The 113,171-nt window shown below is 27.1% G+C and overlaps 2 protein-coding genes and 2 pseudogenes across 2 annotated transcripts; 1 reads left to right on the forward strand and 3 right to left on the reverse strand.

Annotated features, from left to right (window-relative positions):
- Positions 1–8,768: 8,768 nt before the first annotated feature.
- Positions 8,769–78,536, forward strand: LOC112679989 (neuropeptide Y receptor type 6-like). The gene is made up of 4 exons (XM_025549950.1): positions 8,769–8,919; positions 54,249–54,987; positions 66,108–66,448; positions 77,604–78,536. Exons 2-4 carry the CDS (start codon positions 54,383–54,385, stop codon positions 78,137–78,139), a joined length of 1,482 nt encoding a protein of 493 aa, XP_025405735.1. The 5' UTR covers positions 8,769–8,919; positions 54,249–54,382; the 3' UTR covers positions 78,140–78,536.
- LOC112679990 lies at positions 13,935–15,606 on the reverse strand. Its single transcript, XM_025549951.1, has 2 exons — positions 15,000–15,606; positions 13,935–14,704 (listed from the first exon to the last, which is right to left on the reverse strand). The coding sequence occupies exon 2, from the start codon at positions 14,676–14,678 to the stop codon at positions 14,292–14,294; it is 387 nt and encodes a 128-aa protein (XP_025405736.1). The 5' UTR covers positions 14,679–14,704; positions 15,000–15,606; the 3' UTR covers positions 13,935–14,291.
- Positions 78,537–86,751: 8,215 nt separating the features above from the next.
- Positions 86,752–87,188, reverse strand: LOC112679967 (annotated as a pseudogene).
- Positions 87,189–104,129: 16,941 nt separating this feature from the next.
- On the reverse strand, positions 104,130–110,392 carry LOC112679978 (annotated as a pseudogene).
- Positions 110,393–113,171: the final 2,779 nt, after the last annotated feature.

Here is a 113,171-nt window from a genome sequence, read left to right on the forward strand (position 1 = left end):
TATTAGATGGATTAAATGAAGCATATAATTGTACGAAGCATTTTAAAAAATTATTAAAATAATATTTTTGAAAGTGTAAGTAACCTAGCAATTAAATGGAGTATTCCAACAGATGACAAAACGATTCGTAAAAAAACAGCAAGATTGATTTTGATGAAGTGACGATGACCGAAGAATTAATATCACATAAAATAATTTTAAAATAAAAGTATTTTTACCCATTATTGATACATTATCATTTCAACTTAAATATCGTTTTAAAGGTTTACATAATGTTTGTAGTTTGTTCAATTTTTTGAAATATCAATTAATTTGGGGAATAGATGAAATTACTGTTAAAGGATCATATGAATTTATACAAATGTATGAATCAGATATTAGTTCTAATTTATTATTAGATTATTATTATTATTTACTTATTTATTATTTATCTATTAATTAAATAAATTATTAAAAATAAGAATTTAAACAGTATACGAACATTAGCATTATTTATTCACGAAAATTATTTAGCTACAAGTTATTCTCATATATTAGGATCAAATATTATGTATTAAACATTATCAGTAACTGTTGCACAAGAGGAAATATTATTTTCTAAGCTTAAGATAGTTAAAAACTATTTGAGGAACTCAACTGAGCAAGAGCGATTGTTCAATATTTCTGTATTAAACAAAGAAAAGTACCACGCAGGAGAGAAAAATGAAGAAAAAATTACAACAAATTTTTTAAATATAAAAGCTAGAAGAATGATATTTAATTAAACGTCAAATGTGTTATAATTATAATTTTTTTTAATATTATATGTTTTTCAGTATAAGTATAAAGGTGAAAGTACAACAGTATTACCTACTTAAATTAATAATAAAGAAAATATTGAATTTATTATTAACTATTACGTTTCTCTTGTGTTTAGCTTAAAATGTATATGATAATATAATATAATTTTTGTTATTTGTTTAATATTTTATACTGATATGGACTCTAGATAAGAATCCCTGAAACAAATATGTTAGTCTTTGTTTACTAGTTTATCTTTGCTAAGTGTAAATATTCTATAATTAGATGCATAGTTATAACTTCAAGATCTTCATATTTATTTATTTTTTATTGATCTATGACTTCAATTTTATACAACTAAATACAAAGGTTTAGGCAGGTTATACTATAATGAACATCAAAAATTACCTGTAATATTATAGCAGACTTTTATGTATAATTTATATAGTATTAAGGAACCTAACCATGATTGAATATTATCCCAGAACTCTAAAAAACTTAATTGCGGCACTGAATACGCCACACACATACACAAATATATTTAGTAAAGTCATGTGTTTAATATATTTTGTTGATTTATATATTAAAAGGAAATTAATTTTGTATTAGGTTTTCAATAGCATCTATATTATTTAGGCCTTTAACTATAACCCAAGTGAGAAAGTAAATAGTAATTCATTCGAAAATATAATATAATCCAATTACATTTATAAATTCATAAATTATAGGCATATATTGGATTATTGTTATTTTTTATGTTTTAATACTTTTTAGTAGACTGTTATAAAATATATTTCAAATTCTTTAAACGTGAATGTATTAAGAACTATGGGTTTCTATACATCTATAACTCATTTTTTTTTCACACATTAATTTAAATATTTTATTGTTAAAATTATAATAGGTAAGAACTATCTTATCAATTTTTACGATAATATTAATAATTTTAGTGAAACAATGGTAACAATTTAATAAACATTAATTTGGAAAAATATCCGCATTATTTATTTATTTCCATTACGGCCGCATAGGTTCAACATTAATGTAGCAGAAACAATAGAGAAAAGGAGAACTGTAGGTTGAGAACATAAATTTTCCGTGGGCCCTTTCGGTATGAAAGAAACGTGTGTGAGCTGAGTGCCGTCAACACCATGTTGGACCTCTGCAGGAAAAAGATACACGACTAGGGAAAACTTCTCGCCCGCCGATCGGTCTCATGGGTCGCGTTTTAACGAAAAATTACGGTTCTCGATGCCCCGCTGGTCTCGGTATAATTCTTTTATTGCCGGTGGTAAAGCTTGGGATCCTTCAATTTTTCTACTAGCGTTTTATTTTTGTTTTATAAATATGGTTTCACTTAAACGTAGGCATATATCATGATATTTATACTTTATTAACATTTATTACCTAGTAAACATATGAAACACCAGCATTGTTCCTTCCGGTTCAGTCGTTTTCAAACTCAGTGATCTAATATAACTTTGAAATGATATAACAGAAGGTTATGTTAAAATGTATATATTTAATTTTTTAATTTTACTCCGTTAATTCGGTTGATAAATCATAGATTCATTGAAAAAAACAACGATTGTAACTTGTCGTCTAAATCTTGTGTTGGTTGAGAATACACCATAGGTATAATTTTTTAAGTATATCGGTCATGATTGTAAACTATGTTTATCAATCAACATCAAAGATAACATATTATTAAAGTTTACGAATTTTTTTATATTTGTATTTTTTATTATTAATAAATAATCAATTTACGAATTTAAAATAAAAATATTTGCAGGATGACCGGTCACAACCGTATACCATTATTAATATATCAAAGGCTACATTAAAGGGTAACCGGATGCGTGAAAGGGAGAGTGATATAAAGAGAGAGAGAGAGAGAGAGAGGTATATAGTGGAAAAGATTTGGAGGGTGAGGTCATTTTAAACTCGAGCACGTACCAATAAGTGGATGCAGCTACCTTTGATTTCGCGTAAACTTTTAAAACGTGTCTCCAATATCAAAACCGTCACCGTAAATCCTAAACTTCAACGATGCCATTGATCCATCGAACACACAACGAATTTATTTTGTATTAAATTATATGTTACGTGTCTTCTATGACGTTTTTCTCAAATAATTAATTTTCTGAGTACGACAAAACACTTAGGTTTGATTGCATCATAACTCGTTTGCACTGATGGCATAATAAAACGTCATGTCCCATATACACGTGTACACATATACTACGAATGGACAACGTGTCGGATTTGAAATATGCATGTAGAGTGATCGATGGCGTCACCCCATAGACTTGAAAGTGTCTGTACTCTATATTAATGTATCATTTTACAAATGTCATAATAATATTTTATTTAGTTTACAGATATAGTATTATTGCTGGTGTATTGCTGGTGGATTCAAATGTGTCGATAGAAATTTAAAAATAATAAAGTTGATACTTTTAGATTCTGAGTGAAACAAAGAAAATATTGGTTTTACCATGATGCTTTTTATGTGTCCGTGTACACAATTTCAACCCGTAGAATTATTCCAATAATCAAAATGATTTGAAATATTTGATAAAAAATGTTTTGTAATTGGTACTTTGAGGGGAGTTATTTTATGAATTTACTAACAGTTTTCTGACGAAAAGTTATAAAAAAAAGCAAAATTTCCCTTTATAATTTTCAATAAATTTGGGAAAAATTTCAATTCATGAAGAAAATCTAATAAGAAAATATTTCGAAAAAAATTGTAAAAACTATATAATAACTATCAGTTCATTAATAAACTTTTACTGAAAGTTTGAGATTCACTTGGTAAAAATAATATTTTATTCTGTAATCTAATAGTCCTAATATCCTCAGTCATGACATTTAAGTATACGTTATTTTTATAACGTATACTTAAATGTTCTCATGGTTTAATTAAAGTATAATTAAAAAAATGGAACATTAAAAATAAAATCGTAAAGATTTTGAATTTTAAAATTTACCTTTATCGTAATAATTATCAAACTACATCTCAAGGGATTATACCTCAACTCTTACCGAAGTTGTATTTGTAAGGCCTATTTTATTCTTAAAAATATGTGTTGAACGAATTATGTCCAAAAATATAAATTTGTCCAAAACTTAATGTTCAATCAGCAGTTTTTATTGTGTATCTTTGTATGTTTTATGTTATACAAATTATACTATAGAGATAACCAAATTTTTGCAAATAACGGCACTTTTCGTGATTCAATTTTTTTCACTGTACCTTAGTTACATATTAGGCATACTTGTAATTTTTTAAATAAAGTATATTTTAAATTTTTTTCAACTATAAACAAAAACTAACAAAAAATACAATGAAGATTATTTTGGTGAAATATCGGTAATGTTTACAAACATTTTTTTTTTTACAAAATCAAAAAACCTATTAACATAATTTTTATCTCTGTTTTGCATTTGAAAGTATACCATGTATCCCTTCATAAATCATAATACATCAAGGTACTGCAGCACTCAATGGGGTAATTTTTGCCAACAAATTTAATGCACTACGATAGAAGTAAATTTTATGGATTTTACTTACTTTTTGAGTTAATTAATTTTATAAAATTTTATTTTAAATATAGCAAAAATTCCATTCTAGATTATTCTATATAGGTAATGTGTATTTAAATCATCAAACAATATCATAACGTTCATAAATATTTCACTTTATGCCTCTTTCATGTTGTCTACTGTAACAGAATACTACGTGCGACCACCGATTATTTAATAATGTGATACGTTACACGTTTAAAAATCGTGTTTTCATTAGATTATTCGTTATATTTATTTTACCATTACTGCTGTTTTGTATGGTAAGTATTTTCTCACAATACACATCATTATTATAACAATTATTATGCAGACCTTTTTCAGATGACTCAATTTTTGGTTTCCTACACACGTGCACCTTAAAATCATCTATACCGAGCGCCGTAAAACATCTACTCTATCTCTATTATCTGTTCTAATGAGCTTTCTGTGTATAATTGCGTCACGTTTTTTATTCTGTTTGGAGCTCTGATAATCGAAGATATAATTACAAGATAACAACTAATTGTTCTTCGATTTTTAATTATATCACTCTGACTATTGGAATTTGTTCCGCGAGAAAATAACTCGATTACACAAAGCGATAGAATTGGCCTCGGATTCGCGCTAAGTAAACATGCATTTTGAAGAATTTATTTGGAACCATTCAGCTACGAAGGAAACTTATATTGAAAGAAAACCTGTCTCAAATTTATCACTATGATTAGATAGTTTAATAAAATTGTTATCTTGATTTTTTCATTTCAATAAATTTAATATTTTTAATAATATTTTTCCCCTAATTAAAGTCTTATAAACACAATAAGTGATAAAAATAAAAATAGTAATAATAAATAATAAATTATTTACTACCAATATACTTATGTAAAACTATTAAAGTGTTAATATTATGATAACCTAATATAAAAAAATATATATATGTTACCGGTAATATGGATAAAAAATTATATATATAAGCGTTTTAATGATAAAATGTTGACAAAACAATTAAAATCTCTAGATTTTCGAAAATCCACTAAATTGTTGTAGCTTAAAATTCATAAAACTTAATATTTTTTAGCTTAAAGTATACTTAAAATATACCTAAAATCAGATATAAGTTTTCTTATAAGATTTTCCTTGTAGCTAATAAAAAAAAAAAATGTAAATGGTAAGTCAGAAATGATTAATAAGCGTTATAAAATACAATTTTAATAAAATCGCGTATTTCAACGAATTTCTATTTAATAATATTAGTTATTTGGATAAAGACATTTCATATATTCGAAATATTTTATTGAAATTTGTGCTGTTAATAGGCACTTGAAATTTTCGATTTTTTCGAATCGCAAATGCCTTTTTTTTTTTACAAATGTCAAGAACAACAAAAGTTCTAATTTATTAAGATATTTTGTTTTATTATATCAACCATATAAAAAATAAAAACTAAACCACCCGATCTCTTTCACTCAGAATCAATTTTTCGAGAGCTATAGTGCATTAGTTTCTAGTTTAAAAGACCAATATAACAATGACATTCATTCATCCCAAAAACGAGGTGTCTCAATCAACCTTAAAGTTTCGATCTATTTTTTTTATTTTACATATTTTTAATTGAATTTGAAAATTAGTAACTTAATATAGTAAATTTCTAGTTCCTTGTTAAGGACTACTTTACTGTTTTGGTATGCGACCCTGGGTAAATATTTTCCCTTGATAAAATTATATCTATCATGCATCCTGTTCGATATCTATATGCTTTGTACGAACGTGTCGTTGATTGGTATAAAATGTTAGCACTTTTAATTTGTGAAAAACTTCATAGTTATGTTTATCAAACAGTGATTTGACTTTATTTTTTCATGTAATACAATAATAGAGAAAAGTAAATATAAAAATTATTTTAATTTACAACTTAAAATGTCTGAAAAAAAATAATACAAGTGTTTGAAAATAATACTTAATATTATTTTGATACATATAATGACTATCGAATCAATGATATTCAAAATACATATGTAAAAAAAATATAACTACTAGATTAAAACATCTGTTATAACTGATAAATTCAGACTTCAGTTATTGATAAAATGTTTAGTCATCAAGGCTTTACGAATTATAGAATCATTTAATGATTTAAAATCAAGATTTATTAATTGAAATACTAAGATTTTTAACAAGGTGTCTGAATTTGCTTTACTTAACACAATTAATATAACATAATATATAATATAACAAAACATAATTTTGAGATAAATTTAAAGTCGAATTTTTCAGTCTATAATGTTATTGAATCACGCGATCGCTCATTACATTTTATTTAACAACCTTTTCGACTTCTATCATTAGGTGATTTGTCTAAAGCTATTGGACTATATAAAGCCATTCATGTTAGTATAAATCCTCCAAATATTTAACGGCTTAGTAAAATCTCAAACTAAAACTGACCCATCCTAGTTAATTAAATAAAAGGAAAAGAATTGTTAGTAATTATGAAAAATAGGTCACAAACTTCGTAATTTCGTGCTAATAAAACGCAAATTTATATTATAATTATTATTTTTTTGATTTTACATTAAATCAACGTTCATAATTATTCGATTTGAAATGTATTGTCGAAAAATATAAAACTATGAAACTCCAACTCCAATACAAAAATACTGATTTGCTATCTAAAAATCCGTACATAACGTTCGAATTTTATTTGAATTCCTTTTATAATTATAACATAAATCATTAAACTATATGGTTTTATCAAAATGTCTGTGATAGTTATTTTAAATTGCATAATATCCTACTATTTATACCATGTTACAAATTTGATTATTGTAGTCCAACCGAAACTTATTTAATAAAAAATGTATTACTGATACAGAACTAGGTTTTAATAATTATTTTATTTTTGGTGTTTATAGAGGTCAGGATAGAAGTATTATTTTTTTCAAAATGCCGTGGATTTATGATCCATGTAATAATAAACTTCAGTCCAGACTAATAATTATTCGTGATAATTGTATTCAATAATTGTTTGTTTTAAAAAAATTTATTTTAAAAATATATTGTCTGTACAGAATATGACATATATCTCCTACTAATGATCTAATCTAAAAAAAAATATTACGGTTACATAATAAAAAAATTTAAAGAGTGCATCAAGACTACTTGTACAATTTATCAAGTACCTTTTAGATATAATTCTATCATTTTTCAATTAAAATGGTGCAATATCACTTTCACGTTAAAAAAAAAATATATATATATATATAAGCGTGATAACTCGTAGAATATGCAGTATAATTTTTAATCAAAGTAGTATTTGGTTAAAAATAATAGACACACTTCATTGCATACGTCTTTCTGAACATTTTCCTTACGCCAATAACAAACATTTATTTTCAATACTTTACTTAGACGAAAATTTGAACTTAATTTTTTCCCAATTGCCGAACTTGGTTAAGTACAAGCTGAACTTTGTTCATGTATAAAATGTTAAAAATAAAATATTACAACAATTATGAAAAACGTATGAGATATGTGAATATTTCTTGTCTCTGGGGATTTATCTCCCGAAAGATTTCTAATATATATATATATATATATATATATATATATATATACAACACTGGGTTCGGTCGTAACTCTCATGTGTACTTGTAGAAGTCAATTAAATTTGTTAATATTTCAAACGCAAATATTTTGTGTACTTAGCAAAATCGTTCTACATTTCTGTAATCGGTGCGATCGATATAGTTTAAAGAAAATAAGATCTTGAAAACAATTTGTTCCCGCGGTGATCCACCGAATAACGGCAGACCATAATGTATCATTGAAATTGTATTTTATTGTACTTTTGCTTTCAAATCATAATCGAAAGCGGTTTTATATTGAATTCGCAAACGTGCGTGTGTATCAGGTAATGTAATAAAAAATTCGCACAACTCGTGCACATCGAACTCATCGGGTAAATGTGCCTTTATAATGTGGTCGACTGAAAAATCGGTCGGTAATCTGATTTTTGGCTCTTGAGTTTTCCCGCGGTGGTCTGTAAACAATTTGAATCTCGTCGACCGGTGTACAGCGCTGAGCGAACCATACACATAATACGCGACACATTACACCGTATTTATTGTGCTACACGGTGCTACATCACCGTGTGACGCAAAATAATAATAATAATTGTCGAGTGCGAAAATCCCTCCGCGATTTTCGCGATGCGCCGCCGTTTCTGCGACCAGGATTGCAAACCCCCGCCGGAGCGCGTGCACACTTCACCGGTAACAACGACGAAGGGTTGGCGTTTGAGACGCTTGCGCCCTGAGAACACGCGGAGCGCGGAACGCATTATTATTATTATCTTCCCTTGCCGTCCTCTGCTGCGCGCACGCACCCCCTCGGCCGAGTGGTCGTGCCCGCCGAGCGACACACGACCGTTCAGTTGCCCACACACCGCGGCCGTACGCGAAATGCCCGTGAACTGCGTTGTTGTTGTTGCCGCGACGAACCGGACGCCTGGTGCTCCCGCGTTCTGAACCGTTTTCCCCGACGTTCGGCCCGACGCTGCTGCGACACGCCGTGAGTATTATCATCCCGATTCGGTTCACCCGACTACTAGAGACCCGTTCCCTACGCTTGCACGATCCGTTCGGTCGATCGATTTTCATCACTGCTCGGAACGATATACGAGTAGTTTGATGGTTCACAACGAAAAATGCACGATCTGCGAAAACGTTCGTTTTGTCGTCGCCCGAACGGAACAACAATGTTCCAACATTCGACCCCTGTGAGAACGCGGAAAAAATTTCGGAATAGGAGGGGGGGGGGGGGTTGAAAAAAATGTAAAATGTAAAATGTTGATAAAAAGTATGTCTTATTACTCATCGTACTACGAGTATATATATATACATTATTTGCATAGTTCATGGGAAATTTTTAAATAACTATTAAATTTGTGGGTCAGGTAATTTTATTATAACATTTTTTTTATATTTCGGTTGGGACTTGAACTCTCCCCTTTGCATTTGTGCCTGCATTTTGGAGTACAATAAATATACTGTTAATCACGCATTTTCAAAATCAATGGGTTTCAAATGTTTGATTTGGACTGCATCAACAGTGTATAATAAAAACCGTGTAACGATAAAATAGATTTAGTCAAGGGTGGCTACAAGTTTTTAAATATATTTATTTGAAATCACTGAGCGAGGAAAACCGTTTTGGGCACGGGCAACGTTTTCTGCGGATTATCCTTATTTACAGACTTGGGTAAAATTCTTTTTAAAAGTATTTAGAATAAATACTCAAATACTTACAAAAAATAGTATTCCGAATACATTATTTAGAATATTTCAAAAGTACTTCGAATACTTTTAAAATACTTCTAGTTATCATACTATAAAAATAATAGATGTCCACTCAATAGAAATATTTGAAATTGTAGATTAAATATATATTATTTTATTGTATTTTTATATTACATAACTGTTATAGTTTATGGTTTACAATAATAATAAACACCTGATATTAGCTTATACAATATACGACGGAGAAGTAATATAATCATTTTAAAAAGAGATGATTTGATGGTATTCGAAATATAATATTCAGAATACTCGTTATAAGTATTCAAAATACTTTATTGAATACTTTCAAAAAAAGCATTTAAAAAGTATTCTGACTTTATTGAATACTTTTAAAAAAAGTATTTAAAAAGTATTCTGAATACAGTATTCCGAATATTCAGAATACTACCCAAGTCTACTTATTTATACTATAACATTATATTGACGCTTTTCCCAGTGATTTCGAATTACTCATCTTTAATTTTTAAACGATTCGTTTATTTTTTTTGGACAACATCGTGTGTGTATATCGTGCGTAATGTTGGACTGCCGTGAAATGAAGAACACATAATTTTAATGCATATATTACACGCAAATGAATTTCGTGTAAATAGATATTAATATATTAATATAATAATATGAAATGATAATTTAAAATAAAAATGTTTTACAATTCTTAAAAATAATGGTTTAATTATTTTACCAATGCATTTATATTCTAAACAAGAGCGTCATTTGGGAAGGGGTGTGCGATTATAAACCCTTACTTGTAAAATTGTTCTAATTGGCTGAAATAATACAAGATTATTAATACGATTTAAATTAAATTAAAATTCTTATGTTTATATTATTAATACTGATAGCACTATTTAATAACAAACATGATTTTGATTTGGACACCATAGAAATATGCCTGAAAAATTTACCTATCGCTTTTGTTGAAACTTTAAAAATTATTTTATTGGTAAAAACTTTACCAATTACAACGGCATCAAATGAAAGCTTTATTTCGTTGTTCAAAAGAGTAAAGTTATATTAAGGCACTATCATGGGCGATAAAAAGCTAAACGATCTAATGGTACTTAATTTAAAAAATAAATAAGTTAACAATATTAATGTAGAAGAAGCTGTAGATGTATTTGCTAAGTTTAAAAATCGACAATAGGTATTCAATTATTTAAATTTAAAATAATTTTTTTTTTCGAGCGCTTTGGAAAATAAATTAAAATGTATTAATATAGATATAAATTACATATTTTTTATTTGCTTTGCAATTCTTCTAGATATTTATGCATTAATTATTGGTTTTACTGTTAAGATTATTAATTATTTATTATATTTTAGTTTTTAAATTGCTTTTTACTATTTATGTTAATGCAGTAGCATAGGTAAAAAAAATATTTTGAAAGGTTTTAAATTTTCAATTCTCTTCTACATAAATACCAAATTTTTAATTTTGATAAGTCAATTAAACAGGTTAAAATATGAAATGTATTTTTATAATATGTTTAACGTTTATTAAAACTGTGAAAACAGTTAAATTATGATTTAATATAAAATTATACCTAAGCTTTAAAATTATTATATATTTTACAAAATAAAAGAGATATTTGGGGGGAGGAGTTATAATCCGTTAGCGACATCTGGCTATGCCAATGCGTTGATTGCAATGACTCGGTTCAGGATATATGAAAATAAATGAAAGTTGGATAATGTACATATATATGGACTACATATACGTACATCTATTTTTATATAGTTTGGTGAAATTTTAAAATAGATTCCTTGAAACTTTGCATATCTGAAAAAAACTTTAAAAATTATGTCCGATTCTGAAGATATTAAAGTGATTCATTCTGGACATTCAAAATAGTATATCTCATATTTGACGGAATTTAAAAGAATTTCATGAATGGAAATAATTTGAATTAAAAATTATTAGATATAACTATACCAATTTATCTGTAGATTAGTACATTAAATTATTTATATTGTAAAATAAGGAGACAAATCGTTGAGTATATATTTTGCTTCGCATATAATAACAATATCTTATATGATCATTAAAAGTTGTAATATATCGTAATGATTTATAACTGATGTTTTCCATTCAATTCAATATGGATTCTATTTGTTATTTTTCGGTTACACAAATAAAATACAAAAATTAAAAATTTAGTTTAGTAAAAAATATGGTAGTGTAATATTATATAATAATAATAATAATAATAACTGGATTGAGTTTCACTGAAATATCTATTAATAAATAATACAATTTTATCTCAATTAACTGTGGTAAAATTATAATTTAAATTTATTGTTTATATTTCATAAAATTTTATAGTCAATATTTTAAATAGTATTAAAGTTTTCAATAATCTCAAGGATTTCTAAAATAATTAATGATTTGATTCTTATAAATTACTTTTGGTTTATAAAACAATTTAACAATCCATACATCGGCTGGGAATCAAGGAAAGTCTTATTAATACCACTTACGATGATAAAATATTTGAGCAAATTTCAATTGTGTACACTTATTATTTAACTATTTAGGACGAACATACGATAAGTATATTGTTTATGTGTTACACATAGACTTTGGCTATATTTATTATTAAAGGAAAATCGTGTTCGGAGTAAAGTTAGTTACAACACATTAGTTAAATAAATTATGTAACAAGTTATTTAACAAGTCAAATATGTTTACAATTTAAAGTTTTTAGACAACTTTTAGTTAAGATGTATTTATTTTTAGCATTATTTCATGAAATTAAATAATTTTTATTTAAGTCGATTTGGGAGATTATTTTAATTTGTGACTGTTATTTTTGTTTCAATTTGAGATAAAGACAGTGGCAAGGGCACCAGTGTAGTAATTAACTAAGTCATATCTAATATTATTTTTACATGAAAATTCAAAATATACATGTCATATTGCTCTTTAAAATTTAAATATTTACTATGTAATGATAAATGCAATTAATTATCATTGAATTAATTAATAAACAAAATTAAAAGAAATTATAGCATTACATAATTACTTATATAATTGGAATCATTTCGTATTAAGAAAATTAAATACGAGTATATCAATATTTTCTATTATTTTAAGGGGAATAGTCTCAGAATTGTTCGAGGACCTCAAAATCTCTTGTACCCCAGGGCTCTAAAACAAGTAAAAAATAAGTTGGATTTTTGAATAATCAATAAGTATTTTAATGGAAAAACATTTAACAGAGGATATTAAATTAAATTTTCTGAATAAATATCTTTCGGTTCAATAGTGTTTAAATTTTACGTTTGTGAACTGATACTCATTTTGTGTATTGTGTACATAAATCAAAAACGTGTTCATCCTGTTCCACTTTGACGTCACTTTTATCTTAACCAAACATTGTATGTGATGTCATACACCAACTTTTGTGTTGAAATTTTGATTTAACGAGATGAAGACAAAGAAAATAAAGCTTAGAATATGTTTGCCCCTGTATAGTTTTGCACTTTTGTAATCTTCGAGTGCATACACGTACATATATATACCACTATATATATATATACAGTAGCGCATTTAGAATATATGCGTCCTGAGATGAAATTATTCTTTACTCTTTACAATCTCAGACCTCAATTAAAGAAAAATATGCCCCTTGTTTGGAATAACATATTAAAATGTATATCCTAGGGTATAATAGTATACAATTTCAAAGTATATAATTGTAACCTTTTTTTTCAAATATTTTTAAGTTAATACTAACAGTTTTTAAATATGTTAAATCATTTATTATTATTATTATATATATATATATATATATATATATATATATATATATGTTACCGTAAATACCCGATCACTAAGTAAACCTAGGTTTTACTAGTTAATGCTAGGTTTTACTGTTTGTACTCAGTAAATGCTGAAATTCTAAATTTTATTCGGGTTTTTACTAAACACGTTGTGTACATTCTAGGATATACAAATTGACTTAGTAAAAGCTGATCAATATACGACAAATAACATTTAAGCTGCGTAAAATTTATAATTATATATTATTAAAACAAACTACCGACAAATATTTAAATTCTTTATACAAAATAAAAATCATTTAAAAACAGAATCATTATTTATTCTTTATAAAAATTAAGTAAAATTCAGTAAAATTGATTGGTAGTTAGAAATAATTATTTAAAATTTTTATTTATTTGCACATGTACTATTATGACATCTGCTATTACATAATACATTTGACTGGCGGCATTTGCATTTTTTAGTTGTACATTTTTTCGGGCAATCACATCTCAAAAATCCTTGCCCACCTGATAGTGAAAGTTGAGCAACAGCTTGGCGTATGCTTGTTGTCGTATTTGGAACATCGGATATTGAAATACATTTTTCTTCGCATAAAGTAAATTGATTTCTAGTGAATAATTGATTCAATATCCCAGCTTTAAATCCTAATCGATAAAATTCTTCGTCAATAATCTCAACAACTACAGCCAATAATGTGCGAGAATTAATTTTACATCGGTCGAAATCTGGAATTTTCACTCGCACTGTTTGATCAATTAATGCAGCAGGAAAATGTTTATTAGATATTGTTTATTCATTTATTTTGCTTGTTTTTCCAGAGATTGTAGTGACTCTTCTCGTTGTCGTTTAATTTTAGTAGAACGTTCAAGTAATATTTTTTCATTAACTTTTTCATTTTTATCTTTCTTCGATATAATTGTTTTTTCATCGTTGTCTATTTTTGTTTCTATATCTACCCCTTTTTTTTTGTAGATCTCAATATCGATTTTTTTTCCTTGGTTTTGATCAATGTCTATGTCCTCATTGATTTTTTCAGTAGTATTCGTCTCCTCATTCTTATTAGAAATTGTAATTTTAGAGTTTTCAAGGACAGATATAAGGTCATCTTCATTAATGAGTTTTGTTATCACATTTTTCGGTATGCTCGAAGTAGCAAGTCCCATTTTCTTTGTACACCCAAACATTGCCTCATAGGGTGATCGTTTTATACCTAATTCAAAAAATAGTTATAATTTATAGCTATTTTATTATATTATACTTTATTTTAAAATTTATATTACAATTTTAGGATTATTTTAATACAAATAATAATTATTCAATGTTATATTATACATTGGTGTACCACGAAAATTTGTGTTTGTTCGGTTGTATACTTTTAAGTTTATTTTTGTTTTTATAATAACTACTAAATACTACTTGACCTAAAAATGTATGATATGATTAAATTGATAAAAATACCTTTTAAATATACAACAGAAAAAAAGTTAATAATAATTATAACTAACCTGAATGAAATGCTGAATTTTATTTACAAATTTTCGCCCGTTATCAGAGTGTAGTATACTAGGAGCTACAAAGAGAGTGAATATATTTAGAAGTTGATATGCAATTTCTTCTGCACGTTTACACCGTAAAGGCCGTATAATCACACATTTTGTCAGGTGATCTTGATACACCATAATGTATTTAAAACCATTATCTGGATTTGATTGCATGTCAATTAAATCAATTTGACATCGAGAACTCATTTCATTGTGCAATATCGGTTTAACAACGAGTCCTTTTTTTGGCATACGAGTACTATGCTTTTTCTGGCATGTTTCACACATTTTCAAGTACACATTTATAGCTTCCACATTAATATTTTTGAATTTTTTTTTAGCATATGATTTATCCGATTCCTACCACCATGTCCTGTTTCAATATGAGCTGCGTGTAAAATATCAAAAAGTTCGTCATTACATACGTATTATCGAATATCTTCAGATCCACTTTCCACTGGAAAAATAAGTTTGTCTTCATTCCCAATAAAAATAACATCAAAACGTTTTAATATCCGATAATGAATTGATTTTTTGACAGCGATTGTTTTTGCGTTCTTAACTTCTTGTAAATACGTATTGTACATTTCAAGTGTTAAATAAAAAGTATTACTAGAATCTTTTTTTTTAATTATTGAATTTAAAACGTCATAAAACCTTTCTATATTAGCCATATTTAAGTCAAATTAACAATGAAAATATAGTTAAAAATTACATTAATTAAACACAATTTAATATAAATATTATGCGCACAAGGCACAACACATATTACACTGTTCTACGAATAGATCCGTCTATCACGTAAAATCCAAACAGACTAAACATGTACCTAATAAAACCATATCTAAGCGATAACGTATCCGTTAGTAAATTATTAGATAATTATTAATATCTACACATTGCAGTCGTAAATTTATCTTCGCAAAATAATTGTTATTAATCGTTGCGAGCAAAAATGTTTGAGGTGTAATTTCCAGAAAAAATGTACAACTTAAGATGCATTTTTATCAATTATAATAATATATAATTGTAATTTTTACGCAGCTTAAATGTTGTGTCGTGTATTGATCAGCATTTACTAAGTCAATTTGTATATCCTAGGATGTACACAACGTGTTTAGTAAAAGCCCGAATAAAATTTAAAATTTCAGAATTTACTGAGTACAAACAATAAAACCTAGCATTAACTAGTAAAACCTAGGTTTACCTAGTGATTGGGCATTTATGGTAACATATATAAGTATGCATATTAGTGTAAATATTTATTATAAATGTAATTCCACTTCTATTTTTTATATAATACCATCGAATTTGAATTTAAAAATAAATAAAAATATTTTTTCTCAAATAATAGTTAAATAATAATCATTATATTTAAAATCTGTACTGATAGTGAAAGCAGATGCAATTAATAACGAATGTCTATCTACTCTAATTTCTTTTTATTCTAAAAATTATATGGTTTATATTAAGAAGTTAAACATATTTAATCATAATACTGAAAATAATTTGATGTAGATAATTGTATATGCCGTACACTACTTTCAAATGTGTTAATTTATTAAACGAAATTGATGGAAATACATATATATATATATATATATATATAAAATATTATTATGTACGCATAAATTACGTTTAATGAATGTTAGTACATATATATTTATACAATTTTATTAAAAATAATAAACTACAATATTTTCGATTTATTCAAAAAACGTAACAAAATCCTTTCCAATTATTTATAAAACTATCAAATTTAATGTTTGCATAAAATGAAATAGGTATTTTATTCAACTCCACAGCGTTATATGTAATTAAATGTAAAAAATGGTTCATACTATAATATTTACAAAAAAATCGCTTCAGAATAGGTCACACATACTACATATATTTCTATCTTATAGAAAAAGAAACACCTAGAATATTTAGAACATGCAACTATTAAAATTCTACCAAACACATCATAATATAATGCAGACACACAAGAAACTCGACAAAAATTCGACCACCTTCATTACGCACTGGGCCCCTACAAACACCAAAATAATTGTAGTGTTTGAGAAATATATTAATTCGTATAGGTACATCAGTTTAATTATGTTGAGTAATGTGATATAAGTTAATGGTCCTATTATCGAAGTTTTAACTTCAATAAGAAAATAAAAATAAAAATATACAAAAAAAGACTTCTAACAAATCTATAACGTTTTTCTGAAAATAAAGTATCCATTAATATTGTAGTATAACTAGCTGAATTACTAGATCGTATATTACAATGGTATTTATTTTAATTTTTTAAACTATTATCATTGATTTACATATATCTCAATCGATAATATTATTAAAATAAACATATTAATCAAAATACTTTTTTGGTAACCAAAAAATGTAAATATTTATACATCTAGCATAGAGTCCATAACTATTTTAACCCTTAAAAAAATGCGATTTTCGAAAAAGATTTTCTCAGTACGCCAATAAATAGTAATATGTACATTCCCTTAATATTTATAATGGATCAATATTATTAATATTATTAATTATTGTTTTTTTAATTTTACGAACATATACGTAAAGGTAGGCAAGTAAATGAAAATAATTACCTCGAGTTAAGTTAAGTGAAGAGAATACAAGATCGATAAGTTAAAAGTTAATAAAGGAAAAAATATTCACTTAACTCAATTTAAAAAAATGTTATCTACTTTTTTTAATTATAATGTAGTTCACATAAAAAATGACTGCGTTCTTTAGAAAGATCTAATTTCCTAAATTATAAAAACAATTTTATTGAATTTTTTATCTTAATATACAGCAGTAGGGCCGAAGTGTTTGAAAAATACTATGACATTGTACATCAAGGGGTCATTTACTGCCGTATTTATTTATTTTTATAGTTAAAATTTTTTATACAGAATATTCTATATCCATGGCGAGAACCAATACCCAAAGATATTGGTATTAGCCCAACCTACAAAATCAAATATAATATCTGATGTACAGTGTATGCGACAATTTTACTTTACATGATTATTCAATTTTTATATTTATATTTACGTATAAACGAAAAATTTCAAAATTGTTTAATTTGATGGATTATTTTTAAATCAACTGTGAGAAGTTATTTTAACTGTGAGTTAAACTAGTTAATTTAAAAATGTTATTAGAAAATAAACTAACTAGTTAAAGCCTATCTATGCATATACAAGTATATTATATAAGCTATCTAATATATATATATATATAACTTTAAATAATTTGAAATTGCTTACTTTTTATATTGTAAAAACAGCTTATACCTTAAAATTTACCTAAAACTTCTCAATTTAAATATACTCAATAATACTTATCACTATAATTATAATTTTTTAAATTAATATGTTTTTAAGTTTCATTTTGAAGTTGCAACCTAATATGGCTTTGATAATTGTAAAATAAGTGTCTGCTTTTTCATCATACTGTGTCTTACTTAAGTATATATTTTGTAAAAAATATTTAAAAAATATAAAGGAAGTAATCAATGAGTTCACATCAACACAGCCCACTCCTGTACTTAAAATGTAATTTTAAGATATTCTATAGATATTTATTTTTAAATATTGACCAAAGTAATGTTATAATTTTGTTCACAGTATTATTTTCCAATAGTTAGTTTAAACGGTAAACCGCTTAAAGTTTATTAATTATTCAAACCATACATTGATTCACACATGCTATATGTAAACCAACTATTCTAATAATTTAAGAACCATTATAAAGGAGTGATTCGGATGACACATCTGGAGAGCTAAGGAAGATATAACTAAAAAGATCATAACGCGAATAATTTGGAAGAAACTTCTAAGTAGACTGCAAAAGAGATAGAGTGATGATGTTGAGAAGATACAAGAATGGTGGATGTTAAGTGCATCTGTTAAATTAGCATTCAATGTGGAAAAAAAGAAGGACTTGCTTGTGGAAATAGCTAATTTGAAGAAGAAAATGATTTAAATTATATTAACCTGTATTACCTTAATTGATTAAAATATATTATGGTGAGCATGATAGCATAATCTGGTTAGTTTATTTAATAACGTTTTATAATCACACAAATATTAATGCAAACTTTTTCTACAAAGGTTTTGTACAAAGAAACATAATCTCTTTTAGTTTTCAAAATTATATATTTACTATCTGTCAATGTATGTTTATTGTAGATTTTAGATGTATTAAACATGCAATAAACAAATTTGCAAGTAAAAAAAGACCATAAACATGCGGGACGCGAGAATGTAGGCCAATGATAGTATTTCGAGTTGTTAATGATTAGACATGCGTGAGGTTCTAACGGCATTGCATTTCGTCATCTGCTATTAAATACAAATAATCTAAAATATCGGATATATTAACAGTAAAATTCTCGTTATTACAATACAATAAAGCTATTCATTAAAATGACTGGCAACGTAGAATCCGGACGTTGAAAAATCACTGTTTTAGCGTTTAGTACAAAACAATTTTAATCAGGCCATATGGTCTTTGAGGGCACATTAGTAGCAATTTTGTGATTCAAAGATATAAGCAGCTGCGCAAAACGAGTGCGAAACATCGTATTACGTGTTGCATACGTTCTTCCGTAATAGTTATCCTAGAACGCACATATATACAGGATGATATTTTAAACATGCATATACGTTTTTATGCTAGAAATATGCATTTTATCGAATTCAGAGTTATAGAACATGTATGTGTTCTATAAGACTTTATTTTCAACATATGAATTGTTTTTTACATCTTAAGGAGTATTCTAAGGCAATGTTAACTTTTATTTTTCAAACTGGACCATCTTTTTTTTTTTATATATAAATAATTATTGAGTTAATTTTTTTGGAATATTTTATGTAACATGGTCGAAAAGCGAACCAGTACATTAGGATTTATTTAAATTAATTTTGATAGTCTTAGTATAACTTCTTTGGTTGGTATGACAAAATTATTATTAACTTTTGATAATACAATATAATTTGTCATTTAATCGCTATTCTCAACTGCCTCGAGATAACGTAGATTTAATTAAAATGCTTATACTAACTATATATAATAAACTAATTATTTTACACTTTTTATACTATACAAACATTTCAATATGAACCATTCAAAAATAATGAAAAAAATATGAACGAAAAAATTAAGTTACTATAAAAAAAAAAAAAATATGATATTTATAAAAGATGCTTTTAAATATATGAAAAAAAAATCAAAGTATTGGAAAATATAATAATATAATAAACATACATTTTCCACAAATTAGAATTTGCAAAAATGCTTAGTTGAATAAGTAAAGGGTGAATATATCAAAAAATTACCTAATACACACACACACTCGCGTGCGTTCCTATAAAGACCAGAGAAGGCAGTGTAGGTACTCACAAATGCATGTTATACTTAGGTTGCTTGTGTTTGAATTTCACAGCTTATCTGTATAATTTTATGATATTTATAGTATGCTTGTATTCTAATTTATTTTTATAAATATATTTAGAGAACAGATATTCTTGTTCTTGGCAGAGGAGTATATACAGTTCTTTGGACAAAGCATATTTTTATAAAATGGAATGCGTCTCCGAGGACCAACCACCCAATCCAGATATATTCATACGCACTTACAAGAACGAGCATTCGTTCATTCACCTACCCACATAGGCCATTATACACACATAAAGGGTTGCTCATTAAACTGTACGTATTTAGGACCCTTGTGTTTATTAAATTTCGTTACGACTGGACCCGGAAAACGCGCTGGTTCGATTTCGTGTGTGACCTATTCCCGTTAGGTTTGTCCTAATTTCAGAGACTTCCCTCAACACAACATTTATAAACGACTTTCCATACAGGTATAAGTATTTAGTTTGCCACACCTATTTACTGACCTATCTATCATATATTAATAATAGGAAACTTGTATTTCAATATTCTAATTTTGTTTCACTTCCTTTTAGAATTTAAATCGTTTTTATCTTGAACAACATCGGAAATAATTATTTAACTCTTTTTCATTTTTCCCTCGAGATTTATATTATTTCATAGGGTAGTTAATTTATTTAATCAGTATTTATAGTAACACTTGAATTCGTTAAAATTGAGTCAAGCTCACAGATACGTGTATCAATGCTGCAAAACGTTATGTATTATACCATACAAGAAATCAAATCGAATATCTGGGGGAAGGGTAGGACAATAAATTCAAACAAGTTAATGCATATAGAATTAATATAAGGAACCCAAGTATTTATACTATTCATTTTTGAAAATTAGAACCTTCGTAATAAATGAATTATATTAATTGTATATTATATCAGATCAAGCTCTATAATTTTTTGGCTGTTAAAACTTTATTAGTTCATACTCCTAAAGAATTTGAATAGTCTAGGATAAAGGTGAGAACAATTTTGTCAGAAAGAATACTACCAACTCTAATATTTAATTGGATTAATTTATGAATTGGTTTTTATGAAAACAATTTATTTATTGACTCAGAAGATAATCATTAATAACAACTCGGTACAAAATAATTTTAACGTAGTCAATCTCAATTCACTCTACTCTTTTTATTTACAGCTACACTTTTATATTGTAACTTTTATTTCAATGCTCTTAAAATTTGAACGAATCGAGTTGCAGAAAATAAAATATTTATGAGTTGACGATAGTTCAGTAATATGTATACTCAGTAAATTAATTCACGATACTTAGTAAGAAATCATAATCATAGAATGGAAATGAATGCTAAAAAAAACATGAGTTTTTTGATAAATCTCTAATTAAATTTTGAGGAGCGTAGCATTAAATGTCAAATATTTTAAAAGGTAATTCGTAAATGAAAGATCTTGATTTTAAAATTTTGCTTGGAATTATTTACAAAACGAGGAGTGCAACTTACAGATTTATTAAAGTTGTTCAAATGAGAAAGAGAAATTATTCTGAGAATATAATAATACGTTCCCAACACCGTTTCTGTTAGTGTAGGATAAATTTTTGTATTTGAAAGACATTGTATTCGAACGGATCATTATTATGATGGTTACTTTTAACACAAGCTGAATTGAAAACATATGCTATAGTCATTACTTATAAAACTGTATTCATAAAAAATGACAAAAGGACATGTTCTCTTTATACAGTTTCATAATGTCCTAAAATGGAACATATGTAAAACCATGTACGTAATTTTCGTGTGTCGATTAATCTATCTTAGACATTCATTCAAATTTAAACTATATTTAATATTAGCTTGAACAAAGTATATGTTATGAAATCAGAAATGGCAATTATAAGGGGGGGGGGGAAAGGAGTGATAGGTGGATCATCTCTCCTGGGGATTTATTTTATTTCATTTTAGTATATCGCTGTCCCAACAACACCTATTTGCAAATTTTTAATCTTATGATTTGATAGCAAAATATTTTTTATTTAACCACGGATTATTACTTCTGTCATATTATTATATATTATCATACTGTATGTCTCAGTCACGCATGACCGATATAATTATAATTATAATAATTATTAATACTAATAATGTATAAACATTATTATACATTTATATCTATAATTCGTATGTATATTTTATATTGTATATATATATATAAACGCTACGGGGTGTGGGAGGACTGACTTTATTTCCCTCCCCCCCCCTTGAATATGATGTTTAACCGTCACTGGAAATCAGATATATAATATATAAAAATTTTACTAAATCGACGCAACATATTATAATGGTCAATTGTATCACTTACCTATTTAATATAATTATTATTTTTTCCCAAAAACTATTATATACGACTTCTATAATATTAATTTTAAATAAATTATTAAAAAAAAAATAATAATAAAATAAAATATATTATTAACTAATATAAATTAATATCTTAATATTTATCAAAATGTATTTATTATTTTTATTTATTTGAACTTGTAGTTGTTAAACTGTGACAACGGATATTACATTTTATCTTAGATTAATATAAAATATAGGTATATAAATATATACTCGTACTATATCATTTTGCTGATTAAATATGTATTATTTTAAAGTATGAATTAACGTATTAGAATTAGTTTTTGTGATTTCTTCAATGAATCTTTAAATTTCATCATATAACATATGATATTGGTATAATATGGTCTTTTATCGGTTAATTTTTTTATAATACATTTTTAGTTTATTATAAAATTCAATTTTCAGATCGAATTCCATTTTAAAATATCAATGGAAATTCATGCATAAGATTGTATAACGTACTGTTTCACTCTCCAAAGGGCATACCATGAAATCACAAGATTATACGTAATAAAGATAATATGTATTTACAAGATCAATTGTATATTGAAATCAGGGCATAAATCAAATAATAATTTTATTAGTATAGTTATATTAAATAGATAAGTGAAACATTTCATCATTATAATTTTATTGGAAAATCATAAAAAATATATATTTCAGATAAAAAATAATGATTATATTTTTATTTTATAAATTGGCTGGTCAGTTGATGAAAAAATTACACAAATTGAAAATATAGTATCTATTTTATGAAAAGTTATGCAGTTGTTGAAATAATTATATACTTCAAAAAGTGTGAATAAATGATTTCCACTTCATGAACTCAATAACTTTTCATGAAATTCAAAATTGGATGCGACAGTTTCATTTTCATTCACACTTTGTACATTATATTTTATATATATGATTCAATATATTTAATAACTGTTAGTATTAACTTAAAAATATTTGAAAAAAATGTTAAAATTATAACTTAATATATATATACTAAATTTCATACACATAAATAGAAATTGTTAGACAAAATACAGTATAATAACTAATTCAATTCAATTTTAAAATCTCAAAAAAGAAAAAAAAATTTTTTAAATAATTTTATTTTGTTAATATTTGTAAAACTTGATAAGTAACATTCAATATTGTGCATTATTCAGATAATTTTATCTAGATAATTTATCTAGTTATAAACATTTATATTTTTACCTTATATAGATAAGAAAAATGTTTAGTATATTTTTATCCATCTTTTTAAATAAATTGTTTATCTGAGAAAAATGATCTAGATAATTTAAACATCCGTTAGAATCGAAACACATTATTTTCAATGATGATGGCCACACCATCCGTTATCCGTTTACTCTAGATTTAAAAATATACTAATAAATTTATTAAAATTATTATTATTTTAAATAGATCTTGTGGCCTGACATACGGTTTCTGATAAAAACGGTTGATTTCGATGTTTTACCGTACCGGCACATAAATCGTGCTAGTGAATATTGAAAATAGCAATGAGGCAACAGTAATCATTTACCGGTAAACACGTCTCGATTAAATAAAAAAAAAAAAAGTAAGAATTTATGTTATATTATATTATATATATATGGATCTAGGTCAATCGACCGATAACCATTCGACCGACAGGATAATTGACCGGTATTAGACCATATTCTGCATTACAATAACATCCACTACAATATATTTTATTTTTATTTAAAAAATGAGAATATTAATTAAATTGAGAGGTTGTGAACATACCTCAAAAATACTCTAAACAAGATTTAGACTTACGGTTATTAAAAACCACTTTCAAGCGTTCTTCGCGTTGTTCATGGTTTTTGGTTGGACGTGATCTTGAAGCTTTACGTTTAACTTAAACCCCATAATTAGAAAGATAAGGTCTTATATTTTTTGCAGTGTCTGAGAGTGTGGCTTGAATAATTTGGGACGGTTTATTTGTAGTAGAATTTGCTATATCTTAATAAATAATATTAATAAAAAATAAATAAAACAAAATATTTCTGTAATTTGTTCATACATTCAATTTATGTTTATTGTAATATACAGCGACTACTTGGTTTACACAATTGATTAATTCAATATCCCTTTATTGATCGAGTACATATAATATAATATTGAAGTTTTTATAAAAAATAAATCAATATATAAATTTAAGTAGTATATGTAATTGTAATGCAGAGTATGTTGAAAGTCGGTCGATTTTCTTGTCGGTCGAATGGTTGTCGGTCAATCGGACATGTTCCCTATATATATATATATATATATATATATATATATGTATTTATGTCTATTTTAGAAAAATTTGCTAATTAATGTTTTTATCTATTGAAAAATAATAATTTAACAAATATTAGTTCTGAATAATAAAACTTTTTAAAAATACCTGTTTTTTAACTAGATAAATGAGTTATCTTCTATCTATTATGCAGATAAATGTTTAAATAGTTATCTATTATTTTATCTAGACAAAATATCCGTTATCGTATTTAGATAATTTTTTGTTATATATATATATAACACTTTTTATAAGTCAAAAATTGAATTTATAAAATAGATGTAATAGAGAAAAACTAAAACAAGTAAATACTTGTTATTAAAATAATTATATAATTTTTTTTTTATACGATAGATATGTAAATAATAAATTTGTATTGAGAACTTTTTTGTTGATGATTCAGTATGTAAAATAAAACTTACTTGCTTATTTCCAAATTTAATTTCGATTATAGTATTGGCCATTCGAATGCGGTTCAAAAATGCCGCTGATATTTAATACTTAAAAGGAATGTAAGCTGAATTCTTTGTTTTTTGGATATCGCAGTCGATTTACTAAAAATTGAACTTTCTTGATAATCACTGAGTATTTTAGCTGCGTTATAATAATATATTTTAATATACTCTTACTAACAAGTAGATTCAATACCTTCAATTATATTATTATGATTGATGGTAAGTATAACATTGCGTCATTAATTTCAATGAAGTTGTAATATCTATTATTTACTGACCTTTAGAATTTACGAAATAATACCTATAATGATTATTTTCCTTTTAAATTTTTTTTTCTATCAAATAAAAATAAGTAAAAATGAATAAAATGAAGTCCATATGATGAAACAAATTAAGCTGGTTTGAACATATGAACAATATAAAAAAGAGAAGAAAAATATTTGTCTGAAAATACAATGTGAATTTAATCTAATCTAATAAATCGGACTTAATTTTTATTTGTGGAAATATAACTGTTTTTGTATTATTAATCATTTGTATCTTTAAAAATTTACTTTTCCCAGATCTCATAATGTTGTTATAATATTTTAGCTTTTTGAAATACGACGTAAATATAATACACAATATGAAGATAGAAATAAAAAAACAAGAATACAAATCAAACAATATAAACACTAACACGAAAAAGAAAAGTAATTAACATTTAAAATAATTCATTTTTTCGGGGTGTTATGTTTGAATTATAAATTGTAAATAAATCATCATAATATCAAAGAAGCTTTGGAAGTTTGAATAATTATAATTTTTGAGTAAAACTAAAATAAAGTCTTGCTAACTTTAAGAAGTTTAAATTATTATTTGAATCATATTTTAAAAAAAGGTATCGTTAGAATGAGAAATATTTATAATTATAACAATATTGTTATTTAGTTAAATTCGGCCGAATAAAATATAATAGTTTTAATTTCTAGACAATTATAAACAAAAATGTAAAAACTCCTATGTAGGGTGAGATAAGGTCATTAATTTTAAAAATTGAAAGTTTTATGAATATTAACAACAAAAATGTGTCGGATTTTCGTGATTTTTATCGATTTTATCAAATTTATTATTCAAAGAATTGTAAAATATTTTTATATTTATATCTGTAAACTAAATAAAATATATTAAGGACATTTGTAAAATGATATATTCAATAGAATACAAATATTCTTGGGCTTATGGGTGTAGGAATACAATACACACCGTATAATATCATAGTAAATTGTAATATTATACTAATATATACAATATATGTACTTGTATACATTTTATTCAAAATATTATTATAAAATACGATTTTTCCAATTTAACTTCATGGATATTAATTCAAATATAAAAATAATAATTTTATTTTAAATACTAATAATTCGTCTCAGAGTGAAAATAATAAGATAAAATAAAAAAAAAAAAAAATCATATAGTATATATATTCGTACCCAGCAGAATTCGAAACATCTAATGCAATGATTTTATTGATTAAATTAATATTCATACACCATATAACCCATTTCTAGTGATTAAATATTAAACTATGTTGTTCCTGATATCGAGCTCTATTGTTTTGGTATATTCCCTCTAGAGTTGTTTTCAATCATCAAATTCTAAATTGGTTATTATGTAATATTATAATGCAATGCTACTATTAAGGGTTTAACTTAATGTTACTTGATTTTGTATTGACATCGAAAAGCCTATCCTTCGTTTTGTTGTTATTAATAGTATATAATATTATATATTATGTCCAGTTTCTGGGTTTCGTGAGGTAATAAAAATAGTTTAATTTTTCATAAAATAGAATATATTTATTAGTATCGTAATTGATTTCATGGATCTAATTTGCAAATTTATCAAGAGAATTAATTATATGAAGTATATCTATACATTTTAGTATTTGGTCTTAAAATAGTGTATACTTAAATATTTCAAAAAGTTGAAAGATTCAAGATTGAAATATTTCAAAGTGAAAATTCCATACTCATAATCCTAGTTTTATTAAAAGAAACATGCTTGAAATTTCACATTGCAGCCAATTATTTTCAGAAATTCTTTTATCACAGCATAGAAACGTCCTAAATATCTACATTCAAATACCATCCATTTTTTGTTCTGTCCAAAATGTTTTTGTAAAAATGTGTTGGTACAGATTTTCTTGTAAAAAGTGTTAAAAGTATAGTTACAGAGAAATAAAAAGAAAAATGAATTTTTAAACTAATACATTCCTTGGTTAAAATCAAAAAGAAAAAAGAAATGGAAATACGTTATGTTACTTTAAGAGAAAATTTATGAGTGACAGTTTTTAATAAATAGATATAATGCGAAAAAAAATTCATTCTTTTAATTGCATCTTGGTTGATTTAAATTTTTTAACATTTATTTTCTTCAAGTTCAAAACCATAATATTTACATATTGTATTTACAATTCAAATAAGTCTTATGTTTTTTAATGTTCAATCCGTTTTAATTTTGTTGGATAGATCTTTTTGGTATTGTTTAATTGAATAGTCACTTAACCTAAATAATACTTAGATAAAATAGCTAGAGAACAAAATATTATTATATTATATTATATTATTTTAATAGCTAAGTATTTTTTATATAGTATGAATGATTTTCATTTTGTTATCAGAGGCGTGTAAGTAAACGACAATTTATTAGATTCGTTTAAAAAACATTTCTTCGCTATAATTTCATATGAGTATAATGTTTACATTATCTTGGTCATTTCATGTGCATGTATAATTAATTCATTACATCGACTAACATAATATAATATCCATTGATGTTGGACACTGTAATCGGCATTATTATTATGTAAATTTATAATTTGAATGTATTGCGTTGTATTTTATTCGTCCACGTTCAGTACTGGTACAGTAACGATTATATTATGTTTTAAAATATGATTATTCGTAAATGGTGTTTGCAAAAAGCCGAAAAGTCGTCGTAAAGGTTAAATATTAAAACCCAAAAACACTTTAAATTATCAACGCATTAAAGTAGTATTTTTTATATACTATACTTATACGTTTTCGTACAGACCTATATGCAAAACGTGTCATCTGTAAACATTAATCCTTGTATTAACGATGTAAACAAAGGAGTAATTTTAATGTTGTGCGATGTTAAACATACAATATATGTACCACGTAGGTAGTGTAATTAGATTTAATGGTGTACTGCGTTTATATTCATATTATTAATACAAGCGCTTAAAGTTAGAGGCATCATAGAAATATAAATAATATGTTAATATTGGATGTGAAACGAATGTTTAACTTTTCCTTCGTAATAGTAAATGCTAAGTTTGATTGCATTATTCGTAAAATTAACGTATTGTTAAGTTTTCAATTGATAATACTCTTAATTTGTGTGTATATATACATGCCATCGTTCAGCGAACCGTTATTATTATGTAGTAATCAAGTGCAGTTGCATTGCGTGTGCTAACTGCCAGCTATGTAGTTGTGCCATTATTGTCCGTACAAAAATTTTTGTAACCTGTGATTTCATATACTATCAGTTATGTTTTTCTGTCATAAGTGTACCTCGTTGATTTAATGTGACAGAAGTGCCACCAGTATTATAATTAAGTGTTAAGTACATTACTGTTGTGGAATCTGTCCATTAATGCATTTTTCCCATTACTAAATTGAATTCCAGTCTAATAGGATTTTAAAATTGAACATAAAAAAAAAGAATAAATCTATTGTTCAGTAAACGTGTTTGTAAGCATACATTGCTGATAAATATTTATTAGGTTTTTAGGTTAGGATAAATGCTAAACTATTAACTTTACACATAAAGTCTTTTTTCCCCGCTAAATATGTAGGTTTATAGAAATTGTTTTTATGTTTATGACATTTAAGTGAACTTTTAGAACCATGACATTAATCATCGTTATACAAAACTCAAAGACCATCAGTATAATATAATCAAATGGAAGACCTATTTTACTTTGGAAGTTTATTGATGTATTATAATCATGTTTCATTTATTTTTAAATGTAAAATGTATACATACCTGTATATACGAGTATAGTAGTTTATACAGTATATTATTATAGTATACAAAACTACTGATATAACCATCATGTTTCGACCTTGAACTGATCATTATCCAGTTATAAAAACACGGAAGATACATATCATCGATGACCATCAATCTCATTGATTTGAAAGAATTTTGGATTATTTTAATTCTATTTTTTTTGATTCATTTATAAATTATTAATGTTTTCTTTTGATACGTTTTAATTGATTTTCTAACTACTGCAATCAATATTGTCGCGTTATTGATTTTAAAGTTGCATTATTTCAATGTTTATATTATTTTTTGCTTTATCGTATTATGGTATTTTATTGTGTTATTGTACGTATGCCTGAGATAATTTTATTTTTTGAATTTGGTTAAAAATGGTAATTTTTTAGTAGTTTTTTTGTAATAAATAAAATTGAAATGTAATGTGTTATAATGGTAAAATATTTTGTATTTTATGACTGGTATTTAATTATTATGACTACAACTTAACGCAGCTTATTTAAATAAAAAGGTATCACAATGTGCTATAGGAGTACATGAAATAGATTTTTTTTTTAAATGACATATTTTTAAAAATTATTAATTATAATATATTCTTATGTTGATGATATATAATTTTAGTATTATAATTACCTCAAAACTAATTAATATAAGTTCTTGTGTCATTATTAATATTACTATTAACGAATAATTTTCTTGATGACCTCTCAAAAATATCTTTTATCAAATCACATAAAAAATTCCAATTATAACTTTAAAAAAAAAAAATGTATTTTAACGTATATAAATGTGTATACTCAATTAAAATAATAATTAAAGTTAATTGAAAGTATCCAAACGAGGAAAGAAGAAAAATAAGTTATTTCAAAAACAGAGATTATTTTCGTTATTTCTACTCTATAGTATTTACCTTTTTTTTTATCCTTCATTCAGTATAGTATTATACAATAACAAGATTTACATGTTTATATATAATTGAGAAGAATAAACGTTTAGCAAAGCTTCAGTTAACCAAAAAATCTAAGTCCAAAATATTACAAAGCCTACTAATTTTATTACTTATATTTTAATATTAAAAATGTAGAAACAAAGCTATACAAATATTTTTCAGAATTGTTACACAAATATATTCTATTTTTTTGTTATAGGAACTCATTAGGTTTTTGTTCAATTAATGATCTCGTATTCACAATAAAATAAGCCAATTAATTATTTATTAATGAAATAATAAAATTAAATAAATAATGATTAATTATTTTAAATAATAAATATTACAATTATTCATTTTTAGATTAATAATAATGTTCTAAATATAATTAAATGAAACACAGAATACAAGACTCCAGGTGACGAATTTTTTTATATATTTATTTCTAAATATAAACTATTTATTTATATATTCATTTACTAGTGTTAATAATTTACTAATTTTTATTTGATTTTATTATTTTATTAATAAACAATTAATTGGCTTATTTTATTGCAAACACGAGATCATTAATTGAACAAATTTTATTATTTAACGTACATGATTAATTAACTCAATTTTTACATTGTCAACTAATAATAACGATAAAATATTATTAAAATAAGTGTTGACTACCTTGATTTAAATATTCAAATTTAATATAAGAGATGGGTGATTCTCAAAAGTCAATCAATTTTTTGAATGGATTTGAATCAAATTGAAAAAAATCGACTACAAAAAATCGGTTTATCAAAAAATCTATTTTATTTTCTTATTGCATAATTTCATATTATAATAAAGCAGTTATGCCGATAATAAATGGAATAATCAACTAATAATGCTTAATGATAATAATAATGTATAATGTATAAAATACCTCAAGTGTGTTAATTTTTTTTTATAAATGTTAAAATAACGCTTTAGAATAATAACTTAATACTTCGAATGTGTCAATTTTTTTTTATAAATGTTAAGCATATATTAAAATTTAATAATAATTAATATCAGTGCGAACTCACGTAAATCACTCGATTGATGCATTTGTGTGATTGGAAGTTGTTGTGGTAAATAAATGTTTACTTATTAGTACAGTTTAAACATTTGGTGAAGTGCGTTGAGTTTGCCATATTTTTGGTTATATTTCACTTCATATTTTATATTACTTAGAACTTAGATATATTTTGCAATTCACCTAGTTTTGTGTGAGTTGGGTTTGGTTTGGAGTTCCGGCCACTCAATATATATTTTAAAATAGAGAAAACATTATAAAACTAATAATTTATTTATCTTACACAAAACCATATTGTTAAATCTACTACAACTTCTTTTTCGATAGAATTGGATTTTAATTACATCTCTAATTCTTTATAAGTCATGAAAAGTTTGTCTTTGTTTGATAGACTAAATTTGGTACATTCATTTGAAAATGAATAACAATCACTTAAAAAAAAAAAGATTGCATGTTAAATAGGATAAGTACCAAATTGTAAGAAAATAGTTCAGCATAATAAGTATTTTTTTTATACTATTTATAAGTATCAAACAAAATTAATTTAATTACATGTTTTGTTATAAAAATTGCACCATTATATATAAATATACATACATTTTTCATCAACATATATTCAATGTTTTAATTGAATATCTTTTTTCCATAAATATTTATACTTAAGTTTGGATTAAATCCTTTTCGTAGTAAAGTATTGTAATATACTTAAACTTTTTTTTTAAAATTACTCTTTAAAAAATGTACTATTTAATAAAATTATCATTATGTATTCCAAGTAAAATAAATTTTTAATTGGCCGAATTAAAAAAAAAAAAATCGATTTAAATTGCCCAATTCAATTTAATACAATTTATTATCAAATTATTTGTGTTTAAAACAATATTAGTTTTATTTCGGTTTTTGTTTATCACTGTAACATAATTATTTTGACTCGATAATATTTTTAAGTAACGTTTGACCTATAAATACTTATAAAGATTAGTATCTAAAGTGGCAAACGAACAATTAGTATTTGATTTATTACATGCAGATCCTAAACTTAAGGTCCGACGCATATCCACAATCACTGGGGAACTTATTCAACAGTAATATGAAAAATATTACACCGAAACAATATGTACCCTTATTGTCGATAGGCTAAAGAGTTATTGCTAATAATAGGTGATTCTTCAAAGTGAATCGATTTAAATTGACATGAAAAATTGATTGAAATAAAAATCAGTGCCAAAAAATCGATTTTTAAAAGATCTACCTATCTAAAAAAAAAAAAAATTTAATACCTATTTTAAAATTACGTCAAATAAAACGAAAATAGTTTGCATTGTATTTTAATGAAATGACTACCCATTTTATGATCAAAAGTTATGGAACGAAAGTTTAAAAAAACTCAGTTCAGTTTTAATATACATTCACATTGTTCTATACAAAATTAGGTCATTTCAAATTTTAATTTATATCTATTTTTCGAATTCTGATTTGTTAACACAGTACTTGGTAATATAATAGGTAGAATAATATAATGCATATTTTGTACTTCTGTAAAAATATTGTGTGGAACAGCTGTAACAAAATTGAAGACTTACAGATTATTAAATCGATTTTAAAGGTCGAATAAATTGTGATAATAATAATTTTGAACCTATATATTTTTTGTTATTATTATAATTTTTTGTTATTATTATAATTTTCTAAAGAAGTCGTTGCCATGTATTTATTATTATGTTTTGAGAAAGTAGCATAAATAATACTTTTTTTTTATTAGCCTATTACATAAATAAATTACAAACACATACCTATTATAGATTTTCAAAATCAAGATAAAAAATATTTATTATTTTAATGTATTTAATAAAATATCTGCATATAATTTAAAATTAATGAGTTTTTAATTTTAAGGTATAGAACTATTTTTTCATTGACAATTGAAATTTGTTAATCAAAAATACATTTTGAAAATAATTTTTCTTTATTCTCACCATTGTAATACATAACGTATACATAAGCGATAATATATAATTTTATGTATAATGGCGAGTAAAGTATAGACTATATATGATATAATAAGTGAAACACTTATAATTTATTTCATTGGCAATTTTCTTACGTTATTCGGTGGTGTATAGCAGTGGTCACCAAATGGTGGCCCACTGACAAATTTTACCTGGCACGTCAGACAAGGAAAAAAAGTAAAAATCTATAATAAAATACTAATTGTTTTTTACCGATGGAAGTAGATATTATGTTTGTTGCTAAGCATATCTTATAGTTTGAATGGGTGACCATTTACGGAACGAGCCAATTACACGTTAACGACAGTTTGACAATTACCGCCGGCCCGAATTGACTTAATTCCTGTTGTATTACGTTATTACTTAATTTGTTTTAATTTATGTACTTGTTTTTTTTTTTTTTTAATATGTTAAAAATGTTTGCATTGATTTTTAATGACTCCAAAACATTTTCAAAATTCCAATTGTGGCCCTCCAAAAATATTAATTTGGTGACCCCTGGTGTATAATATATTATTATAACTAGATTGACTTAATTTAGTTTTTTTTTCTATTAAGATTTTTCATTATTTTTCATTTATTATTAAGCATACCTTCAATTTTTGATCGAGTTAGTTGATACGTAAAAAGATTATCTTTAATATTATAATGTGATGCGGTATGATTATCTCACGTCACCGTTACCAACAATATACCTAAGGTATTTGTATTTTGTTATCAATTGTATGAAATTATCATCTGAGGTTTGTATATTTATTTACGGCTTTATGATTGAATATTGATGCACGTAAATTAAGTATACGTGTATCAGAGGCGGATCTAGGGAGGGGGGGGTTTCAAGGGGTCAGATGACCCATAGTTAATATTTGTTGACAAAATTGGCCTCTTGGAAATTTTTTTCTCTTTTTAGATCTTGATTTGGACTCTTGGACAGTTGGCCCATCGGAGTTCCTTGAAAAATGAATACCATGTATATTCAAAATTTAAAATTTTTCAATTCATAATTTATATTTTAAATTATATCGTTTTAGTAGAAAGTTAAGTAAATCATATTTTATTCCGTACGTTTGTTGCGCTGATAAAATTAGATTATATGTATTAATCATAAATATGTCATTATCGGTGGTATCACTAATTTTAAAATGTAATATAAATATACTTATAAACTTTTATGAGTATATTGTGTTTTTTTTTACAAGGTACTCATTTCTAATTCAGTTTCATCCCTAATAAATGGCCTCTTGAAATGGCTTGATCTACAGTTCCCCGACTTTGGATCCGCCCCTGACATGTATGATCTCGCACCTGCTGCGTAGAGACGATTCGGTATTTAGATTTTAGCTATGCTAATAAATCGACTAGCTACTAATTGCAGGGTTGGAATTGTTGTGAAGTCCATTAATCAGTAATTGCTTCGAGTGCCATTAATAATTAATCATTAATTTATAATTAATCATTGATCATTAATAATTATAATCACAGATGATACTGGTCGGTCGTAGGCCGTTGTTGAAAAACAAATGATAGACTTGAGATTGAATTTTAAAATCGATGACTTAATTTTTATAATAATCGTATCTATTATAAAGATATAGGTTTATGTTTTGACATTATTGTTAATATACATTATATGAATTATATAATATGATATTATATTGCATGAAAGTTGGGAAGAAACTTAAATGTTGATTGATATTTAGAAAACAATAAACCATTGGAAGTGTAGTCGTTTAATATGCATAATACGAGTATATTATATTTTAACCACGTCGTAAATGCCGGAGTAAAATTAAACGTACTTTCACTTCCGTATTTGATGTTAAATGATAATATGCGCGTTTACATTTTCCCTAAATCTTCTCTAATAATTCGTTGAATAATCGTTTTTGGAATGTCATTTAACTCTTCCACTAACCTACAACCAGCGTTTCGATGTTCGTTCAAAACAGCTGAGACGTGAGCAATGTTTTCGTCAATTTTCGTTGTGCTTGGTCTTCCACATCTCTGCTCGTCATCAAACTACTCCCTGCCAGATAAAAACTACCTATGCCACCAAAATACAGTAGCACGAGACATAACTAACTCACCATATATATGATCAAACCATAAGTTTTGATCATCATTTGGAACATTTCTGTAGCACTTTTTTCTAACTTAACACAACATTTTATCGCAATTCATTGTTTAAGATTGTTTTCTATATTGGAATTATAACCACGATCACAAACATACATTCACGGAGGATACGATTATACTACCAAAAATTATTCTATACCCGTAAACTTTTGTACGAATGATTATGAGTGTTATTGTAATAACTTCCCAGAATTTCATAATTATATAGACTATAGAATTAATTTTATAATGGTTGTCTCAAAACTTATGGGACGCACTGTGTATAGGATTTATTATATCAATAGTAAAAAAACATAAACTTTAAAATTTTTTTGGTACTTTTGAAATTATTTTTAGTTTTGATAACACAAATAGTATTTTAGAATTGTTTACAGTTTTTTTTTTAATAGTTGAAAGTCATATTTTGTTGTACCTATTTATTGCATCAAAATCCTAAACCCAATAATTACTGAACAAATGTAAAAATCGGCGAATACACTGTGAAAATTCAAGTTCATATATATATATATATTTAGATTAACAATACTAAGTATATTAGTATATTAATAATGTATTCAAAACAGTGGCATAGATACATTTTTTATTCTGGGAGAGGGTGTTTAAGAGTAAGTTTGAAGTGTTCTTAATATATCTTAAAACGAGGTCATATGTAATAATTAATTAATAAATGTAAACATTTAAAATGGTATTATTATATGTCCCGTAATTAATGAAAATTATTTTGTTATTCAATTTTTAATATATACCTAATCATAGAAAAATCAACAATTTTACTATAATATGTAAATATTAATAAATAATAATCAGATATCATTAAAAGAAAATCTTTGGAGGGGTGGAAACCCCTTACACCCTCCCCGTAACTACGCCACTGATTCGAAATGTATAAATAATATTTAAATGGTATTAATAGTAAAACGTAAGATAAAACTTTTTTGTATCACGTAAAGATTTAAACAATTTATTTATACACAACATTTTATGTTCATTGTCTGCTTCATTTTTTTTTTTTTTTTGACACTTTATATTGTAGCTTCAAGTAATACGGCGTGTATTACATATTTATTAAGTGTTAAAAGTTTTAAATACGTGTTCTTACTATTTTATCTTCTGTTTCTTTTTCAAGTTTGTAGACGCCATTAAGTTGTCTTTTACATAGCCTGTCTACTTCTATATACTATAGATGTAGTTTAATTATAAATTATTCAAACTTTTAATTGCTTAAAAATGAAGAATGGAATATCAGATATTTGTTTGTTATAATTTAAATAAAGATATTAGTACAAAGATATATTTTTACCAACTATAAAAAAGGTAAGCCTTTTAATTATGTTAGTACTGTTTAAACAGGTTTTGAATTTATTGTGAATTGACATAAATAAAATTATTAGAATATAAAAAATTTTAAATTCTTTATCATATTAATTGGTACAAACTAATATTTTGCAACATATTATATTTTAATTTTCTTATTTATTTAATACAGTAAATGTTACAGAAATGTATAGAAATAATCTTTTTTTACTGTAAACATTTAAATAATTGATGTTTCGAAGTTCAACAGTACCAAAATACTTCAATTATTATACAATCCGATTAAAATTGAAATTCATCTAGTTTATTAATTAATTAATATTTTTAATAAGTTGATTTATTTGTGTATAATATTATACATATTATGCGTTTTAATTCATGTTTATACTTATGTAATATATGTTGAAAGAACCAACTTGAAGATTTTAAAATTTATGAGTTAAACGAAAAATTTGAAGCCTTTACAATATTATTTAATTTCAAAATTAATTTATTATAAAAATTAAATTATTAATGAGTTATTACTAATTAACGAATACGGCACTCCGTAAGATAAGATTACTATCATATGATTTATATATTTTAATCATAAAATACGCATATTAATTGGTATTGTTTAGTGATCATTTATCAGAAGTATATCTATCGTGTTCAGTTTTTATCATCAATACTAATTACTATTATAATCACTAAACGAATATAATCTTGACACTTTGTATGTTATCAAAATCATTCATGAAACATGTTGAAGTATCGAGTAACGCAATATAAGCGTAGTCAAAATTAATTACATCTGACAAATATATGGAGGTCCTTTTGATCAATTTTTAATAAAATTATACATGTCGTTTCTCCAAAGGGCCTAAAACGTGTTTTCAACACTAATCTGTCATCTTTGTGAATATTCTAAATATAACAAATTATAATAGGTACAAAATATGATAAACATTTTTTAAATTGTTTGTAGGTAGAACCCTCGAATCTTGTACTCTACTGTAATTTAGAAGTTATTTCAATATTGAAGAAAGGACATATTTTATTATGAGTTTATTAAGATGACGTGAATACTTAAGAATATTAAAATAAAAATAACTTAGTGTGTTTTAAGAATGTTTTAGTGTTCTTGATAAACATTAATGAGTTGTTAAGTTGATAATTTACATTCCCACTTTCAGAAACAATAAGGTCCATAAAAAAGGCTGTTGGTAATTTATTTTAATCTAAAATATAGAATATAATTTTTTTTTTAATTTTTAATTTAACTTACTTGCTTGAAGCATCAACTTTTTTTTTTAAATAAATGTTGACTTATGTATTTATTTATTTAATTTAAAATTGAAAATAAGTATTTCGATTTGATTAATAAGCTATTAGATTATATTCTATATAAAAGTATAACACTTCTGTTATAATAAATTAGTGTTTATCGGAATTATGACTTTGTAGGTAATGATTTCGTAATTTAAGAAATTTTTACTCAATGATTGAACGATTGTTAATATTATCAATCATAATATCAGGAAATAGAAAGTACAGGAAAATGTATAAGTTCAGTATTAAGTATGAATCATACTAGTCAGACACATACCGACAGACACCGTACTGTAATGTTCCGATACAGACATGGTCAATTCATACTATTCAGACACATACCGACAGACACCGTACCGTACCGTTCAAATATACTATACTTATTATTATTCCCATACCTACATTTGCGCTACAACATCGTAAAGTGACTTCACTAGTTTCCTTCTTTTCCTCTTTTTTTTATATTTTAAGTTTGAAATATGTTTAAAAAATGTTGTGATAATGCATATAGACATTCTTGGTTTCTCTAACGAATTCAATTAATAACTCTAAATTCATCACGTGTGAAAAATATAAAAAAGTGCAAAAATGAGAAGTTTGTAAAATATGTACGAACTTCAAAAGTGTGTGACTGCGAATAATTTTTCAGTGAATAACAGCCGACGGATATTATTATATTATGTATGTTGTTCATTTACACTTATCATACAGACTGGATTCAGACCGGATCAGATACGTGTCGTCCCGACAAAACATTTTCGGAATGCCGGACGGACTCTGTCGGTTCGCTACGTGTATGAATGGAACGAAAACGTTTAAATGTGAATTACTGTATTTAAACAAATATTAAAATATTTTTCGGAACGGTACGGTACGTGTCTGACTAGTGTGAATCATACTTTAGAAATCATTGTCATTAAATCATCATAATCGATCTTTATTATAAAAAGGAGATAACTAAAAATAATGAGCCTAAATATAGTAAAAAATAATATTATATTCTTTATCCTTATCACAATGCTTTACAGATCGATGGTGAATTGAATGTAGTAATCTTTTTCATCAACTACTACGAAAATATATTTTGGGAATTCCTTAATAATTGGTCTGTATATCGAAACGATGAAAATACATGTTTGAATAATAAATTGACCAAATATAGGTTAAGAAGACCGATGAAACTATGTTGGCTAATATCGGTTAAAAATTTCATCAATATTAATGTAGTTAAAGGCAGAACTAGGAATTTTAACGCCCGTGGAAAATGTTGAAATTATGCCTTATCATAAACTAAGAATCAAATAACCTTCCTTACAATTATTTTCTAATAATTAGCATAAAGTCATTATTGATTTTTAAACACATTGTCAGTAACAAAATTAAAAATATTAAACTAGTAATCTATAATAGATTATATAGGTATTTCAAAAATTACACTCTCTAAAGTTTTACGTCCGGGGATGAATCCCTGTCTTCCTCGTCACTGAGTGTGGTAATATTAAAATATTGTTATAAATGTTTTCAAAATAAACGAATAAATTTATCGGTCAATATACTCTCAGTCTACCACATATATAGCAAAATATCAATAACCAGTGTGCATATCTAATGTTTTCATGCTGTAAAAATATAATAAATTAAACTTAAACATCGATAATCATTATCCGATTTTAAAACTCTTTAGTAGGATTATAAATTTCAATTTTCAGTCGTAGGCTCTTAGTTTTCGGTTATTCCAACATCATTATTTGTATTTGGGTGAATTTTGACTACTACGAACAGGAGTTAACGTCCTTTGAAAATTGCTTTCTTATGAGAAATTCCGAAGAGCATTTACAGTTGTTTTAAAAGCCTATTTGTTTTGGATCTCATATGCGATCAGGGTATAAATTACATACAGAGGTCTGTAGAGAAGCTTCTTGAAGAGTATTAAATTTATGAATTTGTAAGTAAAAACTCGTTTGCATAAACAATTCGCATGTTCAGCTATTGAATCGGAGAAAGAGAGAATAAATACAAAATAAAATTAATTCGAAATATACGAACGGAATTATCTTAAAATTATCTCCGTTAAGAAATAAGTACAAAACAAAACGATTTTTATATGAATATTTGTTATTTTTTAACAATCGTGTGAATTCAATATGACCTGAAACTATAAAAAATAATTTGTAATTATTACATTAAGTTTAATACATACTTTTATTTATAATGTAAATGTGTAAGTGAATATTTTAGTTTAAGGAATTCTTTTCACTTGATTTAAAATGTTTATATTATTTACTGAAAAAATGCATTATTGCTCTAAAATGATATTTTAAAATATATCTCTCTTGCTTCTCATGGTAATTAACTTATCAAAAATTTAAAGATATTCTTGAAATGTATTTTAATGTGTGTAGGTAAGTCTTCTAAGAGGTTATGACATTATGGATTCAATTTGTAAAAAAAAAAAAAAATTAAAAGAAATCTTTCATAAACTTATTTTCAGAATATCAGGAATTCTCACAAATATTTCTATGAAAAATGTGTACATAAATGATATTGTGGGCGTTGTACTCATAATCATTAAATGTATTTTCCAAAATGTTCTAAGAATAATTGAGTTTTAGTATGAAAATTTTGAATGAAAATATTATAAACAAATCACGCGATATTTGAAACTATACAAAATCTACATAATTAACTAATATATTTTTCATCATTGAGTTGTATCATTGAAAATACTACCGATGTATTTGTCAATGAATTTGATATATTTGAGAATGTATTTAATTCAACGATTACTCCTACTCTTCCAAATAGTAATTTTCTATTAAAAAATGTTATTTTTATCCTACTATACTTTAACGTGAATTATTATATTAAACGTACTGTTCTATTTAATTTAATTTATAATAAATAATATTCAGTGTACGATACTGAAATATAGATTACACTAAACTATAGACATAGGAGTCGAAAATATAAATTAAAGAGTTTGAAACTCATTTGTCATTATCGTTGTTTTTATGATCGAGATGTTGAAGAAGTTTCATTTTGAAAACAATTATTGAAAAGATAGACTTAGGGAATAATTAAAACTCCGTTAAGAATTACCAACACTAATTTCAGTCACCCTCTCTAGACAAAATATATGGCCTTCACTACGCTTCCACAATTCCCTGTCACACAAAGAGTATATTTCATTGTGAATATTATGTTTATAAAATTCACTCAATATTTAACGAGGAGAGAAGATTAGGCTTCGAAAATAATAAAACTAAGATAAGTTAAATTTTAAAAGCAGTAACCAATACAAATTACTGAGACCCGATGAATTTGTATGATTTATTTAATTCAAATCCTACTAAGGCTTTAAGTTTCCAATCAAATAATTTCAAATAGTACCCATTTATTTAGGTACTTATACTAATTAGAAAAACTATGAACTACATAATATAACCTCCACAATAAACTGGAAAAAAAGGTCACCACGTTGTAGGGAAAACTAAGATATAATAAAACGTTATTACTTGTTAAATCGAAATTATTTGTTACTAAGATACGTACTGTATGAAGTTACGCACATGTCGATTTTTGTAACATCCATTCATTTTATATTTGTAATTCATACTACCATAGTAAACAAACTGTTTGAAAAACTCCGAATAAATTGTTTAACATGGAATATTTTACAATGTGATGTATTTAATACAATTTAAATTTAAAAAAAAAAGTATTATTTGAACTAAAGAAGGAATATAAACTTTTATAACATTTCAGATTAAAAAAATTGGATATAATTTTTATTAAATTAAAATTAAATTTAACTAACGTTAATTTTTCTAAATTGGACATTTTAAGTTGTAAATTATTTAATTTAATTTTTAATCAGTTGGTTTAGATTCAAAGTTGAGAACATATATAAAAGTATAATTTCAATATTCCCTAGTTAAATTTCTTTTTAATATAAAATGATTCAAAAGATATAACATATATATAATTTGTTATATATTTATTTGAAATGTATGATGTATAAATAGGTAGCATATCCGACAGTATATTTATAAATGTTTGAAACATGATGAACATAAAATAAAAAAACGAACATCTGCTACTTATATTTAATTTATTATAATTTATTTTGAAAATTCCTTGATATTCTAATTTTCTTAAGAATTATTCTTTTCTCAGTGACATTTAACTATATCACATCTATAATATGGTTCATTCTATATGTCTTATGTAAAATGTTTGTATCGAAACTAAAGCTGATTGGGAAGTGAGATTCAATTTTAATTCTAGTGAGAATTAAAATTTTCTTTTATAGGTTATTTAGAGTATTAACATTTTTTTTTGTTTTAAGGTACAATCAATACATATATAATAACTATACGTATCATTGTGGTAAATTAATAATTGAACCTTAGTTATCTGATATTATATATGTTAATCTACTCCATCAATATATGTAATTTAAATGTTATTTATAAAATTAACACCATTTCATATTATCACTATAAGATTGTTTATATACGTTTACTTTTGTTTAAGGGCCGTAAAATAAAATAAAATAATATTCAAGGATAAAATCTGAGATATTTGATAATATTATACAAATATTAAACAAATACATGGTTTAATTTATCACTAAATCAAGAAATCAATTATTTTATGGTAACTATATTATACTACATTGAAAAAATAAATAAATGATATACGAATAAAAACGTATATAACGATATAAAAAAATATACGATAAATGTTGATTGATTCAAAATATGTTTTAATAAACTAGAGTCAAGATTTTTATCACGAGTGTATTTTTTGTTATTCGTTACTGAGAGAGTATAAATAATAGTACAGGTTCCTATTTACATGAATAAAAAAGTGGCATTGATACTGACACATGCAAAATATTTTTTTTTCGTTTAATTTATTCTAGACACCTAATCAAGATATAAATATCGACAGCAACACAAATAGTTACATTCAAATAGTATCAAAAAAAAAAAAAACAGAATATGTAAATTCAAAGAATTCCAGATGTACATTGTACATTATAAATTTTACGTTCGGTTTTGTGTTATGAAAAAAAATAATCACAAATAATAATAATTATAACAACAATACTGGTCCAGTCTTTTGGTCAAAATTTGATCTGAAAAACAATTTTATATAATTTTTTAATTTATTTAAGTATAAAATTAAATTAAGCATTAATAATAATAATAATTAGTGTCGATATTAACAATGATACAGCCCTTTCACATACTTGTGTATAATATCATAACAGATTCGAAATCTGGTACATAATCATAAAACACGGAAAATGTGCAAAAATTGCGAAATTTCCTCTCTAGATTCATTAATTTACAGCTATAATTATTAACATATTTTGTAATTCTTTTAATGTACATTTAAATCCATCTCTAAAAGTAATATTATTTTATTTTGCAATCTTACATTCCGATAATAATTGTTTACCCTTTATCTCTCATGTTATTTAACAAAAACCAACCTTACATTAATATTACAACAACATTCGTACGACTTTACATGTATATTTTTTTTCAATAAATCTATTAGAAAATACCTTATAATTGCTCGAATATTTTTTCTCTGCAACTTATATACATATAGTGGAATAATCGATACCAAAAATAATATCGCTTATTAATTATATATAGAGTAATAGAGTAATAATAATATGTTAATATAATACAATTTCTCCGTCGTAACTTTATTCTTATTGATTATAATATAATGTACATTAATCGAACAGATAACATCGAAAGTAAATTTTGAGATTAGATTTGGATTTAGATTTTATTAATATATTATAAAATATTTTCATTTAATATTTCATTGAATTCAAACCGTTATCTTGTATTTGAATTATTATAATAAAATGTCAACACTTTTTTCAATTAATCACAAACTATAGTAATACTAAAAAATATACTAAAAAATGTTTTGATTTATTGTCTCAGATAAAATAAAAATTTATATTGAAATACATTTTTAATAACTTAAAAAGTGTTACAATCATTAAGGGTCGAAGACACAATCTTCAATATTTAAGCTCAGCTGCGAAATATTCTATGCAAATACATTTCTTAATGAAGTTAATAGATATAATAATTATAAAGCACAGTTCTTAAAATACAAAATATGGTACTCTTATTATTACATTTTAACAAGTGTTCATCACAACCATCTTTAAAAAATTAAAAACAAATAAAATCAAAATCTCGTTATTTGTAAAAACATCCATTTATGTAAACATTTTTTTTAAAGTACAAACTACTAAATAAAATTTCTTAGGATAAAGTATTATATGAGTATACTATTTTAAAATTGTAAAACAAAATAATAATTTGTTTTGTAATAATTGTTGTTTTCTTCAGAAAAATTCTTATGTTTTTCATTAATATAAGAAAATCCACATTGAAAAAATCAAATTTAGAAAATTATCTAAAATACTATTTTAATTGGATATTATAATGAACTATTATATCTAAGAATCTTTTGGTGTCCATTCACATAACAAAAAATCGGTCATAGAGAAAATAAATATCCTCGTCATACCCATTTACACAAAACGTATAACTATTGATTTTCTTATAATTATTTATTTAATAATTATTTATTTATTTATTTATTTAATATAAACGGACGTCAGTCCTAAAACATAATAATTTTAACATTGTGTGTGAAAAACACGTTGATACGTAAACAATATCTTATAGTTAAATATATACTTAAAATTAGAGAATGAGTAAAATAAAAATGCTAAAGTAGATATAGAATACAATCAAATATATAAATTATTATTCAAATATAATCAAAGACAAATGTATTACCTGCAGTCATAAAAAGGTTAGCAGAAGAGTTCAAGATATAATTTTTTGTTGAAAGAAGTGGATAAAAAGGTTTTGGATCTCTGGAATTAAGGTAGTTAATTTTAAAACGAATTAAAGAGAGAATTTCAGGACAATCTATTGAACCTAATATTAGTTTTAGTAAAAATTTAGAGAGTAAAAGTGTACGACTGTCAGAGAGTAGAGAAACATTAAGAAAATTTAAAACATTATTATATGTACCGTGGATAGGTCTGTTTATGTTAAATTTAAATGAGATAAAACGTAAAAAATTATTTTGGACAGATTCCAACGTAAGAACTTGTTTCGACGTATTATTTATCCAGATGAGGGGGCAGTACTTTAGATTAGAACGGACAAGAGAGATGTAGAGGATTTTTAAGGGAATAGGATCTGAAAATCCAGCATAAGTACGTTTAATAAACCCCAAGTTACAAAAGGCTTTATTTTTAATCATTTTATATGTAGAGAAAAATTTAATTTACGATCAAAAATCATACCCAAATCTTTAAATTGATTAACAAGCTCGACATTTGTGCCAGAAATTGAGTATTGAGAGTTAACGGGATTTTTAATTAGGTAAAATTTCATAAATTTACATTTTTGTATATTTAAAAATAAATTATTCTCATTACACTACAAAATAAGGTTATTAATGTCTAATTGCAAATTAAAAGCGTCTTGTTCTAATTTAATAATATTTGCTAATTTTGCATCATCGGCAAATAGAAGGATATTAGAATAAGTGATGACATTAGGAAGATCGTTTATAAATATATTAAAAAGAAGAGTTGACAAGTAGTCACCTTGAGGAACACCAGAAGGTATATTAAACTGTGTAGAGGTAAAATTTAGATATTTAACGATTTGGTGGCGTCCGGATAGGAATAATTGAAGTTAATTTAGTAGAGAACCTGAAAAACCAAATACTTGTAATTTTCTAATAAGAATTGTATGATTGACCTGGTCAAATTCCTTAGAAAAATCGGTATAAATAATATCAGTTTACGCATTTAATTCAAAAGAATTAAGAATTATGTTTTTTACCACAGCTAAATTATTACAGGAAGATCGCTCGGGAGTAAATCCATATTGATGATTTGATAGTAAGGAAGAACAATAGCTTGATAATTTTGAGGAGATTAAGTGTGAAAATAATTTTGGGATAATAGATAACTTAGAGATAGGGCGATAATTAGAAATTAATGAAGGGTCACCTTTTTTTAAAATTAGAGAAATAAAAGAAGTTTTTCAAATTAACGGGAAGAAACTTTTTTTGAGAGATAACTTAAAGATATTTGTTAATACTGGAGTTGAAATAAATCTACAACTATAGAGGAATATAGAGTGTATACCATCCGGGCCTACATTAGAGTTAAGTTTGATATTAAAGATTAAATTAAAGACATCTAATTCAGTTACAGTACAGTTTGGACATGACCAATTTTTTTTTATGGAAATTAAATATTTAAGATCATCTTGATTAATTTTAACTCACTGCATGTGAAAAATACCTTTACATGATAAACAAGTAATCGACCCGGTTTCACTTCATTTTAAAGTAATTGCACAGACAACACACGATACCATTATTAATATTAGAAACAGAGATAAGTGACGATACAACTAGATTACAGAATAAACGTGTGCATACGACAACAGTTCGACACTAACTGTATGTATAGTTTAAAGTCTATTAGGTCAAATAAAAAAACATTTAATTAATTTCATAGAATTATCGAAAAAATATACAAAATAAATTCCGTATGTTATGCAATATTTTGAATGGTATTTATTATTTCATGCAATTAGAAATTTACCAGTGTATCTATTTGAAATATGCCAATAAAACAAATAAAGGTCATATAGCCTAGTATTATAACTAATTAAAAAAAATATCTGAAGATTAACCAAAAATAAACTCCAAATAATAATAATGGCACTGTTATAACAGTGTAAATATAATAACTTGTAAAATTATTTAATAATACGTATGTCATATGCTCGTATTTTATTTTATAAAATAATAAAATAATAATAAAAATGTTTTCAACTGATAGGTTTGAAAATATTTAGGATGAAATGATTAATTTACATTTATTCTATAAACAATACCATACGTGATGGATATGGATATAATTATAATAATAGATAATATAATGAATGATGCTAAATATTGGAATAATATTAAAATTTTAAATAAATTAATAATTATTTATTATAACAGGGTAAACCACTATGGCACTTAAAGTTATATAATTTTGCGGAGGTATGACAAGCACATCTATCAGTTTTACATTGTGTTTTACAGTTACATCTCGTAAATCTGTGTGATTCAGAAAAGCTGCTATATTCAGTTGCTTCTTGAAGAGTAATTGGCTCTTTTTCTTTCGATTTAGTGACAACTATTTCGAAATCAATAAGTTTTTCCGTGCATTAATTATTTTCTGTCATAATATACATATGTTTTAAAAATCTATTATCCGTATCTATGACGATAGTAAATTATAAATTATAATCAAATAAAATTTGAGATACGAGCTCGATCTACATCAGAAATAGAGATTCGTACCGAGGTTCCTACTTCAAGTTCTGGATATTTTGCATTGGATTATTTTATCATTATTTTGGCTTGTTTCTCTAAACATTTAGCAGATAATTCTCGTTTGTGATGAATCCTCTGCTGTCGTTGATTAACTATGAATAAAATTGTTAATACTAAAAAATGTATAGAGATTAATTGTAATATTTTATATCAAGTTGTAATTCTTGCTTGGTCCATTTTTTTATCATTTATACTACGAGATTGATCGACATGAAACTGTATCTGGTTGATTAATCTGAGCTTCATCAACTTTTAAAATAATTTCGATATCTTTTTCAGATTGTAAATCATCTATTTCATCCATAGGTAAACCGATTGATGCGTCTAATCGTCTAATCTAATCATCAATTTGTTCAGAATATTCGTTATGATTGATAAAAATTATTGTCATGTTGGTTTTTTTTCAATTTATGAACAAATCGTGTTATCAAATTTTAATCGCATTTATTTTAAATTAATTTTTTAATATATTAATTGAACAATTTTCTTAAACACATCATAAGCACCACTATTTTTATTAATTTATTACAGACTGTTACGATAGGATACGATTTACAGAGTTCGATACACAATAATCAATTATTATGGAAAATATAAATAAATATCGATAAGTCAAAAACATTAAACCGAGTTAAGATTATCTATAGTCGGTTCGATCAGTCTTGTCAATTTACAACATTGCCTAAAATAATACTGACATTTAGATACAACTACGAAATATTCAACAATGCCTAACATCAAGAATTGTCAACAATGACAAGGGAATGATGACAATTCCTAAATTATCTACTTTTCCGGTAACATATATACCGTGATGAACTGCCGTCTTATAACTACAATACTACTATTTAAAATTTAATGCAGTGCCTTTCAGAATCTAATGTAATTTAAATATTGTAAAATATACAATAATTAACTTTACATAAATTTTTGTTGAGTTTTTATTTAATATCGAGAGTTATGTAGTATCTGACTTATTATATGAATTTAAGCAGGGGAAAATATTATCACGCACTGAAACTCATCAAACGTTGTCTGTATATCATAAGCTGGTAAAAATTGCAACAATAAACTCCCACTTTATAATAAATCACATGGTATTATGAAATGTAATTAGTATAATACTAAAAAGTTAATATTTCAACCACTGTTTATTTCATATTGTTACACTACAATTATCAAACCAGGAAGGTTAATATTTTATACTTGTAGAAATTGTTGTGAAAATTTCAAATTTACTTGGTGTATATTCTCTAAATTTAAAATACAACTCACAACATTTAGTAATACTTGTGCGTTACTCGATGTTTTCATATGTTGATGAATATATTGTTTTTATTGTTTACTTCGTTCAAGGATTTAAATACTGTAGTAGTAAAAACTTGATATGAATGTTGAATATAAATAATAATTTTGCAAAAAAAAAAATATTTAGCATATTATGTTATATTAGTGCTATAGACATGGGCTCGCTTGAGAAGTATGAGTGTTCTTCCTCGCCCGAAATTATAACAAATTTAGAAAAAAAGTATTGCTTGATATTTTTATACGAGTACAATTTAAGATTAATAATATTATAAATGTTTGCCAAGGTTATTTATATAGTCTATTATTAAAATATTTAGTGCTATAAAATTAATTATTACTAAAATTATTATCTAGTGAAATACGAGGTAGTAAATATATTGAAACACTAGAAAAAAATATCTAGGCACGCCCCTTGCTATATGTGTTTTAGTTAATTTTTAATATATGTATTACCGTTAAATCGTCTTCTCTTTCCAATACTGAAATACTTTTTATGAAGTCTCGAGGACATGACCGTATTATGTATAATATAAACATATATATGGTATATACCAGGAATGGCAAATAAGTGGCACGCGTGCCAAGGTTAGCACGAATGAGATTTTCGATGGCACTCGAAAAATTTTATTTATTTTTAAATTATTTGTAAATAATTTTATTTATTGTTTAATTTTTATTATTTTATAGATTTTTAAGTAACATACAATAAATTGAATTATCAATTGTACTTATTAATAATACATATTTCACAATTACGTATTGTTATTTTATATTTATTATTATAAAATAATTTATATGTTGTAAAATAGTGAGGTACTAGATTACTAGAAGTGTGTGTTCACTTCAACTAGAAGTTGTATTCTAACAAATAAAAACAATAATTTAATATTTTTTTTACATTACTTTCTACATTATAATCATTATTTTTTGATTAATATTTTTCATTTGTATTTTTCTGTGTTAATAAAAATAATTTTGGCACAGCTGAATTTTTTTTTTTTAATTATGTCATAAATTAGCACGTTGAAAAAATCCTATTTTCTATCCCTGTTATATACAGTGGAATTTCGATAGTTTGAACCTCTAAAAGTCGAATTTTTGTTAATTCAAAGGAATGTCTTGACCCCTACATTTCAATATATGATATGTATGATACATTTTCTCGATAAGTCGAAGTCATTTGAGTTGAATTTTGTTTTGTAACTTGAATTCTTCAACATACAGTACCGAAAATTAATGAAACAATAAAAAAAAATGTATATGTAAACAGCGTATGTGCGTATGTTCATAAATAATGAAAATAAATTAGTTAAGTGGAAAGGAATCGGATAATAATGATGATGTGAAATTATCTTTAACTACTCTTGCCCAGGAATTAGATTATTTACAGGTAGTACGTAAATATATTCATGAACAACCAGAAACTCCAGATGAGATTTTTTCCGCTATCAACATAATTGAAAACTTTACAGATACGTCCTTATCATACATTAAAAAATAATCAAAAATATGTAATTTCTTCCAAAAATAATCCTACTTTTATTTTATTTATTTTACTATAGAATTCTTTTCTGAAAATTTCATTACATACATAGTATGTATAAGTATAGTATAAGTAAATAAATAAAATGATAAAATAATATCTTTCTGAAGTATATAAAAATAATAATAATATATTTTCGATAACTCGAATTTTTTTCTACCCCTTACCAATTCAAGTTTATAATGCTTTTTGTAAATCGAATTACCGATTGCTCGAATTTTTTTCTTTGCGCCGGACCGATTCGAGTTATCGAGGTTCCAGAATATATTCTACAATCCCCCGTTGTGGCCTCACCCAAGTTACAATCAAATAGAATTTAGACTGTGTCATTAGTGCATGTAATATGATATTTTTAAAATATTTGTTTAAAGGATTTTTGAGAAAAAACATTTTTTGTTTTCAAACCATCTGGTAATAAAATAAATAGTTGCCGGTTTATCTGCTCTTGATAGTCTTACCATATAACTTACCATGTGAGAAACAGTCAGAGCGCAAATCAATACCAACATATTTAAATATTTGGCCTTGAGCCGTATTAATTGTAATAACGAACGAAACTTTAATGTGAAATTATAGCTTCTTAAACTGGAAAGGTAAATCTGTATAAATCATAGGTGCCTATAGGGGATATAAAAGCAACATCATTCGCCGCTGGTCCAGTAAAAATAGTAGCTTCGATAACATTATTATGCATAACATTTATTCTAAGTATTGTACTGTTACATAAATTTGGCAAGAGAAAAATACCTAATTATACTATAGGAACATCAACTTTCAGCTGTCCGTTCTGTAGTGGAGAACTAGCAAGATTAAAAGAACTCAAAAATTCTTGTAGTTAGTGAACAGCGTCCTCCGTACTCACAACAGCATTATTTGATCGATACTCTTTAATTTTTCCTCTTACGTGTTATAAAATAATATTGTTAATTTTAGATGCAGAAACGTTTCATGGTGTTATAATAGCTCTTTCAGGTATACAAGTCAGGAGTTTGATTTCTGTAAAAAATCATCAATCATATGATAGACAATAAAAATAAAATCAGTAATAGTTATTACAATCTTACCTAATTTTGAATCAACTGATTTAATTCTAATCTTATGTAAGTAAATACTACAAATTCCTTATATGATATGTTTTAATGATTTCATTAAATCTTATAAACTTATTTTATATACTACCATAAATATTAAACATTAGTATGAACGTCTTCTATAAACCTGAAGGTTGAAGGTAAGGTGGTCGTAAGAGTAAGTATCTGCCGTGGCCAGAACTGGTCGTTTGCTCATCTTCTTGACTGCTCGACTCGATCGATAAATTATTAATTTTGGTCTGTTATAAGCTCAACGCATCATGCGGGTATGGTTTACTCAGCATAGTCAGCCCCACTTGTCCTTCCTCTTACTAAACATACCATATTAGCCATGTCATACTTAAAGAGTGTAATATTTTGTGTCAATGTACGATAATCGTTACACCGTCCACCGATTTGGTTCCATAAAATACAATCGAAAATTGAATAATTTTAAAATTTTTAAATTTGAATAATTAATAAAATAGAATTTAACGACGATGAATATTATTTTCACAATATTGATTAAGATATCTGTTAATTCCGAAACATTGACGATATATTGTCTGTTAATGTTAACAAATAATTGACATCATTTACATTATTAGCGTTAAATTGTATGTATTAAACAAGATAAAATCGTAAAAAATAATATTTTTCATGGTTAATGAACCGAAAAATTAAATTCAATTCGATTTCAGAAAATATATTGAATTAATGAATACAATATGCTGGAAATTTATACTTGAACATTATTCAACGTAAAATTATTTTTAAACGAAGAAACTTACTAAAAATATTGAAGTTACTCATTCGGAAAGTATATTTTAAAACGCGTTTTGCCAATTCATCACTCACAAATAGTAAAACTATTGTGTCAGTTTTCTTTTGACGCATTTACAGTTCGTAAATATTAATTATATTTTATATCTTATATTTTTGTCTTTTCCCTACCAACATTTTGCCAAAGATGCTTAGAACCATAGTCTCTTGTCCACATCGAGAACAATACACAATTTTAATTGTATAGATACGTCTTATAAGCTTGTAATATATATTGAAAATGTCATACATAAACGGAAAAAGTCTATGGTCAGACAGAAGTAAAAACAAAGTGCATTATCTAAGAAGCTTCAAATTTACCTTCTTAACTAATTGTTAATAATATTTCACCGCCATTCGTGTACTTTTCATTCGCTAAATTATGAGTACCACGACGAAAAGTCTTGATACTATCATGTATAACCCATCGCGTGTACACTTTACCTGAATTTGACTTGTGTATATAATGCTAGTCCGTCAGACCTTATCCGGCCGATCAACTATGACCTTCTAATTCAGGTAAACTAAAAAAAAGCGCAAAAAATGCAGCGTATCTGAATTTCGGTAGACACATTTATTGATGGGTTCTAATCAACTCACTGAATGTCTCCTAATAATGGATAACGGTGAACTCCACTAGAGCACGATTTGTATAAAAAAAAAAAAAATCAATTTTTTACCTATTAATCTGTTATTTTTATGATTAGAAGAAAAATATATACTTAAAAATGTATACTCGAGATAATTGCATATAAAAAAATTATTTATAGTTCTTATCGTTGAAATAATATTTAATTTGATAATCTTACCTACATGAAATATATAAGTATTAATAACTTTTTGTTTTATTACACATAAATTATGTGACGAGATCTTATGAATATTAGTTTTTAGATAAATCATAATATTATAATAATATAATATTATAATATTATAGCTAATTGTTTTCCAACAAAACTAGCAACCATACGATTTTAGGGAATTTTTAGTATATTGATTAGGACTTTTCAATAAAAAAAACTAAGCATTTCCATTTTTTTTTCGTTTTTTATTAAAATAAAGTCCAATATTTGTCTGGAATTTTCACAACAACTGGTGCACTATGTTTTCCGTCAAGGAAAACTAAAGTGTGACTTTTCTTTCTCCTTCTCTCCTTCATAAGGGAACATAAAAGTATTACGCAGCACATATTTTGCATTTTTGAACCCCTTCCCCGTTCTAAAAGCATCCGTCAGACAGTGACTATCCAACGCATCCATCTTATATCAACGTTTTTCCAAGACCTTTTCTAAATTCTTACATTCTTATTAATAAAACGAATTTCTTTCGAAATGATATAAAAATAAGAATAATAAGATGGCACGTCTCCGATGATGTCGGTAATTCATTACCATTTGCATTTATCGAAAGTTAATTCGATTTTATAAGTATGATAGTTGTATCAGATTACAGATTTAAACTCCCTCCCACCATATAAGTTACTATATGATGTTTCGAACCCCTTCGTCCGGATCTGCTGAAGTAATATATTTAGTTGAATGCTCTCCATAACTCCATACGTGTCCAGTTGATTATAACAGTCATTACGTGCGTGTTTCAGAACGAACAGCCGTGGGAGAGTTATGACCGGTGGAGGATCATGGAGTGAATTGCGTGAGGCGTAGCAGCCTTGGGACAGACGACAAAAGACCGTACTACGGTCCGCGGGAAACGTGTCTCGCAGTCGTGTACGTCATGTTCAATCCACCGAAACTTCATAAGCACGACTTCAACGGGTTCATGACGATGATGGCCACGTTGATCGAGACCACGGTGAAGGGCGACGGAGTCGGTATCGGGTGGCCGGACTTCAACCCTAACGATACGATAGGCGAAGGTGGCAACGGCGATGGTGACGAGCCGTCTAACGGTGGCGGTGGCGTCGGCATGCGCAAACTCCCGTTCAACTTGACGGTCAAACAGGCGTTGGACGTGATATTCGAGAACCAGCTGAACGCGGACCAGGTGCTGGTGCTCTACCTGGAGGTGGCCATTGTGGTCGCGTATGGCGTGCTGTTTGTCATCGGGCTCGTGTCCAACGGGCTGGTGTGCTTCGTCGTGTTTCGGCAATGCGGCAAGAAGAACCTGCCCAGCCAGGGCCCATCGCCGCGCAACCTGTACATCGTCAACCTCGCATTCGCCGACATAATCATGTGCGTGGTGTGCATGCCGTTCACGTTGTGGGCCCTTATGTCCCGCCGGTGGACCTGGGGCTTGATCATGTGCAAGACCGTACCGGCCGCCCAGGGTGCCAATATCACCGTGTCGGCGTGCACTATAACCGCCATCGCCCTGGACAGGTATGCGATAAACGTACAAATAATTATAATACCAAATAACGATTTTATTTTTGTACTATTATACTATTATCTGAGTTACCCGATTGTTTCCGAGACGTTTTACTATTTTAGATTAGAGCAACTACCATTTCGATGTAAAAAAAAATTAAATTGAAAAAACGTTCAATCGTCGTATAGGTATTCTAACGATATTTAATTCAATATTTAATTTATGAATTTACAAATACTTCAATCGGTAAAATTAATGTATTAAGCAAAATTAAATATTTTTTACGTATCCCAAAGAAAAAAATTATATGTCCAGCTCAGAGCTCATATCTTGATTTAGAAAATCCTTCCGTCTATCATAATCTATAATTATCTAATCTGTGCCTTCATAGTAGGTACATTTTCATCATATGTTGATCAATCGGTGAGTGAGTGAGCATTATATATATATATATATATTTATAGAATTCCTCGTATATTCTTATAATTTTATTTTTATTTATTTATTCTGTATTGATTTTCAAATATCTATATTGGTATTATTAAAATTAAAATTAAATACAAACATAATAAAAATAGATAACCAAAAATTGAAAAAACTTTATACTTCCGGTCCAAAGTCCAAAATTGTTTCAACCCTTAAAAATGTGATTTTCGAAAAATGCATTCTTGATATACCTAATTAGTTACACTTTAGCTATAGCCCCTCCTAATGAATAAGTTCCTAGTCTGGCATCTGGCCTGAAACATTTAATCGGTCAGAGGTAAAATTCTTGTTCCTTTTCTCCCACGGCGTGCGTTTCATCATATTATTCGAGTAAATTAGTGAAATACTCAAAGTGATAATAGATACGATCCCATGGTATTGATGTTGGTGAATACATGATATTATCGATGCAATAATATATCATACATTTATACATTGAAATACTTTAGTAAAATAAATACCCAATGCAGACTATGAATATTGGTAATAATATTTATACACGTACAATATTAATATATTTAAAATTTATAAATTGTGTTGGGGTCCGTCCGGGTACGGAACAATGCAATTTTGTCATCTAAATAATTTGTTTCGCTCTATTACACGTCGATCTAACTGTGATTTTTGTCTGCATTTATGAATTTAGCATTCAACATGAAGTTACTATAGATCGAACTATATCTGTGAGGACTAGTGTGAGTAAGATTTGTGTGAGTGTATGTATAGACATAAAGGTAACTCAAGTAATAAATTATAATAATAAACGATTTGGCTTGTTATAAGTCATTATAAACAAATTAAAAATAGGCCCATTCTAATTTGACAATATAAATATAATAATTAATAATTATAGAAAAACACATAATTTGTTGGGCGTAGCCTGACCAATTGGTTCTATAGCTATGGAATGTACAAAATAATATGAAAATAAGTTGTAATACACTTCTCACCTTGACGATTAGTGGACATACGAAAAATAATAAAATAATAAATAAAAAAGTTATTATAGTAGCGATAAACGCACGCATTATATATACAATACTGTGATAATTACCGCTCACGTTTAATAATAATAAATAATAATCTTAATGATTTTATCCTCATACAATATTTTAAAAATAATCGATTTGAAGTGATACGTGACATTAAAATATGAACCAACAATAGAAATAATTAATAAAAAGCGAGAATGATAGGAAAAATAATTATTTTGTGCATGTGTGTTTCAATTTCGGTGGTCGTAATATAGGCTTCAACAAATTGAAATACTTTCATATCTTTATAGAAAAACAGAAATATATATATATATGTATAAACATGTCGTATTTAAGTGATAATACATATAAACATTTAAAATAAATGTATATTTGATCATTTGTTAATGAAAATTTGACAAATACAATCTTCAAAAAAGCATTATTTTCTAGGAAATGTTAAAAAAATGTTTTTATTTTTTTTTTTTTTGCTTTTGAGCTGAGACAAATTACATTACTCATGATATGTTAGCACAATAAGTATGTTCGTATTTCAATGTTTTTTTCTGCGAGTAATTGTCACAAAAAATAAATGAAAACCATAGTACTTTCAAAATACCACTATTGTTACATGTTACTAAACGTTCGATGTACACTAAAGTACTTCGTGGCATTGTTAATAATTGAAAAACCGACACGCATTTTATTTTTATTTTTCTACTAACCCGTTGACGGAAACTAGAATAATGCGTACCGCTTCAAAGCTCTACATCATTTTTGTTCATTTTCAAAACAAAACATTTTTATTAACATCACCGTCCTAAGAGTGAGCCGTTTCATAACAGCTTCAAAGCATAACAATTTCTAATTTTGAAATTATATAGTAAATGAATATTCATAATTCATTAATTCATGAAAAATTATCAAAACTAATGTAGACCTCACGTTTCAAAATATTAAAGATGTATTGAATTATGATTGTTGAACTAATATTAGATTATTAATTGCTTCAGTTTCTATTAATAAATAAATAAACACTTTTTCGTTACATTAAATTGCATAAATAGTTTTATGAAACAGAAAGAGCTGTTATAAATTAATATTAACAGCAATTTTACGAAACAAGTAGTAAAATATTATAGTAGTGTTTGTAAGACGGCGTGTTAGTTAGGCAATTTTGCTACTTATGTGTATTCATAATAATTTGGTGTAATAATTTAATTACATTAATATCAAGTATTAAAAGCATTGTTTATTGCTTTCAGCGGACCAGTTATGACGTTCTGAAAAATGATTTGTCATCGTTATAAATTACTTATCTATATTTAGTCTTTTATTTTTTAAAATTATTTCTGTTTTCACAAAGGGTGACAAAAAAAAAAGTTAGATTCCTTGGTCGGGTGAAACATCAAAGCCGTGTAAGATGGCATGGAGGAATGTTATAACTGTATTGGTTTGTTTAACTTGAAATCAATATGTCATTGATCTCGAAGAAACAATTAAATGAGGTCGAGTGTATCAGTTTATATTCCTAAAGAATTCCTGTAAGAATAAAATAACGTATTATGAAGATATTAAATTTTTAATTATTTCTAATAATAGTTGTTTGATTTATGACACAAAAAATAACTGATTTTCACCATTCCAATTTTTGGAAAATGTAAATTATAAATTTGAATGGTACACATAATAAAATAATTAATACCAAGCCTTATGTAATGCATCGTGAGAATGTGAAAATTATATGAAATATAGATTTATATTTATTGTTGAAAAACTGATGGTAAATATATATATTTTTTTTTTTTGATGCTAAGTCATATTTATTCTGACATTCGATATCAGAGTTAGAAAAAACAAAACCAATGTGAGAGGTTCACTGATGTAGATATTTCAAGGGACCCAAGTTAAAATGAAAAATATGAATTGGGTCATACAAGTGACAGTTATTTATTGACTTTGACCATAATAGTTTGAGTTGTTCAAAACAATTTTTATATGGTATAAAAAAAATTTTACTTTGTGCTATTTAATAAGACATACTGGATGATAACGGCAAGGGAAATCGCCAATAGTTATTGATGACTGTCATAATGCTCTATAATCAAGGTATTAACTTCTCGTTGAAATTTCGGTTGAAAAATGAACTATTACAACATCTGACTATCGCAAAAAAATTCACAGAAAATAATAGAACACTTTAATGTATTGGTTTATTCATAAAAATACAACGGTTATAAGATTATCATCTTGATCCTAAATGATTTTAAGTGTTTTTTTTTTCATATTTACCTTTAATTAAGGATAAAAGAACATCAATAAATAAAAAAAACCTCTTAATACATTTTTAATTTTTGTGGACAGTTGCATTTTCCGTCAAAATGAATTATACATTTCTCTTATAAATATATTTTGATGTATTATACTCGTAATATTATTATACTTGTTTCTTCAAAAGTAGACAGTTTCAAACCATTTTGTAGCAGTTATTTTTTTTTTAGCATTAGATAATTCATATTCTAAATAAAAATCTATTGATTTTATTTACAGATTTTTATAGCAGTAATTAATTAATACCTATTATATTTTATTTTAATAACTTGAATGAATATTTCTATTTTTAATTTGTTAATTTATATAGGAAATTACAAAAATGTTTTTTTTTACACTGTAGCATGCCGCCGGTGACTCTGTCACAATAATGATAAATTGCTAAGTGCTAAGAATGGGACAAGTTCGATAAATATACTTATATAAAATATTTCTTACAGTATTAGTGGTTATTTATTTTAATACTTTATCAAAAAATCAACAGATGACTGGAAGAACATGGCTGGATGCGTTTAAAGTTAGTGCTGAACCGGAGTCCTTATAAATGCTGTTTGATCGTGTCTTCGTTAGTTAATTATTTGTTTTGGCCAATTGGTTGACCTTGTCTTTGATCGAAAAATTCGGATGCGCTATTTTGCAATCTGTAGCTTTTTCTTATTGTGGTTTTCGTGATTCGTGCGTGGCTTCCTTCGTGTTACTATTATTTAATCGTTTCGCAATTTTTTCATGGTAAATTTTTTAATTTTTATTTTTACATTTGATACAGTGTAATTGTCAAATACGTGTAAATAATTATAATACATAGTATATTAAAATACTCTGCATTATATTTATTGTTTTTTAAAACAATTATCATATAATTTTCCTTAATATTAAAGTCAAATTATTATATGGTAAAGCATATGTTGAATACGAATAAAAAGAAAACTAAATTAAAATCTATCAGTTACATACAAGTGTGATGGTTTACAAAGAGTTCGGTGCTTTACAATGAATGTAGTTTATGGGTTATAATGTCAGTGTCAGGCGAGAATTATTTTTGAATTCGAAAATTATCGTCGTCGTGATAATTCTTAGATGCAAATTCACTACAAAACTTTAGTGGGTAGGTTGGCTAAAGTATAAGTGTTTTCAAACTTTGTGACTTAAAAAAATATATGAATATAATTCAGCCACGTGTATTCACCGGTTGTGTAAGTGTCTGGTCAACGATCCCACAAAACGTATATATAGGTTAATATATACGTTTATACCGAAGAAAAAGGTACACACATTGTTAAGACGGTGTTTTATTACTATAGAACTTTATTTAATCCGTGGATTTCCAATAAAATGACTCTATGACCATGACTTTTTTTTACCCTGAAAGTCTTTCGTATCTTTTACAGATGAATTACCATAAAATGACTTTTTTCGGGAGGCTCTATTATAGTATATGATTAATTAATAAAAATGGAAATAGTTGTCGAAGCATTGTTGATCTTGTAAATGCTTTTATGCGTTTACTAGTCAATAATTTTTATTTTTGACATTAACAATAATAAATAACTACATGTAATATAAGATTCTAGTAGATGTTATTCAGTTTATGGATAGATTTTTTTTTAAATGTGGCTTGAATAAATATTTATAATTTTAACTTTTTTTTTTTTCATTTAAACATTAATTTTACATTTGATTATTTTAGAAAGTATTTCTTTTTTTTATAGAGGAATAAAATCGAATAGTTTATAAATATATATATATATATATTGAAGTGGAATGGCATTTTTAGTATACGCAATTATATAATTGCATGATTATAATATACTATTTGAGGTTTTTAAATAAATAAAAACGCTTTATATAAATTAATTCATTATAAAAAATGCATTTAGAAATATAAAAAATATAAGTTAAATTTAAGAACGATTCATAAATTTCCTAAGCCTAAAAATGATGAAAAATAATTATTGTTTTATTCTTCTTATTCCTTAGCTAGTGGGCCAATTAAAAGCCATTGTTACCATAATAATTTTTTCATCACATCTGAACAACATGTGATCTACTATAATTCTGATAAATATACCTTGTCTAAATTATTTTAATTCTCAATGGAATAGTGAAAAAGAAATAATTTTTAATTTCTGGATTTTTGAAATACATTATAAATCTTAGACAAAATATGACCCGTGTAAATAGATTTTTTAATTATTAGGAATAAAGATTGAAGTATCTTACAATTAATGTAAAAGAGAAATCGTTGACATGAAATATATAATGAACCATTATTAAAGCAATTTGAGCGTATGAATAGAAAAGAGTTTTATATTTTCAACAACAAATATTTTATGATAAATATTACGAAATGGTGATAAAGATATGCGATAATATTCAAAATACAAACAACAATTACTATAAATACTTTATTATTTATGTTTATTTCCTATAAAATTAATTGGATGCAATGTGTTGTAAGGTTTTGTGTTAAAGGTTTAACATTTCATGATACGTACTAATAATTTCGAGAATGTATTCACTTTTATTGCAGAGTAACATGATATAAGTTTCAAACTAGAACTTATTTTAAAACTTTTGTAATTAGTGTTGATAATATTTAAAATTTGAGAGAAATAGTATCTAAAATGTTTAAACAAATCACCAGAATATGAAAAGGGATTAAAAAATGATGTTTAATTTATTATGCTAATAATAAATAATAATTTAATCAATTATTATAAACTGAAAATAACTGATAAATTATATCAGATATTATTATATTATATTTAAAAATCTAATTATTTTTCGCAATATTTTTTTTTCTTTAAAATATATTATTGGTAAATTATATAACTTGCTAATTTAGCCATTTTTAAACCTATTACCTAAATAGTACGATTTATGTCGTTTGAAATAGATACCTATTAATTGTGTTATTATAACGCATAACGAAAATCATTTACATGTACCTACATGTTATACTTATATTTGAATAATCTATCGAGTTTTGTCTATAAAAGACATACCTCAATTTATTTTTATGTCATAAAATATTTATCAATTAATTAGTATATACTTTTAATCCAAAAAATTTATATTTTATTGTTTATTACAATAAAAGATATTACCTAAATTAATTGTATCAATATTCTTCTCCTCGTGTCGTTACTAACGTCAAAATTGACCCTGAAAAGGATCGTTTTCCCACTTGGATCAATATGAATGATTTAAAAAATATTTATTCATATTTATTCAATAAGACATATTACAGAGATTAAGTTATTGCAATAATTATTATGAAAATAAGAATAAAGATAAACAAGTATTGTTATTTTTCAATAACTCACATAAATAGCATTACATTTATTGATTTTAAATATTAATGGGTAAACAATAAAAAAAAAAAAAAAATTGTTATATATGTTAGGTGCATCGCTCACCAAAGTAACATGACTTTTGGTATGACAAGTGACATGAAATATGATACATTTGTACTAATCGAAATAATAATACAAATTACATGATATTTTTCTTTGCACTTATGTAGCATCAGTTTTGTTTCACTTTTCAGTAATATGTCTGATAAAGAAGACGCACTATGTACCCTATACTTATTAAATTTGTAAATAATAATTGAAGAGTACATAATTAATACTTTCATCCATTTTGGGGGAAAAACTACAATGGACGTGGGCTTTTTTGATATTCAAAGGTCTAGAAGTTAGTGATTGATATTTAGGAGTATAGTAGGTAATATTTATAGTATATTATATTAATATACAATATATTATGATAATAAACATAAATAAATAATAATATAATTCAAAAAAATTATTAGGTGAGTTAATAAAAATTAAATAAATATCTAATTTAGAAATAATTATTACTATATTAACCTTTTGGTTATTATTCAAACGCAAGATGTATTTTCATCATTTATAAGTAACGTCTGACAAAATTAGTGAAAGTATTAAACGAATGGTCACGGACAACATTTCAGAAATAACACAAAACTGATACATAATCTGACAGGTCAGAATATTGCACGAACTCGCGTGATTATTCTATATTTCAGTGATACATTTCGGGTGTAATGTGTTACATTTGAATCACGTGTCATGTCAATTGTCGTATAGGTGATGTTAATTTGATGAATATTTGGCCTAAATTTTTTAAGATAAGAGAATTTCCATTTCAAATAAATTATTTTCTGAAAAAATTATGGATAAATATTATAGATATAAATGATTTTTTTTCAATTTTTAGAAAAGATAAACAATTTTATCAGGCGGGAATTAATTAAAAGATAAATTTAGTGATAAGCACTTGTCCCATAATAAATTACAAACATTACAAAAATTGTATAAATTTAAATATGGCATCAATCAAAAATAGGAATCAAATAAATATTTTTCTATAAAAATTGACATTTTCTAAACTAATATAGGTACTTTGGCTATGTTTTTGGTTTTATACGCAGGTCACGTATTTTTGTTTTAATAATGCATGTTCAGGATCATGAGTCATCCAAAATTATCATTTTATTATTCAGCGAGCAAGCTGTTGTAGTCAAAATCCAAGACATAGCTGGCGGGTATACATAGAATAAAAACATTTATTTTTTATTCAACATTAGGATTTTAACATGGTATATAATACATACATAATACAAATATATAAAATACTTACATAATTAATTCACGTAAGACACAATATTATGACGATATTATGCAAGTAATTATATTTATCAAAACAAATATATTTGAATAAAATACATATATATATATATAAATATATAATATACGTATTTATAATAATATGTAAATAATGAATTCATTACTCATGTAAATTAATTATTAAATATTCATATCTTAGACTTAGGAGACTCCAGAAAAGGAAATTTATATTAGTTAAATTACTATTCTTCTTTTCAATAAAATGTACCTACTTTCCAAAAAATAAATTCTATAATATAAAATAATGGTTTTGAGTTTTCAAACAGAAAACAAATTTAATTTTAAGTAATAATCTATGCATTAGGTAGTTTATTGTAGGTTTAAAAGGTAACGTGTATAATTAATACATTTTCAGAATTTAATTTTTATTATTATTCTTAAGATATTTTACATATATATTGTAACAATTTAATCACATAATATTTCTTCAATAAGAAATGTACTTTTACGATTCGATACAATTTTAATTTTTATACAAACTTATATGTTATTACCAGGGTTGGGGAGTTAAAGCATTTCCTTATTTTTATGGATTAACTTAAAATGTAGCAGAGTATTATAGAAGTGTATGTCAAGTTATAACACATGCACTAATGAAATTTGAAAGTGCCTTTATTCGCTTTTTTCAGCAAGTTTTCAAAAAAATGCTTATTTCCAGTTTTTCTGATTGTTTTTGCTTATATGACCAGTTTTTTTACGTTTTTATAGTTTTCTCCTGCAAAATCGTTTTTTATAGAATTAAAATTAAAAATAATTCTTATTTTATTTACGTTATCACGTAGTTCGTCACCGTCCAAGGCATCGTTGTAGGGTTAACAAAGGTATTCCAACTCTGAAAATAGAACTTAGTATCAAACTTCAGAATGATCAAAAACAGAGAGAACAGTATATATTTTATTTTTCAGAAAAACCCCTTAGAAAATCCATAAAAACCTTTTAAGTCTTGAAAATGAAAATTTATTTTTATTTTGTTTTATTTTTTAGTCAGAATTTTATAGTTTTTTTTTTTTTTTTTTTTTGAATAAATATTTTTGCTTGATTTTAAATTTTTTAAATACTTATTTTAGTGCTTATTTTAATGATTTTAAGTGCTGTAAGTCCCAAGACCTGGTTATTACATATAATGACATGTAAATAGCTTTGAAATATATTATACACATTTACTTTGATAGGAATTTAATTCCGACCTATTGAAATAGCGTGATAAAACTTTTGATTAAGACAACTGGTTATGATCACCTTTGTGCCTTTTGTTCTAAACGATTTTCAGAGAATGTATAAATGTACGAAAATTGTGTTTTATTTACATCTGCTAATGAACCACAAAAAAATCGAAAAAGAATGCTGCAGACTTTCACCCGGATGAAGATTGGCATATATTGGCGCAAAAACACAAAGGATGGAGGCAGTTATGTTTGGATGTGTGGTCTAAAAAGCCGTAAAAAAAAAAAAAAAATTATGAACCGTTAATTGTACCCTTATAGTTGCTTATTTCTGTGTATAGATTAACACTAAAAAAATATAAATAATATATATTATATATATGAATATGATATGTATATATGAATATGCAATATAAGCATAACAAAAGGAAAGCAACTGGAAACTCTAATTATATTATACTTTGATGTGGTTGTTCTGTTTAGAAATCCTTTAATACAATATATTTCCAATTTACTAACGGAATGTTTATTATGTTAATTTTCATAAACACATAATGATATATTTACATTATAAACTCTCTGAATCATGTTTTCGATTACTTAGTAACTGTTTTTGACCGAGTTATGGTTCTTATTTTTTATCGATTCTGTTAATAATCAGCAATATTATAATCCTAATAATCACGTACGTATGGTATATGTTATTAAAATATACAGAATATTAACCTGTGCATTTAATTAATATGAAAGGCGGAACGGTAATTATTTTCCATGTTTATTTCATACAAAATTAATTTTTGATTTAGCTCATGAAATACGTGAATTGATTAATTTAATTTACGAAATTAGGAAGGTAGCTAAAAGTTAGAAAAAAAAGTAGTGAAATCTTACTCGAAATATGGCACAGCTCGGAAACACACCTCAGCGTTAAAAATAACTCAAATAGTGGATTTAAATAAGATTCCGAAAATAGTAAACACCCAATTCAACTTAGATATAGAAAAACGGTTAAATGAAATAACGAACCAATATAATTGTTTGTATGTAACTGCAAGGGTCACACAAAAACTATTTGCGATATCGTTGAAAAAAAAATCATTCGTATAATAATTATTATATAATTCGTATTATATGACGTACGTTGGTAGCAGCACGTGAACATAATATGATATTTATCGACTAATTTTGAACATTTTTGTATGATTCTCATTTATACAGCCGTTTGATACCCACTTGCTGATCGGGAGGCTTGGAGTAGCATGTTTCACACTGCACCGGTAGATTTTTTTGATTTTCTTTCGCAAGGACTGTTGATAGTATGGTCCTATTGTAGCACATGTGCCGAGCCCAGCACTGATTGTATCGCCGCTCGTATCGTTTGACTCGGAGGCCATTACGTGGACGCGATACGATTGTTACGTAATTTCATACGTTACTGATCGGTTTTCGGTGTCTGTCGCAGGTACTTCACGATAGTCCGGAACCCTCGGGGCTCGATGTTCCGGTGCAGCGTGGCCAAAACGCTGGTGCTCATCTGGTTGGTGTCGTTCGCGGCCATGGTGCCGTTGCTGCTGTACCAGCACGTCGAGGTGGTACATGTGGGCCCGGTGCACCTGTACGAGGCGTGCGTAGAGAAGTGGCCGTCGCCCGTCGCCCAGCAGACGTTCACCGTCGGCCTGGCCGTCGCCCAGTTCGTGTTGCCGTTCACCACCATATCGCTGATACACCTCAAAATATCCTCGTACCTGACCGTGCACCTCAAGCACCCAGCCCTCCCGTCCAAGGAGATCAGCTGCAGGCGAGGTGAGTCCGTGTACCGGTCGAGATCATTCTTGTTACGCGCTTTATTGTCACCTCGCACCCCCCTCCCCCGTCCCCACCGTTACCTGCTGTGTTTTTACGCGCGTAGTGCGGTTGAACGCGTTCACGTCAAACGTGACGACGGAACAGCGTTACTGTTCGAACGGTATTACGCGTGCGCGTCCACTACGTTGACATTTGGTGCGGTCGTAACGGTCCTTAACGGTCACCTTCGGCGGCCGCCGGCACATATCGGACGTAAACACGGCTGGGCAGGGCATATCTCTTCGACACCTCCTCTCCTCTTAGCTACCGCCACCAACATCAACGCCGCCGAGTCGAACGTGCCGCACGCGTTGTCCGTGACCCGATCACCCGCGGGGACCGACGAGGGCCGAAAGCCTCTCGCGGCGCGACCAGTCGCGTACGTCGCGATGGTCCCCGGTCGTCGCCGCGGGTGGCTCCGATCCAGAATCGGTTTTCGTTCGTCCCCCGCGGGGTCGCGAAAACCCAGGGCCGCGAACGCGATGTTGTGCTGATGCCGTGTTGTCGAGTGCGTTTTTTTTTTTATTTTACGTATCACCGTCGCGCACTGCAATGGCAATCGTTCGATGGTGTCCCAGCGGACGGAAGCAATGGAAACGAACACGAAGAAACCGTTTTTCCTGCCCGCTAGAGTCGAACAACACGGGTCTTTCGTTTTTGACAAAAAGCACTTTTTTCTCCGTGAAAATTCAATATCGTCATAATTACTATACCCGGTATCGATATTGTGAAGGCTCGGATTTTTGACAATATCGTACTCAAATGCGATTCGTATAATGTTAATGAGGCTTAGTTTTTTATGCATTCAAACCCGTCAATCAGGCGATGAAAAATGAACTTCTGGTAGTGACAATCGAATGTTTTAAATGTTTTACTACTGAAACCCTCGAGCCTCATTTCTCTGCGTCATTTTTGTTTATCTCATAACTATATAATACATTATAATATATTATGTATTACATTCGGGAGTGTTTTTTTTTTTTTTTTTTAAGAAATAAGCTCATCATGAGTATCATTTTAAATTAACTAATTGTTAAATCAAAATTCTAATTTAATCTTGATAAGAGATCAAAAATAAAAATTGTATTGTTTAAAGCATAATTTCAGAACATTCGAATCAAAGTGAAATTATCTTCTATTCCTAGCGTTTAGCATAAATGATCTATTTATCTAGCAATGTGGTTTTTATAAATTTAATTGTGCGAATGATCATTTTTAATGCATACGTATACTGATAATAATTTATATATCAAACATGCAATAACTATATGAGTATAATGCATATACTAATAAATACAAAGTTGACTATGGATAAACAATTAACTTCAAGATCCGTTTAAGTATGAATTCAGTTTTTACATAAAATGAAATCGATGTATGTTTTGTAAGACGAATTAATATTTACTCGAAACCAAAAACAACAACTAAGTACATATTATACATTTATTTTGTTTACAATACTGCTTTTATACATTTATATCTTTTTGTGGCATTATTCATATTTCCGACCGGGAGAATGGAAAAGTTTTTTACTTGTTAAACTGAGTTATGAACTTTTTTTTCTATCTATATTAAACACCTGTCGCGACAAAATATGGTTTTTATAATTTTGAATATTATTATTTTTTAGTAAAAAAGATTACTCATCACGTTATTTTAATATGAAACTACCTACGTTTTATATGAAATGTTGAACATTATAAGCAATTAATTATCTATTCATTTTCTCTAAAGCTTCGTAATACATCTATTAATAAAAATTTAACACTATAGTACTCAACATTTTAAGTTTTCAATTTTTTTAATAGTTTATAATTGATACCTGTGTTGCTTCATGTTTGCATTGAGTAACAGTAGTACTATTATTGGCAATTGTAAAAATAAAGCTGAATGTGAAATAGTTTTATATTAGGTCAACATTCAAAACTTTTGATCTGGCTACAATCATTAAATTTAAGACCATTCAAAATATACCGTGTATACACCGAAATAAAATTTATATTGGATGCCTTTTATTTTATGTAATACTATGAACTTTAATCAAAATGTTTATAAACGTGCAACGTTTCTGCACTATACTTTTGTAGAACTATTCGTAAATTTAAGTTGAAGGAAAAAATGGTATAACACATTTTTATGCATAAAGTATCTGTACTAAAATATTATACCTGGAACCAAAACACGAGTTAATACATTTTTAATAAAATAATTTCAAATTGACATTTGATAAATATAATAATTTTCCGAAACATATATTGCATTATATAACATTTTCTATTTTAGTTAGATATATTTATTCAAATCACTAATGTTATTAAATGCCAATAAATTTAAAATTATGATAATTATTTTAAAATGACTATAAACAATTTTTTAAAAAAAATTATATATTATAAAACAGTAGATAAAAACATGTATTAATGACCTAAACTACAAATAAAGTATCCATTAGAAACTAATAGATCCATGCATACTATTCACATTTATATTTATTACTATTCTCGACCATTCAGCTAATATGTATACATTTTATTGTAATATCCACTTTTGAAAGCTTTTACATAATTTTTTCAATTTCAATGGGCCAAATTTAAATGTTTTGGATTAAATTGACTACTCAAATATTACTTGCCAGTGACCGTAAGATTTTTTTTCTAGACTTGGAGCTAGTTTCTTTTATCACAAGTACACCCATGGCAGGGAAAACCGTTTCAAAATCAAATCTTAAGTATATTCTATAAAAAGGGTTTGTGCTAGAGATTTATACGTATTTAAATTGTATAAGAGTATCTAAAAAAAAAAAACTTAATAATATATTCATGTATATTCACGCCGAAATGATGGAACATAGTATACGAATGGATTGGTTTTTCATATGAAACTCAGTAAAAATTAACATATCAAGAGGATTATGTGATATTTCGATTAAGCGGATCGACAGGTATAATCAAATACGAGGACTTAGACAATTACGGTACGTATTTGTTAGTACAATTTTCAATCGATACGGAATACAATCTACAGCGGCCAGAAACAACGATATATAAAACTTTGAGGAATCGTCATTCGACGAGGATCAATTGTATAAAAAAGTAAAGTGCCCGCCGAATTAACTTGAAATTACACTTAACAAAAGTATCAGATCGTGTGAACTGCATAGAAATTTATTTCATTAGAATTGAATTCATTTTGAGTAAATCTTTCGACGACAATGGATATTAGGTTGCAGTATACACTGGACTATAAAAAATTTGCAGTGTGTTGATCAGGTTTAACCTGAAATTTACCTGTAAATTTGTTCGATATCCGCGTGTGAAAATTCTTGCCAACAACTGCAACCGAATTCGATTGATGGTTTATTATTATTACTATATTACGTTTTATTGTCATTATTATTATTGCTAGATAATATATATCATGCAGCATATATCACACGGTCGAACGAGTTTCATTTTGCCGCATAACGATAATTATATTGATTTACTGTTAAAACCCTTTGCATCTAGTTTACATTCCAGGGGAGGGAAGCAAATCACTGCATCACGTAATTAGGAAGTAAATGCATTTAAAGAAAAGCTACATTGATGTATCTCAAAGAATAATCATTTAAAAAATATAAACTGCAGGTTAAATATAAATTAAAACATTTTAAAATAAAAATTAAAATAAGGATTACATAAATAATCAACAAAAATTATCCTATTTATTACTTTGACATTAATGATTATAACTTGACTATTTATTGGCAAATTTTTTTCCATCCGAAAATGTATTGAGAAATATTTACTGAAATATACGTAATGTAAATAAATATGTCTCAAATAATCAAAATATATATGAATTCTAAAATAGGCTCGAATAGAAAAATGCCTTTTAATTATTTTAGTACTATGATTCGCAGTGAAATGCAACGTAATTTCTATTAAATAAGTATATTATATGCAAGCAACTATTGAAACAAACAAATAAATCCAAGCTAAAAGATTAAAGTTATAACTACGTTCACAGTTTTATAAAATATAAAATGTGAATGTAAGTACAGCTGCATTTTTAATCAATTCTTTTAACAGCTTTCATCTCTTTTTTTGATGTTTACAATTTTTTTTTTTTTGTAAGAAAAAGATTTATGAGTGTTTAAAAGGCATTAAAATATTAATATATTTTATTTATCATCTATATTAAAATTAAAAAATGCATTTTAACATTTATCGGGTTGAATATTTTAATCAAAGTGAAACATTTCCATTCTAAACAATAATGATGCTAAAAAAGTGTCAGTACATTTTGTATGTATAAGTTATCTTTTAATGACGTGACGTTTTATAATTAAATTACAATAAACTCATAATATAATATTAATTTTTTTTTTTTTTTGCTAATATTTAGAAGCTTTCAATCATATTTTGCATAGTTTTCTAAATTGTTTATAAACAAATTAGAAATAGGTAGTTAAATATAATTAAATATATCTATGTAACATAACAAAAAGTTAAAGCAAAAAAATAAAAATAAATATTTATGTTTTTATCCGAATAATTAAAATAATATTAATCACAGCTAATAATAGAAACAATATGATTTCTAGAGGAACTTTTTAATTCTCGATGTGTATCAACGACAGAATAACGGGTGAACTAAACACATAGTTACAATGATAGAGTTTCTTACATAAAATCATAACTCTAAATTCATAGATGAATGATTTTTGTTACACTTATTTTACTATAAATTTTAAAATATTATTAATTATCCTTATATTAGCTTGGTTTTACATTTTTTTCAAATAAAAATTTGTTTACTTTTTTAAGGCAAATTCGATTGTAAATATGGATATAAACTATAAAATAAATTCTATTTCAAATGTAATTCAATTCAGGACAAAAGGTTTCAAATTAGTACTTCAATAATTTTAAAATATATATAATACATTATTATAGTATAATTAATTTGATTATATTTAATGAAATTCAATAAGAATATTTATAGTATTAATATTGAACAAATATAATAAAAATATAACTAACTCTCAATCAAAAATTAAATTTAATAAAAATATATTTTTTTTTTTTGCTGAAGTTTATATACTAAGAAATGCATTGATCTTGAATAGATGATAAATGTTGATTCAATATCATAAGATAAATCATAATTAGTTCATTATATTTAATGTCCATTTAAAACATAAGCTTAATCAAAATGAATGTAAGAATTAAAATGAACTGCGCAAATTATATATTATTTATACTTATAAAAATTATATACTTATTATATTATATATATACTTATGCATATATATTACATGTGTATTGATTAATTTTACTCTAAATTATTTTTTTTGTCGTGTAGATTGTTGAGAATTTTTTAATTGGTAAGATACAGCTCTTAGATATATCCTGATTTCATTTTTTTTTTTTAAGGTTTATAGTTTTTTTTTTTTACAGTCTCTCTTCAATTCTCCTTTGATTGATGATGTATTTTTTCCAAGAAATGCTTCATTGCGTTGTAAAACTGTAAATAATATTTCAATAACAATTTTGTTGAAGGTTATTGAAATTCACCAAGATTTTTTCGTTTTGAATACCTCCCTTGTCATATTATCGGAAATTAAACATGTATATGGTACTTCAAACAGAACATTTTTCGATATTCACGGTATCATATTGCTCATACGCAGTTCTATGTTTTCAATAACTCGCGTTATCAAGGTTATAATATGTAATAACTAATTGGTATTTTTCGTATTTATCGTTACAAACTTTGGAAAATTTAAAAATGCTTATTAAATATATAATGACTGTGTAAATATAATATTTATACAATCTATTAGATGAAACTGGTTTTTTAAAAATTAATGTTAATTTTAAAAACTTTGCCTATGTATTATATTACGTATATTATAATATATAATATTATTCCTTTATAATGTATTTAAAATTTGATTTATTCTATTGGTGCGATTTTTTAGAGAAAAAAATGTATGTGCGCACGTGCGAGGCCATATATATACCTTTATAGCAAAAAAAGTCAACATTTGCTAATGTGTTAATCTTTTTGTATATTTGAAATAATATTAACATAAAAAATATTTAATCTTAAAGGCAAATAATTTATAACAAAGAATGCTTTACATTATATACTCTGTAAATTGTATGAAAACTTGATTAAAGGGCGTTGTCGATAAATTATATATGGAAATATCTAATTCGGCAAATGGAACTGTTATGTTTTCCATTTTCCATTTGTTTTCTGGGATTGTTATACAATAGAAAAGCATACACGCGTATTTTGTGAACTTAAAAATTTCCCCTGTTACTTTGAACAAATTGTATTTCTCATAAGTTGTATAGTTATTAATAATCATTCTCGATACCGTTTACACGCGAATGTTAATTGAAAACCGTACATCGACCTATAAGTTTTGTGCTACGTACAATATTTCATCATAATAAAAATGTAATAACAAAATCAGTGTTCTAATAATGTTTTAAGTACAATATTAAATGAAGATATACACAGCTATAGTTTAAAAACATTCTAATTAAATCAATATTTAATGTAGCCAAATCATTTTTCTGGTTTATAAAATTTGATAGCTGAACAATGTTAATTTTAATTTTATTTTGTATAGGGCAATTTTGGAAATGGTCTTTTTCTACTTTAAATTTTATACGGCTACAATGTCATATGAGTACATGCATTATAATACGTTCCTCTGCAATAATATATTTACGCCAATGAAACTTATTTTACTCGTATTTTAATATTTTATATAGTTCATATATAAACACAAATACAAACATAAACATAGATTAATTTTTTTCAATGAGTTTATATCAATGACAATTAGTTGTTATACGCGAATTATATGTATTTATTAGTTAAAAATCAAAAATTAATTAACAAAATGTATCTGTTGATGAGTATGCACTGAACTAGTGGTAGACCGTAATAATAATTAAACTGAGCTTGAGTGGCCACATCTGTGTACAATTATTTTTAGAAGCCAATGGTCACATTTGGCACTATCCCACTGGGAAATTTCCTGACGTCCCGTTGTTCCAGTCTACCATGTGTGAAACGAAAATTTTACAGATCTAACGTTAAACTGTTACTATACGCAATACAAAGATCCAGAAAAATATATTGAATGACATACTAAAGCACTTTAGTGCACCATAATATTTTCTAATAAAATTTTTTACAATGAAAACTACCAGGTCTACAACATAACTTGTTGCCTAAATATTTCTATAAAATGAATGGTAAAAGTACAATTTTATAAAGTTTTAAAATTGAGCAAGCAACAATGTTCACGAATTATTTAATTGTTTCAAATAATCACCAACAGTCCAATTTATTCATGAACATGCATTTGTCTTAGATTTGATATTTTTTATATTATATACAGCATGTGTTATAAATCTAATAATGACTCAAAATGTTCACATCAATTCAACCGTTGTAATTGGACTTCGAAATAATGTGTAAATTTAACTCCCCCTTATTTCAAATCCATTAGGAAGTAAACGTGTTTGCGTTAATCTATACTACCTACCCATAAATTAATGTCGCTGGGCGAGTAAAACATTTTTTTTTTTTTTACGTAGTGAACCCATTCAAACCAATGGTTTTACAAATTGAGACCATATATTATGCAAATGACAATATGCACAGTGCACACACCGATTAAAGTTTGTGCTCTCATAAAAGTTGTCCCTAAGGTAACTAAAAGACGTTACGCCTCGGTGTAGGTAGGTTTAACGTAAAATAGCTTTTATTCGAGTATTATTGATTTAGTGGTGTGGGGTTGAATGTATAGTGTATTGTTTAATACCTATACCTATTATTGTATGTATTATGGTTAGGTTACTTTGCAAATTTGAAAACAGACCTCTGTTACACCAGTATTAGAGTAATATTTTCTACGTCGTAAAGTGGCGTCATGTATATTATATTTTTTCAACAAACTTTTTATGCACCATGATGATAAACAAGAAAGTATTCATGTTGGTTTGAGATATTCAGTTGAACTCGGTGAATATCTTGTGTTGGTGTGCTAGTGTTGTGTCTATTAAAATGCGTGATGAATATTTAACGGTACCGATAATATTAAAGAAAAATTTAAGAAAATTTGTTATTTATAAACCTATAAAAATTGATATCAATGTATATATATATATACATATCGCTTCTCCGGTGGAACAACGACATAAGCGCAAATTTTTGACTTTTAGACATAAGTACGACAACAGTACATAAGTATAATACCTATTATTGACCGCTAGAGAGCAGTTTCGTCATTGTTGAAAATACCGGTTTTTAATCACATGTCCAATGGAACAATTACGTTTTCTGAAGAACAATTACATTTTCACTTACGCCGTTGTTCCACCGGAGAAGCGATATATATTTACATATAATAAAACGCGTCAAAATTTCCTTGTATCGATTTCATACAACTTTTATCGAAGTAATTTCTTATCGATCGATAATATCATTGTATCGTAAAACGCGTAGAATTAATATTCTTCGATACGCCAAAATTATTTGCGTTGAAATATGATACACGCATCAGAATTGTCACGTTATTTTTATATTTTTCTGTCGTTTTGAATTACCAATTTATGCTAATTTTTATTTTAATTTTTTTACATACTCTTAACTAAAATAAAGAATTTTAGAATGCTTATCTATATAAGATAAATTTAAGATAAACGGTCACAAACTTTAAACAGTTTCACATTAATATTTTCTATATTTATATATTTATATATTTATATTACTTGTATTTGGACAAACTAAGAAAGATGAAAGACATGAAAGGTCTAAACAAACAGATTTTTCCATATAATATTATTCACTTAGAATATTAATCATCTTTGTAACTACACTATATTCGACCCGGGTTTATTCACTAGGGTTTCATAAAATAACTAATTATTTAATTTTAAGTAATACTTAATAAGCATCAAAAGTAATATATCATTCCAGATACTTATATTTAAACTGACTCAAGCACGCACGTGTACGTGTTATACAGTCAAAAACAAAATGACTCTTAAAATATTTATGTGTAACACTACTATGTGGCAATAAATAATAAATTCAGTCGAATTCCAATAATAATTGATGATTTACGGAGGGTGGAAACTGTAAAGCATGCACAACGTGGTACAAAAAAAAAAATCGACTACATAAAATAAACAAAAAACTTCGTAAATGCTCAAATAAGTACATTTCTTTATTGGAATTGGCGAATATATGGAATGCGTATTGAAAGTGATACGTCTATTAAATTACTATGACACTTATATCAATATTTTATTTGAATATTAAAATTTAAAATAATCCTAAATTATGTAATAACTATTTATATCTATCAAATAGTAACAAGAATATGAACACACAGAATCTGTTATGACTTTAAAATTGGATTGACATTTTTGATTTTGAAAAATGATCAGGTAAATCTATTTCCTCAAGAGGATTACATCTTAGATGAGCTATACTGAAATAAATTCTTGATCAAATCACAATAAAACATATACATGAAGATTGTAATTGAATAAAAATTAGGCCAGAAAAAAAATAATAATTTAAAAAAATGTACATGACTGACCCTGGATTTAATGGAAACGATAAATGGAATTTTAATTTGTCAGTATCACAAATTATAAAGCTATTGCTTTACTGAAAAAGTTGAAAACCTTACTTCACCGGATGTTCCACCTTTTATACGAATGTATTATTTTATAAAATTGTATTACTTTTTTTATGAAAACCGTGTTCTTTATAATGGTTAATATCTTTATATAACCTAAAGTAACCAAATCAAAAGAAATCGGAGTCTAGAGAAGGAATTTAGAGTAAATCCTGTTTGATACGCGATAGAACCACAGTAGAGGAGAGTTATCTAAAGTGGCCTTAGAAAGGAACAATATGTTGTACCGTTACAGGAATTTTATTTTATATTATATTAACCATTAGAATATATACTTGGATATGCGAGAAATCACATTTGTGAACAGAAATAATTTTAAGCAAATTAGTAATTATTTTAATGATTTTTTTTTTTTTACGAATTATAATATTATTTATAAGTGGTCAATCAAGGTTCATTTTTATCGTTAATATAAAACTATTTCAATATTAACTGTTAAATTCATCACAAAAACCGCAATTAAATTACATAGATACAGTAATTACAAATCAATAAAAAAAATAATAAAATTGTTTTTTTTTTTTTTTTTTTTTTTTTGTTTTTTATTTGAATTTAAACAATCTATACAAATTATGTACAATAAGCTTAAGTGTTAACAATTAGGGTTACAGCCAGAAAAACATGAAAGGAGAAGCCGCCCACTGGCGACACTCCAGGTCAGAGTCATAAGGTTAAATTATTGAAGTAGGTCGCGGCACCATTTTCTTTTCAATCTTTTGGGAGGGTTACCAGGCATTGGATTGGTTAGATTTTTAGCTAGGATGTTAGGATGGTCGAAAAGAGAGTTGTGGTAACGAGTGTATGATTTGGTAGCGGTTTCGAAAACAGTGTTCATTTTAAGGTCTGAGTGTAAGGTTTGGTTGGATACATAGAACGGAGCCTTTGTTATTAAACGAAACAATTTATTTTGGGTTATTTGAATTTTTAAAAAAAATAAAATAAAATAAATATAATATAATTTGATTGTATTTATATTTATTTGTAATCTAAAATGAAACGAATTAAATACTTCCCAAGCGGGTCGAGAGGAAGAAAAAAAGTTGTACACGATAACTTTTCTAAGACAAATAAATCTATAGCATACATTGAAAAAAAAATTAAATACGATTCGCGTGATTTGAACAGCTATTCATTCTCTAGGATGGACAGTGTATTAACAACAAAGGCGTACTTATTGGGAGGGGTAATAGAGAAGTCCTCCACCCAAATGGCCTTTTTTTTACGTTATTTATTACGTATATAACACTAGAAATATGAATAAATGCGGTAAACATTTCCGAAGTCCGTCACTCTCTACGAAGGGGGCCCATAGACGCCACCGATTAATAATACTTGTAAATTAAACGTGTTATTGCATTGATAAGCCCGCGGGCGTTCCGTGTCTGTTCGCAGTGCGCAGGGAGCTGAGCCGGAACAAGCGCACGATGTGGATACTGTCGTCGATCGCAGTGGTGTTCGCGCTCAGCTGGTTGCCGCTGACGGTGTTCACGTTGCTGGTCGAATTCCAGCCGCACCTGATCAAGTCCACGGACGTGCTGTACAAGGTGTTCGCGTGCGTGCACATGATGGCCATGTCCACTACGTGCACGAACCCGCTGCTGTACGGCTGGCTGAACACCAACTTCCGGCGGGACATATCCGGCATATGCCGGCAGATGTGGTACTGCGGGGACCAGAAGCCGCCGCCCAGGCGACGGCGGTACCCGTCCGTGGCCACCGACTACCGCGGCCCGAACGACCGGCGGCCGGGCCCGGGGTCCGAGGTGCCGTGCCGGAGGAATCATCATCACGACGCGGAGACGACCGGGCTGTCGATCGTGGTGAAGAGCGACCGGCGGTTCAGCACCAGTTACCTGACCACGCTCACCACGGTCACGTCCCGGTCGCAGCCGGGCTCCAGCACCGTGGGCCGCGCGGATAACGTGTAACGGCCACTGCCGGCGTAGTCCCCTCCCGTGAGTAATCTATCGCTGCAGCACAGATCACGTCTGCTCGGATGACTGCTCAACCCTTAAGCGCACCGACCAATACTACCCAATCCATACATGCGTGTGTGCTTATTGAAATACGTACGATGTGTGTATAGAAAGAAAAATAGATAGATTGAAAGAGTGAGAGAGAAAATATTATAATTATCATTGTAAACCCCAAACGGCATTTTCCGTTAATCCCGAGCATCATTTTCACTGTGGCGGCACACGATATAAGCGTGGTTTATTTTCATTTTTCATTTTTTTTTTTTCGTGACGGTGGGGGAGGCGAAAAATTTATTTTTATACGTAACGAATCCCTCGCAAACGCACGGGGATGGTACATTTTTTGTAATAACTGTGCCGTGATCTAGCATAATCGACAATCGATCGTCAAATCGAACTTATTGATAAATCGTACGACCGGATATGCACGGGGACAAACGGTGTTCTTCTGATCGTTGATCGTGTATTTCTACTTTAATCTATGTTCGCAGCATTAGCATCCCGATTTTAGACTGTCCAACTTCCTAACCGGTTGTCCGAAATCACTACAATAACTACAGTGACATCGTAAAAACCATGTGACAGTTTTCGACACCTGATATCATTTGGAGTCGTTACAAAATTTGTACACGTACACTTTTTTTCTCAGCAAACACTGATATTTTTTAATACGGTTGGAGAACTGGATTTTGATGGAAAACTTTTATTATTAACAAGTTATATTTTTCAAAGATGATTTGTATTTTGTACTATATCCCTTTTTACTAATCACTGACGTCATGATAAGCTTAAAATAAAAAATAAAAATTTAAAAAAAATTATCATATTTTTCTTCGTTATTAAAGAATAATCAATAATATTGATTTTATTATAAAGTATATTACAAAACAAACTCGACATGTTTTAATTCTAAAAACGTTTAAATCAAAAAAATATAATACGAGTATGGAAAATGTACTAATTTTTATTGTAAATTTGTATTTCTGTTTAAAAATAAATACATTCTGCTAAATACTATAAGGTGTTAAATTAGTAAAAATTGATTTCCAAACATCGTAAATGCATACTATGTACGTTTTACCTTAAAAATAAATTTTATTTTTTAGTCAACAACGGGTAAATACTAATAATTAACTAATAACTATAGTATTTAATTACTGTAAAATTATAAGTTCTATAGCTATATACAGACAGTTAAATATTCGTGGATATAAATCGATATCTTAAACAGCAAGTAAATGCATTTACTTTGGTACCTCGTGCAGCGATCATAACAATAATTCATTGTAATAACATTATTGCTCTATAATTGGATTTAATAAGTATCGTTAAACAATGTACTCTATCGCTTCGAGTCAGTATTTTTTAGAACTATTAGTTAACGAATATTATGTACAGAAAACTAATCTATTGGATTGAAAATATTTATAATCGATCGTGTGGCATTGAAGAACAAGACTGGTGAGGAATATACTTATATATAAACGATGTAACAATTTTTAAGGAGAGCAGTCAAATTGTAAAAACAATTCTTATCGAACTCACTATAGTAGTTGATATTGAGTTAGATTTGAGAACTTAGCTATACTTTTAAAAAAAATAGTCAATATGTATAGTAAACAATACGGTTTAAATATTTAACTGAAACTCGTTTCGTTGCTTCAACGAGTTCTTACAAAATTTTGATAAGACGCGTATATCTTCAGAAGTCTAACAACATACCAAAAAGTCTTATCCATCCCATAACTGTAAACAACAGTAAAATAACAGTGTACCAATCTTAATACGAAATTCAACTATAATAAAATGACATATTGTTATTAAACAAGGTTACTTTGTTTCTTTTTCTTTTAACCAAACAGTAGTAACCATGTAGTAAAAGTAACTAATGAAGTAAATCAAATAAAACTACATGTATTCGATGAATCATACATAATAATTAAAATTTAAAAATTTCTTATGATTAATACGAACAGTACAACAGCATCGCACCCGATTAATATTATGTACAGCTCTTTGAAAGAGCATATTGGATTTAAGGGCATACATGGACAATCGTGGGACCACATTGCAATCATGTTTTTATTTTAACATACTTTTATTTATAACATAAAATAACTCGAATAACTTTTGGTTACTATTAATTGTAGCATTTTAATCCTCATATATTTACAGTAAAACCTCGATAAGACGGAACTTCGGTAAGACGGAAACTTCAGTATAACGGAACATTTTTTTGGTCCCGTTTCAAATTACAAACAATTAACTAACCCCGTCAAGATGGAAACCCCGTTAATACGGAAAAATATCATGGGCCCAAGCAATTTCGTTTTATCGAGGTTTTACTGTATATATACTAGTATATATACAGTGGCGTATTTTAAAAATATTGTAGAGGGGAGTTAACATTTTTCTAAAAAAAATAAATGATTTTATAATATTATAAAAAATACACATAAGGTATGTATTAATAATATATTATTCTATATCTATTATAAATACAAATTAAGTGTTATTTACAACCACATAATATAAATTATTTTTTTTTTTTTACTGTACCTCCGTATCAAGTCATTTATAACTTTTGAACTTTTTTTCTTCTGATGATTCTAGAACCAGGAACCCCCTACCAAAAATATGCAGCTGTATATATAGTGATAGAAAACGCATAAATAACATGCGATCTATACTATAAATAATCATCGTCGTTCGACTCTATTAAATTATCTATTAAATGTTACCAGGTGTTCTTTTATTTTATGAAAATACGAAAAATTGTCTGTAACTAAAGAACTCAGATCATCATATTTAATTTGCAAAGCATATTTATTTTATTGATTAAAAATCGTCAATACAATAAATAATAGTGTATTTTATAAGTATATATGTAAGTGAAGGAGATGTATACAATTACAGTTTCTACCATCTGTTTTTTCTACTTATTTTTGCCAAAAATTAAAATTTGGAATGATTTTATTTTAGCCAAACACAAATTTTACTTAACTCTCATTTATTGTATTTGCTTTTGTACGTTATTCTATTGTTATAAGCAATATATATATATATATATATATATATATATATATATATATATATATTATATATTTTTTTTATTTCACGGGTACACACTTCTGTGTATTGACGTGAAATTAACATTCGAGTCTTATTAAACAGCATGTTTGAATAATCTATGCATATATGTAATTATTCATGTGCACAGGTATATTCAAACCTTTTAGTTATGTATATATTATTATTATTATAATTGTATATATTAAAATTAAAATAATAATAAAAATAAAAAATAATTATATAATAATAATATAATATATAACATATATATATTTATAAATATTTTTTATTAACTAGTTAAAATAATTACTTAAGATTTGTAATATTGTTAAGTATTATAATTCAACAATAATATAAATTGTAGCTATGCAAATTTCATAAAAAATTTAACTAATTAAAAATAATTAAAAATTAACTACAGCAGCATGATAACACCAAATATCTGTGAAATGGTTAATAACAATAAGATAAGTGAGATTATAGCTAATATTTGAATTAGGGGGATGGAGACAAAAATGTAAAGCGATTAGGGTTAAATTCGTAATTCAAATAATCTACAATTAGACCATTGGATAACACATAAAATGTCAAAACGATTACACGTGTAGATAACACTTGGTCCCACTAAACTATTTTTAAACATATCTTATTTAATTATTGATTTTAATGTAAAACTTACACGTTTGGTATAAACAAATAGATTTCAGGTTGAGGCGCAGGGGGGGGGGGCAAGTGCCCTCGCCTGCCCCACCCTTGCTACGCCATTGGAGACAGATAATAATCACGTATCTTTTAATTTACATTATCAATTGTATGTATCGTATTAAAATCAGAATTTAAATTCCAAGAATACTCATTGTTTGAAAATAGAAATATAGCATATATGTATATACTTATTACAAAATTCATTTATGAAATAATTTTAATAAATTAAATCACATTTTCTTTTCTTTTGGAAACATTTTTATAAAAATTTAAATTTTGTAAAATATTAACGATCTGTTATATTCATATTATGTGAAACTCGCAGTTATTTAAAGATGTGTTGCACAAAAACTTAATTTATATAAGGATTATATAATTATTGTCGTATTGATCAAACTCGTATTTTTTCCACGGCTTACTGCTAAGATTCATGAATTTGATTGGTAAGTAAGAGGTTTGTGTGTATATAGAATTTCTATTGCTACTTAAAAATTATGAGTAAGTGATATACCTTAATCGAAAATTATTTAAATTTGTCATAAAACAAATGAAAGAGGACTTACGTTTGATTATATTGATTCCAATTTATGCGATATGGCGTGATCGATGGCATGAAAAATTATCAAGCATGGATTTTAAGAAAAAAAATATAATCAAATGATAGATAGTTAAGGCTTTTCATTATTGCATGTTATCTATTTATTAAGTAAGGGAGGAAGAAGGTAATTATATAAGAACAGGAATTTCCATGGATAGGTTAGTATGTGAATTCATTTGGTGAAATTATTTTAATGTGACTACATTATTGAAATAGGCTGATTTTTGTTATCTTTATAATAGGTGGAGTCAACGTAGAGCAAAACCAATATTACCATCTTGTAATTTAAATTATTATTTGACTAAAAATAGTTTTTGGCAGAAATAAAAATTTTAACGTAGCTATACGTAATAAACATATATTTTGATATTTTATGATTTTATGTAAGAATAATAATACACTTTAAAATAAAATAAATAACAAAAAAAATTATTTTTCCTATTAAAGTACAAATATATTTGTGTATCAATTTGTGGCATTGTTTATTATAATTGCAACAATAAAAATAATCTAGTCAATGAGTATAATCGGTGGTTAGAAAGGTTCTAGGCCAAATAGCGAAAAATGCTAAAATAGCAATCGTGCATAGTAACGAAACTGCAGTTTTTTATAATTTCTATTTTGAATATTTTGAATTTTAATATACTACTTGGATAAGCTTTAAAACTTATAAAACTGTAAAACTATAACCCATTTTATTAATTATTAGTATTTTTAATAAAATAATAAATATTCTTTAGCAGGAAGCCACTCTTCTATATGAAAATTTATTGATGTAATAAAAAGAAACTCGAAATTTAGAAGAATGAAAACGAGAACAGTATAATGCTGGAGAACAATTAGAAATAAAAAAAAAAGTACAAGGACTGTGCTAAAAGACTTCATTCGTTAATTACAAATTATTATACTAATGATAATAAGAACTTTGTAAATAGTATAACATATCATTTTTCACTAATTCCTAATTGTTTTTTCAAAATTATTATCACTAAATGCTAAATCGTATATTTTTGCTTTTTTTAAATTTGCTGTTTTTAGTTTCGTCATTATTAATTCGCAATTTTTACACTCGCAGTTATTGTTTCGCTATTTTGGCTGGATACCGATAAGAAATAATAATACATGAATATAAGTGTACTCTTATGAAAATAATTATTTACGTACATGTGGTGTCTATCAGAATTAAAAAAATGATCATTATTTTATACTTACAGTATAATACTTACCGTATATAAGTATCGGAAAATTATCGTTGTGTAATTTAGCAATTATTTTATCTTAAAAAGTTACAAACATTAAAGTATAATCATATTCATCATTGATAAATTTTATTATATTCTACATATATCATAAAATGTTATATAATTCGGCTACATCAGTATCGGTTTTATACTCGCATAAAAAAAAAAAAAATAATTTGATAATTATTGTAACGTAATCGTAATATTATTAATAATTTTCAACATCTCCGTCACTTACATAAACACGTTTTCATGACATCTAGCAATAGTGTTACCATAAGTCAATATTTAAATTGTATTGTTTTGCAGTAATGGAAGACAAGGAAATAACTAACTCGCTAAATAAGAACATCTGATAATGTTAAATTGATTTCTTTCAACAGGCTATTTTTATTTCTCTACAAAAACAAAAACACTTATCTTAGGCAACGGACGACGTATGACTGCGTGTAGAATTAGCTATACTTAAAAATAATATTAGAATAATAACGGAAATGGCAATCGATAAATTAATTTGTATTTTCTTAATTTCAGACTAATAAATTGTATTTATGTATGAGTGTATAAAATAATTGATTTATTTAACTTACCTAATAGTCCAAATACTTAATACTTAGTGTGTAATTTATATTAGTATTATATAACTGTGTTTAAAACCTATAATAATCTATTTTATATTGAAATATACTTTACTATTAATATTGTAAAGAAAATATGGTTCCGGAATAAAATTAAAATATTATTATATTATACATATTGATTGTAATGAATGACCATAAATATAATAAAAAAAATTTTATTCAACTTGATTTTGCTGATTTATTTCAATATAAATATTTTTTTTTATTTCTGTATAAATTCTGTCGAGTCCGTGATATGGGTTTAAAAACTACAGATAACCCATTTATCATTCTTTCACGGATATAAAAATGTGCAGCATCTATGGTTCTAACGCTAATTAAGGTTTTATGAGTGAAAAATATTATTATGATTATATTTTGTTTTGGCCAATTATTTAAATAAAATCTGAATAAATTATGTGTTATAATACTGTTATTAAAATTCGCATGTCATATATTCTAATAAAATTAAAAAAAATTTTAAATAAAATAAAAATTACAGTAATTCAATCAATATTACCTAGTTTTTTTGACAAAAGTATACCTATATTCATGCAATTATTTTTATTTATTTTTTTTTTTTATTACTTATTTCAAATATTCTATATAAACTCTAACCGACAACATGAACTAGAAATCCATTATATAAATGAAAAACTTAACAAGCTACTATATAAAAATATGATGAATCTAGCTAAAATTACTGCTAAACGGTTCTGTACTTTAAAAGGGTAAAAGTTATGAAAAATAAATCCGTAAATTATACATCTTCCTGTATTATTATAAATATTTTTTATCGATATAATAAATTGTATATTCGTTCATTATTTGAGTTCATATATTTTTTTTTTTTTTATAATATATACTTTATAGCTTCACAAGAAATATATTTGTTATTTCTAATAAATCAAAACAACAATTCATTTATAAAAGTTATTGAACTTGAATGAAAAATAAATCCATTTATGACAACTTATTATGATTTAAAAACAATGTTTATTTAATTGCTAGAAAAATAAATATAAATTTAAAGCAACCTACGCGTTTATTTCGTTTGACTAAGCTAATCAATTTATTAATAAACAAACTATCAAAATGTACAAGATGTAAATATTTTCCATTCTTTTTTAATGCCTATCTATTTTTATGCACATTTGATAAAAAAAGACTTGTCTTACTATTCTAAGAGTCATCCCATTAACTATAATCTACCCCATGCGTAAGGTGTACATATGGAGTCCATGTACAAGCTATTTGCATCATCAGGGTTCTTCATCATTTTTAAAAAAAAAAACCATACTAATTACATTCAACAAAGGCTATCTTAATGTATACTTATGACTTATGTAATTTTAATGTGTAGACAAGCTTCTATGTAGTTTAATGCATAAATGCATAATGAAATATTTAAAACCAATAATGTATCTGAATTGGAAAAACACTAATCAAGTTCGCTTTATTGCCAAGGGCGCCATTTCAGTTTATTTTAAGGGTGTGCAAGCAATTAAAGAGTCAATTTTTTTTCCACCACCAAGCTTACATTTATGATTAGCAATGATTACTGATCAGCCGCGGTCAAGAACGTATTTGAGGGTGGTGAAGGAGGCATTCGCTCCCCCCCATGGTTCGTATTTTTTTTGAATATAATACATTGATTTATTTAAAAAATTTAATATATAAATAATTAAGAATATAAATTACTAGTCTATCATTATAGTATGATAATAAATTAAATAATATGTCAATTTGATCACGGGTATCAATTTTTATTTATATATTATAACATTTATTTTATTATTTTCCACGGATATTGCTACGGTTATAGACATTTACAATCATAACCGAGGTATTTATCAGATAATATAAAGTAATTTTTTTTACCACATATCTACTAGTTAGTCATTTTTTGGTGCATTTATGTATATTGTATATTTTTGTATTTATTAGAGCTATTTAAGTCCTCAATAATTTTACTCACCTATATTTATTTTTATAATATAATATCTGGTACTCTTTGTTGTGCAAAGATATTTAGTCATTTTTTTGTTGACAAATGCATGCATATTTCGAACACGGACATTTCGGCGCGGCCATTTCGGCGCGACCGTTTCGGCCCTAGGTATGTTTCGGCGCTGGATTACACTAATTTACATAATACACAAATTTACTTCTATAAAATTAATTTTATAATTCACTTTTATAGATATTGTCAAAAAATTTACAATTTTAATAAAATATCAATATGTCCTGTTTAATAAATAAAAAAAAATAAAATTAATAATAAAATATCAATATGTCACTCTAATAATAAAATAAATGTGTAGTATATTAATGTGTCATGCTTAAATTATGAGCAATACCTCTTAAAAATGTTAATATGTCCCTATTAATATAATTGCTAACTATTTTAAAGAATCGCTTATCAACATCCAAAAATTTTTTTGTTTTTTCGGTGGACTTTTACCAGCTTCTAATTGGCAATAAAAAGTATCCCGACCACTCTGTATTTTTCTTAAGCAAGATATAAAAGCCCATAGTGTTGGATTAGTAACCCCCATTTAAACATTGAGTCGTCTATTAGGGGCTTCGGCATAATTATTAGTTCTATCATTTTTATTTAAAACTCGTTCGTGAACATTCCACAGATTTGGAGAAAAACGTGCATTTCGACGTCGATTTCTATGAACTCTACCTATATAATTTTCTTTAAACCAGTCTAACAAGGGTAAGATTTCTTCTGGTAATTCATCCGACAGAATGTCCATAATAACAACTCGCGCCGAAACGTACCTCGCGCCGAAACGGCCTCGCGTCGAAATGCCGACGCCGAAAACCCCGCGCCGAAATGTCCTAGATCGTGCATATTTGTGTATTTTATAGAGCTAGAAGTTCCTAACCCAAATAATAATCATAATAACTGACAATATTTGTTTCCATATTCTTTAAATTGCAAATATTGGCCAAAAATATATTTTTGTAAATTGAAAACATGGTTAAGATCAAGAATAGGCCAGCATAGACTAACAGGTTTAGCTTTGCTGCATGTGCATAAAAATATTATTGTATCCATTGATGAAACAATCAACAAATTTGCCAAAATGAAAAGCAGAAATTTGGAATTGGTTATTTGACTACTTACCAACCTTATGTTTTATACTTAGATATTTGTTTAATTAAGTTACCTATCTTAATTATTTTTTGAAGTTTTTAAAAAATAATTAATAAGTACTATTACTACTATGATTATTTGTTATTTTTTTTCAGAATTCAGACTGAAGGTACAATTTTAATATAAGAACCATTTGTGTTGTTATTATTAATACTTATTTTATATGCAGTAGGTTTTAAATACCTACAGTGCCGGATTATCCATTAGGCAAACTTGGCGCCCGCCTTAGGGCCTCACTCATTCAAGGAGCCCTGTGACTAACCCCTACAGAACAAAAGTCGTTATGAAATATAATAAATATTAAGTTGTAGGTGTTGTATGCAGTAATAATAACAAAATTATTTTGAAAAAAATAGAAATAATTCATTCATTTTTCTTGCAAATAAAAAAATGTAATAAACATGATTTTATTTATTAATAATAGTTGGTTATTATTAAAGATATTTATTTTAATTATTGGATTGTAATGTTAAAAATGTATATAAAAAATAATTTTGTAGGGCCCAAAATTTTAATTGCCTAGGGGCCCACAAATGTTTAATCCGGCATTGTTTAAATAAATTTATTAAATAAATATTAAATTCAAATTGGTGCTTGTATTTTTATTTATTCACTCGAATGAACAACAGGAACATGAGCTGTAGATAATGAACCGGTGGCGTACCCAGGATATTTTATGGGGGGGGGGGGGGGGGGTCAAACATTTTTATTTCATATGGTCTCTAATTATAATTATAGTTAAATTCAATACCAACAAATTACTGTTAATAACTATAGCAATAGTCACAATAGTTATACACACATCACACATATTCTGCACAAAGGTTTACTATAATACGTATACGTATACGAATACCTATAGGTACTATATTTTGAAATCAATTTTTATTTGATAGTAAAATGTTATAAAAAAAAATACATTATTTAATTAACAATAATAAATAATATTAAAAAATCAGTATAAATTAAACATGGTTTATACATTATTGGTATGTTATATAATGCATAAACTTTGTATATTGAAAATAATGGGAAATTAAATTACACTACCTATATAATATTTACAATTAAACCATTTAGTATGTAGAAATTTCAATGGGGGAGGGGGCGGACCCGAAACCGCTCTTAGGTACCCCCCTGTAATGAACTGTAAATTATTTTTAAGTTTGTATTGAAGAAAAATTAGTTTCGCCCCCCCCTCCCCATGGCCTCAACTCAAATACACCCTTGGCTGCGGTGCATGCACAACATTAAAGATTGGAAATCTGAAGGCCAAAGTGGCAAATTGGCCAAGGCCAATAATTGAAGATGAAAAAAATTCAGGGTGTGCAAGTACACACCCTACTCCCCCCCCCAAATGGCGCCCCTGCATTATTACAGTGTACAGTATAGGTATAACATATAATAAATATTTATTCATGTATGAAAATAATTATTGAAAAGACAATCGAGATATTTCATGAATTTAAATATAATACGAGTACATTATAAAAATATAATCTCTAATTAAAATATTATTATAAAATATAATTCAAATATTAAGTCTTAAAACAAAAAATATTAGTTACATAAACAAAATAAATAGTGGTGCAGTTATAAATTCACATTTATATTACGTGTACTTAATTTTAAGTCTCTAGGATTATTATTTTCAGAATTATGACATAATAAGCCATTTCTTCAACATTTTTATCAGTCTCTCTCTGTTTTTCTTTTACTTGAGAAAACTACTAAGAAGTAAGAAAACATCGGAAAATAATTTTTTATGGTCTTTATATGAAACTCTGTTTCTAATATAATAAAAAGTTGTGTCGTACAAGAAATTTCTCCTACCAAAAAAATAAAAATAAATTTATCGCAATAAAAATAAAATCAATGTATTCAGTGGTTCGATCAAAATCAAATAAAATATTTTACTATATATTGTTATCAAATGTCTTTTCTGTACTTCAACATAAATATAATATTTATATTGGATGTTTCGACTATTAATCAAGCTTCTCTTAGACTTATTGTGGCTCAAGTTAAAAAATGTGACGCCAATTGTTGATTAAATATTTGAAGAGCAGCTGTTAATTACACTAAGGTAAGTTTCTTCTACTTTGATGTTAATCAATAACATTAAGTACCAATATTATTTAAAAATTAATGATCAATAGTACATATATAATTTATCATAACATTATAAATGTATTATGAATATGTCATGCTACGTTGTTGCTTTCTGTAATCCACCCGTCATACGGAAAAGCATTCTATTGTCTCTTTAGAATACGTCATACCACCATTATATTCTATTCAAAAACATTCAAACACATTGTCCCTTATATTACTGTTATTTATCACCGTCAACACCACGTCCATTATAACATGAAAATGTGAGTTTGTAATCGTTTGTTGAATTCTGAAGGTTATTTTCCTTCGATTACAACGTTAACTTCATAGTATATACGTCCGCTCGACCGGTTAAGCAGTAATAACAACCGAATCGATGGCTTACCCTGATTAATAATCGTGATTGATCTTGATAAAAAATTTGTTTATTTTTTTGTTTTTCTAGTTTTTACTACTTGCATAGGATATCCAGAAGAACACTGCATTGTTAGATTAATTATTAGCACGACCTGTTAAACACGATTATTTACGTGTCCCTAAAAAACATATAGCATCTTAGAAGAAGTGACATAGTTCATACGTCACTACTTCTGAGACACTAAACGGTTTCCAATTAACAGTCATCACTTTTGACGTTGATTATACATATGCTGCTTATAGTAACAGTTATAATAACTTATTGTTATGCATATCAATATATAAATAATTACAAAATAATTACTGAATTAATTATGGTTTCAAGATTTCATATTGAGAATTTAAAACTTTATTACCCTATTTTCTAAATTAATTTAAAACGTTTGCTAACATTCACTTATCAGGTAAATCATATTATTATTCTCGATCTGATCAATTAGATCACACTGAAAAAATCCATGTTGAAATCAAAATATTTACAAAGTTTTTGTCTTTCTTATTTTACTCTACGGGTGATGTTCGGCCACAATTTTCGGTAGGTTAGAATACATTACGTATGTAACAGGGATAGATTAATTTGTTAACAGTTACAACTGGTAGTTACACATAACGGCACGGACAGAGAAAGGCAGAGTCGTTGTCGAGGTTTCTGAGATCGGTAAATTTGTCAAAAACAAAACCCAGAAAACCCGCTGTTGCACGCTGTGTGCATAGACATTTCGCAGTTGTAAAAAACGCGAGCTCGGACACATTGTGCACGCTACGGTATACATTTACGGCTCGACGTGCAGCATCAGGACGTTTGCAAGATAAATGATGTCGGAAGCGGGTGTACGACGGGCGGTGGCAATTGACCCGGACGGATTGAACGAGGAAACCCGAACGGCGGCGGCGGCGGCAACTGTGTGACGTCAACGATGAGGTCACGGGGCCTCGAATGACGTAATAGCTTGTACGGTACACGCGTAAACACGCACCCGGGGAGGGTTACAGCCACTGCCGCGCCGTCATCCCTCTGCCCCGTACCGCAGCAGTGTATCGTTACCGGGACGGTATTGCGGTGAAAACGCGAGGGGTTAGACGCGACTCCGTACCTTGCCATGAAGCGGCAAGTTGTTGGAGAACGGTTGGTTATTACGGCCATCAGCTTTCCCGCCATCACATAATTCGCAATATGTATAAACTCATGCATGTGCGTACGTGTGTGCGCGCGCATGTAAATTCCGACCAATGATAACTTTTGATGAGAGTGAAAAAACGACGCAAATTAATAAAAATGTGAAATTAGTGCCATTGATTTTATCATACATTCTCGTCCCCGATGTCCGCATTATATCATAATGTACATAATATGAACGATGATCTGTTTATCGACCTTTGCCATGGAATGACGAACGAAAAGAACGCTGATAAGAGCATGATTTTGTTCCTGATCTGTCCCTTGAGTTTTATTTTTTAATTACACAGCTAATTGCTGATTCTCCAGCGCATATAAATAAATCGATTAATTATATTTATTATATTAATCTATTTAAACGTAATTACTTTTAGTACTTTTAGTAGTAGATAGAACGTGTTTTACGATAAAATAAAAATTAAAAAATTTAATGAAAAAATAATTAATAGATATTACATACATTATGATTATATTTTATATAAGATATGGATTAAAAAATTATAATAACAACAATAAAAATATGATTGTTTCCAAATATACTAAATCCACTATACTTATTTATTTTTTACCACCGTAAAGATGATAAAAAAGTGAACAAAATCATCGTATAAAACTTTGTATAGTGTTTACATCTTTAAAATAATTCATAGAAAGTTTCAACCAAAAATTCAATAATCAAAAAGAAAAAATAATATTTCGAAATAACGACTAACAGTTACTCCAGAAGCCATGCGAAGGTTCCTCATATGTACCTACCTTGAGTCCGTAATAAATTATTAAAGAACTAATTTTGCATTATGCAACAGTATAAAATTATTAAAATTAATTATACAAGATATTAAACACATAGGATAAAATTAATTTATACAGATAGTAAAAAAATATAAGGCGTTATTTTACTATAACTTAGTTATTATTTATTATTTATATATATATATATATATATATATATATATATATATATATATATATATATATAATTTAAATTATTTCTAGTCATTATATAAATGCAATACTAATAATAATAATTTGTAGCATGACTAAATATTAATACGATGATCTTGATCTAAACTAATTGTAGTTTTATTTCTTTATTATTATTATTTTTAATCTTTTATACATTTTTCAATGGATCAGTTTTGAAATGATTCATATTTTACAATTAACAATGGTTTGACCTGTATTGAATTTTCAATAACTGAAAGAACTGTCAGGTTGTATATGGTATAATACTGATATAATAACTGTATAATACGGTATAAAACAAAAAAAAACCCGTATTTTAACATCTCTATAAGTTATAGATCATAATCAGTTCCAGGTTAACAAATATGCCACATATTTTAAAATACCACTCATTACAAAAACATATGTATCATTGTACCAAATATAAAAATAAATATTGTAGGATATTGTTGGAGAAGTTAAAACCCTATCTTCACGTTATTCCAAAACACCAATTCAGGTTTAAAACCAAACACTCAACATGCCACCAAATTTAACGAACAACTGAAATAATTGTACTCGGTTACGAAAAAAAACAATATACCACAGCAGCATTCTTAGACTTAACACAAACCTTCGATAAGGTCTGGCACCACGGATTTGAACAAAAATTAAAATTAATAAACCTTCCCATATACCTACTCAAAACCATCACATCCTTCATACTCAACAGATCGTTCAAAGTTAGAGTAGGATCAGACTTCTCATAATTACACCACATCAAAGCTGGAGTCCTCCAAGGATCAGTCTTGGGACCTACTCTGTTTAATATCTATTGTCATGACATCCCAATTCCCCTCAACTCTTAATTAGCAATGTTTGCGTACGACACGACAATTCTCACACAAGACAGCTCCTTAGATTTAGCAATCCAAAACCTACAAATTTCACTAAATGAAATAACTACCTGGTTCCAGAAATGGAAGCTGAATCTAAATCCAACAAAAAACGAGGTTAAAATATTCACTCTCAAGAGATATAACAACCCTAAAGATATCCACAAAAACAACCAAGTCATCCAATGGAATAAAAAAGAAGACGCAGTCAAATACCTGGATGTCCACCTAGATGAAAAACTTACCTGGAAGATTCATATAAACCAAAAACTCGTACAGGGCTATACAAGGATGAGAACTCTTTACCCTCTAGTAAACTACAAATCAACACTACAAATCAAGTCATCACTTCTTCTATATACCTCAATAATCAGACCGCTGTTAACATATGCCTGCCCTGTTTGGGCGGCAGTCTCACCCACAAAAATTAAAAAAATCCAAACACTCCAAAACAAATTCTTTAGGATCTCCCTAAAAGCACCATGGTACATGAGGAATAGCCAAATCCATAACGACACTGGAATACCCTTAATAAGTACCTGGATAAAAACCCAATTCAAAAACTTCCACGCTAATTTAAAAGAATCGGACGGCGGCCGTCACTACCGACTAGGAAGCAAAACCTAAAATAGGCGGCTAAAACCTCGACTGCCCCAAGACATACCCTCAACGGACAACGAAAAGCTCTCATCAGTAGATGAAGAATAACCAATACTATTAATACGAGTATAATATTATATTGTATTATAAAAATTATTATTATTATTACTATTATTATTACATATAACATAAACTTAAACTTACTACCATGAACTAATATCATTATATCATTACTATCATAAATTTAAATGTAAAGGTTAGATTAAATTAAATCGTAAATATATTTGTAATAGCACCAGGTGTGCTGAAACATTTTTTAAAGAATAAATAAAAAAAATAAATAAATAAATATGTAAATAACACCAGCATTAAGATTATCTAATTAATTTATACTAATAAACATATCTTAACATTGGTAGTTTTAATATATTAAAACTATTAGTATTTAGTATAAACATTCAACACCAATTACCTTAATGCACTTTCCCCGCATGATATTTGTTGAAAAATCGCTGTTAGGAAATATTAAGTCCGTATTTTCAGTCAATATAACTTGACAGTTAGTCGAAAAACGAGTATACAATAGAATAATAAAAATAATTGGTAGTGTACAAATAAACCATTTAAAACAACTCGTATTAATATCAAATTTTATAATCTGATGGTTATAAATTATAATGCAGCCATACAGGTATACAAAAATCACGATTATGTACCTGTATATTTACTGCTGTAAACATATTTTATATACAATTTAAACTCCAAAATAAAACGATAATATGAAAAAAAAATTCCGAGCACAATAATAATAATGAGGTATTATTAATAATAGGCGGAAAGCTCACTCGTCTGATAACTCTACGGTAAGCGATAAAATAGTATACTATTATTATTATTATTTAATAATAAAATAACAAAAAATAAAATGAAATTAGTCAATATTCATAAATTGATTATTATAATCAAGGCTCGGAACTTTATACGCTAAAAAATACTGGAATATGCACATAAATATGCGTTAAAAAACATCAAAATATACGGTATAATATTCAGTAAAAACTTGAAAAATAATTGCTTAAAAATAATAAACTGACTACTAACTAGTGTACACTGTACAATGAAATCACTTGCATACATCTGCATGCAAGCGACTCCGTTGTACAGTGAACACTAGTCAGTAGTTAGTTTATTATTTTTTAAGCAATTATTTTTCAATTTTTTACTGTATATTATTCTGCATATTTTGATGTTTTTTAACGCATATTTATGCGCATATTCTAGTATTTTTTAGCGTTATAATTTATAACGAACAGGAATAATATTGTGTACAAGCTGACAACCTAATGGTTAAACATAATTGTTTACGAATCACTTATGGTTATACAATTTTTTTATGTCATGTTACAAAATATTAATACAGTGGTAAATTTGTATAAAAATAAATACGGGTCGGCGGTGGTCACTATTATGAGTTCTCGGTACTATAAAGATTATAATATTATTGTTAAATGCATTGAGAGGCGGAGTAATAGAAATAATAGCCGTTGATGAATTAATTTATTTTGTCAAACGACATAAAACTTAAAATTTTGGTTGTCATATATCTAATATTTTATTATTAAAGTATACATTTTTTTAAAAAAATTTGTTAAATCCATGAAATATAAATAAATATAAATAATATAAAATAATATATAATATAAATATAAATGTTCTTAAACCCAAAATATGCGAATTGGTACAAAGAGTAACAAAATATGCAAAATTGTTCAACAAAATTTTTTATATCTTAAATATACATACTATGAATCGAATTTGTATTGAATCAGAAATTCAATATGCACTTTCTAGACAAATATGCAAATGCCTAAAGTTCCGAGCCTTGATTATAATATATATATTTATTTTTTTTTCGTTAAATCAGTCCATCCCAGGAGGACCTCTAGAACCATCCCCATATACAGCCTTGCCTACAGTTTTCCTATCCAATGCTTTTTTTCTCCAATCTATACCTCCACTTAATGCTTCCATATCCTTCTTTACCACATCCTCCCATCTCAAACGCAATCTTCCTAGCGGTCTTTTCCCAGTAAGATCTTCCTCTAATACTATGCGTATATGTGGATTTTGGCTACGCCAAGTACACCCAATCCGCAGTAATCTTTTGTACCTTATTGTTTCCACTATATTCGTTTTTTGGAAGAGTGTTACTAGTTTGTCATTTTGTTGATACAAAATTATTATATTTTGAAACAAAAATAACATGTACATAACGAAATTAAGTTGATATTGAATGTGGCATAATGAAAAGTATCTTTCTCATAATGAAATATATTATATTTTTATCCTAAAAATTGCTATTCAGGCGTATTAAAAAGCTCTAATATAGTCAATATGCGTCCTAATAATATCCTAATATAATCAACATGTGTCCTACATTGATATATACGCGTGATATAGTAGATTTATTCATCTAATTTTTAGAGAAACGAAAAAAGGTTTAACAGAAAAATGTTGGTTTTCTCTTAAGCTTACCAGTTTTAACAAAACATATTGTGTATTAATTATTATGTTTTTTATAATATATTAATTTTATAGCTATTACTTAAAGTTTCAAAAACACAAGTTGAACACAAGCTCGTTAATGTGTTAACATTTATAAAATACATAGTTTGAACGTAGGACATTCCATTAAACGCAATTTAATCTAACTACATATAATAACTCTACTCCAAATTTTTAACCGATCATGAACACGCATGGTACTAATGACCAAACAAATTCTCGATATGGATTAATAACTAATGAGTGAAACGGAGAGTACAACGGACTAGCTTCACTATCGTAATAAAGAAAGATTTTAAAGATTTACAATTTTCCAAACACATATAAAATATAAGAAAAATGTACAATTAAAAAAAAATATATATTTTTCACACTACTGAAATAATAATAAACCTTTCAATTTTACCTAATAATTATCATAAGTATTTTTTAATGAATCTCACTAAAATTGCTTGGTATAAGAAAAACTCGATAAAAAAAAATTGTTACTATTTAGTATACAGGACATATTATATCCTTTTAATGTTAAGAATATATTAAAAGTCATAATACAAGCTTCATTTGAGGCTTATTTTGTTCAAATCATAAACTAATGCTATATGTGACATTGTATGTACAATTCACAATAATTATATTTCACTTTGAGGCAAAATAGATTGATCAAAAATTGTAATGAATGGTATGAATAATAAATAAATTTCAGTTTCTAGGCCAATGTATTCTACATAATGCATAGTGCACTCTTGATCAGATAAGTATTAAGTATAATCTATCAAATTTAAATAAATAATTCGATAAGTTTTTAAGCATAAAATAATATGTGTATGTTCAAGATCTATTGAACCCAAACTTCTCACCTATATTTAGATACGTTTCTCATCCACCAAGAAGTCGCTCAGTAAAATTTAATTATGAAATGAATCCTTCGATATATTACTCATATTACAACTTATGTAACAAATGAGACAAGACAAATTAAAAAAATAACGTTATATTATAATTTATATCATTATAATTAGCATGGAAATAATATTACATGATTCATGGATATTGAACTTTTATTCATAGTTTTATTTTACCATGAGTATTTTGTTAAGATACACTATACCATAATCAACGATCACAGGGTAAATTTAATTTCCTGGGCAAATCTATCCAAAAATCAGTTTTTGTACAGTACGCGTGCACAATAATTTTTGCGTTATTAACTTTTTTTTTATTTTTTGTCAAACATTTTACTATAAAACACCCGTTGAGTTGATTATATTTTTAATGGTACTGCTGTGTTATATGTTCCCGGAATATTTTAAAGTAATGCAGCGTGAAATCAATACCATATTCTGTGCTTTAAAATTCTTAAATCAAAAACTCGTCAATCGAATTAACGAAATTGTATTAATACAAATTAAAATATTAATTTCAAAATAAAATATAATTTCAAATTTCAAAAAATTATAAAAATGTAATTTAAATCTAACATTATATAGGTTCTATAAAGTATATACTCCATAACATAAATAAATTAAATATCAAAATCTTTATTTTATCTTCATACGGTATATTTGTTAAATATGTAAATCTTGATTTTATCACATTGAAAAAATAATTTCTGACTAAATTGAGCGAGATATTTTTTTATTAGTATAAAATATAACATTTTTAAAGAGCATTATGATGAAGCTTAAAAGTTTATTTTAACGTCACTAATTAAACGGATCTTAAACTTTTTTCCTATCCGTATTTCATCTTAAAGTTTTAAAAATATTTAGTGGTTATTTGAAAAAATATCCCTTTTAAATCATTTGTAAATAAATAATATATAGAGAGCTTATTAATTCGATATAAATATATAATAAACTATGATATTTTATTTAAACCAATTTTTCGGTGCAAACCATTTGCACCCATCACATATTTTTTTAACGCATTAAAAATCATAACCAATTTGCACCCGAAATATTTTTAATAAAAATGTATTAAACCCGTACAACGTTGCTAAACTGTACTCTGGAATACAAGAAATATTTTTTAAAGTTAATACTATTGTACATATTATTTATCAGTTTTAACTATTTTTAATTTTTACGTCACAATCTCTTGTATGCGTAGTGCAACTTTACACAAACTACAAATCCTTAACTAGAGTATGATACGTGAGTTGCGAGTGTATAAAAATGGATTTTAATATAGTTAATCAGGGTTTGAAACAGCTCCTGGAAAAATTGGTTACCTGGTCTAGAGAACCCGGAAATTTTTTCGGAACCAGTTGCCGGTCTTCGTGGTTTTTAGAAATAGTGGTAATCGATTACCAAAATAACTATAACAAATGGGACTATCGATTATCTGTTTGAAAGCAGTTTTAAATCATCAAACTTACCGATAACCATTATCTAACTGAAAGATTAAGATTGATTGCATAACTACAAGAAACCGGTCTAGGACATCTCGGCGTGGCCATTTCGGCGTGGTCGTCTATTAACTTTAAAAGGTATTACTTGTATTCCAAAGTACAATTTAGCAACGTTGTACGGGTTTAATACATTTTTATTAAAAATATTTTGGGCGCAAATGGGTTATGATTTTTAATGCGTTATAAAAAAGATGTGATAGGCGCAAATAGTTTGCACCGAAAAATTGGTTTAAATAAAATATCATAGTTTATTATATATTTATATCGAATTAATAAGCTCTATATATATTATTTATTAATTTTATTAAAATGGCTTACGCCGAAATGGCCACGCCGAGGTGTCCGGGTCCATCAAGAAATATCTTCGTATCTCATCTCTAAAAAACTACTCTCAAATATAATGCAGAAATAAGCGATAGTGCCTCCAAAACATAACCATAATATTACTGACTCTTGATTAATCGTCCACGTTAGTTTTCTTATGATTTATTCAAGATTTTACCAAAGTTAATAATGTACATCGTACTCGATTTATTTATTTGTTGAAATCGTTTGTGATACAGTGTGTCTGTTTACGCGAAATTGAATATCATTTCATATAGAACGTCCGGAGTTCCAAGAGACAAAAACACCCACAAGCGCTTTAGCTTCAAAAATAATTAAAAATTTACAGCACTCACAACAACTAGAAACCCACCCATCACTGCTAATGGAACGATTTATTTCCAGAACACGCGCCTTGGCGTAGTTTTTCGAGCTGAAAAGTTTTAAAAACTCAACAACTTCTAACTGCAGTACATTATAAGACACTTTTCGTTCTGGGCACAATGGAAGTTAAATAAACACAAGCCCATCTCTATTATTGTAAAAATAATAAACCCTAACACGGTAATAAAATTATCTCAGTCAATCATTATTATTTTCAATATTATCATGTTAAATGTAATTTACAGTTTGCATGTATTTATATTAATTATATTTGGCATAGTTTGATGGGGTGGTAGATTGGTTGCCAGGCAGCAATCATAGGTTAAACAATTTACACTAGTTTTCTGACGGGTGATCATTCAATAATTAAATGTCACTGCACATCTTACAAACATGTACCTACTAATGATTTTCTCGAGAAACACGTAAAATCAAATAAACCACACTTGTCTTAGCAAGTTTATGACTTTCACTTATCAAAGTAATATTGAACGTTTAATCGTTTATCATCATTATCAGACGTAAATTACACTCGATAAACAATCAACCAAAAAAATTTAATTTGGTAAATCCTGGAAATCCTGGATATATAAATGTTACATTTGACAATTCACTCAACTTGTAAAGATTGAACATTCTAAATCTGATGACAGGATGTGTATTTTAAATTATATTAAATTTCCAACCTATTGAGCATTCAATTTTAAAACATAAAATAAACATTTTGTCGGGTTTATGTCACATGTGGCATGTGTAAAAATATTGTTGCTTAATATTTTTACTAAATGTTTAAAATGTTTGTTTTTTAAACTCATCGATTATTGACTAATAATACTATCAACTACCAATATTAATTCAAATAACATATAGCCTGTGTTTAAATAATATTGAAATACTAAAAAATATACTAGTCTTTATAAGAAGTACTCTCAAGAAGTATCTTTTTTTTTATCTGGATAGAAATGTATTTATTTTGAATATTTATCTAGATAGATTTAGTTATCTTTTATCTTTATCTAGTTACATTTTGAGGTATTATCTTATATTTATTTATATATAAAAATATTTGTATAATCCCTATACTGGGTACAAACAATCAGTGGGAAATATTGAAAATCTCTGTACGTTATAAATTTTTTATTAAGCGTAAAACTAAAAATACACTGGAATTCAGGCATAATTTATTTTGAAATTGATTATATTTATCAACAAACGACAGTCTTCTCTCGCACCCGTCTAAGTAACAATAAAATCGATAAAGGCAAATAATGAAACGAGCATAATGGTGATCACCGGAGTAGACGCCCTGTGGTTGTAAAAAAAAAAAAATGTAACGTAAACTAAGAGGTATAAAATATTAATACAAATTTGATGAAATAAAATTAAATGTTACGCGCATAAAAGTAGTATCTATAATAATCGATATCGACATTGGAAAGCTTTTAAACTCGAGCAATATTTATATGCAGTGTTGTAGTGTAAGCATTATTGAGTACCAAAATTATATTTCGTTTAATAACAGTACATACATTTGTAATAGCTTTAAAACAGAGTCGAAAATAACTCGTAGAAAAATGTTAAAAATTAATATTCAATAGGTTGTGGATTATAGATGTAGTAAAATCAGTATTTTATCGAAGAGTATTTTTTAATAAGCAATAAAAAATTAATAATAGAAAAACTATTTTTAGCTTATGATACACGAATATTATATAGTAAAATTTATTTCTGAGAAAATTAACCATTCTTAAAACTACTTTTAAAATAAAACCAAAAATACTTTTTTGTAAAAAGAAAAAACTAAAAACTTTTCCAATCTTTATAAAGTTTGGGGGACTTACATAATTTCTGAGTGTGCAATAACCATTTTTTACCAATATTATTGCCAGTTGTTAGCCGTAAACACTGAAGTTCTATAACTGCTAATGAGTATATTTCAAAATAAAAGCCGTATCTTTTACACATACACTTATTTAAGATCATAGTGCTAGCAGCCAAATTTAAAATTAAAAAAAATAATAATAATTCTGTTAAAATACGAAATAATTCAAATGTCCATAAATTTAATAATATTGTAAATATTATAAAACGTACTTTTCAATTAATGAAACATAAATCAAAAAATAAGATTACAAAACGTGGATACTGTGGAAAAAGGATTATCTATAACAGCGTTTTCCAACCTATAGATCACGACTAGTGCCGGATAAAATATATAAAAAATTACTAATCAATAAATATAGTAACAAACGTAGTGGTCCAAAAATGAAAATAGTTGACCAAAATGAACTATTTTCATTTTTAAAGCTCTATTTAATAAAAAATATAATTTCTTTATTTGTCATATCTAAGAGTCTAAATGGCTCGTGAAAAGCCCCCCCAAAAAAAAAAAAAATCTGTCATATCTATTATAATAATATATACATAATTAATTGTATCTTGTAGATAATTTTTATTACCTCGATAAGATATTTTACCACTAATCATTATATCAAACGTTATAGTTAGTCAGTTTTCATCGTACATGATTACGTGCTTATGTGTTAATAAAATTGTTTTAAAAAATAACCGAAAACTATAATAGCACAAATTGTATGTAACAATTCTTAAGTTTTACTTATTGTCAATAGTAATAAATTTAAAAAATCTAGGAAAGTAAATCTGGTAATATAATGTAACGTTGTACAATAAAATACTGTTTAGCAAGACTAATTAAAAATGTAAATTCAACTGTGAGTAAAAATTTAATTCATAACTATGATATGAATGAAAAAAAGTCAACTTATTCCGAAATTCGTGTAAAAAAAGAGCCAGATACATGACTGATCGTTAAATTAAAATTATACATTCTGAAATTACAAATAATAGTTTTGACACGTTAGATTACAAAGACGTTAAATTAATTCGTGATAAAATGTACCTTCGTAGAAACATACAAAAAAAAAAAATTTCAAAAAATATTGTAGAAGTTCAAGAATATTTACGATCAGAATATATTTTATCATCTAAAGGCGAATCAATGGTTCGATTAATGATATAAAAAAAAAATATTGTAGTTTTTACACGTACTACAAATTTACAGTTATTAAGTTTGGTTAATACTATAATACTAGAAGTTAATACTACAAAATTAACGTTTTACTGCAAGGTTGCCAAATTTATGTATTATTGACACAAACAAGTATAATTAAATTTTATTAAGTGCAATCATGGTTTTTCGATGTAGGCGCAAAGACGGCCCTCTCACCCGGGTTTTTGGGTACCCGGGTAATATCCGCATCAAAACAAAAGCATTAGTCACGAACTAACATTGGGTCACAAAATATTTTTAATAGGTCGCTGTTCGTAAACTAATGTAAAGAAAAACATCTTAATTATCTTGTGTATATATAATATGACTTGTCCTGAGTGATTCATCGCCTATCCGGAACCACTGAAGCTATGAGTATGAAATTAAGACAGTAGTTTTGTTTCATGTTGTAGACATTTACTAAGAAAGGATTTGTAAAAATTCAACCCCTACAGAGGTTAAAAGGGGTAAAAATGAAAAAAAAATCACCCAGCCAGAACCGCTGAAGCTATAATTATAAAATTTAGCTAGTAGTTTTGTTTCATGATATACTGATTCCCTAAGAAAATATTTCCCAAAATTAAATCCCTAAAAGGGTTAAAAGATGTTTAACATAGAAAATGCAATTTCCAAGCCATATTTTCAGAAAGAAGGTTATAAGGGCTTATACATTACGAGTATATTTTGTAGGATTTTTTTGAATCCGAGCCTTTTCTGCTGAAGATACTTACATTGTTAATACATCAAGTACGACCATGACCAAGTATCATAGCCCTATAATATAGAGTACGTTATAATTTAATATGCTACATTTTATTTCAACATTTCTCCGATTAGAATTTTATTATACAATTTGTATTTGAAGTACTAAAATATACTAATTTTTGGCCAACTTCTAGTACACTCCAATACATGTGAAGTTATAAATATAAATAAAAGGATATATTTAAAAGGATAAACTGATATATCAACGCACAGCCTAAACCGCTAGATCTAGATACTTAAAATGTTGCACAGAATTTCCTTCTAAATTGTAGGCAAGCACACAGAAAATATTTTTTTAATTCGATCCATAAAGGGATGAAAAAGTGATTAAAAGTTTGGATATATACACAACCCAAATCGCTAGGTCTAGAAACTATTTTTTAATTATTTTATTATAACACAATTATATTTACACGATGTACATAGTATAATAATTAATATTTTAAATGCACTAACCAAATAATAAATAACAGATAGTGTATTTGTGTTATGTAATATATGCTTATGTGTGATTTCACTATTATCGGAATTTTACTTCTACACCAAGTTACATCCAAAAGGAGTTTAACACACAATCATTTTCCCGGGCAACGCCGGGTAATTCAGCTAATCAAAATATATTTATCAGAATTAAGTTTGAAGGCAAGGGCTAAGCCAGGATTTTTTCTAGGGGGAGGGGGGCACGTAAGCATTGAAAACACATTTTTAAGAACTTTATCTAACAGTTATTTATTAATTATATAAATTTTATTTTTATCTAAACTCAATTTTCATATTATCTAATACAACTTTAAACTTTAAAGCAACGTTAAATGTCGTGAATCCAAAGCAAAACGATTTAAAATGTCTTCCTCAAATGTTTTTTGTTTTTCTAAAACTAATTTTTTGTGTACGCTTAACATACAAAGACCAGCAAATGAAATTTAAATACAACTTTACTATATAATTTTTCATAAAAGTTAAAAGTTATATATTTTTTTATACACATTCTAGTTTTTACCATTCAAACAATTTTCCGCCATTGTTGAACGCAGCCACGTTTTGACTCTTCTAAGTGTACTAAACGATCTTTCAATCGTACTTGTTGTACATGATAATGCTAAGGTGATATGGAGAGCTTGTTTTATTATTGGAAAAAAGAAGCCAGTTTCTTTGACTACTTCACACAAATCAAGGGATTCAAGTTCTTTATTTGATAATTGCTTATCTCTCCGATGATTATACCATAACTCAGCTTCATCGTCAAAGTTTTGTAGACTGTAATAGTCGGTAAAAATTTGAGTTTTCTTTTTAAAATCTTGAACATTTATTTTTAGCATATTTGCAGGATGTTATAGAAACAGTAAAAAAGCTGGCAAATTGTCATCGTGAAATCGGCGTTCTATCGAAGATATAAAAAAAATTTAGGTACGATATCAATAATGATATTTTCCAAAACTCAATTTCATTTGTCGAAGGCGGATTTGTCGAAAGCGGATGCGAGCGATTTCTTTGTCGTTCTGTAATTCTAGGTTTCTGAAACGTAACTCCTATAATTTGCGCTAATGATTGAAAATCTGCTAAAAGATTTTCAATTTCATCTTAAGCATGAGAAATGTCTAAATGTTTTACTTGTAGAATATTAGCAACAGGCTCTAATAAAGCTGAATATTTTGATATAAGAACTAAACATAAAATGAATTTTTTTTTTTTTTTTTTTTATTATTATAATCAACGCCGGACAGCTTTTACAAAATTACAGACAAGAAGTACATAGATAACAGTAAAAAAAAAAACATGTACAATATATATAAGACGCGTAACTTATACTAATTTAATATTAGAGAGAAGAAAAAGAATTAGTAAGTAAGTAAAACCAAAAAAAAAAAAAACAACATGGTGTAAGTTATGTGAAAATGAAAAAATAAAAATAAAAAATGTGAGCCTTCGTACTTCATGTGGCTTAGTAGTCTATATGATTATTTGCATTATGCATCATCCTTATAAGTGGGGCATTCCTGGAGAAGTTTGATTTATTAGTGGGTATATAAAAATTACACTGAAGCCTAGTGTTACTAGGAATACGAAAGCTAAGTTCTCCAAGTAGTCTTGGGGCATCAACTTGACCTTCGATCAGACGCTGAATAAAAGTGATATCAAAATTATCACGCCTTACAGAAAGGGGAATTAGTCTCAGAATTTGGCTTACTGGCCCATAATCATGTGGCGGATGAGGAATGTTGAGGCAATAACCGGTGAAACGCATAAAACTGTTTTGTACACGATCAATCCGAGAAATGTCAACTGTGGTATATGGTGACCAAACAATAGACCCATATTCAATGACCGAACGGACTAAAGCATTATAGAGAGCTAGAAGGCAGTTGGCAGAACTAAAATTAGTAGAGTGACGCCTTATGAATCCCAAAGCACGAAAGGCTTTGCTGGTCATATAATCAATATGAGGGCTAAAATTAAGAGAAGGTACAAATAAAATGCCTAAATCATAGACCTGGCTAACACGTTGAATAGATATACCATCAAGTCTATAGTCAAAAGATATCACTGCCTTAGAGCGATAGTAAGTCATGACTTTACATTTAGAGATATTAAGAGATAAATTAAACGTACTACACCAATTGGTGAATTTATCAAGGGTGTTCTGGAGAGTGAGGCAATCATTATTTGAGGTAATCGTGTGAAAAATTTTAGAATCATCAGCAAAAAGTAGGAAACGACAAGGGGAAACAACTGAGCACATAGTGTTAATGAAAATATTAAATAATAAGGGACCTAAATGGCTACCTTGTGGAACACCGGACGATGCACCGAAGAGATCAGATGACTTCCCGAAGAGGTTGACAAATTGTCGACGGTCACTAAGGTAAGAACTAAACCATGATAAAAGTGGCTCACCAACACCAAGTCTGTCGAGGATATAAAGAAGTGCATTGTGGTCTATGGAGTCGAATGCTTTAGAAAAGTCAGTATATATCACATCAACTTGATTACCTAATTCAAACGCCGCATGAAGGTAAGAAGCAAAAACTACATGACTAGTCGCAGTCGAACGACTTGGAAAGAACCCATGTTGGTCAATTGATAAGGTGGTTAAGAAAGAACGTTCGATTCGTTTCAGTACTATAGACTCAAACAGTTTACCCAGGAGAGGAAGACCGGAGATGGGTCTATAGTTAGCGACATCAGCCGGATTCCCAGATTTGAAAATTGGCGTAACACGACTTATTTTCCATAAAGAGGAGAAAACACCTTCTGTAAGTGATTTATTAAAAATAAAGTGACCGGTAAACTGAGAGAGGCACGGCAGTGATACAAAAGGTTAGCAGAAATGCCATCCGGACCAGAACTATGAATCTTTGAAAGAGAGTTAAGCGCTGTATTAACTTCATCAATCGATATAGATAATTTAGAAGGGAGGTGTGAAAATTGGTTGTTTGTAAACTCATCGGATAAATCATTGCAGGTAAATCGTGAGTCACTATAAACAGATGAGAAATGAGAAGCAAACAAAGAAGCAACTTGGTCACTGGAGGCCTTAGACTCCCCAAGATGAACCTCATCTGGTATTGTAGAGACACCACGTTTACTACGAACAAATTTCCAAAATGATTTAGGATCTACACATAGACGATTCTGTATGTTACGCAAATAGTAACTAAAGAGACACCTCGATTCAAATTTACATTGGGCGCGTAGTTGAGAGAAGATTGAATAACGATTAAGACCACCTAACATTTTATATTGTTTATGCGATTGTTTTTTCATAGCGAGAAGTTTCTTAAGCTTACTTGAGACCCATATAGAAAAAGTAGAGTTCCGAAAATTTCGTAATGGAACGCATTCACGAATACAATCGAGCAGTTTTCTGTAAAAAATCAGCAGAAAGGTCAGCGGATTTTGTATCTAAGGCGTTGTACCAATCAGTGATCTCAAGTCTATGAATAATCCTCTCATAGTTAGCATTTTTGAAATCATAATATGTGTGTTGAGCGTCAAGCATAGGAAGGGCTGAAGGAACGGGACAGGAAATAGACAGTGCTGGGTGGTAAATGTCACATGGAACTAATAAATCTGTGGCCTGCTGGACTATGGTGGATTCATTACTAGAGAAAATTAGGTCAAGAAGAGATCCAGAGTTATTGGGAATTTGGTTCTTCTGGACGAAGTGAAGGAAACTAAACTGATCGCCTACAAGACGGACCTTATCAGTTATATTACCTGTATAGACAAGACCCGAACCACAGATGGACCACTCAACATTGGGCAAATTGTAGTCACCACATACTAAACCAAGATCAAAATTATAAGATCTCCATACCTGGTCTAAGGCCTCAGCATGACTCTCATACACAGACAAATTTGTACCAGGAGGTAAATATACTCCAGCTAAAAATACTGAGAGACCACCGGCTAGAGTGAGGCGAACAAAAACTTGCTCACAAGTGTCAAATGAAGTCGTAATTAAGGTTGGTCTTAGCTCTTTCTTGACAGCAATTAATGAACCTCCTCCTCGACGACAGTTATTTGTGCGTACATTTCTGTCACACCTAAAGATTAAATACCCATCAAAACATAATTCAGAATTAGAGATATCATCCGAAAGCCAAGTCTCAGTAAGAATATAAGCATCATAAGATAATAAAATAAAATTGGTTCGGAGATTAAACAATTTACTACGAAGGCCACGCACATTTTGGTAGTAAATTTTAAAACAATGATCAATATTAGGCATAACATTAAAATTATTAAACTTATGGTAGGGTATAGAAGAAAAGTTAGTTTTAATATTATTAAATTTAGATAAAAATGAGTTAAAGGTAGAATGAGAAAAACGGCAAAAGGTACAACAAATATTATTTTTACAAAAAACATGCAAACCAGAGTTGAAATCCGGAACTAATGCAAATACTGAGTGGAACTCGGTCGATGATTGCTTCCTCCTCTGGGGTTCATGTTTTTTGGACCGGTTTTAATCACAGAAGGTACACCATTGACATATGAAATAGTAAAATCTGAAGAGCCAATTTTGGATTTTACGTTGAAGATCGGAATGAGCTTTACGCAAAAGTTCCCGTTCTAGCGTGGTTTTGTCCCGAACAATTCGAAAACCAGGTTCTGGTAGTAATCTATTACGCGTTTGTGAATTAAAATTTAAAATAAGATGAGAAGCATCGGCCTTGGATTGGCAGATTACCTTCAAAGGTCTCGGTTTATTCGCTTTACTATTCCCTAGGCGTATTAGTTTAAGATTGGTTGGTACAGGTATAGTTATTTTATCAAGAAGATTGCTAAGTGTACGAAGATCATCATTAAATCTTAAAGCAGCGGTGTTGGCAGCGGACTTAGGCACTCCATATGCAATTGCATTAAATTCGATTTTGCTTCGTTCAGTAGATTCACGAAATATCACAGGTTGAATCATTTACCACATTGTTCAGTTGAAATGCTGTTTTTTGTATTGCATAGTTGGCTTCTTTTGACAATTTTTCCAGTCCATTAACAATGTTAATAAAATTCTGTTTGAAAATTGCTATGCTTTTGTATTTATAAGACTACCTTGTTTTACAAAACGCAGAAATTTGGAGCACATATTTTCGTCTTAAAGTTGATTCGTGGAAAAAATTGAAGATGTATTTAATTGTAGCAATAGTGTTCCGAATTACAGGTACAAGGTTTAAATTATTTATAACTAAATTCAATTTATGACTTGCACAATGGAAATATAATGCATGTGTGTATTTTTTCGTAAAATAGATTGTACGCCATTATTTTTACCCGACATGGTTGCACAGCCATCGTAACCCTGTCCAATGAACTTTTTTGGATCAAGTCCCGAGTCTGTAATAAAATTATCTATTGTCAAAGCAATTGTTTTTGCATCCATTGCATCTAATTCTACAAAACCTAGGAATTCTTCACGGATTACTTGTCTTATTTCATCAAAAAATCGAATGCCGATTGAAAGTTGTTCTTTTCCTGATATGTCTTAATATTCATCTGCCATCAAGCTGTAAGCAGGCACCACTTTAGCATTCTTTAAAATATAGTCCTTGATTACCATTCCACATAACTAAATTATATCATTATATCATTTTGAATTTGTGGAAAAGTATAAGTAACATTTTTCTTACCTTCTTCCAAATGCTGTTTGAGACTTTGATCACCTGCTTTGATTGGAAAGTGAAGCAGAACTTAAAAAATTCCTATAAAAAAATTTGTAAATTTGAAAAAAAATTTTATTTGAATTAAAGGTAATAAACAAAAATACTAATTCAAATTTAAAGTAGTTTTTTTTATTAGTCAAAGCAAGTTACCTTTATCCGAATTTTTTCCCCTCAATGGTAAGCCGTGAACTCCGCAAAATGGAATGTTTAATATAATACATGAAATAATTTTCCTATTTTTTATGTCCCGACACCATCTTAACGTTAATAGGAATTTCTAATATGAAGCTTTTTGCTGATTGAACAGCATTTTGGTGCCATTGGTTGGTTATATGATTCTTACAGTATTCATGCATATGTTTATAACGTGTAAAAGTTTTAATAATAAATGATCCTAAAACTCCTGATACATTTATTGGGGAAATAAGACGCAATACAAACACAATGCGCCTTTTAATTTTTTAGAATATTTTAGCCAAGGAGAATATGTTTCCAACCAATCAGTCCTAAATATTCTTTTAGGATCATGAACGTCCTCTTTAAAATTGTAATTTTTCGACGGGATCCAACAATGTTTAAAAATTTCTATTTTTTGTGATGCTGTCATATGTAAAGATTGCCCAATCCATTCTCCTAAGTCATTTTCAAAACATTTTTCAGTAGTCAAAGAAGTCGACGGTGTAACTTCGACACTACTACATAAAGGTGCTTTTTTTTTACCGTCGCATTCAGAATTATCACTATCACTCATTTCAGCATGTTTTCTCTTCTGACCTACTGATTCTGAAAATAAATGAAAATAAGTTATTAAACTAATTGAAAAAAAAAATGAACAGAGGTTCCCCGGCGTCCGAAGGCAAAAATGTTTTAAAAACGTAAAAAGTTGTTGATCATAAATAGGTATAACTAAATACTGATAATATTATTTCAGAATAAGATTGATTTTTTAAATTATTATTTAAACTACACAATTACTAAATATTTAATAATTATTCCAAAAATTGTGAAAATTATTATTTTATATTTGAAAAAATGTAATCAAATAATTTTTTAAATAAATCAAAATATGATTTTTTTCGTATTTACGAGTCAAAAATTTTCTGATATCCATGAGTGAATGACTAATAAGCACTTTGTTTGTAATTTATTATTTAATTAATATTAATTATAATAACTAAAAACATTTCGTAGTTCGTATATTACATTTGTCCGTAAAAATTCACACGATGAACAGAATTACAGAAATGCAAGTAATTATAGGTACTTATACACTGCATACAGTATACCTTTATAATGGTATCATGCTCTAAATGTCTATAAATTGTTGATACAGTGTTATAATAATATTTCATCGAAAACATAATAGAAAACCTTTCTAAGAAAGATATACTTGTACGCGATAAGAATTATCGATATCTTCTCCCAGGGAAAAATGTATCGCTGTGCAATTAAAAATAGACTACAGTCTACAGATATATATAATATTCCAATTTAATTTATCGATTACGTGTTTATATACGAACATATTAATTGAATCATTTAAATATTCGATATTCAACATATTAAAAACATCTACTTAATAAATTGATCTGGGGGGGACATTTGCCTCTAGCTGCCCCCTGGCTACCCCCTTGTGAGTAGATTGCATAGTTCTAGAAAGTAAGGGTAGATTGATAGTTTTTATACCATTATTTGATAAGTTTTAACACAACCTAACAATATATTTTTACTATACAAAATCTTATAAAAAAGCTTTAGTTGTCTTTTATCATATAAACTAAATTCATCAGTTTTAAACTATAGAGAAAATGAAATCATAAACTTAGTTAGAACCTATATTGTTCATATTGACTCTATTTAACTTGAAGCTATAGGAGAATTTGATCTAAGGTGAAAATATTGTACAAATCTCAAAAATGAAAATGCAGATGAAACACTTTCTTCAGTGTTGACAAAATGTTTTCCCGACTAATCTTAAAATAAAAAAATACCTTATTATTCTACCTATAATTACAATACTAGGAATAATATGGCTTTCTATTTCAAAAATGTACCTTAGAAAAACAACATGGGAAATTAAGTTCAATAATTGATGGTTCTAAATATATATTCGGAAATTAAAGTTACACCAGACAATGTTTTAAACGAGTCATCATCTATAACCAAAAAATTAAACTTTAGACGAAATTAATTCATTTTATTTTGTACATAAGATAATATAATATCATAAGTATATTCAAATATGAATTATTTTTTAATCGTTATGTAATAGTAATATAATCAAAAATGTGACATTTTTTTTATCATTGTCGATTAAATCTATTGTTTATATTATTTTCACAACTACACCATTATACTTGAGTACCAAGTGATGACTCATTAATTAGTAACTTATAAGTACTTAACACCTATTATTTCCTAATGTCTTTTTTTTTTTTTGTAATTAATTATTAGGGCCCTATAGTAATTCATCTCTTCTATTTCTTAGAAACCTCCTCATTTCAAAATCCTGGACACGCCACTGGATTCATAACCACCATAAAGGTAAAATAAAACCAAGGACTAATCATAAATATGAAGAGTATTACTAATGTTGAAATTCCCAGCTCAGTCTTATATTAAAGTATATGACAAGAAAGAAAGAGGCTGTTAATATAGACGATAGTTTTCAGACTTTATGTTCACAATTAACATGCGTTAATTTTCTATACTGTTCGTATAATACTTATTTACCATTTAGTATAGAACGCGATCAATGCGACAGTGGTCATTATTTTTTTATATTTCACAGCATGACATAATACAAAAAAAATATAATGAATTTTGACTTTATAATTGGATTGAACTCTATGGTTACTTTTCTAAGTGACCGTATTTTTTATATTTTCTTGAATATTTAATATGCATTTTCAGTAATAAATTATTTATAATTTTTTCCTATGCTTCTACACATTTCTTATATCTAATATCATCTATATTTACTATGTAATATGGGTGCGAATATACATCCGAGACTTGAAAAATATAATGTTCCGTTGTACGAATAGCTTTTTTTTTCTATGAACCATGTAAGAAAATTTTTATTATTTAACAGTTAAAGATAAATCGTACACACGTCATCTTGTTTTTTTATTTTCTTTCAAATAGCTTATACTCTCACCCAATCGAATTTTTGCTGTAAATTAAAAATAAAAACAAAAAAAAAATCATATATCTACTATATGAAATGAAGAAGTTCCAAAAAAGTTTGAAGTTATTTTCGATGTATACGTGTACAGTGAATACATATAACCTATTGTAAAAATTATATTGATTACTTCCAATACAATTTAAGATAAAAACACATATAAACACAAAAAATAAGTATTAAAAAATATGTTTTGTTATATTCAGTAAGATAAAAGAAAAAAAATATCTATTATTGGTTGAAAGTATATTTTGTTTGTCCTACCTAGATATAGATAATTATTAATACTAATATTAATTATAGATAAAGATATAACTAGAGTAAAATGTATATTCTTAACATTTTTTCACTATTTCAATGAAATAAAAAATAACTAAAATAAGCAATATAAGAACCAATTATATAACAGATATTATATATATCTGATATATATATATATATTATATAATAGATAATAATCAATTTAAGGAAACTTACTTTGCAAATGAGTGGTTTTACCTATTTTATCAAAAGCATATTAAAAAAAAAAAATGATCACACCTTTTAATTGAATTACCAAT

The sequence above is a fragment of the Sipha flava genome, unplaced genomic scaffold, assembly GCF_003268045.1.
Source record: "Sipha flava isolate LNK unplaced genomic scaffold, YSA_version1 171_pilon_pilon, whole genome shotgun sequence".
Classification (NCBI taxonomy): Eukaryota; Metazoa; Arthropoda; class Insecta; order Hemiptera; family Aphididae; genus Sipha; species Sipha flava.

Excerpts from the sequence above, each read along its gene's own strand:
- LOC112679990 (XM_025549951.1), bottom strand. The coding sequence starts at position 14,678 with ATGTTTGGGTGTACAAAGAAAATGGGACTTGCTACTTCGAGCATACCG.
- LOC112679989 (XM_025549950.1), top strand. The coding sequence starts at position 54,383 with ATGTTCAATCCACCGAAACTTCATAAGCACGACTTCAACGGGTTCATG. Across the intron at positions 54,988-66,107 it reads ACCGCCATCGCCCTGGACAG|GTACTTCACGATAGTCCGGA; the intron begins GTATGCGATAAA and ends TGTCTGTCGCAG. Across the intron at positions 66,449-77,603 it reads GGAGATCAGCTGCAGGCGAG|TGCGCAGGGAGCTGAGCCGG; the intron begins GTGAGTCCGTGT and ends GTCTGTTCGCAG.